Source organism: Scleropages formosus, chromosome 7, assembly GCF_900964775.1.
Source record: "Scleropages formosus chromosome 7, fSclFor1.1, whole genome shotgun sequence".
Taxonomy (NCBI): Eukaryota; Metazoa; Chordata; class Actinopteri; order Osteoglossiformes; family Osteoglossidae; genus Scleropages; species Scleropages formosus.
This window is the reverse complement of record NC_041812.1, coordinates 3,719,856-3,863,002: the sequence shown is the minus strand read 5'-3', so window position 1 is coordinate 3,863,002 and position 143,147 is coordinate 3,719,856. Positions and strand designations below refer to the sequence as shown.

At 47.1% G+C, this 143,147-nt stretch overlaps 4 protein-coding genes across 8 annotated transcripts; 2 read left to right on the top strand and 2 right to left on the bottom strand.

The window, feature by feature from the left end:
• Window positions 1–25,761: 25,761 nt before the first annotated feature.
• Window positions 25,762–31,534, bottom strand: nrn1b (neuritin 1b). Its single transcript, XM_018741691.1, has 3 exons — window positions 31,204–31,534; window positions 27,593–27,737; window positions 25,762–26,053 (listed from the first exon to the last, which is right to left on the bottom strand). The coding sequence occupies exons 1-3, from the start codon at window positions 31,256–31,258 to the stop codon at window positions 25,825–25,827; spliced, it is 429 nt and encodes a 142-aa protein (XP_018597207.1). The 5' UTR covers window positions 31,259–31,534; the 3' UTR covers window positions 25,762–25,824.
• A 38,351-nt stretch (window positions 31,535–69,885) lies between these two features.
• rreb1b (ras responsive element binding protein 1b) lies at window positions 69,886–126,798 on the top strand. Of its 4 annotated transcripts, none has more exons than XM_029253735.1 (12): window positions 69,886–70,278; window positions 100,752–100,886; window positions 101,748–101,938; window positions 104,805–104,894; window positions 105,713–105,876; window positions 114,546–114,690; window positions 114,802–114,941; window positions 117,487–117,676; window positions 117,816–120,399; window positions 121,760–121,921; window positions 122,742–123,485; window positions 123,822–126,798. In XM_029253735.1, exons 1-12 carry the CDS (start codon window positions 70,239–70,241, stop codon window positions 124,301–124,303), a joined length of 5,067 nt encoding a protein of 1,688 aa, XP_029109568.1. In that variant the 5' UTR covers window positions 69,886–70,238; the 3' UTR covers window positions 124,304–126,798. The 4 variants fall into 4 exon arrangements, with proteins under 4 accessions (XP_029109568.1, XP_029109569.1, XP_029109570.1 ...); XM_029253736.1 differs by lacking the exon at window positions 69,886–70,278 and adding an exon at window positions 71,603–71,650; XM_029253737.1 differs by lacking the exon at window positions 69,886–70,278 and adding an exon at window positions 80,327–80,382.
• A 416-nt stretch (window positions 126,799–127,214) lies between these two features.
• Window positions 127,215–133,880, bottom strand: ssr1 (signal sequence receptor, alpha). 2 transcript variants are annotated; one of them, XM_018741740.2, is made up of 9 exons: window positions 133,734–133,880; window positions 131,472–131,584; window positions 131,243–131,330; window positions 130,693–130,955; window positions 130,471–130,547; window positions 130,031–130,109; window positions 129,445–129,538; window positions 128,891–128,905; window positions 127,215–128,199 (listed from the first exon to the last, which is right to left on the bottom strand). In XM_018741740.2, exons 1-9 carry the CDS (start codon window positions 133,801–133,803, stop codon window positions 128,144–128,146), a joined length of 855 nt encoding a protein of 284 aa, XP_018597256.1. In that variant the 5' UTR covers window positions 133,804–133,880; the 3' UTR covers window positions 127,215–128,143. The 2 variants fall into 2 exon arrangements, with proteins under 2 accessions (XP_018597256.1, XP_018597257.1); XM_018741741.2 differs by lacking the exon at window positions 128,891–128,905 and having other exon boundaries at window positions 133,734–133,879.
• Window positions 133,881–134,541: 661 nt separating this feature from the next.
• riok1 (RIO kinase 1 (yeast)) lies at window positions 134,542–142,238 on the top strand. Its single transcript, XM_018741719.2, has 17 exons — window positions 134,542–134,702; window positions 135,830–136,025; window positions 136,306–136,396; window positions 136,500–136,569; window positions 136,769–136,811; window positions 137,271–137,363; window positions 137,619–137,731; window positions 137,883–137,963; window positions 138,277–138,363; window positions 138,793–138,930; window positions 139,017–139,120; window positions 139,218–139,324; window positions 139,519–139,584; window positions 140,286–140,405; window positions 140,527–140,580; window positions 140,950–141,081; window positions 141,933–142,238. The coding sequence occupies exons 1-17, from the start codon at window positions 134,647–134,649 to the stop codon at window positions 142,041–142,043; spliced, it is 1,662 nt and encodes a 553-aa protein (XP_018597235.2). The 5' UTR covers window positions 134,542–134,646; the 3' UTR covers window positions 142,044–142,238.
• Window positions 142,239–143,147: the final 909 nt, after the last annotated feature.

Here is a 143,147-nt window from a genome sequence, read left to right as displayed (position 1 = left end):
GGGCATACCTGAGGTTACCATGGCGATTATGAGGGCCCACAACGGGACAGTATGAATAGGCATCTTTTCCTGCTGCACCGAAATCATACAAATCATACAATCTGCCCTGAAGTGCTGAATCTGCTAAATACCTCTTTTTCTAAATATCTATATTAATATCGAATCTATCTGCTCAATAAATAAACGTAAATGGAAATGTGCTGCACAAAATGGACTATATGCTAAATTGTACTTTTTATTTCGCCTTTACGTGCTGTTGTAGATATTTATATAGCTGCTTGTTCTCTGGCTCTTCGTAAACAAATGGTTTATTGTGGAACCTAAATAGTATTTCATTCCCAAACTGTTCCAAAAGTGGGTTTGTCAGCTAAAATGGCAGGAAGATGGATTGTTCAGGGGTAAGTAGGGCACTTGATAGCTCGCAAAAAGTGTTGGTTGTACATCTTTTCCTTATTTTATAGAACTGGTCTGGATACTTTATGTTTTTACAAGTAACATTGATTAATATTTGGTGGGGAACCTGATCTTCACAAGGACACCAAAGACCACACCTATAGGGGCAGCAGGTCGCATATGGGTTGGAGCTACTGCCTTTGGACCCCCATCTTGCAGGTTTGAGCCTCACCTTGAGCAAGGTATTTACCTTTAAGTTGTTCCAGTAAAAAATTACCTAGCTGTATAAATGGGTAAATAATTGTAAGTCATTTTAGAGAAATATATAATAAATATCAGAAATTCTGCATTCCCTCTGGAGGTCCTCATGGCAATTATCATATCTTGAGGTCATTCTACAGTGCTTTTAACAGGGATGCTTGTCAACACTGCAGTGAAGAGTTGGTGATTCGTGTAAAAGTCAAGCAATGGAAAAAACACTAGTTTTCTTTAACATACAGACGTGTCACTTGATGACGGGGTTAGGTTCTGAGAAACGCTTTGTTCAGTGATTTCATAGTTGTGCAAACATCTTAGAGTGTGCTTATACACACCTAGATGGTATAGCCTCGATCATAGAGTGTACTTATACACACCTAGATGGTATAGCCTCGATCATAGCGTGTACTTATACACACCTAGATGGTATAGCCTTAATGCAGTCAAGACATGCGGTAAACATGAGATTTATGACGCTGCTGCCAGCGTAACAAAGCATATTGTTTCACAGTAAACTTTTTTATAAGTAGAAAGAGTACACTGTAAAATAACAATAAAAAGTACAGTATAGTAAATACAGTACATCAACCAGTAACAAAAGTGTTTATTATCAAGTATTATGTACTGTACATAATTGTATGTGCTATACTTTTATACGACCGGCAGCATAGTAGGTTTGTTTGCAGCAGCACCACTACAAACACGTGAGTAACACATTGCGCTACGACGTCACTAGTCGATAAGAATTTTTCAGCTCCATTATAATCTTATGGAACCATGTCATATATGCGGTCAGTTGTTAAGCGAAACATCGTGAAGCAGCGCATGAGTGTACTTCAAGGTAGCATGATGCAGCAGAAAAGTATTGAATTGAAAAAGAGCTGATGCTGAAGGGTTAAAGGGACTGTTATTGCGGCCTTTGGCAGTACCACACTCAGCACTTTGCTCCACGTTCTGGTGACACAGCCAGACAGAATGGTACCAAGAACTCTGAGCCCCAGGGCGGAACATGCCAGCTCATGCAGTGGTCACTGTGACTTTGGAGTCACCCGAGACTGGGGGCTATGCCGATGCCTTTGGCATAAAGACGTCTGCAAATTTTCCCAGTTTCTAGAAAATGGAAATAGATTTTTTTTTCTTTCCGTAAATGTGGTGTGCGGCTGGTCAGAATTTGCTCAAGTGCTCTAGAACCATCACAGAGCAGATTAAATAAAAGAAGTTCCTGCGGCAGCAGCCTTGTCTCTGGCATTGCATTTTAAGAGTGGTCTCGATAAAGTCATAATTAACCCAAGACGATCAACGAAAAAAAGATGTGTCTTAGCGCATGTGCAGGACAACCTGTGGTCTGTTTCTCCTGCTTTGAGCTGTTGCTTGTCCTGTCACTTCATCAGTTCTCTCACTTTCAGATCCCTTAGATGGATGCAAATGACTTGGGCCAGAGCCTGATGCGTCACGCTGCAGACATGTATACAAAAGTTAAATCACCGCATCAAAGTATCAAAGATACAGGCTGAATAGAGGATAATGCATTCGCTCCCCAAAAGAAGAGGAGTTCCATTTCTCCCACAACAGTTTAACACAGGATGATAGATTGGATCCATTTGCAATTTTCCTTGGCCCACTTTTCTCAAAGTTGGACGATTTTATATGCAAATGATCTGGACCAACATCCACTCACCCAAGGCCTTGGGATATGTGCCGTTGCGCTTTTCCCTGATTGACAGAAAATTCAATTTTCCACTAAGGAGTTCATACTTTAACAGTTAATATCCTCAGTGAGCCACCCCCTGCCATGTCATTTGCCACATAAGCGATCCCGTGCTCCATTAACGTACCCGTGTATCGCTGCATCCAAAGGTACAACACGATTTATTCTCTCAATAAATTCTGTTCTGTTCTTTGTCTGTTCCGTGCAATTATTCCCATTCTGCACGTGTTCCTTGAAACAAAACGGCCTCAACAAATCTGATCATTTTGCTTGTATGTGGGATTTAATGCGGAGTTGCGTATCTTTGGCCACCGCCCATCACAAGAGAAAAACCTCCTTTTTTGTTACAGCAAGTGGCATCATTGAGTTGCATTCCCTACATGTGAAGGAACCTCCAGCAATAGTCTGGGACATATAAAGTGTGCCAACAATAGAGTAAAAGCAAATAGAGTAATACCAAATAAATGCTTGCTCAGGCTTCCTTTCAGCCGCGTATCACGCCTGCATCCCAGATCACATTTTGGAGACGGAAATGTTCTAAATATGTTTTGCCTTTCAGTGTGGTGACAGCTGAAGTGTCGTATAAAGCTTTTTGCAGCTAGATCCCTTCCGCCTCCCCGCTTCATGTCCTCGCTGCACCGTTCCTGTGTTTGATCGCACGTCTGCGGCCGTCCGCTCCCGTAGCATGGCAATAAACATTCTCTTCCCGTCGTCCAACGGAGCGTCATCCAGCGCATATTCCTGGAAACTATTGTTTGTGTACTTATTTGTTTGTTTGTTTGTATTTCGGACCACGGGGAGCTTGCCTGCACGGAGCACATGAGCACGGGGTGAGGCTTCCTCAAAGTCGCCCTGAGGGGCGGAATTGGAACGCTGGAGTGCCGGCTCTGAAATGTGGAGGAAAGGCACGGTTGCCATGGAAATTGGGCTCATATTACAGGCACATTTTACTCGGGCAGCACCATAGTGAGAATTGTTGACAGGTGTTGCACTTAGTCTTTTGGTCTTAAAGCATCAGACAGGTTTTAAGCATGAAGCACGCGAGACTCTTGTCAACTTGCTGGCACATTTGCTGGTGTTTACCACCCACTTGGGCTGCATAATCATCGCTGGCTGCTGAAGGACTTGGTGTAGCGGCAGTTATGTTCTCTTCTTCATACAGGTCCGTGTCTCTCTTCGTCAGTCTAACACACCGGTCCAGTCTGAAATTAAGTTGTTCTTTGGATGGACATTGGACCACTATAGACAAAACTATCATTATATAAATGTCTGCCAGTCACCATTTAAATTTACATTTACATTTATTCATTTAGCAGATGTCCAAAGCGACGTAGATCTCAGCAAAAGTACAATTTGCGCATTACATTAAGAGAAAGAGACATGGCTGCAGACATGTGACTCAAGTAAACTTAGTTTGTTACCCACCACTTGCTGCACCGAGGTTCATCGTTCAAGTAGGTGTATAAAACTGAAAAAAAAATATATTTAAAAAAAATTCATTTCTTTTAGCATCTCTAAGCTTCGGATTTAGGAGATTAGTTGGGAGAGGTTTCAGATATTTTGGGAGAAACCTACCTATGTTGTTCTAAGTATTGTAATGGGCCGCGTCACCGTGAGTTTGAGTGGGAAAATGAGCTTATTGAAAATAGTTGAATTATGGGTAAAAATTGAATGGTGTTTAACCGTTGTGGGGACGTACAGGGAATATAAGGGGGTGACTGGGGATGAAGAAAGCTTAAGGAGCGCCGAGCAGGCTAGAAAATCTAGTTCGAGGTGTTTGTCTTTGAGGAAAACGGGTCTTTGGACTGAGAGCATTATTTCCTTGCGTACCAGCCAGCGTTCCAATAAACGGCTCTAATGAACGGTGCGTATCCTTCATTGCACCATCCGAACTTAGAGCACAGGGTGCCATGGTATGTTTCAGCCGGCATGTGCTTCTCTTTAGAAGAGCAAAGCACCAGCCTGCAGTTGGGTGAGTTTCATTTGGACCATTATATTCATTCATTTTTCTGTCACGTCCACGCCCGCACCTCAACCAGCAGCACCTGGCTCCGATTAAGCACCCGTCATTAATCGGAGCGCTCGGCTATAAAAACATCTCTCGGCCTCTTCTCAGTCACAGAATCTCATTGACAGAACTATCCTCTCTGTGCCAAACATACTCGCTGCATTTCATGTCCTGTTCCCCTTCGTCCTTGTGTCCTGTCCTTCGTCCCTTGACTCCTGACCATTTGCCTCGCCTCCCGACTTCGAATATAGATCTTCGCCCTCACCCTGACCGCCCGTCGACCGACTCTTCGCCCGTCCCCCACAAGGAGAACACGTTTTATGCCTCGGTTCTAAATAAACGATCCTGCACTTGGATCCAGCCTCCCCCACATCCTCTGTTCGTCATGACAACACCTTTCTCCAAAGTGACTTACAGTGTTAAGCTACCACCATTTACTTACCCGTTTGTGCAGCTGGGTGATTTCACTGGAACAATTTAGAGTAAGTATGGTGCTCAACAGTACTGCAGCTGGAGGTGGGACTCAAACCTATGGGCTGGGCATAAAACTGACATAACCGGGCCTCCTGCTCAAAAATTTTTTGCCGTTTCTGTGACGCAGTCTAGTCTAGGATCTGACACCACGGATTTGGACCAGCAAGCAACGTTTTGGTAACAAGATGCAGTTGCAATGCATCAGTCTAGGGAAATACAGTAATACTGTAACAGGGGGTAGCTGGTTGCACGGTGGTTTAAGCTCCTACCTTTGGACACTGAGGTTGAAGGTTTGACTCCCACCTCCAGCTGTAGCACACTTGAAAGTACTTCTAAGTTGCTACAGTGAAATTATCAAGTTGTATAAATGGTTAAATAATTGCAGGTAGCTCAACATCATGAGGTGATTTGGGGTAAAGTATCAGGTAAATGAACTTTGCTCTTTTTTTTTTTTTGGCAATAATTCCAACAGGGCACCCTGGCCCTCGGCAACACTTCGGAAAACTTTCCACCCTCTTTTTGTGTCTCTTCTGTGTTTTATTCATAGGTGTTTGGTGGAAGTTGTGAACCGGGAACACCTGGAGAAAAATAAAGAGAAAAAAAAAGCTTAGCTAGAAATAAGGTCTTGAGGTCTGTTCCCTATTTAATCGCCGTGACGCGTTTGGACTTGGAGTCTTCGTCAGAATGCGTTCAAAGTTAATTCCTCCCTTGATCCACTCTGATTTTAAGCACTCTCATTATAGACTATTTTTATTGTGGATTCCGGTGCGCGATACTCGTAAAAAGGGGATATTTCGACGTCATCCTGGATGTACACGTTCGGGCTTAATCCAGGCCCTCTGGGTGCCAACTCTCCGTCACCGCTTTCCAGTAAAGAGGGGGTCTACGAGTTGGCTTCAACTGGACTTGGCTGTCGACCACACAGTTCTTTCCTGCAAACTGCGGGGCAGAACAACTATGCAAATGAGTCACGACCAAGACGGAGCTCCTCGACGGGTGCCACCCACGAAGGAGGCGCAGCTGGAGTCCTGGCCCTCCCCACGGCTCCGCGTTGGTTTCCTTAATTCAGGGCAGGTATTTTTAGACGCTGGTGAATCACGCTCCGAAAACGTGCGCGTTCGCCTCATGCCCATCCGAAGGAGCCTGGTTCGCGGCGACGTCGACAAATTCCCACTTTCGACAGGAGCTGGTGAAGATGTCCTCATAACCGGCACGCAGCTCAGCCTTCTTAATCAGAGGCACCCCACGCTCACATGTCTCGCAGCACCTTGTTACCCCCGATTAATCCCGGAGAGGGGCATTGTGTTAAAAGATAAATGAAGCGAGGCTTCAAATAGAAGAAGAGCGCTTTGAAAAAGATGTGGAGGGTGTGTGTTTCCCGCCCACAAGCTGCCTGATGATGCTGCGTGAGGGCATGTTGAACTTCTGGTGTGGTCTGTAGGCACTTTGCCTCACCCATGTGCTGAGCGGGACACATGTTGGGGGGGGGGGAGGTGTATCAGTGTCCTCACCTGGTGGTGTCCAGGTGGGCATGAAGGCTCAGGGTGCAAGGAGCTTGCTCATTTCATCGGGACCCGGAGGTACCCAGCTGGTGTGTGGGAGGGTCCACATGGACTCGTGCAGGGCAAGGAGGGGCCACCATGCAGCCTCTCGCAGCGAAGGATCGCCTTTCAGAGATGCTGCGATGCACCAGGTACACGCGCTCGCTGCTAACACACACGGATTCGGACTCGACGAACAACATCTGACTGCAAAAGCACAAAAACTCCCGGGAACCCCTGTAGTACACAGGTGTGTGAGGCCAGGTGTTGACCCCCAGCTCCTGGTCGAATCCTTCCAGCTTCGCACTTGCCGCAACCGCAGCGTAAATATGATTTATATGTTGCGACACATGTGCTCTGCCTCCACAGCCCAGACAGGAAAATCCATTCTAATATGTTTGTGTAGCAATGGGTGGCACCGGACCCCAGGGTAAAGTCCCTCAATTAATGCTCTTTCCTTCCTCTCCCAGTGCCCACATCTCTCTCGCTTTTGCTTCATAATAGATGCAGACCTTGCTCATTGATTTCTCCGTACCTGCCTGAGGGCATTATGAAAGTGGTATTTTTCTGAAGCCAGAATTGACTGCGGCATCAAGTAAGGAATAGCCAGAACCTCACTGGAACGGGGCCATGATGGGATTCTCCATCACTCAAGGGCAACACGTGATTTTCCACGAGACGCTCCGCTGTCCCCAAACATGCAAACCGTCCAACGTCCGGTCCGCGCCGAGTCTCTCGCTTCCGTTGCTCGCAGTTCCTTTTACACGCACTTCTTTTCACTTAAAGATGTTCTGCTTTAACATCGAGATACAAGCACGCGTTAGGCGCATTTCCTCTTCCCCCCCTCTCTGTCTCTCTCACACACACGCAACCGAAGCACTTCGAACTCCAAGGTCAATCGACTGTAGCGTAAAAAGCTTCTGGTAGCGAACGAGTTTCCCATTTCATCCGAGGTCAAGAAGATGGCACGCGGTGAACGTTCAATGTCCTCAAACCTGACAGCAAGAAGAGAAACAAGGCGTGTTTTACAATCCCAGCTACAACCTGTCTGCAGCAGCAAGCGTTCCTCCGGCACACGGGATACACGTCTCCGTGCGACATCGCGCTAACGGGTTAATGGGCCACATTCGGCTTTGGGTAACTGGGCATCCATCTAGGGAGAGAGGCCACGGGTTGTTGTCATCCGAAGGCCTCGGCGTTTCGTCCCTGGAGCCCCTAACCACTTGTGACGCTCGGGCGTTATGCGAAGACCGCGCAAACTCGGCTTCGACGGTGACTCTGCGAACCGCTGCGCTCCGCTTCTGCTGCGCAAGGAGAGGGACCCATTCTCGATGAACCAAGGAGAGCACTTGTGTCCCTCTCGAGTGCATCACGGAATGAACGTCACGGCACATTCTGGAATCTGTTGTATTTGCGGCGCTGAAAGGAATTTTGCTTTCATTATTCATCAAACAAAGACAGCAATTATGATTTCAGCCTTTTTTAAAACCGCGTCTGCTGAAAATCGCCCGGGCCTTATGGCTGACTCCAGAGCCTTCCTACCAGGCCCGCTCTCTCTTTCTCCCGTTGACTGCGACGAGGGGTGGCCAGATGGGAAAGAAAAAGCAAAAAAAAAAAAAAGGAAAAACGGAGGGAGAAAATCCAATTTGGCCGCCTGCCTGTTGGCTGCTCACGGCTGCTGGTGAGAGTTTAGAAATCTGCCGAGGGTTCAATGTCAGCTTGCTCCATTTCGTAGCGCACCCGGCCTTGCAGACCAAATACCCTTGGCGCACGGCGGACCCCTGCCTCCCCCTCTCCATCATCCGACTGCGTAAACACAAGTGTGATTACTCAACCTACGTAAGGAAGACGCTCGTCACCGGGCCCGATGCGGCTCGGGCTTCCAGTAGACTGGCATGCGTCTCCATCTCGAATCGGGTTCGAGATGCGCAAATAGTGCAGCTTTGGGGGATTAAACAGCGCTTCAGTGCACACTGGTCCTTTCTGCCTCCCTCTCTCTCTTTTCTCTCTTTCTTCTTTCTCTTCTGCCAGCTCTTGTCATCTCTCTTCTCACTCTCCCTCTTCCTCGCCCCGTCTCTCCTTCTCACTCCTTCCCTTGTAATGCTTTCTTTACTCATTCTAAGCGGCGGCTTTCATTTGTCCTCTTTTTCGTTTGATCGGCCCGACACGTCGAACATCCTTAATTCTGCTTTAACTAAATAAATAGCACTGCAGCAGTTTGCTCCTACTTTGGGCTACAATGGGACAGGTTTTATAAATAGTGCTGATTGGTCGTGGCTTTTTATAACAGCGAGAAGTATTGCAGGATTGCCTCTCCCAAAATCGATACATTTATTTAGCAGATGCTTTTCTCCAGAGCAACTCCCAATGAACTCTATGTAGTGTTATCAGCCCACACACCTTATTTACCGTGGTAACTTACACTGCTAGATACACTACTTACACTGGGTCACTCATCAATACATCAGTGGAACACACACACACACTCTCTCTCTCTGTCTGTCACTCACATACTATGGGTGAACCTGAACAGCATGTCTTTGGACTGTGGGAGGAAACCAGAGCACCCAGAAGAAACCCACACAGACACGGGAGAACATGCAGACTCCAGACAGACTGAGCAGGGATCAAAACCCTGTCCCATCCTCTTGCATCACCCAGGTGCTGTGAGACAGCAATGCTACTCGCTGTGCCACCCAGTGCAATGCCCCTAGGGGAAACACTTTGGGGGAGGCAGCGAACCCAAGATAGTTCATTAATGGGAGGAGATGATGAACAGAGATTTCACCGTGATGGAGAAGATCCCCCACATTTCTAGTTGTGTGTTTCTTCAGGAGAGGGACATACCAGAGGATTAAAATGTGTCATTGGAAAGAGTCCCATGGTGAAGCAAAGGGGCTTGCCATGATTCTCTCTGAGGAATCACCCTGGCACCTCTGAGAAACCCTACATTTACACAGTGGCACTGCGTTTGCTGGGTCATGAGGTTGAAACTCGCTGTATTCAGCAATTATTGACATATTTCTTTTTTGATACAAGAGGGGCACCTGGTAGCATAGTGGTCAGAGCTACTGCCTTTGTACCCGAAAGGTCATAGGTTGGAATCCCACTTCAAGCTGTAGTATCCATGAGTGAGGCACTGACCCTGAAATTGCTCCAGTAAAAAAAATCGAATAAAGCAAAGAAGTGAATGTGGGCAACCAGGTACATAGTGGTTAGAGTTGCTGGCTTTCAAGCTGAAGGTTGTGGTTTCAAATCTCACCTGCTGTTTTGGCACCCTGAAATGCTCCAGTATAATCACTCAGCTGCATGAACGGGTAAATTGTTGTAGGTACCTTTACAAGGTTGCAGCAAGCTGGAGCCTAACCCAACAACACAGGGCACAAGGTCAGAGAGGAAGGGGTACACCCCGGACAGGGCGCCAGTCTGTTGCAACGCACCCCAAGCAGGACTCGAACCCCAGACCCACCACTCTCAGATTAATTAAATTAAATATATACCAGGAGCACCCAACTGTACTCCACAGGCAAGTCTTCCTCTTCATAATAATTTTCCTGCAGGATAAAAGAGCAGTCAATATTGACATTTATTGCAATTGGCCGTATACTGTTGAATGACTCTGAAATGTTCTACTTTTTCTCAGGAAACTGGAGCACAATCTGATTGTCGAACTGTTTTACAGTCTCATTTTTGAGATTTACAGTATGCATAAGATACACACTCCTGAGAACCACCCTGCTCTGCGGCGTCAGTGAGAGGGTCTGACGGAACACCGTGCAGCTACTGCTGGGACTCATCTACAGAAAAGGATTTTTTTTCACAAACACACACACACACAAACCACTTGTCCCAAGGTGGGGGGGGGAAGGGGGTTGCTGCTACAAACCAGAGCCTAACCTGGCAACACAGGGTGCAAGGCTGGAGGGGGAAGGGTCACACCCTGGACGGGGCATCAGTCCATCACAAGGCACCCCAAGCAGGACTTGAACCTCAGACCCACCAGAGAGCAGGCACAGGCCAAACCCACTGCATCACTGCACCACCATGCTCCCCAAATATAAACAGACCTTTTAAAAGATTTGTACCAACGTAATTCACAGACATCAGATATACTGTACAAGTTTTGTTTAGAAATACATTGGAAAGAAATATATACACGACCAGGGCTTCCCCTGTGTGTTTGTCTATTTTTAAAAGCAATCAGAGAGCAGTTTGTATCATACGGAGCTCATGTTTTCTTTCGTCTATAGTTTAGAAGCTCTATTAATTTTTAAAGAGATATTGATTGATACAGAGGTATGTGCTGCACTGTTTCTTTTAAATTGTGTTATTTCATCATTGTTTGTTAGCATTATATTCTACTGTGCACTGATACAGCTTGGTTTTGTACTGAAGTGGTTTAAGGCGAAGGAGACATGGTGGTGCAGCGGGTTTAGCTGGGTCCTGTTCTCAGGTGGGTCTGGGGATCGAGTCCTGCTTAGGGTGCCTTGTGATGGGCTGGCATCCCATCCTGGGTCTGTCCCCTCTCCCTCCAGCCTTGCATCCTGTGTTGCTGGGTTAGGCTCCAGTTCACCACAACCTGGCTTGGGACAAGTGGTTTGTGTGTGTGTGTGTGTGGGGGGGGGGTTTAAGGTGACACACTTGGGCAAAATTACCAAGCTGAACTCCTTGTGAGGCACAAACTAGCAACCAGTAGCGATACTGTGTCCTGAACCATCTTCTAGTTGTTTTTTACAGGAGGCAGATTAATTTAATTTGTGTCTTCAGTATGTGAGAATCGTGAAATAATTGATTTTACCGGTTTTCGGTTGGGCGCAGGTGGCGGTACTGAGAGGAACATGACATCGATGACACAAATGAGCACCTGTGGAAAATGTCCTATTTTAGTTGATTCCTTGTATTTCGTCTTGTTCCCTCGTTACCAGAAAAGTGCAAAGATTTGATTTAATCGCTTCCACTTTCAATGTTAAGAGAAGCGTCAAGCACACGTTACACAGTCAATGTCCGCGTGTCTTTTAACACTTTTTCTGAAACCACGTCGAAACTCCCGGTGCAAAATAGTACAAAAAACGTCTCAGTGTTTTTGCTTCAGTTATCGACTTCAGATGCAAGTTTATTCGAACGGAATCGTATCGGAACAGCGGCACAGCTGAGGAGCAGACAGATGAAACAAAAAAAACTCATTTATTTCTTCATAATCATTTTCAAAAAGCAAAATGACTGATGTAGAGCTGTTTTGATATTTATTGCACCTCATTCTAAAAATTAAGTTTATGCAAGTCCATGATCAAATTCTTAGTAAAGCAATTTATCTTGTCTTTATGATTATTTCTTGAGCTGTCTGCTGCATTTTCCAACCTAATTGCACACTGTGCCTCAAGTGATTCAAGGAACATTTGTTTGCATGTCTTCATTATCTTTACCACTTAATTTTGTTGGTAATGTCTACCAGTCTGGCACTGTCTCTGCAGCAGAAATCTGATTCAATGGGTTCTGCTAATACATTTTATGACTTTATCACTGATGCCATAGATGCAAAACAGTCATTACAGGACTGTCCACCCAAATGGCTGGAAATATAAATCCATCAACAAATTAGTCTTGAAAGGCACACTAGTAGACATCTGACTACTAACTGAAATGGTGAAAGTTATCAGTTTGACAGTGTACTAATGTATATTTTAAGATCTCGATTCTGGCTCTGTTGCGGTGGAACGACCTCCCTCTCTCACTCAGAACTGCTGAATCCCTGTCCACATTTAAAAAGGGTCTGAAAACTCACCTCTTCCGTGCTCACTTCACCCATCATCTCTTAAGTTCATGTAAGGTGTAAATGTTCATGCACCATAACTTTAAGATCATGGCCGGATAAATGTTTACACAGTTATTCCTGTAACGTAATGTAAATGTTTATATGTATTTCAAAAAAAAAAATGATGAAAGAATGGTGATGAGGAATCGTCGATATTCTGATAAAGTTTTATGCAGCTTCTCGTGTGATGAACATTGGTTCATGTGGTGAAAAGAAACAAACTGCACTTAAGAATCACACGTCTGCATCTAAGCGTCTCTTCCTGCTCATGTAATGAATCATATTGTATTTTCTATGAGATGTACGTCGCTTTGGAGAAAAGCTGCTGCTAAATGAATACATGTAAATATACCATGTAAATGTAAACATTCAAAGAACTGGGTAAAAGGTGGATGTGGTAGCATAGTGGTTAGCGCTATTACTTTTGAACCCAAGGGTTGTAGGTTCAAGTCTCACCTCCAGCTGTAGTACCCTTGAAGAAGGTCTTTATACTAAATTGCTCTAGTAAAATTGTCCAGCTGTACAAAGGGATAAATAATTGGAAGTTGATTTGGAGGAAAGTGTCTGCTGAAGGATAAATGTCTTTAGACAGGGAGGAACCTGGAATACCATGGGTAGAACATGCAAGCTGTGTATAGACGGAAAGAAACTCGAACCCATGTTGGAAGCCAAACCCCAACAGTTACAAGTGACAGCATTACACATAGTGAAGGTAGCTGTTGGAAGCCTTGCAGTTAGTGAACCTGGGTCCAAATCCCCCCTGTCACACTATACCTTCAAGAATAGTAATTGCCTTGTTAAAAATATCCCCGCCATGTAAATAATCATTGGTAGCTTAGCCTACAAACATCACATTATAAGCTGCTTTAAGGAAAAGCATCAGCTAAATAAAACATACATATAATCCTAACTTTCAATGGTCCAGATTTTCGTCTACAGAGTCTGCCCTCTCTTTTTCGAAATATATACTTTTTTCATTTGTACCTCCAATAAATAAAAACCTAGGGCCACGCAAAGGGTTTTTGAAGGAAAAAATGGAGTAAAGCATGTGTGGAGACAAGTTTGACCACGTTGACTGTGCGACTGCCAGATCAATGTACTAAGTGGTGAGGAAAGAGCGGCAACAATGAATGCTTCGCACACGATGGATAGTGGGTGGAGCGCCATTAGGATACCGTCGCAGCGAAAGAGCTTTCAGCGGACGCAGAGGAATTACCCCGTTTTGGGCCTTTGAGCATCTTTACGACGTTGGGTGGTAGAGGAAAATAAATCAAAGTGAACTCTCTCCCAAGTCTCCGAGATGCCATCAGGGGTGCTTCTTGAATACCACAATTTAAACAGCCAATCTGTTTGTTTAGCAACAATTTGTTTGCTGTCATTATATAGAGATGACTAGATGGAGACGCACCAATATGTGCTGATGTATTAAAGTACTAAAGTGTGCATCTAAAATTGGAACGATCCCTTTCATCTCCCATCTCTGTTTGAGACTTTCCAGCATTGTGATTCACTAAGATCAACGCGTGTGTTATTTTAAGTGGTTAGAACCAGCATAGCCGAGTGAAGGACTTCGCGCTGTCAGTTACATCTTATTAGCCGTTGAAGGACAAATATTTTTTTAAGCCTTGAAAGGATGGAGGAGAGCTAAGAAGTAAGGTAAATATGTAAATTTTTCTCTCTTTTTTAAGTTTAATGTGGCTGAAGGAGAGTCGGGGTTTATTGGTAATTTTGTGATTGACTCTTACTCCTGGTTCATTCCCTAAACTGAATAAGGTAAATGCTGGAGGGCAGGAAGCGGGTGCAGCAGGGTGGAGAAAAGCCCCAGAAAGGACAGCGGTGAAGGTGGCGCAGCTGTGACTGATGGATTGATTCCTGCCATGTCGTTCTACACGTTGTTTTGGAGAGTGATTGTGTTTTAGTCCAATCATACATTTCAGTATTGTATCAAGGTGTATTATTTAGGTAAAACTCAATTTAACTTAATTACTTACATCACATGTCTTAAAATGGGCAGTACAGTGGTGAAGTAGGAAATGCTGCTGCCTCACAGTGCCTGGACTGTTCAAGTATAGGTTTGAACCCATCTCCATCAGTGTGAAGTTTGCATGTTCTCCCCACGTCTGTATGGATTTACCCTCAGTGCTCTGGTTTCCTCCCACAGTGCAAAGACATGCAGTTCAGGTGAATTGGTGATGCTCAATTGCCCTTAGTGCCTGAGTGTGTGTGTGTGTGTGTGTGTGTGTGTGTGTGTGTGTGTATGGCCACCCTGTGATGGACCAGTGTTCTAGGGTGTCCCCCCCAGTTTTGCACCCGGTGATTCCGGGATAGGGTACAGACAACTGTGACCCTCACCAGGACAAGCAGTTAATAAAGGTAAGTGAGTGTGAGTTACTATATGTTAATTCAAGACTCTGTTCCCCAATACCTACAAGACCTGATCACTCCCTACACTCCAACCAGACATCTACGTTCCTCCGCCTTGCTGCACAAGAGGTTCAAAAGCAGAGTTTTTCAGTTCTGGCTCTGATGTGGGGAAATATCTCACACTCTCACTCAGAACTGCTGAATCCTTCTCTATATTTGAGAAAGGTCTTAGAAATCAGCTCTTTCTGATTCACTTTTGCCCTGATCTGTTAAGTGCATGATAAACGTGTGTTTTTGTTTAATCATCTTACGTAACAATCTGTTTAATGATAGAAAAGTCTTTATGCAAATTGACTGTACTCTAAAATTACGCGTCTGTATTTAAATCTCTCCCTTTGTTAATGTGGTACATTTTTTCTATTGTTGTATTTTTGTATTGTTCTTAGATGTGCTTTACGGTGGAGAAAGTACCTGCTAAACGGGTGCCTGGGTGATGTGAGAGGACATGGGTTTGATCCCTGCTCAGTCTGTGTGGAGCTGGCATGTTCAGCCTGTGTCTGTGCGGGTTTCCTCTGGGTGCTCTGGTTTCCTCCCACAGTCCAAAGGCATGCTGTGCAGGTTCACCCATAGTATGTGTGTGAGTGACAAAGTGAGTGTGTGTTCCACTGATGTATGGATGAGTGACCCAGTGTAAGTAGTGTATCTAGCAGTGTAAGTCACCACGGTGAATAAGGTGTGTGAGCTGATAACACTACATAGAATTCATTGGAAATCACTTTGGGGAAAAGTGTCTGCTAAGTAAAAAAAAGTGTATTCTGCATACCACAGACATCATCATGGAGACATTCCAAGTTTCACCTGAACATATGAGCTGAGAAAAGTTCTACAAAAAGAACAAGGTAGGCTGACACCTTAAATGACTGAATTTGTGTGATTCCTTCACTTCCAAAGACCCTTCAGAGCCCCCAGAAATGTCTCATACGTTATTTCACAGAGCTGAAGTTTTGTGGGTTGGGAAAACATGATCTGCCGCTGCACTTGTCCAGCAACGGGACAAATGGGTTTGGAAAAACCTCGCTGGGATTCTGGAAACAAATAGTCCAAAAATATATTTTAGAGTTTTCTTAGTTTCACTTTAATTTTCTTTGAGCACATTAGTCATTAAAAGTGATTCTCCCTTCATAGCTCAGAGGTAAACAAGCCTCTGACCAGACTTCCATGACCCTCCTGAAGATCAGAGAAGAGTTTCATCATGTATCAGATATCTGAGCTCCTGCAACATCCCTTCAGGTGTTTCCAGTTGACTCATGAACACCACGGTCTGCCGCTCCTCGTTCCATTGTGTCTCTAACCATCGAGGAAGAATTCCGTCTAACTGTCAGACTGCTTGGATTGAACGTGGAGAATCTTTCAACCTTTGGAAAAGAGTAAGAAGCCCAAAGAAAATAATCAAAAGTATAGAAAGCTCTTTTTATGAAGTCAGATTTGGGTGTTATGTAATCATGTTTTTTCTGCTGTTAGATGTCAGTCAGTCTTCAGTGCCCTAATTTGAAATCACTGCCAGCGGTGCAGTAGTTAGAGCTACTGCCTTTGGAGCCAAAGGTTGCAGGTTCATCTCCCCTTCTGGATGTAGTAACCTTGAGCAAGGTACTTACCCCCCCCAAAGTGCTTTAGTAACATTACCCACGTGTGTAAATGGGTAAATAATTGTAGGTAAACTAACATTATTAGTTGTGTCAGCTAATTATAAAATGTTTCTATGATGGTCCGCTGGTTTTTGCACAACTTCAGTTTTATTCCACAACAAAAACTTTTTCCTGAACTGACATGTTTGTTCACTAAGATGTTATAGCTGTTGATTGCTCTGCCATGCTATACTATACTATACTATGCTTTATTATGCTTTGCTGTGCTTGAAAGTATGTGAACCCTACAGGGATGACCATTTCACTGTAAAAAAAATTACACAAAAAAATCCAAATGTTAAATATTAAAATAAACTAATAAAAAGAATAAATGACTATGATTTGCACACCTGACTACTTACCTACCTAGATTAACCAATGTGACGTGGATTTGCTTATTCTTACACCTGCACTACTTGTGTGTTTCTACCATTTACATTTACATTTATTCATTTAGCAGACGCTTTCGTCCAAAGCGACGTACATCTCAGCAAAAGTACAATTTATGCATTACATTAAGAGAAAGAGACACAGCTGTGGACATGTGACTCAAGTAAACCCAGTTTGATACCTACCACTTGCTGCACCGAGGTTCATCGTTCGAGTAGGTGCATAAAAACACAGGATACACAAAACCTGATACCCTCCTACCAATATTTTTTTTTTTTTAAATATTATAAGATACGCAAATGAGCAAGGACAATGCCAGAGTAATGGCTGAATAAGGTTGTGTGGGGATGCTTATGGAGTTACGATGTGTGAACAGTTATACCGTAAATGAGCTGGAGAGATCTCTGGCGACGTGGATCTGGAAAAGGTGAGTTTTCAGACCCTTCTTGAATATAGAGAGTTTCTGCAGTTCTGAGTGACAGGGGAAGGTCATTCCACCACAACGGAGCCAGAACCGAGAACATCCAAGCTTTACCTTTCGTGCGCGGGACCACCAAGCGAGCTGAAGTAGACGAACGAAGGGGCCTGGCTGGGGTGTAGCGGTTGACTAAGTCTTGTAGATATCTGGGAGCAGCTCTATTGACGCATTTGTAGACCATAACCAGGGTCTTAAATTTGATCTGGACAGCTATAGGAAGCCGGTGCAGAGAGACGAGTAGAGGAGATACGGGGGAACGCTTCGGCAAATCAAACACAACTCGTGCAGCAGCATCCTGTAGAAGCTGCAGAGGTTTGATGGCATTAGCAGGAAGGCCACACAGGAGAGAGTTGCAGTAGTCCAGACGGGAAGTCACCATGGCCTGGACAAGTAGTTGATTTCCTCGAAACAACATATGGAATTGTTCATTACGCACCTATTGTCTCACATGAGAAACACTGATTCTCATTAAATAACCATTTTGTGGTAAAACAAAGGGACACAAGGGCTTCACATACTGTCAAACAGCACTATATTATACTATACCGTACTATAGTATACTATGCTCTACTGTGCTATACTATACTGTGCTATACCATGCCACGTTACACTATACTATGTTGTGCTGTGCTATACTATATTGTGCTATATCATACTGTTCTATACTGTGCTGTGCTATTCTATACAATATTATGCTATACTACATGTTATTGCTTTAAGATGAGTAGGGTTACAGTGTCTATCTTATCACTGAATTTAGAAGCTGAACAACTGATCTGCGGTGAGGCACACATACGACGCTGTCCATGCAGAACGGCGGAGCCGTTACACACATTTGCAAATGTGCAGGTCATGGAGCCCGATGGGTTCTCCAGCAAAGGAAGCGCTGCAGACAACTTTCTCAGTGGAACACTTTGGAGGCTTTTAGTGAGAGAATTGATGGCACTTAATGGAGATAACAAGTTAAAAGCTGAGGAAATGAGAGTTCACCATAAAGGACATTTACTGGCCGGATCAGCTGAACCTATATAAACTGATGGAAGGTCCATTTCGCCACCTCTGCCGGGAAACGCACCATAGGAGGACAAATTATTATTCGTGTGAAGGCGTACATCGGGATGAGAGAGAACGGCAGTACAAAGAGTAACACCATTTGTTGGATATGTGAGCAGCTGCCTCATTGTTTATTATTACTTCCATTGATAGATGCAGTTTATTATAGTATAATTGCATAAACTCACAACACACTCTTTTTCTAGTAAATGAAAGCAGTGTAATATTTCAGACCTGTGATGTTAATAGAGTTGAAATGAAGAGTTTCAGAATTTGTCACGGTGGTTGATCGTCATAATCCGAGCTCTTTTCAGCCTCTTCGTAGATTTCTCCCTCTGCCTTTTACACAGATCTTTCCACAGGGTTTACCAGTGTGCACCGGGAAACAATCAGGACGGACAACTCGTCAGTTGCGGGATTTGCCGTCTCGAACCAGTACAGACCTGCCGAACCGCTTTAAGGCCTCACTCTCCTTCCCGATTTTCTGGGTTCCATCCATTGAGCCATAATGTCTCCATTCTGCCATCGCCAACTGTATGATAATTTTCCAAATGTTACTGGAGCTTCTGTGTTGGAACTGTCACAATTTGGTAGCGTGGTGGTTGGAGCTCCTCCCTTTCAATCCACAGGTTACATTTTGGCTGTTGTACCCTTGAGCAAGGTGCTCACCCTCACTTGCATCACTAAATGTACCCATCTGTGTAAATAATTATAAGCTTGTAATAACTGTAACCATAACATTGGAAGTTGCTTTGGAGAAAAGTGTCAGTTAAAGGAATAAATGTAGCTGTGTTACTGTAAAGACACTGTGCCAGTTGTTCATATATATCGCAAAAAAAAAAAAAATATTAGGAAGGTGATCAGGAATGGTGGATATTCTGATAAAGTTTTATGCAGCTCCTCGTCTGATGAATATTGGTTCATACGGTGAAAAAAACTGATTGTATTTAACAATTACACGATTGCATCTAAGTGTCTCTTCCTGCTAATTTATTGAACATATTGTATTTTCCATGAGATGTACGTCGTTTTTGGAGAAAAGCATCTGATAAATAAAATAAATAAATGTAAATGTAAAAGCCATTTTACACCGTTTTACGCCATAAATGTGTTTCTAAATTATTTCGTTAAAAGTGCTTTGTAAGCAAATAAGTAATGTACTGTAATATACTGTAAACCAGTACTATTTCATGCCCTGTGCATTAGACTGCATTGTGCAAAGAACTTGTAAATAAATAATTTACACTAAATTAATGACTAGATGTGTATGGAAACCTACTGGTTTCAAAGGTCTAATATAAGTCTGTCATATTCATTTTATTTTTTCCCTTAAAACAGTTTTTTACTCTGATTTACTTGTATTAATCTACTTTTGCCATATTTTCATATCTGGAAATCCAACACTAAAAATAGTTATGAATTTGTTTTTCTGCGCTGTTTATAAAATGCCTTTTACTATTCATTGTGGCAGAATGTTACTGTAAAACTGTCTGCAAATGAACCAGTTTTATTCAAATATTTCAAATGGACACTAAATACAAGTTTAATTCTTCTAATTTTATTGGTTACATTATAGATGCTTTCTTCATATGCTCCAAATAATTGACCAAAATGCAGCATTGGTGTTGCTTCTGCAGCCACAGCCAATTGGAGGAAATATATTCTCCTCCACCAGCTGGTTCTGTGTCATAATAAGCAGCAAATGTGTTCCTTGAACTGTGCTGTATGAATGTGAGTCAAGGACATGAATAATACATTTCAGACTTTATTTACTGTGTTCCCTTTTCCATATGAGCCTCCTTTATTGTGAACATTAACTATTAAGAACGACTCCCCTTCACTTCACTCTTCAATACAATGCCTCTTGCATTCATAAGAACTTCCCAATAAGGTTTTTTTTTTTTTTTTTTTTTCCTGTTGTGCATTTACCATGAGCCTGTTCCGTTGGGCTGAAATAGAGACATTTTTCCAGACGGCAGATGCAATATGGTGGAGTCCCAGTTCATTGCTTCAGTCCATTTCCTGCTGCATGTATCATTTGGAGTGAAAATTCACGTTGTATCTAAGCTCTGAATTTTTTTTTTTTTTTTTTAAAGACTGGACTACACCAAGGAGGCGTTGCTCAAGTCACATGGACGGGCGTCCAAAATGATTACGGTGTGAACTTCCTCCACTTGCTCATTGTTTGGTTGATTTGGCTGCAGCAAAACGCTTGGCTAGAAGAGGAAGTGTAAATGAGCAGAGTGTAAGCGAAGCGAGCGCTATAAATACATTCATTCAGTAGAGCACTTAATAATAACATATCTGTGTCTGACATTGAAGGGTGTTACCTTCATACCCATAAGGGTGATGGAGAAGGCCATCGAGAGATCGTCCTCGGAAGGACTGGTGACCTGTAAACGTACTGGGACGTGTCCAGGCCTGGAATGTTGTTCAAAAATTCTTGAAATATGTCATGATTTTTATTATATTATGTATAATGTGGGTAGGGGGTGCGGTGGCGCAGTGGGTTGGACCACAGTCCTGCTCTCCGGTGGGTCTGGGGTTCGAGTCCCGCTTGGGGTGCCTTGCGACGGACTGGCGTCCCGTCCTGGGTGTGTCCCCTCCCCTTCCAGCCTTACGCCCTGAGTTGCCGGGTTAGGCTCCGGTTCCCCGTGACCCCGTATGGGACAAGCGGTTCAGAAAATGTGTGTGTGTGTGTGTGTGTGTATAATGTGTATATATACATACATATATATACTGTATATATACATACACACATATGTATGTATGTATGTATGTATGTATATATACATATATGTATACGTATATAATTTTTTATTTTTTATATTATTTGTTTAAATTTTACATTATATATAATTTTTTAATAATTTTTTTATTATAACAAAATGATAATGACTGTAGCTCCCAGCCTTGGTCTTTGCGTCCTCTTCTCGATTTATAATGCTTGGATGAGTTGTGGATTTAACGCGTAGAACGATTCAAATAAGAGGTCAGCCGAGGACTGACCATAATTTCTACGTCAGTTAAATCGAATTTTCGTGTTATGTGAGAAATGCACATCATAGCAAAAAGATCAGAAAGATGTCTCTAAATTTTCCCCCTCACAATGAATAATAAAAGGGATCATTATTTGCATTATACAGTTGCTTCAGTGATTATCTAGTCATTTTTTAGCCTTTCAACAATTGCCTTATTAATATGTTAATCCAAATACGGTTCAATGCGCCACTATTTTAACATCTTTTTCTTTGGTGTCAGGACTTGAGCCAATAAATGAAACATATTTTACTTAGACAAAAACAAATCTAAAGCTTTTTTTTGGCGGCTGCCACAAATTTGGAAATACACGGAGTCCTGTGCTATCCCGCTGGGTTCGACATGTTTCGAGTCGTACGATTTGTTCGATGAACGTCTAAGAGCAAATTAATTTGGAGCTCAGCTGGAAGGAAAGGTAACATGCAGAGGAGTTCACTCAGCCCTGGGTGGAAGACCCTCAGATTCAATAAAGAACACAGAAAAGGGCAGCTGGCCAAAAATATCAGGTGGCATATAAAGGCAAAGAAATATATCTTTAAAAATGCTCCGAAATGTGTAAATAAATACTTTACCATTTATTCGGGGTGCCTTGTCCTTACATGCACTTATATAGACACCCATACGTACAGTATGTAGGAATTGTGTGGTGATGACCAGCCTTTATTCTACACGGTGGAAATGTCAGTAATGGTCTGGTTAATGTCTTTATAAACGAAGGAAATGGCCACACTGCTAAATATTTCAGTGAGTAATCATCCCTGGGTTTATTAAAAAAAAAAAAAAAATGAAATGGCGGGGAAGAAATCAATAAGGTCAAGTCTGTGATTTTGTAGAATAGTATTACCACTAACCAAGGATGGTCATGCTGTCGGTGCCGTGTTATTTGTATGTTGCTATCAAGTGTTGATGATCCTATTTTTGGGTTACGGAGGTTCTCTAAGCCGTAGCAGCCTGACATTGCTGATATATTACATATTTTCGATGCGTGTGAGTGTGTGGCTGAAGGCTTTGGGGCCTCGTGTTTCCCTGGACTCCAAGGAACCGGCGTCTGCGATACACCAGGACAGCTGGGAACGATGCCCAAGCGTTCGGACTCGGAATCCACCGCCGCTGGACTCAACAGGCCACCGTCCTCGTGGCGTTCGTCCAATGATGCCGGGGGCCTTCGCTGCTCTGGGTGTGGACGTTCTTGAGTCATTTCAGATATCACCAGAGAAGACCCACGGAAGACGTCAGGGCTGTCGGAATCTCGTCCAGGCAGAACGTGCGTGTGCCGTGTTTGTTCTCCGACCTCTTTAGCGAGTCTCCATAACTGATCTAAGGAAAAGACGTAGTATGTTTGAGAAATGCAGCTGTTTAACAATCACGAAGCTGCTCGTGCTAAACGCTCTTCTGGGGAAACGCCTTGGTATAAATAGGTAAGATAATTATTAAGTAATTGGACCAGTTATACAGAGGAGATGAAAAGCGGCCAAGAGGAATTTAGTTCAACACCTCTGGTGTGGACCATGTCCTCTGGAGCAGAACGGGGCCATACACCATTTTCAAACACTTTCTTACTGCGAACGCTGAAATAGAGAAGTTCATTCACCGACTGGTTAATACATTCTTTTGTTGATGGTTTGATTGAACGTTTGACCTCCATTATTAATTTTTTTGACCCTAAAGTGACTCTGCACGTCACAGTGTGTTTAAGAGAAATGTCTTCATGGCTCCATCACAAGGACAGTCTATGACAGTTTTTCTTGTTTATTATACATACTTTCCCAAGGCCATTTCTTTTCATAAAGGCTGTATCAAATTAAATTTTGCATGCCGAGATAAGAAAACGGATATATTTCCAATTTATGTGGCTCAAAATATGATTTTTTTTCTGACTTAGGTGGTTCATAATAAGACATTTTTTAAAAAGGAAAATGAAGGATATCATACTCAAAAATTCTGCCAGTAAAATGGTTGAAAATAACAAAATTATTTGGAAAATATTTTATAGGCTATTTAATACAGTGATCTCTGCCTTGTCAGGCTGTGACCTTTCTAGAAGGTCACTAATATCATATGTCCTGAAGAGAAGTTTAAGGCTGTTTTATAGCTCTGATGGTTCCCTCACAAAATCTGCAGGTCCATAATTATCATAGTCTGCTTATAAGACTGCAAGTGATTATTATCTTCTTATGTACATTTAACAGTATTTATGTCCTGTATAGAATACATGAATGTTATAATATTATTGATATATAACTGATTTTAGCTGATTTATGCACTTTCTTAAAGGATATAAAAACATTTTTAGGAATTTGGTGAATTTTTCGGAAACAGTTTTTTTAATTTTAAAAAATGCTGAATCGAGAATATTTGCATTTAAACTTTGTAACTGCATTTCAAAATATTCTCCATTTTACATCTTGTGCTTATACAATTCTCCTGACCTTAGTAACATTACAGTTCATTTTTTCCCAAATGTATTGGACATGTTTAGTCTTTCAAATGGCTTTACCACATATGAATATGCTTCTACATAACGTTTGTACGACATATAAATTGTGGCATATGGCGTCATTACTCACGTGCTTATTAAATATTAACCCTTAAGTTTCCATGTCAAGGATCCGGGGAGAAATGATATTTAGAAGGCTGCAAGTCGCATCTGTGCAAAGCTTTTCAACAAAATTCATTCCGCGTTATCTGAAATCATTATATTCCAGATTTGAAATATTTCGTTTCATTTAGTTTTCCTCGTGTAAAATATATATAATTTTGCATTGTTTTACACTAAAGCGGCGTGTACGAGTATTTGTATGTTTACATGGTTATTAAGCAGTAATTTTAATGTTTGAAAAGTGAAGATGGTTTGCAAGACTCTGTGCGCTCGAGGCTCTACTCGCTCGTCAAAGTCTTATTAATAATGAACCAAGTTTCTCTTCCCTTTATAGACATCTGTGGTCCAGCGGCTCTGCGCTTCCCTCTGATTTCGAGAACATTCCACTTGACAGTGACATCACTTTGTCAAAAATTAAAAATAACCCAGTCGTCCAAAAACGGACGAATCCAGACGAAAATACTGATATTATATATTATAAATGTATCACTGTAACGTAAATTGCAACCTTGACTCAAACACCTTCGCATTCAAATTACAGTAAAACAGTATAATTACAGTATAAACAGCCTTCTGATGACACGTATCGTCTCACTGGATGATGTATCAAGAAAATATTTTCTATTGTTTTATTTTTATTCAAATCCAGACTGATTCGCTTTCTATTTGCTTTCCCCCCGAAGAAAACCACACACCGCTGTTTGAAACAATAACTGATTTATTTTATATATACCTTTTTATACTTTGTAGCAATCTGATTTTTAGTATGCCTATATATATACTCTGATTTAAAATCTTTTTTGGGTTTTAGATAGCTCGCTCTTTCTCAAAATGATTTCATATACATAAGATCCCTCTAGTGTCTTATACTTTTTTTCGGGGATATTCCAGGGATAAATATGCGACATTTCTGAAACAAACGAACGAAACAAAATTACATGTATTTCGAGGCAGTGACACGTGACCTATGCCTTGGCAACACCAAATAAAGCTAGCAAGTTTCACTCCATTCCACGAATTAATTTTTGCAGCCCGCATGTGGTCGAGGAACATTATCTTTCAGAAATTCTTTTTCTTCATGTATGGAATGTCAGAATCAGAAATAACTGTGGATCGGAGCAGCAACAGTCATGTCCTTACATACATACATATCTTATATACGTATCATGTACTTGTATCATATATATATATATATATATATATGGTCTCTTTATGTTCCATCATGTGCCCTTTTTCTCTGTTTCCTTAGTCCTCTGTCCTCTTACCCACGTGTGTTTCTTTGTATTTCCTCATTTTGCAGTTCATTTCTTGGTGGCTCTTTGATGGAAACAGCAGTGAAATCCTGGACGTCTGACTCCTGGCTCCATTTTTTTTATATACTTGGCTTGACATGATGCATTTGGCAAATGAAAACAGATACATACATTGATCACTGAACTGTGTTGTGTAGAAGCAGACCTGGGGCTGATTGCACTTCTGAATTTATTATTATTATCATTATTATTTTTCTTATTATTTCTTTGTTTGTCACTGACAGTGGATTTATATCCCCCTGTGCGTTAAGTGTAACCATATGATAAAACAGGGTCATCAGATTGTGCTTTTGACTGATGGCATGTTCTACACAATATATGTCAGAGATTCTTCTACAATTCATATTGCTGAGTTATTTGTCCTGTAAATTCAACTTGGTGCCGTGACCATGGGCTGTATTCGAGTGAGACGCCCTTGCTGGGGTAATTCCAATTTGAACGTTGCTGCAGATGATGTGTGCTGTACCTGACCCCCTCCCCCAGGCCAAAGGTCCTGGAGATCTCCCCGATACCAGTATCTCACTCGAGATCAAGGTGTCTTCTCGTCTGAATGAAGCCGGTTTTCTTTAATATATAAATCCAGTTAGGTGTACAGCTGGGTGAATTGGATCTCTAGATATTTTCTTCTTATTTTTTTTGTTGTTGTTGGTATAGTCTTTTCTTCCTCTTTCTTGTTCTCCTTTTCCCCACCTCTTCTTTTTTCCTTTTCCTAAAAAGCCAGCCATGTCACCAGCGTGAGGAGTGCCGTTAGAAGTAGGGTGTCACCGGGATGCCCCCCCGGCCTGGAGGCCCCATTTCCTCCTCCGCACAGTTCGAACAGACTGCCACGAAACTCCAGGTTCCTCGACTCTTTTTTCAGTTTTTCCCACAGCTCCGTCGCCCCTTCCTGGCAGTCCGCGAGGGCGGTGGTGGCACAGGAGTGGAAGTCATCCCAGTACCTGTAAGGCAAACAGTAAGTGTGTTGTCCTGGGATTATAATAAGAATTATATTTTTTATACATACATAATTTTCGTATGGAGGAGTGACCCATTGTAAGTAGTGTATATAGCAGTGTAAATCGCCTTGGTGAATAAGGTGTGTGGGCTGATAACACTACATAGTATCCATTTTAAGTCGCTTTGGAGAAAAGCGTCTGCTAGTGAATAAATGAAAATGTAAAAAAAGTAAATTTTTTTTAAATATATTATAACAACAACAGCAATAATAATAGATATATTAAAAATAATGATGATGATATATTATTATTTTGGTTTTTATAAATCAAGGTCATTTTTTCACTTTAAGTCATCTTTATTTATATTATTCGGTCGCATTCTGTTGTGCCCTATCGCTATTGCATTAATATGTATAACACCTTACATTTCAAATTCCAAATCCATGTTCAAAAATTTGCTCCGTTTCGATTCAAAGAGACTCCGTTCCTCGTGCCGTTCTGAAGTTTCCGTTAGTGTTTAACGGGGTAAAAAGGCAGGTGCGGAAGAAGCCCGATTCTTTTTTACTGGTGTTCGCGTGCGTCCGAAAAAAAGCAGGTATGACGAGCGCTTTTACATGAAAATGATGTCATAAATAACAAGAATGTGTTTGCAGCTCAAAGGCACGACAAAGCTTTCCCTCAGAGCCGTCCTCTGCCGGGGGTGGGGGGTGTTTATATATTCCTCATAAATAATGAAGGCTCGAGACGCCGGGGGTAGGGGGGGCACCGGGTTCGCCCTCAATGCGGTATTCCTGCTCCAATCTTTCATCCCCGGGGGAAATCAATCCCCCCCACCTCCCTCGCGCACCCGCCCCCTCCACCCAGCCATTCATCTCTGCGCAGCGGTACAGAAACGAGACGCACCTGACCACCCCGGCGGTCTCGGTAGGCGCATGCGCACAACGACCTGCATAATCGCGCCCGTATCATTTTCGTCATTTTAAGGGAAAATACAGATATTTATAATAGTGGCTCCGGCTCATCACATCATGCCACCCGAATGCACGCTGCAGTTTACTTGCGGCGATTACCAAACGTAGGGGGTTTAAAAGTCTGTATTTAATTTTCAAAGTTTATTCTTCATGAAAAGAAAATCGTGCGTCTCATGGGAGGAAGCGCGTGGCTGTTGAAAATACTGAATATGTACTTCGCGGGTAGCAGTGACTCCGATCACGAGAGTGTGTCCGTGTAATCCAATAAACTTTATTGACGGTGCCCCCCCCCCCCCTCCCCCACCCTCGCTTGTAAAACTGCTCTATCCCGTCGCAATTAATGGGCGGGATGTGAACGCGAGTCTTGCATTAACACCCGCCGCACCCGCTGGTGGTTCCCGTGCCATCTGTCATTCCGCGCCCCCCACCCCTCCTCACTCAGTCTGCGTTAACTGGGTCGCGCGGGGTGCGAGAGCCGCGCGGGCCCACACCCGCTCCCCCCCCCCCCACCCCAACCCCGACCCTTTCTCCTCGTAGGGAGCGAATAGTGCGGGGTAAAATCTCCACTTACGAACAGATGGTCTGTAGGTTTTCTCGCTCGTCCAGCTCCTGGGGGTAATTCACCATGTTTTCGCCCAGTCTGAGCAGGCAGTCCGAGAAGCCTTTGAACACAGTGTCACATTTCCCTGCAGCGCCCACCTCTCGAAGCAGATACACTGCAATTGAAAAGAGAAAGGCTCATAAATGTATTATTTTATTGCCACCCTTGTTTCAGATGACTTGCGTAACCATTTTTAAATCAAGTCTGTTCACATATTATCACAACTGTGCATTTTGTAGGAGCTACTACACTTATTTCCTACAGCTCTACACTGTTAATATAATATACATATATTGTATTATATTACATACATATAATATAATATAATATACATTTTAAATGTTATTTAAATCTTACTTTTTAAATATTTTAATAGTTATGTTCAATCTTTAAAAGCGAGGTGAGGGGCATTTTGGATTACTAATAGAGATATTAATACGTTAACTGTTCTCTATGTGTTTTATTTTCCTGGCAGCAGTAATGATGTGTTGCGGCCAGCAGGAGCCCTGGGCTCGAGGTGAATATGGAGAGATGAGGTAATTCGTCTGGAGTGTGGATGGGAGGTGTGTTTCTTTGTGTTACTGTGCATCGAGATGGGTGGGACTTCATTTACAGTAGAAAATAGAGTGTGCGCGCGCGCTTGTGTGTGTCGTGCTAGTGTTCTAGAAATAGACGCGGCTGTTCTCGATTTTTTTTCAGTGGGGGGGGGGGGGGGGGGGCGATGCTCATAGACTAATAAAGGTCCGGGACAATTAACGGGACTAAAGAGCTGTGTCTTAAATCAGCCTTTTTGCGCAAGACACAACCACGGGGGGGGGGTTGGGGGGGGCACGTGCTTTCCCTCGTAGGGGGCGCGCGGTTCGTTGAGCGCGAGATTCCGTCGATTGATCGGATTGTAACAATCGGACAAGTCCTTCGCACGAGCGACTGCGCTCGAAAAGCGGAACGGTGTGTGTGCGTGTGTGCGTGTGTGTGTGTGTGTGTGTGTGTGTGTGTTTATCCTCATCAGTCCTGTTTAGTGGACATGAGAGACAAAAAACAAGACTTCCGATTTCCTTCTGATTAGAAGGAAAAATACTTCTAAATCTTGCATATAGTATTAGCATATTTTAATACATGCAGTAATAATAAAGGAAAAGGATACAGTACATTGTTCAACAAGCCAGAAATAGAAAAAGAAGAAGAAAGAAAGAAATAGAAAAAGAACAAGAAAAAAATATAACAATCGTCAGTTTAGGATTTGTTTCATTTTGAGTTTGCCGAGTATTATTATTGTTATTATTATTATTATAATAAATTGCAATTATTTTAATGTACATAAGATTAGAAATATAGGCTGCCGTGTAAAAGTGATGTCATGATGCTACGAAACCTGTTCCATCTATTCACGTGTATCCTGTACAAGTGAATCTGAACTGGATCCATAATCTTCAGTGCTAAAAATATATTATTTTTTCAACCCCTCGAATTACATAATTCAACGTGGCCGCGTTTGAGTAAAATGGCTCGCTGAAGATTGCGCATGATTACTCATATGACAAAAAAAGTATGATTTATGTCTTATAACAACTCATCGGAATCGTACGCAGGAAAAATAAATAGTTGTATTAATCGAAGCGAGGAATTAATAACGAAAAAGCTCAAATTATTAAAAACACCTCAAATTACTGCAAAAAAATCGTTGTAAAAATGTACTGTGAATGTACTGGACCGCACTGAACAATATTTTCAATATCATCCGAGAGTATATTTGAGCAGAAATAAACTGTAGTTAAAGACCATTAAAACGAGGAGTGCTGGCGCGCGGAATATTCATCCAGATGAGGTATCTCTGCATTAATCCGCTTTCCCTCCGTGGTAAACCGAGGTAAAATAGGAGGGTGCAGCTTGGAGCTCGACGTGGGACAAAACAGCGCAGTAAATGAAAGTGAAACACCGGCTTCACCCTTCAGGTCCCTCTGAATCACGGAGTGACACAGAGAGCTGCGCTCATTACATCTCCATCATCTCGCATGCAAAACATATCTCATGATCATAGAGCATAAATCAAGACATTAATAACACAAGTGGTTGCCGATGTGACAGATAATATTTTGTGACGTGTTGTGGAGACATAATTCCAATAAACACGCTGCTGTGTGATAATCGACTGCTTTTGGTGTCATTAATATCCTCGAAACTGATTTTATTCAGCGGTGCGATATTCCGAAAGCTGCCGTCGTATAATGGGGGAAAAAAAATTGAAGAGATCATGCGCTCGCGCCGCGGGAACAATGTGAGGAAGAATGAAAAAAAACTGAGAAATAAGGAGAAATTATAAAGACTCCGGTGTGTGGAGAATAAACACACGAACGGCTTCCCGCGTCCGCTGATGCCCCATGGCATTTGAACGGAATTCGTGCCTATGATGAAATTATTAAGAGAAAATTATTAATGCGTGTAGCCGGGGAGATACATTTTAGCGAATTCGACTGAAATGTAAATATAAAGAAGAATAAATGCGGCAGCAAAACCGGAAACGCAGTTGCCCCAGATATGAACACACACACACACACACACACTTCACATAGATAGACCATGATTCCATAGTACGGATATATGCACGATGCATTTATATATATGTAGTTATAAGATGCACTTCGGAAGTTATTATTATTATTCTACTGCATATCAGAGTGCGGAGTGTGTGCGCTGCTGCGTTTTGCCCCCGAGCTCTTCAGCAGAGGACAGGTGACCTACCAGCTCTGTGCCTTTTTTTTTTTTTTTTACGGACCGTGTCACCGCAGGTTGACGCAGATTTCGCGAGAAAATACAAGATTCCGCCGCAGCTCGCGCCGACTTCGCGCCCGCGCATTGTTAATGTGATCCGCGCGCGCCGGTGTCGGCCGTGGCGGGGGCGCGAGCGCGGGGCGCGCGTGCGGCGGCGCGCGAGCACCATCTCCTCTCCCTGCCCTGCCTCCCATCCCCGCCAGCTGTAATGTTATGCAATGTGGTTAAGGGACGGCCGTGTTGTGGGGGTACGGAGGCACGGAGGTGTACTCTGCGTTGTCCCGCCGCGCTTGTTGGATAAAAAAAAATTAAAAATTAAAAACAAAACAAAACAAAAACAACAAAAAACGCCCGTTTTTAAAACTCGAAGGGGGAAACTGAAAACGGCGATGCTATATAAGACAAAAATGGAAAACGTCCTTCCACGCATCGGGCACAATTTCATTTGACCAACAAGAAGACGCTCCACTTTGACGCATTAAGTGTTACTGCGAAAGACGCAGACGACACAGTGCAGAATTAATTCCCGAATCTGCAGCAAAATACAGCTTTTTTTCTTTTAACAGCCGGCAATTCTCCTGAAATAATTCGATTGAGCAACAACGCATGATTTCAGCGTTTCATTTTGGCTGTTAGTGTTTCGCGTTGCCATCCCTCGTTTTAACGCACCCGCAATTGTCAGCGAACGGGGACAAAAAAAAAAAATTATTTTTTAATTATTGAAAAAAAAGAAAAAAAAAAAAAAAAACTTGAGCGCGCAAGTGCTGCTTCGAGAAAGCGGAGTGAAAGACGAGCGCGAAGCCCGGACTCACCCAAGTGCACAGCAAGAAACAGCGCGGTAGATGTGCCGGTCAGAGTTAATCCCATCCTACGTTCAGTAAAACCATCGGAGTTTGCGCATCTTAAATGAGTGGAGAGGAAAAGTGCAGCAAATGTTGCGCATCGCGCATCGCCGCGGCGTCCGGCGACAGCGACAGCGACAGCGGCCGTGTCCTCGCGTCTTCCGCGTCTCCCGCGTCTCCCGGAGCCCGTCGGCGCGCACGGGGAGCCTGAGGATGAGCGCAGGAGCGGCGCAGCCCATTAAGTGAGGACGCTCTGGCTTTTTTGTGCCTCACGCCCACATTGCTCGGGTGACGTAGAAGTGACTGTGACAGACCCCCTTTTTCTTCATTTTTCTCATTTGCTGGATAAGACAAGCCCTTCTGCGTTTTTTCTTTTTTTTTTCCTCCCCATTTTATTTTATTTATTTTATTTTTTTTTTTTTATAATACAACCATTTAAGGGGACTGCGGTGATATGCACATCTGGGTCATGAACGTGCCGGTGAGCTGCGACGAACCATCCGAAAAAGGTGGACGTGTTCAGCCCTGTTCGGAAGGACAGAATATATGTGCAGCATATTATTTTTGTGTCCTCATATGGACACGCTGGCCGCTTGCAAAAGTGTGTGGACAGTAAATGTGTCTTTTCCCGCAGAACATGAATGACACAATAATTTGCCCAAGTCTACGAAACGTGAATGTTAGTTAGCCTTCCTATAAATTATAATAATGTTATAATGATTTGAATCAGTCCTTTTTACTCTAATTATATCTATATTACCACAAAACAAAACGAAACACAAAAATACTGAGTAAAATCAATGTGTCCGAATTCCACTGACGTCATCGCTGGAAACAAACTTTGATAATACAGCATATGTGTGTGTGTGTGTGTTTTAAACTGAGGGGATTTGGTGTAATATATGTGTGTGTTTTAAGATTATATCTGAAAGGGATTTGGTATAATATGTGTGTGTGTGTGTGTTTGTGTGTACTTTTTGCTTGTATAGGTCATTTATCTCTATTCCATAATGTTTGGGGAACAAAGGTGTATTAATTTAATATCGCTATTTCTCTTACGTTAAAAGTTTTTTTTTTTTCCCCCCAGGCGATGACGTCACTACAATTCAGACAGCAGCTCTAATTACACCATACTGAGAATTTTCACACACATTTACACACACGTGTGAAAAAGAGGGTTGACATCAGTGAATTTTACCCGGCTTTACAGTACAAGGACTTTTGTCCTTAGGACACCTGCGATCGGCTCTGTCCAACGGAGGATACAGAAAATATGTTTGAACAGATTTGCAACACACACACACACACACATTTTCTGAACCGCTTGTCCCATACGGGGTCGCGGGGGATTTGCAACACATCAAATGCAAATCAAAATCGGAGATATTTAATATACACGGCAGAGCGTATGCGACAGCAACAGTTTACCGTCAATTCAAAGGACTGGAGCACTATTCAGGAATGCACTCTAGCACCATCATTCATTCATTCATTCATTCATTCACAAGATGCCATAGCATGTTCATTATCTGCGTTAATTGATTTCTGAATTCTGGTTATTGCATCCAGCTAAACATGGCACGTGCTGCGGACTCATATTTCTGTTGCAGTAACAAAATCCCTGTTTCCCATCAGTTTATGGACAGATTTCCGATTCCAGATCAGGTCGCGGAGAAGCTTGTGCGCGAGACGTTTTACACAGCAAAAAAGTCAATTTATAAAAACCATACATAAGTTAAAAAAGGAGCAACGCGTCTGTTTCACTGGATATAAATTGTATCTGATATATTGACGAAGTTGCCTATGCAATGATCTGTCCAAGGGCCGCGGTCACGTGACTTCCCCAAAACGTAATGGTCACTTTGACTCGGAGTGAAAGAACTCATTCATTTCCACCGGCCCCCTTGTGGCGGACGCCCGTAAGTGTCTTTTTTTTTTTTTTTTTTTTTTTTTTTTTTGCACGTGGGGGCGTGTTTCTCGGGCAAGTGCGTAGTCACGATGGAGCGCGCGGCCAGCCATCGCGCGCGCTCTCCGCAGGACTCGAAACTTCAGCGGATCACGACGCACCTGTGGGGGGGTCTTTGCGTGGAAACGGCTTATATCGTGATCGTCAGTAGCGAGACGTGACTCCGGAGACTTTTTACTCTTTAACTACTGATGATGAGGCTACTGTGACACCTGCTTTGGACTCATTATACATTTATTAATTTAGATTGCGCTTTTCTCCAAAGAAATTGAGTGTTGAATTCCTTACAATTATTTACCCATGTGTATAGCAGAGTAATTTTACCGCAGTAATTTAGGGCAAGTATCTTGCTCAGGTATACCACATCTGGATGTAGGACTTGAACCTGCGACCGCCAGGCCCAAAGGGCACTAGCGCTAACAGCTTTGCTACCAGCTGCCCCTAAAAACTGGCATCTCTTTAACTTCTCATGTGTCTAGTCTAGTGGGTGGCACAGCAAGTAGCACTGCTGTGTCTCACCTTGACTGGGGGGTGTGAGAGGATGTGGGTTCGATCCCTGTTCAGTCAGTGTGGAGTTTGCATGTTCTCCCCATGTCTGCATGGGTTTCCTCTGTGTGCTCTGGTTTCCTCCCACACTCCAAAGACATGCTGTCAGGTTCACCCATAGTGTGTGAGTGACAGAGAGAGAGAGTGTGTGTTCCACTGATGTATGGATGAGTGACCCACTGTAAGTAGTGTATCTAGCAGTGTAAGTCACCCCAGTGAATAAGGTGTGTGGGCTCATAACACTACATAGAGTTAATTGGAAGTTGCTTTGGACAAAAGCATCTGATAAATGTAGTTGTGTCTTTTATTCATGTTCATATCACTCCTGACGGTTAGGTGGCATGAAGTGTAATGACACTTTGTCACAATATTTAAATGTACACTTTATAAATTCATGGAGGAAATCAGCGAGACTCACCCACAGCTCGTTCAGTGTTCATGATGAAAGATTTAGTGACATCTACTTCCACCCTGGCAAAGGCTGGAGGAGGAGGGGACACCAGTCCATCACAAGGCAACCCAAGCGGGACTCTAAACCCAGACCCACCAGAGAGCAGGACCCAGCCAAACCCGCTGCACCACCACACCCCCTCTTAGGTTAAATAGATTAATATTCAGGAGGTAATTGCAATAATTTGTGAAACTATTTAATGTGCCCTTACTGAGAGTCCCTGTTAGGCAGATTCAAATCAATCTCCAGGATACTGTATAATTACACTCATTCATGTAGCTCATGCTTTTTTCCCCCCATAGCAACTTACAGCATTAAGCTACCGACAATTATTTACCCCTTTATAGAGCTGGGTAATTTCTCTTTACTGGACCAATTTTAGGGTGAGTACCTTGCTCAAGAAAATTGGAACAGCAGGAGAGATTGAAACCTGCAACCCTTGAACTTGAAGGCAATAGCTCTAATCATTACACTACCAGCATGTGTGATCTCTTACACACACATACAGACAAAGGCTATTCTTGAGAAAAAAAAAAAAAAAGGCTTTTTTTGCATTTTACTTCAGTAATTCTATTATGTCCTAACCACTTTTATACCATACTGTACTGTAAAGTCCAAGGTGCGACAGCTGCAAAAAGAGACAGACGGGGAAAGACGGAATATGCTCAGAATTATCAGGGTGAATTCTTCCGATCTTCGACATGTTCTTTCGGAAAGTCGTTTCATGTGGAAGTTGTACCGAAGACACACGACTATCGTTCAGTTCTGCAATCAGCGCAAGCGGCCACGATCACACAGAGTCGTGGATTCTGGGGAGCTCAAGTGCAGAGTTTGTTTACAAGTACAGAGTGCAACAGAGCGGTGCAATAGGAGGCCCGGGGGGGGCAGGAATACATAGGAACACATGGGAAACGGCAACTCAGAACAAGAAGTGGCCACATAGTCAAGTGGCTTTATTGTCATTTCGACCAATAACAGCTGGTACAGTATACGGTGAAACGAAACAACGTCCCTCCAGGACCATGGTGCTACATAAAACGACACAGGACTACATAAAGTGCACTTCTGCAAGATGTGTGCAAACAGCACAAAACAGTACAGTATAACAACATAAACACAGTGAAAGTAGAAAATATTACAATATAATAATAAACACTACCGCTATAAATATAGGACCAAAAACCCCATCAACTGTAACAGACCAGTCCCGCAGCTTGTGACGGATGACAGATTTCATCACGTGGCAGGTGACTGACTCAGTCTTTTAAAAACTTGTCTAATGACACAATTGACTGATTGGATGATGGACAGATTGGGGTTAGGTGTGCTGGGTTCTACTGGGTTGCCCAGAGTGAGGACCTCTGGTGGTCACCCAAGGTATTGCTCCCAGGGGATGTGACCCATCAACCATCTATTTTTTACATTTCTTCATTAAGCTGACACTTTTCTCCAAAAAACAATACCATATAAAGACACTTACAATTATTTACCCATTTATACAGCAGGGTAATTTTACTAGCGCAGTTCAGGGTAAGTACCTTGATTAAGGGTGATACAGCTAGAGGGGAAGCTCAAACCTACAACCTTTGGGTGCAGCGGGAGCATTGCTAACCACTACACTACCAGGTGGCCTGTTAGTAGTTGGGCTTTGGTTTTCCCGATTTGCATTATTTATCACACATCTGTGTACCTCCCCTTTCATCCCTTAAGTCCACGGGGTCAAACAAGGTCAAAGTGTATAACTATCAATTAAGCATGAGCACGTGTGGGTTTGGCCCAGAGCGATTCTACGATTCCTGCAACCATTGGATTAATATCCTGCGAAGTGCCAGTTCTTGAAGCAGAGCTGACTTCTTTACCTCACACCTCCCACCCAATCCAGTCTTCATTCTGCATTCTGCTACCTAGCCTATGCATTTTTTATAAGTTTTTGGAAGTTGAGAGTGTCAGGGCACTGCACACGGTGGCTCGCTGTTTTCTCTCCTTCCCTGTGATTGAGGAAGCAGGGGGTCAGAGCTGGTGGGGGAGGTGGGGGTGGGCATCGGCGCGCACACATACAGAGATGCGAGACCTTCTCACGTCGGAGCACAGACACGAGCGAATCCCCCCCCCCCCGTCTTTGGTCATGGGACGAGGCTGCTCCACAGAGACACATCCTTGCCTTCCTCCTTCTCTCATCAATCTGAAGCTGCCTGAGAAACGCCTTTTGATTAAGCTTACACCCGGCCAAAAGCGGGGAGGGTGCGATACAGGGGCCTGCAGAATGACGCATAGGACAGAGTCGTCAAGCCGACGTATTACAGCTCTGCAGAGAAACAGCGATCGCTGCAGCTTCATTGACCTAGAAACATTCGAGGCTCAGGCCGGAGTGAACAATGCGTGAGGAGGGAGACGATGTCAGCGGCATCACTTTGTATTTCCCTTATAGAGATGCCAAGCTGTGCACATGTGTGTGTGTGTGTGTGTGTGTGTGTGTGTGAAAGCGCACTCACTTGCATATTTGTGCTGTACAAAAAAAAAAATGTTACTGGGTACTTAGGCATCTCGGCGAATGACTGATGTTTTATAGTGTTCTGCAGGCTGGGCACGTGTCTGTGTGTGAGTGCGCGCGGATGTGTGTGTGGCAGCCTCTGTGCAGCAGCATTATGGGGTTCTGAAGATCTTGAGGATGACGTCAGGTTTAAGGCAGGAAAGAAGCCTGATACGGAGAAACTGCACAGCTCTGCATCAACAGCGTGCTGCTCTGCTATAAATGAGTCCTTCTTTCACATCCAAGGTGATGGAATTGTCTCTGTTGGATTCTAGACCCTGAGAAAAACCTTTCTGTAGGTGGGTGGCACAGCGAGTAGCGTTGCTGTCTGCTGTCTCACAGTAGTTGAGTGGTGCGAGAGGACATGGGTTCGACCTCGGCTCAGCTCATGGGTTTCCTCCGGGTGCTCTGGTTTCCTCCCACAGTCCAAAGAAATGCTGTTCAGGTTCACCCATAGTGAGTGAGAGAGAGGGTGTGTGTTCCACTGATGTATGGATGAGTGACCCAGTGTAAGTAGTGTATCTAGCAGTGTAAGTTACCTTGGTGAATAAGGTGTGTGGGCTGATAACACTGCATAGAGTTCATTGGAAGTCCCTTTGGAGAAAAGTGTCTGGTAAATAAATAAACGTGTGCTCTGTTTGTGTAAGAGCAGGAATTGTTTGAGTCAACATGCTTGCATTGTAGGGTGTGCGGTGGTGGGGTGGTGGTGTGGCAGGTTTGGCCAGTGCCTGCTGTGTGGTGGGTCTGGGGCTCGAGTCCTGCTTGGGGTGCCTTGCAATGGACTGGCGTCCCATCCAGGGTGTTTCTCCTCCTCCTCCTTCAGCCTTGCACCCTGTTTTTCTGGGAGAGGTTCCAGCTTGCTGTGACCCCGCTCAGGACAAGTGGTTGTTGGCTTTGGTCAGTCAGTGTCTTGCTTGCATTGCAAACTTCACTGTCAGGTGAGGGACAAATTCAGAGTGACTGGTGCCTGTCCCTCCTTCAGTATAAGAAGTATTGCAGTGAAGACCCTGGATGTGGTCACTTTGTCTCTGTCTCATGGGGGGCCTCTACAAAACACACACGGTCAGCGTCCTTTCTCCATAGGAGGACACGTTACGCAGACTTGCAATTGACGAGCAAAATACAGACCGTTGCCGATCAACTGAGGTTCGTCCTGCGCGGCATTAAACACAATGACCTGTCAATCAAATGCAATCAATGTGACGTGTATTTAAGCGTCTGAGTCATTATAAATATAATGTGGCAACGAACATGCGTGCATTTCATCATGCACAAATGACAAAGACGTGACTCGAAGTATTGCCGTGCGTTAATCTGGCTGGACGGACCGGCGGAGCTCTGCTCGTGGACACGGGCGGCTGACATGAGAAGGAGGATCCGTGCGGAGTTACAGAAGCGCACAGTTCCATTACAAGCGGCGTCTCGCGCCGATATGCAATAGCCTTGGCCCACTTTCTCTTTAGGAAATGCTAATTGGCTGATGGAATACCTACACTCCTCCAGCAGATGCACGGAGGACCGGCAGATTTCGGCCTAACCCGCAGAGACGCCTCGACTCCAGACGGAATTGGAAACAAATAAACAAGCGGACTACACTCTCAGCCCACTGGCGACTGAGCGATCCCCCTCCCCACAAAAAAAAAAAAAAAAAATCAAAGCCAACAAATGAACCGGAGCTTGATTCAATCCCCCCCCCCCCGTGTTTTTGCCTTGTCTTCCGAGCTCCGTGCTTTAATTCCGCTCAGCTTGGCCTCCTTTAATCAGGTTGCTGAAATTGCGGCGTGCGGCACAGTCTCGGCGACATCGGTGGCCCGGGTGCGATTTCACCACTTATTGCCTCATTGTCCCTCGCGGGGGCTCCCGGGGAGGGGCGGCTGCCAGGTGTCATGCGGCTGCCAATCATCTTGAAGGAAAAGGCGCCCGGACGTTATTAGCAGGTTCTACCTGCTCTGGGAAAAAAAAAAAAAAAAAAATGTAAAAAAAGAGAAAAGGAGCGATGCTGCTTTGGCAGGAGACACATTTCACGGTTTTAGGAAGGAAAGTGTGAGAAGCCTTATGGGTCCGTCACCGCATTTCAGTTCAAAGGCAGCGAAACACATTACCGCTTTATGCCGCGCTCCGAATATTTGGGCAAGGATTCGCATCGATATGCAGCGTAGGGTGGAGGAATACAACCGCACTCAGAATGTATCCCTATAAATAGCAGGAAAGGCATTAAAAATGCATGACCTGATTTGACTGAATCCCTGGGTGCGTGAGGGAAATTTGGTTATCTCCTGCGCTTCATCCAAATGCCAGTGTCACAGCCGGAGCCCCTGGACTCCTAACCCCTTTAAGCATTTCACATTAATTACCCTGTTTGTGCTGCCCCACCTCCAGCTTCCTCGCAAACCAGAGCAGCTTCGCCGGTTTCAGCCGAGACTGCTGCGTGTTGCAGCTGGAGCTGCCCAGGTGTGTGAAGACGTCTCGCCCAGCCTCGGGGTCCCGGGTCTTGTGTGTGACCAGTTGGCCGAATGCCAGCTTTTCATTCTCCAGGAAAGAGCCCCAAGAACATGTTTACACCACTCAAGCACAGTATCAGGTGCAGAAAAGCGTGGAAACGTAAGGCAGATCTGGACTCCATTGCCTTCGTTGCGCTGCGATCCTGAAGCTCTGACCCGGTTTCGGCTCAGCGTACGGGTTGCTGCCGCTGCGGTCGAATTTCTGAACGCTTTCCGAACACTTTCTCCAAGACACAGGGCAGGTGACACAGTTAAGTCCTTCGCTGGCCGGTCGCTCTTCAACGGCACCGTTATTGTTACACTGCAGCGTATCAGCCAGGAGTGATTATGGGTTTCATTTTACTCAGCAATGGCATTTAAATTTATTTATTTAGCAGACACTTTTCTCCAAAGCAGCTTCCAATGAACTCTGTGTAGTGTTATCAGCCCACACACCTTATTCACCGCAGTGATTTACACTGCTAGATACACTGCTTACACTGGGTCACTCATCCATATATCAGTGGAACACACACGCTCTCTGTGTCACTCACACATTGTGGGTGAACCTGAACAACATGTCTTTGGACTGTGAGAGGAAACCAGAGCACCCAGAGGAAACCCATTCAGACACAAGGAGAACACGCAAACTCCACACAGACTGAGCAGGGGTCAAACCCATGTCCTCCCGCACCACCCAGCTACTGTGATAGAGCAGCGCTACTCTCTGTGACACCCGAACAATCTTATACTAGTGCTGCGGAGGTTGTTATGAAATGCAAATAATGAAGTTAATTTGAAAAAACGGCAATAAGCTGCGTTATTGTGTCGCTCGCTATAAATATTGTTATCCCTATTGTTTTGAGAAGAGGAGAAAACAAACAGTGTGATTCCTGCCTTGCTCTGGGAAGGAGAGATCTTGTTCCTGATGGAGATGGGGCGTCAGCATGGCCTCCCTCCAGGTCCCGTTGCAGTCGCCGTGCGACTCTGCGATACGGAAGGCCATGTAGGCCGCTGATTTTTTCGTGCCATTTTGGTCCTTAACAGCCGGATTGAGTTACTCATCATCCTGATTAAAAGGATGACATAATTCCCCCGGTTTCGGGAGCGCTGCTGTTTCAGAGCGCGCCAGGAAACCTGCTTGATTATAATCCTGCGGACCCCTGCTCGAGACAAACAGCAAGGCGTCCTGCGAGGATTAGGCCATCCCAAGTGTGGCCAGATGGGCCAGATCCCACTATTGTTCTCAGACAACAAGAAAGACTTATCCGCCAGAAAGAAAAAAAAAAAACAAGTCCGAGTCAAAATCCATTTATCAACATGCCGCTGTAACCACTGCAAATTGTTTCGCAAATGTTCTGCAAACATTACCCCTGGCACAGGTGAGACAGCTTCCGCCAACGTGTCCCTGGCCATTGGTGTAATTGGGAGGAAAGGAAGCCACAGCCCATTAGAGCCTCGATTTGCGTCCAGATCGACATTAATCAACGTTTATGGCAAACTCCGTGCCTGTAATTAATGCTGCGCGCCTGATTGATTGGCCTGTTATAGGGAGAGAATTTGCGATGGACTGAGTTTGAACACAGAGACGGACATCTGCGAGAATCGTCTTTGTAGCACCTTGAATCCGTCATGTGTCGGAGTTGCAAGGAAAGTCTGAATCACGGTGTTTTCTCATTACACGTTGTCCACAGGACGCCGCAGTATGGTGCAGGCCACGTGGAAACGTGTCAACTCTTGGAGGGAAAACTCTAGCCGAAATGGAGATCTTCTCTTCGCCATATGGTTTGAAACACTGATTCCTTTGTTCTTCAGCTGCCAAACCCATGGAGCCACAAATACTGCAGTAGCGGTTCACTCGGACCACGGATTTTGAAGTCGTTCTGGGAAGTCGCGCTACCCAATGTGTAAAGCCATTTGTCAATGTGTTGGCCTGAATCGGTAGCCCTGCTGTCGTGATTCTGAGTCGTGATCAGTCACGTAGAGGCAGCGAAAAGAAAGCTTTATATAAAGGTATGAATAAATGTTACAGACAGAAATAATGTGAACGATACCCTCAGATAATTTCTTCCACGGGAAATAGTTTATGCATGTCTTTACGAATGTCCTTCAGGTTATACCCATTTTCGGTGACATTACTGCTGTGAGTTTCTACGAATCCATTAACCTTCATTTTAATGAGAGTTACACTTTGCGTAGTTCTTGTTACTCTTGCTCCGATTGTTCATCAGGGCTGTTTTAGACCTTTGCAGAAGCTCTGAGCTCTCGCATGGTTCTCAACTGTCTCAGTTGGGTGGAGGGTACAGGGTTGGGGATTTCGGGTTTTGGTACCCTTGAGTAGCTTCTCGCTGCTCGTCCTTTTCAGCACCTCTACGGCAGCCCGCTCTCTCCTCCCCGCATCCCTCTGTATGCAAATTGTCTCCTCATAAATGTAAATTTGCGCTGACGTGAGAAATTGTAAGATATTTTCTTAATGCGCATTTTGGGATTGTTGGACGTGCCAAATGTCCAACCACTGCGGCCCTAAAAGTCCCCCAATCGAGTAAAACACCATTTGTATGACTTTCCTTTCGGCTTCACAAAGCAGACCCAGGAGATCAAGCCAGATCAGCATATTTTTGCAACGACCATCACTAACCTGGGAACAATCAGTCGATGGAGAGAAGTCACAGAGTAATTTATACATTGGGGGAGCAGCTGCTGGATGTTTTCCGTAAGGGCAGCACAACAGGAATCAACAGTTTTATTACATGGTGAGCCTCCCAGAAGAAGAAAACAAATCTGAGTAGGGTCTGCAGTAAGAGGACATAGTTCTACGCTCAGCTATGCACTGGGTTCAGACTTGAAGCACTAGTGAAATCTCCATGTTGTCAGTGAGGTCTACCAGTGTTGCCACCAAGCCCTTTGAGTTCTTCACTTCTAGCTTGAGTCTCTCCCCAGTGACCCATGTCCTACCACTCCTTTTCCCGGCGTAATCCTGCATTTCCATTGAATTGCTGAGGTATGAACTTCCTCTCATCCTATGCAGTCTTTAGCCCATGATTGGGTTCACCCAGGCATTCCTTGGAGTGTCAATCACTCCAACACCAGGAGTAGTTTGCTGCTGTTGGCAGAACAGTGAACACCTGCAGGGCGCGCTTGGAGACCCCCAGTGAAGTGAAAGCATCTGTTTCGGTGGAGCTGTATCCTCTCAGCACAAGAGCCAGGCAGAAGGCCAAGTGACAGACTAAGGTGGCCTCACATTCCACTCAAGGTTCCTCCTGGGAGCTTAGAACAGTCAGGCTTTGCTCTGCCCTAAGAAGGTAGGTTGTCGTCTTTTCAGTTAAAAATTCATGTCATCAAACGGCTCTGTCAGTGTAAGAGGCTAGATACTTAAAGTGCTGTTGCACAAGGTGTGTATCTTCTGCTATTGTCACTCGGTGATGCACCGTGGGGTGATCCCACACACAAAGTTCATGTGGCTGGAGAGCCTCGTACCGTGAGATCCCACTTATCCAACACCTTGGCAGGGAGCTCAGCATGAGCTTTGTGACATGGGTCGGTGGAAGTGCCGTCAGCTCACGGTGACCACTTACATGGTGTTCTAGGTAAGGGAGGGAATAGAGCTGACTTACATCACTTTCTTCCTTGCATGTCTGCAGGCTGCAGATACTGGGAGAACATATAAAGTCTGCATCCTGTGAGCTTGATTTGAACCTACTCCCACCGAGCACCTCGGAGGATGCGAGGGACCGGCTCTACCTGCTCTTCCACAACACCTCTTGTCCCATGACACGGGGATCATCAGAAACAGCGTCTGACCTTTCCGCTTTCATTCTTGAGTGTGAATCTATATTCACATTCATCCCGCAGAGATTCCAACCAACATTTTCAGACCATTTTCATCTTCAACACCCATATAAAGATTCATGCCATGGTATTAATGCACAGGCATGAAACATATGTCTATGTAATCAGCTTGTTAAGGTCAGGTTCCTTATTCATCATAACAAAGAATCACACTCTGAATATTTGCAACATCCCGAGTGTTCTTCGATCTACACCCGACCTTAGCAAGGTAAACAAAAGCATATGTGTGCTCTTACGCATTGATGTAATATTACATATTGTGTTTTTCCCATATTTTTTTGCCTTCCTGCTGCAATGAATGTACCCGTTGAGCTGAAGTGATTGGATGCTGCTTAATTGAAGGCTCTCTCCATCATATGTCCTTATGAAGTTGCTCTTGCAGTACGTCTTTGTGTTTTTTGTCCGTTACGAATACCCTTCGGCTTCGCCGGCGCCCCGCACTCACCCACTGTAGCGAAATGACTGTATAACTCATATCCCGCCAAGGACATCCGCATGAAGCACTTGGACCGAGCCAGGGCCTCACAGCACAAATCTTTCCCAGGTACAACAGCGATGGAGTGACGTGGGAACGGAAAGTACACGGTCAGCAAATGGACACTACGGAACCTGAGAGGTCAGCAGACCTGCAATCACGGCCGGTCTACTGGGAGGCACCTGTGTATTCAGACAATCCTTTTTTTATTTCATCATCAAAGCATAATTTTCTCAATAATAAACAACATTGTAAAGAGACACGCATTCGACTTTAATTGCATTTTTTTTCTTTTTTTGTAAGGGTCTATAACCATATTTCACACACACACAGCTCAACAGTGCAGCTTGCTTTATTATTCTTATTTTGTTCTATTCTTATCGTAACATACTGATCCAATTCAGCTTTCAGCTGGGTGACATGTTTAACCTTTGACCGTTTTTGTTTGTGAATGCGAAATTTAACAAAGATTATACGCATATTTGCGCAGTGGGTTGGACCGCAGTCCTGCTCTCTGGTGGGTCTGGGGTTCGAATCCCGCTCGGGGTGCCTTGCGACGGACTGGTGTCCCGTCCTGGGTGTGTCCCCTCTCTCTCCAGCCTTATGCCCTGAGTTGCCGGGTAGGCTCCGGTTCCCTGTGACCCCGTATGGGACAAGCGGTTCTGAAAATGTGTGTGTGTGTGTGTGTGTGTGTATACGCATATTTGTTTAAGAAGCACATTTGTATGCAGGTCTTTATGCTGAAACACAAGAAAAATGTCTTTATCGGTGAAATCCACGTTCGCTTTCAGATATCTTGATGGTAAATTTTCCATTTCACTACAAAACATTTTACTGTAAACACAGTCAAAGAATAGATGTGCCGTGGTCTAGAATACAAAATTTACAGAAATCATCTATATCTATTTGAAATCTATACTTCCTTTGTAGGAGACATCAAATAGTGCAGCTTTTAATTTATTTTTTTAGCGAGACAGTATTTCATGGATAAGTGTCCGTACTTACAAGGGGATGCGGTGGTGCAGTGGGTTGGACCGCAGTCCTGCTGTCCAGTGGGTCTGGGGTTCGAGTCCCGCTTGGGGTGCCTTGCGGCGGACTGGCGTCCCGTCCTGGGTGTGTCCCCTCCCCCTCTGGCCTTATGCCCTGTGTTGCCGGGTAGGCTCCGGTCCCCCCTGACCCCCTATGGGACAAGCGGTTCTGAAAATGTGTGTGTGTGTGTGTGTGTCCGTACTTCTTTCCAATGCATCGCTGTATTTTGAATACCGGTGCGGAATGGTGTTTTCCTTACACGTTATTGAATGTCTTTTCTGATATATACTGTATGACCTGAAGCAAAATGTCAGTATGTAAAAACTCTGGCATCACCACAGCCTAAGTGAATTCCAGCGCTGTATTAATAAGAAAATATGTTTCAAATATGCTAGGTTTGTTTTGGCAGTTATTATTACGTGAAGGTAAAATGTATGAATCTGTCAAACCAATTACTCCCTACGAACACATTACCGTCAATATATATATTTATTCTCAGCGAGAACCTGTAAATAAACCTGAGCAAACAATGAAATTCACATCATGAAGTCGTACCATTTCCACTAATTACGGAGGTGAGTCGGCAAGCAAAACATGAAAATATGCTTCTGATCTTGTTGTTCGACTAAACATTGTCAAACTCTAGTAGGAGAGGAACAATCTGAGGTCAGGGACCCATTGAGTTGGGAACATCCAGGAACATGCAATTCCCAGTACAACAAAAAAGAAAAAACACTTAATGATGAAAAATACAGAGGACATTTCTAATTACAAGCTCTCAGTAATATTCCCAGTCCTGCTCGAGTTCAGTTCATTATCTAAACCATACAGCGATAAAGGTCTCTGGCCCACAAGTGGGGAGCAAGGTTATTCTAATTACCAGCCCTCAAATCTCCCCTGAGGTTGTGACATTTCTATTCAAGTCACCTGCTCCCAGTCATGACATAGAATGAGGTCATTTACAGCTGTGAATACAAATTGCTGGAAAGACACAGCAAAGTGACAGTTTCTCCTGCGAGTCCAGGGTTCCGGAGGCTCTTGCCGCAGCTCGGCGCAAAAAAAAAAAAAAAAAAAAACCGAGCGAATCCTCCGCTTTTACCGCATCCGTACATCGCGACCGCATCTCGGACCCTTTTGCGTCCGAAACAAAGGATGCTCCGTGTATGTGACACGGAGGAAGTACCGATAGCTTTTTGTATTTAATTGGGAATATGTGTCTTTAACGAGGGCACTTTCACACCACCAGTTTGCTATAGGCTGCGAAGGACCCGTCAATCTCCGATCCTGTTGTCTTAGGACAAGAGGAGAACCATCTGTCTCAGCAATATGTTCAAGGGAAATAATTAGGAGAGCGTTTCTCGGCAGTTCCCGCGGACACCTTTCAAGTGTATATATTTTTTGGCGCTTTGAATGGGCGTGGGGCGGGCCTGGCGGTACAGGACTCGGCAGCGACTCTTGTCATTAAGTGGCACCATCCGGGAGGCTCTGCGGCAGACCGAGGCGTAACAATCTCATTATATTTCCCCGCCGCACACTAACATGCACCGCGGTGCTACAACGCAGGGACTCCGACAACGGCATCACGAGTGAAAATCCACTCGAGGCTCAGAGGACACAAAAGTTACGTCTCTCCAGCAGCGATCTCGCGCTTACGCGTAATTCGTATCATCTGAGCGCTCTTGGCTGCCGGCCTCCGTTTTTTTTTTTTTTTACGGCGACGGCGTCGCAGCTTCAGCGGTCATCTGGTCCACGACGCAGGCCTTAGCGGCGAAGTACCAGCTGTCACCGTGTTTAGAGGTTTAATAACCACACTTCTTTATTGTGCACACAAGGATAATCATTTTAATTGGATTTGTTAGTCGTTCATTGCATTAGATTTACTTCGGTTTCGTAATGATTGTGACTTGAGCATTTTATCAGCTGAACTGTACATAATCAAACTTATCATTATGCGCCCCGGTATATATTCCATCATTTTGTGTATTCGTTTTGTTTTGTTTTCTGCAGATAATGAATTATTAATGACTCAATATGGATCGTTTCAAAATCAATTCAATCCCTGCTAGTATGAAATTTTCCTCCTGGCAATGAACGGAAAAGACCAAATATATTCGGCACCAAACAAATTCTTCTTTCCAGTGACTCTGAAACCTCATAATTACTGTTCCCAGTAATTTTGATTATCTCGTTTGAGCAGCTACCGACAGCAACGCTCAACCAACAGTTCAACTGTTTTACCCGGGTTGTCATCTGTAGTGTGGTGTTCTTTTGAAACTCCAAAGCACTGGAACTAGAAAATGCTGTGAATGTAATAGATTTATTTATTTAGCAGATGTCTTTCTCCAAAGTAACTTCTAATGAACTCTATGTAGTGTTCTCAGCCCACACAACTTATTGACCGCAGTGATTTACACTCCTAGATACACTACTTACACTGGGTCACTCATCCATACATCAGTGTAACACACACACTCTCTCTCTCTGTCACTCACACACCATGGGCGAACATGAAGAGCATGTCTTTGAACTGTAGGAGGAAACCAGAGCACCCAGAGGAAAACCAAGCAGACAAGGGGAGAACATGCAATCGAACCCATGTCCTCTCACACCACCCAGGCACTGTGAGACAACAGCGTTACTCACTGTGCCGCCATGCCACACATACAATAGCATACATTGATGTAATCATACAATAATACATATTGTAATACACATTGTTGGGGGGCAAGGTGGGGTAAGGTGAAGGTATTAATTTGAGGATACACAACCCCATCGTACATGATTTGCGCATCAAAAATTCAGGTGGTCCTTGGTGTCCAAGCTGTTTACATATAAACCAAAGATGGAAGAGGAATTGAGAAATGGTGAAGATTGTTTCACGTCACCCAACACTGTTAATATCATTCAGACTGTTAAGATCATTGAGCAGTTTCCTAATATCCCTTCTTTATTCAAACATTTCGTCGTTTTCAACACTCTTATGGTTTGGAGAGATGTTAAGAGAAATCTCGGGATCATTATCGCCTTCTGTCGTTCTCGACCCAGATTTCCTCCCAACTGTTCATCATACTGGACTCCACAAATATTGTCTAAAGGTAAACTGGAAATATTTTTATTTGCAGATTAACCAATGGTGAGTTATTTTATTTTTTAATGAACTATGACACTTTGTTGCAGCACTAGAGAATGGATCAGGGGCAAAATTAACTAAAGCTGGGAGACAGTTCATTACATAAAACAACTCTGGGACATGATCACTGCAGTATACACTGTTTTACCCAGCACTGGTACTGGTTCTTATAACGCACTGAGAGAGACTTGGGAACAGGACCTTCACTTTTCCTTTCTTGATTACTAATGGTCATGTATATGTGCTAAAGTCTTCTCTGCCTGCACCTCCCTCAACATCCAGGAACAAAACTTCAAGCTCTTTCACTTCCATACATCTGTTGTGGGAATGTGATCAGACACAAGGTCACTGGGCCGGGGCACACGCAACCATCCGAAAAACATGAAAAAAAATTAGACTTCTCCCCAACTACTGTCATACTGTCACAAACTTTTTTGATGATGTTATTGTGCATAGATTAATTACTGTAACATTTTTACAATAAATGTATTTAATGTCGTGGTCGACACCAGAAGTTCCCTCAGGAAATATGTGGATGACTGAAGCGGGTAAATTTCTCCCACTTAAAACACATTGATTTTCATGACAATTCTGATGAATTCAGGAATATCTGGACACCCTTCCGGAAGTTGTTACAAAGTGTCACATGATTGTAACCCTTTGACCTTGAGCCCTCGCTCTATGTATGTGGACATATTTGTGACTTCTCAGTGTACTGTCTCTATCTGTATGTTGCTCTGTTGTGTGTTCATAAGACTAATACAGACATGTGTCGCTTAACGATGGGCATACGTTCTGAGAAATTTGTCGTTTGGCAATTCTGTCGCTGTGCAAACATCATAGAGTGTACTTATACACACCTAGATGGTATAGCCTCGATCATAGAGTGTACTTACACAAACCTAGATGGTATAGCCTCAATCATAGAGTGTACTTGTACAAACCTAGATGGTATAGCCTCGATCATAGAGTGTACTTTTACAAACTTAGGTGGTATAGCCTCGATCATAGAGTGTACTTACACAAACCTAGATGTTATAGCCTCAATCATAGAGTGTACTTATACGTGGATTTCACAAACCTAGATGGTAGAGTCTCGATGTATTCAAAAGACACAGTAAACACAAGATTTATGACACTGCTCCCAGCATTACACAGCATACTGTTTTACAGTAAACTTTTTTATAAGTACAGAGTACACTGTAAAATAGTGATAAAAAGTACAGTATGGTAAATGCATAAACCAGTACCATAGGTGTCTATTGTCATTATCAAGTATTATGTACAGTACATAATTGTATGTGCTATACTTTTATACAACTGGCAGTGCAGTAGGTCTGTTTACAGCAGCACCACCACGAACACGTAAGCAACAAGTTGCGCCACGACGTTGCTAGTCAATACGAATTTTTCAGCTCCATCATAATCTTATGGGTCCACCATTGTATATGCGGTCAGTCGTTAAGCAAAATGTCGTTAAGCAGTGCATGACTGTAATTAAAAAAAAGAAAAATACTGTAAATTGACCATTATGAAAGGCCCTAACAGCAAATTCATATTCATCAATTATTTTTTTGATGTCAGTTGGCCTTGAAAGACTTTCACTCTTCATATCTGCATTTCCTTGTTTCATGGCCACTGCTTCCACTGCCTGGGTTCGGGGGCAAACACAATGCAACGTCAGGTTGAGAATCATCACATTCTGAAGGTATAGTGTTCACACCAAGGACTTCTGTGTGGCCATTGGAAGAAACGTATTTTCACAGGAAAGCTCTCCACCAAACCATTGATCCCTCACAAACATCCATTTCTCATTTATAAAGTCATTCTTCATTGACTCGGACTGATTCATCGACACGGTGAAAGTACTGGACTTTTGACCAGTGAACCGGATGCTAGATGAATACCCGGCGTGGAAGAATGAACTCTGACTTGCCTCCAGATTGTTGACTCACTCCTCTACCCAGAGCCAGGAAGGTCCGTTTTGAGCCTGACTGCTTCAGTCCCCAAAGAACCTGCCTGAGCCGTTGAGCTCTGGCAGGGTACGAGCAGCCGAGCACCTAGTCAGTCCCATTCGGATGCCAGCCGCCCGCTTCCACCTCAGCAGCGGGAATGCCGAATTAAACGTTGCAACAAAGGGAACGCGCCTTCAATTATTCATGGCGCTCGGTTCTGCAGCATTTCCCCACCATTCATCTGCAGCCTCATTACGTGATTATTGCAGCTTTGGCAGGGATTGCTATTGTGCGGCGTGTGCGCCGAGCTCTCTGTCTCCACACCGAGAACAGAGGCATATCAACACGGGGAATCTTTTTCAACGTGGATGGAAAAAAAATTGAACAAAACAACGACCCCAAGCGACTACGCCGTGTCGTTTGCTCTCAAAACGGTGTCGGGAGTGAGCAGAAAAAAAAAAAAACTATTCGATTTAAATTTGATGCTTTTGTTAAGCGAGCATCGTGATGCATGCTTTTTTTATATTTATTTATTTATTTGTTTTGACTTTATTGCTTTCCCAGAATGCCTCACCAGCATAAGCTACATCGGAGGTCTAAACACTGCCCTGCGGTGCAGTGAAGCTGAAGAAAAAGGCATCAGTGGAGGTTAGGACAGCTGGTAGTGTAGTGCAGTGGTTAGAGCTACTGCGTTTGGTCCCAAGGTTGCTGGTTTGATGTACCCATCCAGCTGTAGTACCCTTGAGCAAGGTACTTACCCTGAAATTACTCCAGTAACCTTACCCAGCTCTATAAATGAGTAAATAATTGTAGGTAGACTAACATTGTAAGATGCTTTGTGCTAGGAAAAAAAGAGACATAGTTGCACATGTGTGATTCTTAAGTGCAGTTAATTTGTTTCTTCCCACCATATGAACCAGTGATCATCACACGAGTAGCTGCATAAAACTTTATCAGAATATCGACGATTCCTGATCCCCTTCCAAGTATTTTTTTTTTTTGAGATACATATAAACATTTACGTTACATTACAGGAGTAGCTGTGTAAAGGTTTATTCAGCCATGATCTTGAAATTATAGTGTATGAACATTTACACCTTACATGAACTTGAGATGATGGGAGAAGTGAGTCTGTAAGAGGTAAGTTTTAAGACCCTTTTTAAATGTGGACAGAGATTCAGCAGTTCTGAGTGACAGGGGGAGGTCGTTCAGAACCGAGAACCTCTTTGCTTTACCTTTCGTGCATGGGACCACCAAGCGGGCAGACGTGGAGGTAGCAGTAGCAGTCTGGTTGGGGTGTACCGGATGATCGAGCCTTGTAGATATCTGGGGGAAGATCTACTGATAAATTTATAGGCCATAAGCAGGGTCTTAAATTTGATCCGGAAGTGTGTTCCATGTAGTTGTTCTGTCTGATGAGTGTTTCAGTGTGGGAGCTTGGTGTGTACTTGTTTACAGGTGCCCTAACTGAAATTTCCAGAAACAAAAACAAGCCCTGCACCCAAACCCCCTAAACCCCCTAAACCCAGCACAGCCCCAGAAGAAGCTCCAGAGATGGGTTCCCAGCATCCTGCCTCGCGGCACTTCGAGCTGTGGGAACATCGCATAATTGCCTCGGTTAATGATCTAATGGCTTTTAATTATTCAGCAGATGAATCAGATACGAGTGCTTGATCATCTTAATTGCGAGAACTCATTGTCTGACACAGGAAGATGAGATGATAATTATAAAATTCATCCGGAATGTTCTTCTGTTAGTACCTGTCTGCGGTCTGAGACACAGAAGTAATCCCATACCTGCATAACAAGTGGGGCCTTTACAGATACGGTTTCAGTGTCTTCATCCGAAGCCCATTGTAAATATGCAAATCAACATCTACTACTGAAAGTGGCCTAAACCTGCCATTCTTTCTGCTGTATAGCATCTACGTGATGGAACATTCAGCGTTAGTCAGCCTCTCACAATGTATTTTATAATAACTTTTATGTTTCAGAGGAAATAAACAACCCTGCTACTGTGTCTCTGTTGTCTTTACTGGACTCATCAGCTTAGTTCCTCTAGGGTACAGCAGAAAGCTCTTTTTGCCTGAAACAATGGCTCACTGTAGAGGAGCGAATGGTCCAATCTAATATTTAAATCGGCTGTCCCCCAAGTGTCCACCGATCCATCCTCCGTAACCATTTTGTCCTGGGCAGGGTCGCGGTGGTCTGGAGCCTATCCCAGAGCTGTTGGTCACAAGGTTGGATGGGTCACCAGTCATAGGGAAGCCACATACATGGGTCTGGGGTTCGAGTCCCACTGGGGGTGCCTTGCGACTGACTGGCGTCCCGTCCTGGGTGTGTCCCCTCCCCATCAAGCCTTTTGCCCTGTGTTGCCGGGTTAGGCTCCGGCTCCCCGCGACCCCGTCTGGGAAAAGCGGTTTCAGATGATGTGTGTGCTTGACTTTGGACTGTAGGAGGAAACAAGAGCACACAGAGGAAACGCACACGTGCCTGGGTGGTGTGAGAGGACATGGGTTCAACCCCTGCTCAGTCTGTGTGGAGTTTGCATGTTCTCCCTCTGTCTGTGTGGGTTTCCTCTGGGTGCTCTGGTTTCCTCCCACACTCCAAAGACATGCTGTTCAGGTTCACCTATAGTATGTGAGTGATAGAGAGTGTGTGTGTTCCACTGATGTATGGATAAGTGACCCATTGTAAGCAGTGTATCTAGCAGTGTAAGTCACCGCAGTGAATAAGGTGTGCGGGCTGATAACACTATATAGACTTCATTGGAAACTGATTTGGAGAAAAGTGTCTGCTGAATAGTGTGTGTGTGTGTCTGCTGAATAAATATATTTATATTATCTAATCACCCTTCTGCATTCATATACCTGTACCGTGTTTAAAGTGTCCATATGGCTGGCAAAGAGTATCATAAATTGTATTATGGAGCTAGCTGGTTGAACTTGACTTAGAGCTGCTGATACATTCCTGGAGACAGATGTATGTGAAGCCCCCATGTCCCTCATTTTTACTACGAAATGGGTATTTCACGAGAATCAGTGTTTCTCATGTGACATAATACTGTAGGTGTGTAATGATAAATTCCATATGTTGCTTTAGAGGAAATCATGAGTGTAGCAGAAACACACAAGTAGTGCAGGTGTAAAAATAAGTGAAGCCCAACTTACATCGGTTTCACCGAGTAGGTCAGCAGAATCAGGGATGTCAAGCATAGTCATTTATTCATTTTATAGTTTATTTCCTGATTTAAGATTTAGATGTTGTAAGTTTATTTCAATATTTTATACAAGAATAATGACCATCCCTATAAGGTTCACATATTCTCCAGCAGCACTGTACACTGCACCATTTTTAAGTTTTAGTATTAAGTCATGCCTTGTTACTCTATCTCTGTCGCTGCAGTTCTAACTGTACATGTGGGATTTACTGAGAATCTCATGACAGACTTGCGTCCAGTGCGAACCGTGATATTATATTTCATTTTCATAGCACCGTCCCTGGTTTCACGTCCAAGTTTTCTCCCGTATCCCCAATAAAATATAACCCCCTGACTTCTTCCTAAACGTAAAACCATTAATAATGACACCGGTTCCATAGCGGCGGTATAATTGCTCCCACTTTATTTCTGTATTAGCAGACAGTCAAAGCGAATGTCTCCAAAGGTCAATCGGGTGGCTTGCAGAAGGCCAATAACAAAGTAATGGCTTCATTTTTTACTTAGCGAATTAACAGGAACTAATTTTGCCCTTCTCCTTTTTCACCTGTGGTTTCCGTTTTAAATGCCTGCTTCGTAAGCCTTTCCGTGCATTTTAAACATGTTTATCCGTTTCCCATACAATGGCATCGTTTATCTTTCCCCCTTTGGGTGCTGGAAAGTGTCCTCTAAGCAGGTACCTTTATTAAGTTACGGACAGGCACAACTTGTTATTTTTTTTTAACTGGAAGACCGGAATCTAATATTTAAAGGCTGTTTGAGGTATCTTGGGAGATTATTACGGCAACTTAATGACAAGGTCTTGACGGAGAGGGTGGAAGCCTGACGGGCAGCGAGGCAGGAGCTGGAAGAGACATGGATCACCGGGCTGTCAGATGAGGCCACGTGGTGCGCATGCAATCTCCAGTAAGTGGTGTAAAACCAGGGCCAGGAGGTGGTGAGGTGATTCGAGCTGCTGCCCTTGGACTCAGAGGTCAAAGGTTCAAATTGCACCTTCAGCTGTCGAATCCCTAAGCAAGATACTGTAGTTAAAAAAATACCATGCTGTATAAATGGGTAAATCATTACCAGTTACTTCGGCTAAATGATGGCGAAGCGGTTAAACCAAAAGAGCCGCCTTGCCTGCTCCAGGTGTTGACTTTGGTCTGTGGGTGGGATGTTTGTGCCACCCCCACGTTGTCTGTTGGGATTTGTGTTTTTGTGCGGAATGCAGGAGCAGAGTGATGGGTGGTCAGCACCTCATGTACAGTAGTGTAGGTGGGACTGCTGTTAGGAGAGGCGGCGAGGTCTGCGGAGGTCTGAGCTATGTTCCAACCTCGGCTCGGTCCATCTAGAAAAGTAACCACAGTTGAGCACCAGTGTGATGTGGTCCAGTTCAAATGTAAGTATTGGGGGTGAGGTGGTCTTTCTGAAACCTTCACTTGTCACACCCCAACTAGACTGCTACACTCCTCCACCTCTGCCCACTTTAGTGGTCCCACACACAAAAGGTCCAAAGTTTTTCGGTTCTGTCTCCGATAGGGTGGAATGACCTCCCCGTCACTCAGAACTGCTGAATCCCCCTCGACATCTAAGAAAGGTCTCAAAACTCACATCATTTGGACTTGCGCCCCCCCCCAGATCTCTTAAGTGCATCACACACACACATTTTCTGAACCGCTTGTCCCATACGGTGTCACAGAGCCTACCTGGCAACACAGGGCGTAAGGGACACACCCAGGACGGGACGCCAGTCCGCCGCAAGGCACCCCAAGCGGGACTCGAACCCCAGACCCACCGGAGAGCAGGATCCGGTCCAACCCACTGCGCCACCGCACCCCCTTAAGTGCATCATAAACATGTAAATGTTTGCATTTAATAACTTTGTGATCAGAACTTGATGAATAATGGATAAACCTTTATGCAGCTACTGGTTCATATGGTGGATTGTGACAAATTGACTGAAATCTAGAATCATGTGCCTGCATCCAAATCTCTCGTTCTGTTGATGTGATGTACTTTTTCTATTTTTCTCGGAGATGAGCATCTGCTAAATGAATAAAGGTAAATGTGAATCTCTGCTTATCTGTGGGTGCTCTGGTTGTCCCTTCCAGGTGGGACTCCGGTGATCTCCGTCGACCCTCCACGTTTCATTGTCACAGTCACGAAATGCCGTATGCCCCTATCCATCGCATTACGCCCTCCTTTCTTAAAGCAGCAGCCCTAACCCAGCTTTTGCTCTGAATTTGCATTTTGCACATTTCGGTGTTACTTAGCAGGCTGCGTTTTTACTCGAGGTCAAGTACCTTGCTTTAGGGAAGAGCAGTAACATTCCACGAGGGCTTCAAATCCATGACCCTCGGATACAGGGCATTTGCATCGCCCACGCAGACGCAAGCACACGGGGAGCGAGTTATTCAAACAACGGAAGGCTCGGTGCGGGAAGGAGCGTGTGGTAAACTTGGGGCCTCTTGAACCCGTGCAAACTGTGTTTCTGCGCTATTCTGCAGCGGTGCCAAATGCTCTTCGCTCTCCTCATCAGTGATTTTGGGACCGACCGAATGTTTCGCCAAGATGTTTCCAAAGACATTAAGGTACAGTAAGTGGTTTATGGGACAGCTGGAACTGGAGGACACCTGCTGCTGTTGCAGTTGGGCTGTGAACTATGACAATAGTTGTTGCTGGGGTGTAGAGGGGGTTTGGGTGGCACGGCGGCACAGCACCTGGGTGGCGTGAGAAGACGAGGGTTTGATCCCCGTTCAGTCTGTGTGGAGTTTGCATGTTCTCCCCATGTCTGCATGGGTTTCCTCTGGGTGCTCTGGTTTCCTCCCGCACTCCAAAGACAAGCTGTTCAGGTTCCCCCCATAGTGTGTGAGTGACAGAAAGAGTGTGTGTTCCATTGATGTACTGATGAGTGACCAAGTGTAAGTAGTGTATCTAGCAGTGTAAGTCACCTTGGTGAAGAAGGGGTGTGAGCTTATAACACTACGTAGAGTTCATTGGAAGTCGCTTTGGAGAAAAATGTCTGATAGATAAACAAATAAATGTAAGAACTGGGGGGCGTCCCGTCCTGGGTGTGTCCCCTCCTCCTCCGGCCTTACGCCCTGTGTTGCCGGGTAGGCTCCGGTTCCCCGCGACCCCGTATGGGACGAGCGGTTCCGAAAATGTGTGTGTGTGTGTGTGTGTAAGAACTGGGACCCCCATGCAGGCCAAGGAGGTGGTCCTACCAGTGAATCCAGTGAACCTGACCATGTCTGTCCTCACTCTCATCAGAAAGTATCCAGCAGGGTCCTCCTTGGTTCCCAGCATCCCATTTGGACAAAGGGTACGAGTTTGGGTGCCTGGCAGTGTTTGTGGAGGAAAGACCCCTCCGGCGGATCCTATTCCTGCAGCCTGTCCTGAGCTTCCCGGATTCACTCTGCTTCTCCACACCCCTCCACTGGGATTGGGCAGCACTGGGCAGAGTGAGTGATGAATATTCATAACCACATGTTAAAAATTGTCATGCAGTCGTCATGGCGCTTGCTAAGACACGAAAGATTAGCTTCACATTTGCGTGGCATTAGCTGGCTGCCGGAGAACACGAATCCAGTGTTGCAGAAGCTAAAAACATGTGGCATTCACTCACAAAACAAAAAACAATGTTGTTCATCGGTCAGATTTCTGATTCCACCCTTATTCCTTTACTATAATTAAGCCTTCTGAGCAGAAGGAGACTGTCTGAACTTCCACCTCCCGACATCCTGCCCTCTGTATCTCACAGAGTTCTCAACCTGCCTTGGCATTTGGTTCTGTCTATTATTTCATTTTGTTCGACAGCGAAAACAAATACAGCCTCATTTGGTTTCCCCCCGGAAACCTGCTGAATTTACCGGAATCAAATTGAGAGAATCGGCCGTGAATTTTCCGCGGTGACGCGCCTTTGGGGGGACATCTGAAAAACCTGTAACGGTCCCCAAAAACCTATTCTCGCATTATTTTTTTTTTTCTAAAAGGTAAGATGAAAACCGAAAAGTAGGTTTGTGTCCAGCACCTGGGAAGATTTCATCAACACGGGTGCCAAGCAGGGCAGCGGCGGTAAAAAAAGACTTGTCCTGCATTCCTTGAGCAAAAAACGCCAGCAACAGCCCTGGTTTTCCACACGTAGTTGAAATAATCTTTACTCATTTCAGGAAATAAATACAAGCTGCCTGCTGGGAAACGATGGAAAAAGCAAGCGATGCTGTTTTGTTGCTCACATTATCTAGTCCATGATGCGACCTGTACAAAACCAGAATTGCGTTGCAGTTTTCCTATAAATGAACTAAATGTTATTCATTTCTTCGCTGTACAAATCTACAGAGCAGTATTAAAATTTATGTAAATATATTAAAGACATGTTGTTCATGTTTGGAATCAATTCAGAGAGTGTATATCTTTGAGAAGTGGTTGCTGATAGACAGTGGCACAGTGGGCGGAGCTCGCCGTCAGATGCTGTGGGGGCGGAGCCATCTGACTAAAGCAGTAAGGGGTGGAGCTGGCTGTCAGAACCTGAGGGGGCGGTGCCATCTGACTAAAGCAATAAGGGGTGGAGCTCGCTGACAGATGCTGTGGGGTGGAGCTCTCTGACTAAAGCAGTAAGGGGTGGAGCTGACTGTCAGACGCTGTGGGGGGGTGGAGCCATCTGACTGCAGCAGTAAGGGGTGAAGCTGTCTGTCAGAACCTGAGGGAGTGGAGCTATCTGACTAAAGCAGTAAGGGGTGGAACTCGCTGACAAAGGCTCTGGAGGCAGAGCCATCTGACTAAAGCAGTAAAGGGCGGAGCTGGCTGTTAGATGCTGTGGGGGCGGAGCCAACTGACTAAAGCAGTAAGGGGCGGAGCACTCTCTGGAAGTGGTGAGGGCCGGATCACACAGTGAAAGGAGGCTATTGGAGATACACACGGCCACCAGCACAAGGCCTAGTTGGTTCGGAAGGCACCTGCCGTTGCCTTCTGTCTGTCCGTGCACATCTGTGTACAAGATCCTCACCTCCCGAAATTCCCTGGAAGAACGAATGGAATCAGTCACTGCCTGTGTCCTTTTGTTTAATTTCCCTTCATCGTTCAAAGGCTGCGATAAAGCCGTTTGTCCATCACAGCAACTTCCCGCAAACACTAACGTCCGACTGACGCTCACTAGTCACTAGTCCGCTTGTCCCGAGCGGGGTCATGGCAAACCAGAGCCTAACCCGGCAACACAGGGCGCAAGGCTGGAGGGGGAGGGGACACACCCCGGATGGGACACCAGTCCATCGCAAGGCACCCCAAGCAGGATTCGAACCCCAGAAACACCAGAGAGCAGGACCTGGCTAAACCTGCGCACCCCCTTATATGAATTATATGTGTGTTATTTTTTACATTTATTATGAAGCTCCATGTAAGCCGCATGGAGCCCAGCTGGTAGTGTAGTAGTTAGAATTACATCCTTTGGTCCAACAGGTCACGGGTTCAAATCTCACCTTCATGTGTGGCACCCTTGAGCAAGGCAGTCACCCTAAATAGCTCCAGTAGAAATTATCCAAGTGTAAAAATGGGTAAATAATTGTAATTAAATGGTCACTGAGCAGGAAAGTGTCAGATAAATGCAATATGAGTGTTGAGACAAGTAACAAATTAATTTATGCAGCTGAAGTTTTCCTCCAAAGCAGCTAAGTGTTAGGCTCCCTGCAATAATGCACCCATGGACACAGCCAGGTAACTTTTACTGCAACATAAGTACCTTCTCAAGCCCCTGAAGCAGCAAGTGGGATTTGAACCGACAACCTTCGCACCCGAAGATAACAGCGCGATCCTTTGGACAACCTGCTGCCCCGTTACACCTGTTCTACAACATTCCCAGCAAGCAGGTCCCACAGTAACTCAGTTTTTTAAACATGCTGCATAGGTGCATGTTGAAATTACTCAATATTATTCCTTATTGAGATAATCATGAGACAGATCTGAAAAATTTTACAGTACAGATGCAGGGAAGGCTGCACCACCGCCCCCCGTTTCCTCCTGTTCCGTCTGTGCCGATAAGGCTCAGGGGGCGGGGGGCGGTGGAGGCTCCCTGATCAACAGAAGGCATACTGGGTTCATCCACGACTGAGCAGGACTCCCAGCATCCTCCTCACCACGCTGCAGAAGGGATGATCTGGCCTCGAAGTGTCCTTTGCGACTGAAGAAACAGAAAGGGACACACATTCTTCGAGACTATGAACGTAACGTAACGGTAACGTAACGGTCGCCAAGGGCGACAGCGTCTCCGTTTCTATCACATGTGCGCTTCAGAACACAAAGCACAACATACAGGGTGTGACTTGCGTGCAGCGGCAGGCGGGAGAAATGATGACCCCAACGTGCCGCTCGTCGTCACAGCACTTCGGCCCACTCTCCCACCGCCCCCCCAGCACTGGGGATGACATCCCAGGATGCAATTTGGCAGCGTGGATGGATCGTGGTGTGGAGACCTTTAACGTCCCCTCTTGGCATCTGCCTGATGACCTGACATAAACTCCCAGCTCTGCGGGGGGTTCTGGCCTGAGGATGTCCCCTTGTGGGCTGCATGCTGCTCCAGTTTGTGCTCCAGCAGCGCCACCTGGTGGTGGTCCATCATCTGACACCAGGAATTTCTTGATGTGGAAGTTTACTGTAATAAATTTGTCTACTCCCCCCCCCCGGCCCCCCCTTTGGACAGGTGCCCTAGACTGACCTGCAGGGAAAAGTGGGTGAGAAAACAGGGAAGGTGTGTAAAACCACAGAGTTTGCTCTGCTGCAAAGAACAGTGGGTCCTAGAATGCAAGTTGTTGAATATTGCAGCATTTTCATCTAAAATTTGGCTCGGTGTCCATATAAAATTCATCTGTCCGTCCATCCTTTGTCGGTGATCGCTCGTCCGATACAGGGTCACGCCGGTCTGGGGCCTATAACAGAGGCAACGGCTATGAAGCAGGGTACACCCTGGGCATGGTGCCAGTCAATCACAGGGAAGTCACACACACTCGTTCACTCACCCGCACACACGCTGGGAGCAGTTCAGTGCTACCAAACCCTCTCCCGAAACATGTTTCCAGACTGTGCGAGGAAACCAGAGCACTCCCACACGGACAAGGGAAAACATGCAAAAACCCATGGAGGCCGAACGAGCTTTGGACCCAAAGCCAAACAAACAGCCAAAGGGCTGCGAAGCACCAGCACCGCAAACACAGCCACAAACACCACACCACTGCGCACACATAAAATTCAATGATTAATCAATTGTTTGGCGCTGGTTTTATATTTACCCACGATTGCAATGACGGAAGAAAAGATGTGAGAGCGCCATGTATATTTATTTATCAGACACTTTTGTCCAAAGCAACTTCCAATGAACTCTATGTAGTGTTATCAGCCCACACACCTTATTCACCGCGGTGACTTACACTGGTATGAGTGTATTTAGAGAGCGGCGTACGTGCTGAAGTTGGTAATAATAATTATGGGTGATCTTATCAGGGCTTCACAGGTGCAGGTGCCATCCTACAGCAGCAGAGCACCCACGCACCTTGGCAGCCCCTGCCCCCCCACCCCACCCCACCCCACCCCACCCCACCCTACCCTCCAACGCCAGAGTCTCATCTGCAGGTTCCTCTTTTGTGGTGGGAAGAGAGGAACTGAACAAAGTGGGGTGGGGGGGGGCGCTGAGCCGTCTTGCATGCAACACTCTGTTATACAGCAAACCCCCCTCCAGCGCCTTTGAATCTCAAAAGCCACCCGGTTATCTTAGCTCGTGCGCATCATTACACCAAAATGCTCTTGCAACTGGGTTCGGTGCTCCTCTCCTTTGTCCCTGGGTTGAACCCGAAGCCTTGGTGATGAGCAGCTGCGCACACCTTCTCTCTGTGCTCGGCCTCCCAGCACAATGGATTGATGGTTGAGACATTTACATTTGTTTAGTTATCAGACACTTTTGTCCAAAGCAACTTCTAATGAACTCTATGTAGTGTCTTTAGACTGCGGGAGGAAACCAGAGCACCTGGAGGAAACACATGCAGACACAGGGAGAACATGCAAACTCCACACAGACTGAGCAGGGATCAAACCCATGTCTTCTTGCACCACCCAGGCGCTGTCAGAGAGTAGCGCAATTCACTGCCCCAGTGTGCTGCCCATAAGATGCTGCTTTTGTGAATAAAAGGCTGTGCTCTCAAGTCCCAGGGCGGGTCACACTGTTTTACCATGATGCTGACCCGTCTTGGCTATTGTAAAACCCCGACACCTTTGAAATTTCACACCATCCAGCAAATCCTCGAAGGTGGACCATCGGTAGAGAAACATTGGCAAAATTCCCCTAGATGCAGCACCCATGCAGGTCGGGGGTTTGACTCCCAGGCTGTTGAGAATGTGCAACAGAGCTGAGTAACAGCGCTCTTGGTCCAACCTGTGAATTATTTACACACTGTTTCTTGCACCGGGATGCAAGCAGAAGTGGAGGAATGACTCGGGCCCAAGGCATTTGCTTCCATTTTTGATTTCTTATTTATTCCCCAGGATTTTCCATACGAGCCACAGGTCGTTTCGGATATAATGACCACCGCCAGTTGGAAAAAAGGGGAACAGCTATCTTCAAGGTGCAGGAATGGAGAGGGAGGATATAGGCTGCGATTGAAACCCTTCTTCTGCTCTTGCTTCCGCGAGCAACAGGAAGGAGAGCACATGGCACCGGGCACAGATCACACCTACGTTGATGGAAACTACAACATTCCTGCTGGTTTTTCTAATAATTCACATCTAATCAGTTATCTGACACTTTCCTCAAAAGCGACTTACAATGTGAAGCCATTTACAATTATTTCACTCATTTATACAGCTGGATAATTTTACTGGAGTAATTTAGGGTAAGTACCTTGCTCAAGGGTACTATAGCTGGAGGTGGGATTCGAACCTACGAGTTAAAACGCATTGTACAGTTGTCATTATTATTTCATCAGCTTCAGAATGACACCCTTCTCCGTGGCTGCATCTCCACACAGTCCACACGAGCGCAGTTTAAAGGCTAAGGGTTCGAACACGGGAGGATGTGGCAGGGAGATTGAAAGCGGCGCTGATGCTACCAGGGGAAGCATCTGCCGTTTCCCGTCCGTGGTTATTGCGTAACTGCCTGCCGCTCAAAAAAGGCTTTTAAATGTGATCAAAAAAAGAAACGTTTGTGCACAGAAGTAGCTCCAGTGAGCCTCTCTTGCACTTTTGAAGTTTCCATCCACTTTATTTCCTTTATAATTTTACAGGAGGGCTTCGTTCCCTCAGCCAACACCCTATAGCGCAGGGAGGATTGCCCCCAAACTTTTAAACGGTGCAGGGAGCACTCACCTCTTTGGCTCCGGAACGGCATCATGCAAGCATTTTGCTTCTCTGATCTGTTGGAAGTGAGTAGGTGGGGTCCATGCCCCATCACCCAGCTCACTTGGGTGGCATAGTGGCACAGTGAGTAGCACTGCCGTTTCACAGCGCCTGGATGGTGTGAGAGGACATAGGTTCAGTCCCCACTTGGTCTGTCTAGAGTTTGCATGTTCTCCCTGTGTCTGTGTGGGTTTCATCTGGGTACTCTGGTTTCCTCCCACAGTCCAAAGACATGCTCTTCAGGTTTCCCCATAGTGTGTGAGTGACAGAGAGAGTGTGTTCTACTAATGTATGGATGAGTGACCCATTGTAAGTGTAAATCACTGTGGTGAATAAGGTGTGTAGGTTCATAACACTACACAGAGTTCATTGGAAGTTTCTTTGGAGAAAAGCATCTGCTAAATAAATAAATGCAAATATGGACAGGGGATGGGAAGCAGTACCCATTCCAGAGGGGGGTTTTGCATAATTTGTGCCCCCTCCCTTTCGGAAAGGCCATAAATCATCCAAGTCACAGGTTGCTCCTTCTTGCTGCTTTTCACTTGTTTGGCATGTTGGAATGAACTCAAGCACCTATGGCTTCATTCCTTTGCCTGGAGGGTAAAAGGGAGGATAAAATGCAATGGGGGAAAAGGTGGCTGCAGCCAGAGGATGGTGTTCTGCACCCACCCCTGACTGCTCCCACAGTCAAAGCACGCTGGACTCGTGGAGAAAGTGACGAACTATGACCCTCTTACAGGTCGGATGAACATTGGACGCATATCGTTCATTTAATATCATTTAGCTGACACTTTGTCTCCAAAGCAGCTTTCTGATGTTAAGCTCCACACAGTTATTTACCCATTTACACAGCTGGGTAATCTTTATTGGACTAATTTAGGACAAGTACCGCGCTCAAGTGTAGCAGAGCAGGAAGTAGGATTTGAACCTGGCAGGGGATTTGAGCTGGGGTGTAGTTAGAGCTTCTGGGCCCCCTGAACGAATATTTCTTCCACACCCCCTCATTCTGAATGAAATAAATTTGCGCAAACATCCCAGCTTTGTAAAACATATTTTTAAGTGGTCCTGAAGAACATGAGGACTGGAAGGGGGGTCCCTTGGAAAAACAGAGCAACATAATGAAATAATTCACAGAAATTTCAAAGATTCAGTTTGCCCCCCCCTCCAAAAAAAAAAATAAAAAATTGCAGCGATATAATTCGATAAATTGCTTGTAGGGCCACTCCTTGTGGGGGGTCCCTAGAATCGTCAGCACCATCCACCCCTCGACCCCTACTGCCCCGCTTTAGAACAGCTTAGAATGACCCAAAGACAAACTGATGTGCAATTACAGAATTGCTGACATTTAGTTATTTATCAGATACTTTTTTCCAAAGCAACTTCCAATGAACTCTATGTAGTGTTACCAGCCCACACACCTTATTCACCGCAGTGAATTACACTGCTAGATAGACTACTTACACTGGGTATCTCATCTGTAGGTCAGTGGAACACACACACACAACTCTGTCACTCACACACTATGGGGGAACCTGAACAGCATGTCTTTGGACTGTGGGAGGAAACCAGAGCACTCAGGGAAAACCCATGCAGACACAGGGAGAACATGCAAACTCCACACAGACTGAGTGGGGATCAAACCCATGTCCTCTTGCACCACCCAGGCACCGTGAGACAGCAACGCTACTCGCTATGCCACCATGCAATGAATGCAATGCTTCTTTGCATTTGTTATGACAAGTGGTATTGTAGTGGTTAGACTTACTACCTTTGGATCCCCAGGTTGTAGGTTTGATCCCCACCTCCGGGTATAGTATCCTTGAGCAAGGTACTTACCTAAAATTGTACCAGTAAAATCATCCACCTGTATAAATAGGTAAGTAACTTTAACCGTGACATTATAAGTTGCTTTGGAGTAAAGTGTTAGTGCTCCCTTGGGCACCTTACTTAAAATATCTTCAAGCTCATAACTGTCCTGTCAGGGCAACGTGTAAAGATCGCCATGAAGTACATGTAGCCATGTCCTGGTGTATGTTTACTGTCATTACCACGCTGTGCGGTGGTGAAAAAGCACCGAAAGAGCAAACTGCGGTGCCCTTGGATGAAACTTTAAGCGGACTTTATATGTGAGTTATAAAACTTAAATAACCCTCAGGAGAGCAGATCTAAGACTACGTTAAGGGTGGCATTTCTCCTGTTCATAAATATATTCCAGGTACGTTCCAGAATGTTCTCTGAGGAACTGCAGAGCACAGGCCTGCAGGAACCCAGCGTACCTGGCCTGCAGGTGCCTTGCGGTCCACTAGATCTCGGTAAGATAAGGGAAGTTATATCGGCCATGGGAATGGTGCAGGTGAGAGTGGGTCAAAGGCACCGTGCGGTTTACTCTGTAACCCACTCTGTCAATAATCAAGAGCACTTTCTCCATTTAGTGCAGTGTTAGTGCATTGGGGAGATGGGCGCCCTCTTGTGGAAGCACATTACCACCGCCCCCCCCCCATGTGCGTGCGACAACTCCGGCCTCCGTCCTGCTCGAACCGACGGAGCGGCCTGAGCGCCAGGATAACCGCGCTCGTGACTCCCGACGGACTTTGTCACTTGGGAGGATGGAGCAACTTCAAACTAGGAACACCGAGCGCTCGCCGATGCCAAGTCATTACGCCAAACGGCTGTTCTTCGTTTCCTTTAGCTCTCGTGTTCCTCCAGAACAACATACAGCGTTGCTTGGAACTCTGGGTAATTTTTGCTGGAGCAATTCAGGGTAAATACCTTGATCGGGGTACTACAGCACCACCAGCCGTTCAAACCCAGGATCTTGAAGGTGTAAGGTGATGGCTCTAATCAATAGGCCACCTACTGGTCATTATTGTTTTTCTTTTTTTTTTTCGCTGCTTGACTCATTTTACTCACACACCGAGCCCCTCTTGTACAGACAATGTTCTTCTGTCCAGTGGAGAGTGTGTTACTGAACTATAACCAGCCCACTGAAGATGTCTGATGGTAAGATCGGTGCAATAAAACTGAGTACATGGGTGCAGTTTCTCACTGGCAGTGCATGTGTATGTGTGTGTGTGTGTGTGTGTGACCTTGACCAAAGTGTGTACGCTTTCGTATCAGCTGTGCAGTCACGGTAGGGCGCCACACACTTTCCATCTAACCCAGCGGACTACCTGAGACACGTTCGGACAAAAGGCACGGATCTCATCTTATCGCTGCAGTCTTAGGGCCAAAGGTCCGTTTCCTCTCAGAAAGCTTAGTCACAATGAGTGTAAGCCCCGCGTGGTGCACTGAGGGAATTCTCCTTCCACAGTGTTGGCTTGTGGAGGAACCACGTGCGCGCAGAAGCGTATTTCACACTCGATTTCGTGCCGTGAGGTACCGCGCCGTGTTTGCTGCTCTCCCGACGCCCTGTTTGACGTCTGAGTCAAAGCCCTGAGCCGAGCGGCTCTCCTTCTCCAGCACCCAGTCACTCATTAACCAGTGCGAGCTTTTACCTCGCCGTGCACTCTTTCAGCATCGCCCGAGGACACGGCACTGATCCGGACCTCCCCGTGAGGGTAGTGACAGGTCCACAGCATCTACCGCCTCTCCCAGTAAACATCGGTTCTGTGTTCCAGTGTCTGCAGCTGCAGTGACCATCTACCTAATACTGTATCTGCTTAGTTACACCAAAGCAGTGAAGAATCAGAAATATTGAAAAAAAAAATACAGCGAGACTGGAGCTTGTTTGTTGAGTCTCTGCTGAAGGAAGCAAATTAAGCAGTAACAGCACATCAGTTTCGGCCGCTTCCAGTTGCTCAGCTGAGTTCATTCGGAAAGGGGAGCGGAGCAAAAAGCGTCTTACCCATTACTGCCCCCAGATGTGCACCAGTGTCTGTGTTTCAAATGCTTCCAGAATTACAAAACATAAAGCACACGTTGCATCATCATATCGCATTGCTAGCGCCGCCTTCTACTTGCAAACTTTCACATCAACCATACAAACCATGAGGTTTACTGTACCGCTGTACTACAGTACAGTCTGTCAATAACTCAGTTTTGCCCCTAGCGGCGGCTCTCGGTACTTCACACGCGCCTCGCTACAATGTTTATTTTTGGCACCTCGTGTCGCTTTACTATTGACACAATAAGTTTCTCTTTAAACACTGCATTAAATGTCAAGATGTCTTAATTTGAGGTTCACAATCAGCCATGGTCCGAAGGGCTCTGATGCAAGAGAGTAAAAGTTCATAACTGTTATTTTCTGAAAACATCAGAAATATCAAATTTAACTACATCATCTGAGCATGATTTTATTCGCCATCCCCGATCAGTTCATCAACTCGATTGATTTAATGAAAAGTGTAATATAATGTAAAGTTTACAACTCAGAAATTGTGCCATTGAGAATACAGTACTGCAGTAACTGAACTGCTTTGTGGAAAATTAATGTTCTCTAGACACAAATTAAGAAATCGACTGTTTCCATGGAAACCCAACGTGGACGAGGCGAGATGAGCAGAAGAATGCCAAATAATGCACTTACTTATATTAAACATTGTATGAATATTGTACTTGTTTTGCACGACGAAAGGTAGCGACAGAAAATGCACCGTTTCTCTAATTTGCATATTTCTGACAATTTGTACAGAAAAGTTTTCTTAAATCGTTCATTTTGAACGATAGGAAAAGTTGCGCTTCAAACTGCGCATGCGCTTCACTGATAATTCAGGAACAGCGCTCAAAGAATCAATATTGAAAAACAACTGTAAATAGGAAATGAAAATGTAAATGGAAAATGAAAATCGCGACCTAGTGTCGCATTGTGAAGGTTTTGATGACTAAATCGAATAAAAATTACTCAGCCCCCATGGGCATAACAGTCGAGCCTTATTATTGTGTCAATAGTACCGAGTTTCAGAGAGTGTATATTTTGCAAGAGGAGATATTACACCGAACTATAATCACAACAAGAGGAATAAAGCTTCTTGCTGCCACCTGTTTTATCGGTTCTCAAATTTCACACAATTACCTCTAAAGGGCGGCGCAGCAGGTAGCGCTGGTGCCTCACAGGTCCTGGGATGCAGGTTGGAACGTCGAACCCAGCTCAGTCTGTGCAGAATTTCCATGTTCTACCAGTGTCCCCCTGAACTTGCGACTCTAAAATTGTACTTACATATTGTTTGTGTGATTGTCCTGCCATGGACTGCTGCCCCTGTCCTGTCTTGCGTCCTCTGTTGGCTCCGGACCATCGCGACCCTTGACAAGGAGGACTTGATAAGAGATGGATGCATGTAGGATGGATGGATGGATGGATGGATGGATGACTCTTCTAAAAATAAATGGATGCATAGGAGTAGCTTCCTACTTCCTTGTTGTCTGACCTGTGCGGGGTAAAGTTTCGTGTCATTTTACTACATACCTTATATCTAAATTACATGGTCCCCTTACTACAACTCTCACTAAACACAATATTTTGGAGGGGCTGTTCCCACGTGGGTCCTGCCTCATATGAAATAATTCTGCACGTGTACAATGGAACGATATATGCATGTGACGTCATTAGCTAATGAATTAATATTTATTTCGCGGGAAAAGTTTGACGCTCCGTGGGCTCTCGCTACTCTAGTGTAAACGACTTTTACTAATTTAACAGTCGCTTGCTGACAAAGATAGATATGAATTCCTCAGTTAATGTAAAATCACTATATTGCATAATGATTAATGCTTGTATCACTATTTTTTTAAAGTACACAACATTGTAAAGGTTACTGGACATTTTCTTGAGAAGACTTATTGAGGTTCTCTATAACTAGGAAATACTATAGTTTGTGCACTGCAATAAAATATATTGTATTATACATAATAGTGCTTCACTTTTTTGTTGTTTACTCTCAATGTTCACTATGAATGATCCCTTTTATGCTGTATGTAATAAATCATCATCACCATCCGTGTAAGTCGAGAGATAAAGCATACTAATTTATTTAATAGTAACTCAGTCATACACAATAATAATAATAAGAAGAAGAAGAAGAAGAAGGTATAAGTGCCTATGTGGACACAACGGTTTTAGAGCAACGACATAAATCCAATAACAAACTGTATTATAATTTAATCTACAGTCGTGAGGGTAGGGGTGATGTTTGCTTTCAAAAATAAAATCAAAGTATGATTTGTTCATGCCGTGGTATCCCATCATCCATCCTGTGTGGACATTGAAAGAACCATGTGGGGGTCCTGCTCAAACATGCCCTTCTCAGGGGCTCCCCATGGCTCGAGATGCAACAACTGGCTCACCTTTGCCAGACCTTTTCCGTGACACAGGCAAACATCTGGGGAAACTTAATTAACCGTTTTACTATTAAATTGCTTTTGACATATATTGTCAATGTAAACACTGAAGTGTGCAGGGGACGCCAAAACTACTGTAGTGGCAATAATGTTGCAGTAACGTTAATTCAGCTGTATACACACACACACACACATACACACACACATCCATGCATGCATAGCACGTGACACCCATCCAATTTGCGGCACTAATAATAACAACACTTGGAAACTCCGAAAATTCGTAGCTCTCAATTAATTATTCTTATTTGAACGTGGCAAAAAAAATCATAATGTATACATTCTCCATGAATGAGCTCAGCATCTTTCGGACGAGTATATCTTACGAAATATAATATATGCAAAACAGAAACCCACCCAGTGATAAAGCAAACTAATTCCCCACCCCCCACTTTGAATATAATTCCTCAAGTATATGGTTCTGTTATCGTGATGTATTGACACCGTTACGGACCGGTGTCAAGTAGTAGTAAAGTACCAGGGTAATGAGCACACAAATTCAGACTTCATCACACTACATCAGAGAAATGGTAACATTAACAGCGTCCGTTGGTCACGTTAATGCACCATGAACGGAACCCTGGATTCCTGGACTCCTGAAGCGCGCGCGACGAGGATGCAGGCTGTCCCAGTACTTTTTTTGGGGGGGGTGTCTAAGCAATGAATAGAGCTTCGCAGTTTTGTTACTTCTGAAAGCGAAAAAGAAACAGTTTAACACACGTTTTCCAGCGTGCCTGTGTTACGCTGATATGAGGGTTATACCCTGGTATTCGGGAGGACAGAAGCCCCAAAAAACAAGTGTTGTGTAGGACTGGGGTCCTCGATGGCGTTGGCCACGTGTAACGTTTGCGCATCTCGTCCGCAGTCACCCCCTCCTCCCCCCCAGGAGGCTCCGTCAGAGAGGATGTGGACTTTAAACTCTAAAGCAAAGCGCATTTAACACACGGAGTTCAAAACTCATATTTGATACAACGGCGACGCGACGCAGATGAAACGAATCCGCACACGACGCGCCGGTTTCATAGTAAGAACATGGAGGATGAAAGAAAAAAGCCAAAGAAATAGTAACCCCCGCTTCCCTTCCCTTCCCTTCGAATTGCGAAATGCTCGGTTTAAAGAGATGAGATGGGGATCGGGACTGACAGCGAACGGTGGAAAAGTTGCTCGATTGTTTGTTTCCCTTAGCAACACATCGGGCAGGGTGGGATGGTGTGTGCGGTCGTTGGGAAACTTTTCGCTCCCTCCCGTTCTCTGCTCGATGGAGACCCCTCCCGTAGAGATGCTGAGTGGCTGGAGCCTACAGTGTCCACAGTGGCAGCAGCTTCAGTAACACGTCCCCTTGGAGACGGGCGACACGTGATGTGTCTACTTATCAGGGTTTGAGAGAGAGAGAGAGAGAGAGAGAGGGAGAGCGAGCGAGCGAGCGAGAGAGAGAGAGAGACGGAGAGGAGATACAGAGAGGAGAGAGAGTCGAAATAAGTGAGACTTTTTTAGCCCGGAGTCTCTCAACTCTTTCCTCCCATCTTCCTCGTTCGAGAAGAAGACGGGAAACGAGGAAAGTAGGGAGTTGGCGAACTTTGCACATCCTCAGAAACGCCATTTTGATTCCTCTCCGGAACAAGTTTTGCAGTTTTTTTTTTTTTTTTCCCCTCTTCTCAGTCCATCATCACTACTCACCATCATCACCACCATGTCTCGGCGCAAGCAGCCCAACCCCAACAAAGTCAAGCGTAAGTACTTCATCCTCCTCGCGACGTCGCCCCGCTGCCCTCCTTTCCCCCCTTTCACTCGCTTTTAAACTTTTTATTCACTATAATTTCATCCTCGCGATTGTTTTTTTCCCCCTCTCTCTCCGTGTGTGTGTGTGACCGGGAAGTTTTGCTCAACTGAAGTTTTTCGTCAAGTTGTTATCGGCGCCGCGGCGGCGACGCTCGTGCGCTCGCCCGCGCGCTCCCGACCTGATGCTCATCCATGATTAAAAAGACCGACCTCTGGAATCCGCCTGCCTCTCGCCCTCGCGCGCATGCATTTTTAAAACTACCTGCGCGTGGCAGCTCCGCGCCGCGCGCTCCGACGGGGCAACACTCTGCGAACCGTCAGTCTCCCCCCCCCCCAATCCACCACGGCTCGTGTTTATTCGCGGGATGCGAACTTGTGTCGCGCGGTGTAAAAGTTTACGAGCGAGCGTAGCGCCGAGCATCCGCATCTTTAACGCACTTTGATCGCTGCGCGCGGACGCGAGGTGGTGAGGGAGGAGGGGAGAGGCGGAGGGTGGGGGGGTGCTGGTGGTTGAGGCCACGCGCCTATTAACGGGATGACCTTGTGGAGACGGACGGGTTCGTTTGTTTTCCTACATAATAATACCTCAGAACGACACTTTTCTTGCGATTTAGCCGAGTCGTGTGGATGTGCGCCGTCGTGTCGAGTGTCTTTCTCAGGGATATAATTCAGGAAACGAGTTACCGTCCGAAAGGAGGAAGTTAAAGGTCCATTTACATGCAGAAACGTTGAGAAATGAGGCACGACGGTGCGCGCGCGAGAGACAGAGATGTTCGGCTGAAGTTCGCTCCGCGGGGGCCACTGACTCGCGTGTCTTTTCTTGACCTCCCCGGGAGAAATGTTTGCGTCCTTTTCGTGAGGGCGGGGAGGGGTGATGAGTTTTCCTGGACCTCGCAGTAGTTTATTTTCAGTTTGCGTTCGTTTTGTGAAAAGTTACGTAGAAAGTAATCCAGGCGCGCGACTTCGCCACCTGAGGCTGAGCTACGCATCTCGAAACGCCTCAGTTTGCCTGCTTGGGGAGGGAGGGGGGAGTGATGAAGGCATCGGGTGGACGGATGAGCAGCTGAGCTGAGCCGAAGTCATCGTCACGGTGGTCCTGGCCACCCCCCATCCATCCATCCACCCACCCACCCACGCACGGATGCGCGTGAAACGCTGACGCTCGGCCGCTAAATTCCACACTGTCCGCGCGCGCGGCCCTCGTCTCGCGCAGCCTCCACCCAGCGAAGCCCGGAGTCTGAAAGAGATGGACGAGTTCCGAGGCTGAGAGCAGCTGCTGCGTGGAACACGCGTGGCGGAGCAGCGGAGTAGCAGCTCTGGCAGGTATTTGCGGGAGCAGGAAGACCAGTGGTGATGCTCCGTGGGGTTTATACACACAGCCGTGCTGAGCAGGACTTCTACTCGTTTGGACATTATGGGACGTGACTCCCCCCCCCCCTTCTTGTTACTCCTCCTGGTACTGAGGCATCAGCCACGGGGAAGTGGTGTCTTTTTTTTTTTTTTTTTTCTTTCCCTCTCTTGTTTCTCCTCCTCCTGCTCATGTGCAGTACCAGTAAGACCTGTTGAGATGTTCCTGAAGCTGTTGATGTCAGCAGGGCTCCATCATCCCATCAAGGGCCCTGTGTGTGTGGATTAGAAGAGCTCTCTGATGTAATCACTCAGTTTACTCACTGTTGCATTTCTTCCACCATCTCAGTTGTCTTGTTTGCTCTGTGCAGCGAGATGCGTGACATGATGTCGATTTTAGCGCTCATCCCTTTAATTCAACGTTATTCTTATTTAATATTTTTCTTTAATGCTAGCAGTGTGTTGATTTCTCGCTTTGTGTGCTGCTTCTCAGGGTTTCGGTGGTTAAAGAAGTTGACTGAATGATGAGTGAACGTGTACAAAGAGCATCTGCAAAACTGAAACGTGTTGTCACAGGTGGCCGGGCCTTCGTTGCTCGATAAACCCAGCAAGGGTGACTCAGTCGTGATGCGTTTTCTTTTTTCCCGGTAATTTTTGGGTCAGGGAAGGCTAAGATGTGGACAGGTCTCTTCCAGAGTGAATTCTATTTTAGAACTGTGGGGATATTTAAAGATTCCTGGTGGGTGTTTCTACACCGCAGCCGTAACGTATCCAGGACAAAGGAGGTTTGTGAGACAGTTGAGGTATGGTGCTTGCACAGCTTTTCAAATTTTCATAGTTTTGCAATTATAAATTTTAAAATGTTCGGAATTTTCGGGTGGTTATAGATTTTTTTCAGTGATGCTTATAAACATCAGGCATTCATGTCATGTAGCGGTATCCTCCCACTTCGCCGGCATGATTTAAAACAAATGCGGTTTTACACACTTCGGAGTTTGTCAAGCCATTGATGCGTTACATGTGTGACTTTCACTACATTTATTCATTTAGCAGACGCTTTTCTCCAAAGTGATGTACATCTCGTTATTAACTAAGTTTGTCAGCTTGTAATTGTAAGTCAAGTCCAAGGAATTGATTATAAGAATATAAGGAAAAGCCGCAACGTTTTAACACAATTCCCTTTTCTACAGCTATCTATGAAGTATTTTCTTTAACTTGACTTTTTCAGTTTGCCTTTTTAAAAAAAAGATTATTTCAAAAAGACGGAGTCCTGCAGACCAGAAGTCATAGGATTTTGAGATGTTTGTGCTTAATCAGCTGGAGGTTCTGTAAACGAACAACAGGAAGATACGACCTTCAGTCTCCCCCAGTTTCTCTGTCCGAATATCCACTGCGCACACAAAGCTCTTCCGCAGACCAGACGCTTGAAGGAACTCCGAGCCGAAGTGCGTGGGGAGGATTCGAGCTCACCGAGATTTTTCTCTTTTTCGCTATTTAATGATTTGTCACCATGTAGGAAAAAAAGTTCAAAGTTCCTGTTTTTGGAAGAGGTTAATTTGTGATGAGTGTTTCGCTGAACTTGAGCGTGTTCTGAGTCGCTCGTGATTTTTAGGAAGTTTAACGTCACTTTGGTGGGGGGTCATGATGGAGGCCTAGGTTTCTCATCGCACTTAGTGATGACTGCAGCTTTTTGTCTGTGTTCTTATTTATTGAGCCTGATCTACAACACAAAGATTGATCTGCTCTGATGAAAGACTTCGAGGGGCACAAGACTCCGTGAACAGGCTCCTATCTCGTGCCGCTGATAAGCCTGATGTTCTCCTCGGGGTCTGTGTATGCGTTTTCCCTCCTGGGTCTCCCCCCTTTGCTACAGCAGCTCGCACAAAAGAAGTAGGTGATGGGTGGAGACCTGTTTGCTCAGTGATTCAGACGTGTAAAGTTGGCCGAGCTGTTAAAAGTCAGACGAATCAGCTCAGTGGTCCCAAAAGAGTCTGATCTTTTCAGCATTCACTGGGATTGGGGTGGGGGGGGGGTTGGATTAGAAGCTATTGTGAAGTGGTAGTGCAGGTGTAACCTCACAGGCAGGTATGCATACCTTTCATTACCTCATTTACATGCATTTACGAATCTTAAACACCCAAATGAGCAATTTGATTTACCTTAGTCCCCCCCAGTAGCAGATCGTTTAGAACATAACTCTCCTGAGAACCTCTTAGCATCTTTTGTTGGGTTCATAGGTAATCCTAAGGCCTTACTTTATAAGAACCATTTCTGCATGACTTTGTAATCTTCTGATTCTCATCCTTTTAACAGAAGTTATATCTATGTTTTTGATTTTTTTTTCTTTTTAATCTCTCCTTTTTAAAATTTGATCATTTCCAAAAGGTAGATGAGTGAAATGTGTAACTAGAGTGAAAGCAAAGTGTTTCCTAATGAGTTAAAGCAGAGGTGACATCAGTAGAAGTGAAAAATAGTGATGTATTATCTACCACCGCGAGAAGTTAAAATTAAATCTGATATTTACGGGGTCCTCGAATTTATGTAGGTGGAGACGGCTGCCTAATGTTTTGTAGCACTGCTCTCCTTCAAAGACATCAATCTGTGTCTGTTTTTGAAGAGTATAAATATGTATTAGATGGGGGCTTCTCACCATCATGGACTTTGTCTCTGGGTGATGGGTTTTTGCACACACAAGGGTACAGATGGGCTTCCCGTTTGACTCCTGGGTTATTTTTAACCCGTCTATTTTAGATAAGATTATGTTCCATCCTGGACTGGGCCAGCTAGGAGGCATGGCATAGTGTGAGCACAGTAAGTTATAGGTAGGGTACCTGAGGTTTCACTTTGACAAATTCTTTCTTTTTAAAAAGAAGGTACAGTGTATTTTGAAAGTAAGCAGTATGACATCTTGTGTATGGATTTATTTAGTGTTTTCTGAAGCACAACGTGCAATGTGTATTTAAATGTCTTTATGTAAAATATGTTTTCAGTAAATAAAAAAATGTATATAATGTAAGTAGGTCAATAGGTCAAATTGGAAAAGGGCATCTTAATGTAAGACGTGAAGAGATGGGCCTATTTTATGGAATGTCACTGTGATGAGTGTACTCATGATGTGTCTCCAGGAATAATTACCTTTTCAAGAAGTGGATGCTTATAATAAGATGAGCTAAAAGGCTTTTTTTTGAAAACAGAGGTAGGCAATGTTCTGGCAGTTGCTTACCGGGCCTCCTGAAAAAGGATTAGAGGAGACAGTATCTTGTCAGGTGGCGTGAGACGCTTTTGGATAATTTCACTTGGGCAGTTCAGTTTTAACCTAGTTGCTTGAAAGGACTCCTTGCAAAAGTGCGGACCAGGCGGCAAAAAGGAATCTCGTGGGCATCGTTTTGTTGGTGAACGGTTAGCACCAGAAAAGCTTATGTTTATTTATTTTTTTTTTGGGTCCTTTTCATGATCATATGAAACACTGGAAAGTCCAACTGAAACAGACATAAGTGCACACATGTGGAGTATAAAATCATCTGGTTTGTTCATTATTTGGATAGTTTTATGTCACCTTCATTCCGACTTGCCGCTACTCCGCTGGAAGAAATAAATACAACATAATTCACAAATCTTTTAAATGGATAGAGGCTTTATATAGCATTATTAAAGTGGTTGTAACAGTTTTAAGATTAGTTACACCTTTTTTTTTTTAAACATGCAGGTTAGTTTACGTGTTATTCGATATGCCAGTTCCGAATCCGGCCTGATAGGTTGTATTAAAAGCACTTTTTCTACCGGTTTCTACCAAGCTAATTTTCATTTTCATAAGTTGTCCAGGATCCCAGACCTTGGGACCGAATTAAAAACAGTAAATGCTTGTAGTGAAGTATTTGTTTTCACATTGAGGTTTGTTTTTTGTTTTGAGTGATACAACTTTGTCAGGGTGTAAACAAGAGGAGAACCAACGTGCAGATACATGTCTGTCTGTCGTACGTTTGTGGCACGGTTTCTCGTGGACGGAGACTCTGTGTGTTTTCGCCGCATCGCGCACACAGAGTTAGCTGTGCTCCGCTTTGGCCTTGACGTGACGGTCTGTCACTGGCTGATATCGGGGAGGGGGGGGTTCCCCTCCCTTTCGTCTTTATTTTCATAATCTTAAGACTTTGCAATGTCTGCCTGTGCCCTGAGCTGTGAGAAAGAGGTTAAGACAGAAGAAGAAAAGTCCAGCAACAGGTCTGTGCTCATTCCCTGGATGTGAGTTCAACTACACCCTAAGCTTGGTAGTGTGGATGTTGGAGCTGTTGCCTTTGGACCCAAAGGTTGAAGGTTGGAATACCACCTCCAGCTGTAGTACTTTACAGAAAGGCACTTACTCTAAATTGCGCCCGTAAAAAATTCCCCAGCTGTATAAATTGCTAAATAATTGTAATTAGCTTAATGTTACACTCTGTTTGGGGGTGGAGAGCATCAGCTAAATGAATACATGTAAACCTAAGCTGGAACATAAGTTCTGAAGTGGATGGCAGGAGTCATACAAACTGCATGTTTTTTCTTTTTTGTGTTTTTTTTTCCCCCCTCCGTTCTTAAATACGGATGGGAGACGTCCGCATGATTCACAGAACGAGAAAATAGCAGAGCTGTGTTTTGACTCCCTTGGGCCCAATTCTTATCCCAGCCCTGACCCACTCAGGACAGCTTCGGCCTCGGCAGCCTTCGTATCTGATGTGGGGAATGGCCTCCGGGCTCACGCTGTTAGCCCGAGGCTTCCGCTCAGGTGGCAGAAGTATTGTTCATCGTCTTTAACAGGTTTCACCAAGCGTTCAGTTTGCGGGGGCTGAAATGAAGGGTTCTACCCTTCCATCAGCATGTCAGTGATGTTTTGAAAAAGGCGGATACCCCCGAGTGTGTCGGTCAGGGAGGAGAAATGAGGGCAGACTCTTGTCTTGCTGTTATTTTCAGCCACGTTTGACAGCGAGCATGTCCCGTCCCTGGGGTTTGGCCTTCATCCTTTTTCACAGAGACACATGAGCCAGATTAGCATATTAGCATTTAGCCAGGTCTCTTTTAAATGTAAAAAAAGCAAAAAATTTGGTACTTTTGAGCTGCAGAGGTTATTGGGGGTTCCTCGTGCCCCGCTCATGACCACCACTCCGCTCCAAAGGCATGGAAACGCGGAACAGGTTCTGTACCATACAGCGCTGGCACAACATCCTGTGTCACCCAAGCGGGCCCCCTCCTTACATTTGCGAGCAGCAAATAAAGCGGGTATTTGCTGCGGGTTCAAAGTCTACCACACGGCCGTGCTGCTGATGTGAAAGAATGCGAGCGGGGAGGGTGGGAACAGGGAGAGAGGAAAATGGAGGCAGAGGCACCAGCAGCGGCACCTGGGCCGAGGAGGAGAGGGGTGTGGATGGCAGGAAGCGAAACAGCCTGCGCTTTGGGTAGGGGGGTGGTGTGTGTGTGTGTGTGTGTGTGTGTGTGTGTGTGTGGAGGGGGGGGGGTGGAGGAAGTGTACAAACAATAGCATGAAGCAACAGCTCTCTGGCACACACACTTTGCCTTTTTATTTTTCCACCCCGTTTGATCTCGGCTCCTATCATCAACAGAGGAAAACGGCAGGGGAGCCGGGGGTCTCCGTGGTCGGAGGAAAACGGGCCGTTTTCGAGGACGGCAGGGGCAGCGCAGTGATGGGGACGAGATGGAGGATGGCGAAGCGGAGGAGGGAGAGCGCTGAAAAGTGTCGGCGACTCGAACGCTTCCCTCCCTCTCTCTCTCGCTCCCTCTCCTCTCTCTCGTAGTCCCGCCCTCCCACCCTGGCTTTCTTGCTGACTAAACACTTTTGTCAGCTGGCAGTTGCTCACAGGCTGAGGATTTGCGATAGCTGCTGGAGGTTAGCGAGGGAAGAGTATGGGGGAGGGGAGGTATTCGCAGACAGCACTTGTTGCTCAGCGGAGTTAATCGAGGGGGAGGGGGGGAGCGCTGGGCAGCCGTATCGTCCAACCTGTTTTACTCCATGCTGCACTTTTTCTTCTCCACTTCCTAGACCCACGCGCACCAAGCGCCTTTCTTTGCCCGCGTGGAAGCGTGCACGTGGGCTTTGGGTATTTATACTCCGCCGCGCGGCGCCATGCAGTATGGTCTCTTGCAGACGCTAGTCTTTTTTAATCAAATTTTTTTGGCCTCGAAGCTGCATCGAACAATCATTTTGTCACCGCACATCAGGGGCTGGGATGCGAACGCATCGACGCAGAACGTATAGTTGCCTGCAACAGTTCACAATTTAGACCCAAGCGAAAAGCCATCTAATGGACGGTGTGGGTTCGGTGAAATGACAGGGTGCTTCTGCACGCTGCCTCGCTGCTCCTTGCGTGAGGGGATTTTTCCATTCCTGCCGGGCCGCAGACGGGGGCTGCAGACAATGCTGACGTGGAGACAGGGGTCCCAGTAGACTCCTGCCTGCCGGCAGAGACAAAGGGACAACCCCCCCCCCCCATAGCAGCGTACCTGTGAAATGCAGATGCAGTTAGATGGGAGCGAGCTCAATACAGGTGTCTTGCCCCTTTCTGGTAGACCGAGCAAACCATTGTCCTTCGTGCGTGAGTAACTGCAGAAAGTCCCAAAATAGCGGTCCCAGTGTGCAAACAAAATGCATGGTTTAATTATTTTATGTTTTTTTTTTACCAACTGTATTTCAGTAGTTGCTTGCTGGTGATGTTTTTAATGCCTTTTTTAATGCTTTTACTTCCTTTCCAGAATTTATGAGGCAAGCTGTATGTTTTTTTTGACAGTGTTGCAGGAGTCTTTCTTTCTAGTCATCGTCAAGAACAAAAGATCTCCACATCTCCTCACTTTCATCCTCAACTAACGAGAGGAACCAGATTTTTTTTCCCTCCAGGTCTGAGGCAAGGTAGTCTGGAGTCTGCGAATGAGGTTCAAGTGACCGCAAACTCAGAAGGGACATGTTTCCCTGGTGGCCGTGCCGATGATAACTGGCAACCCGCGAATTTTCCGCTCGGAACCAGGATGGTGGGAGGGTCCTTCTCCAGTGTATTCTAAATGTAATCTGCAACGGGAACCAGATGTTTTATGAACTGCGCGCAATGCTCTGCACGGCGCTTCCCTGGGACGATCTGGGAGGATTAATGCTCACTCGAAGCATGTGTATGGCATGTAGAGGCCTGGATCCCGGAGAGAAGCACATACGTACTGTATAGGTCATCAGAAAGGGGCCTCTTGAATTCGAGGGGCTTTTAAGATGTACAAGGATAGTTTCGAAACATGACACTGGAAGTCTTACACGCTTTTGCTGAAAAGCTTCCAGGCGCCTCCCAGATGTTCCTGCGCGGGCCTCGTCTTTGCATGTGAATGCGATAAGGCGACGAGCCGCTCTGAATTTCTTGCCACCCTCACCGAGACAATTGGTTCAGGTGTGACTGCAGGCTCTTGCTGGCTGAACCGAGGGAGATTTCCGAGTTCCCTCACAGTTGGCTGTCTCTGTCCTGCATCACCTTTCGCTCTGAAGTTGCTCTCCGCCCCCCTCCCCCATCAACACCTGTAGAAATGTAAAGTGTACACCCACTTGCTTAACTTGTCCTGCCTTACTCTCCTCAAAAGGTACCTATTGTTTGCTCTGCAAACACAGGGCGTAGCTCATCTCCAAGGAAACCAGAGTCTGCAAGGCAGCGGGTGGTATAGTAGTTAGAGCTGCTTCCTTGAACCCAGGTTCAACAACCATCTCTAGCTGTGGTACTCTTGATCAAGGCACTTGCTCAGAACTCCAGCAGAAGAACACCCTGCAGTGTAAGCGGGTGAATTATGTTAAGTAGCGTATTGGTTAAAGCTGCTTCCTTTTGGACCCAAAGGTTGCAGGTTCAAACCTCACCTCCAGCTGTAGTATCCAGTAAAAATTACCGAGCTGTATGAATGGGTAGTTCTAAGTACCTTAACATTGTAAGTTGCTTTGGAGAAAAGTGTCAACTAAATAAATGAATGTAAATGTGAAATGTAAGTTGCTTTAGACAAATGCGTCAGTTTAATAAATGCTCTGCTCTGGCCTTGTTACTGCTCCTTGGACTTGAAAAGGTGTTGGTTGTGCATACATATGCATTCTCACACCTCACGCTTGAACATCATTAACAAGTGCTGGGAGGGAGGAGAGATTTGTTGGGAGTGGTCCACAGTTCAAGGAAGTGACATGGGGTAGACCAGCAGGGGATGTAAGTCTTGTGATTAGGTGGCGCTGGACATCGCTCATTCTGCCAGAATGTCAGATAAGAACTGCAAAACTCGCACTCTTCCTATAAGCACACATGGTTCAGCGCAGCGCAAGTCCCCATTTTATCCAAAGAGACGACTGCACTGAAAGTACAAACGTACATGAAAAAGGAAATGGGGTTACCACGGTGGAGGAGAACTGTGCTCTTTAGTTTTTTTCACTCATTGACTGTAGGTATTGTTAGTTTAGGTTTGTTTCAGTTGTAACTCGATGCTTTGATCTCTTGCGCTTGCTCCCCGTGTTCCTCCTCGCTCTCTTGGTGAAACACCTCAGGGTGTATGATCAAGTCAGACTCTGCATGTGCAGCGTTGTCATTACAGGGTTGTCACCAGATGACACTGCGGCTCAAACAGCAGAGGAGCCTCGTTGTAGCCCCTCCGAGGTTCTCCAGAGAAGTCTCCAAGGGCCTGGCAGTTTAAACTTCTCAGCGAAGGCCACCGGTATCAAGGTGAAGTGATGTTTGCAGCCTGAGACACAGTTTTGCTCAGATTAGACTTGGGTCAGACCTCTCTGTTTGGAGATTGCATATCGATAAGGTTGGCTCTGTTTCCAAAATAGGCCCAGAAGAGCCCAACTGGAGGTGAGGCAGACAGAGGTGAGGGGAGGGAAGGCGCATCCACGGGAAGACATTAATAGTAGGCAGACACCACCCCCGTGAGCGGAGTGGGTCGAAACAGCCCTTTGCAGTCAGTCCTGAAACGGCCCGAGGCGCAGCCAGACAATGGGCTGAGAACGCCCCTTTTCTCTGGCCTGAAACCTGGCCTCTCCCATCAGGAGATGCTGACACAATGGGCAGGCTGAAACCCAGCCCTGGGAGCCAGGCGGGGCTTCTCTCAAGGCTCTGCTGTCCTGCTGCTTTCCCATGATGCAATGCTGCCTGGCTGAAGCGAAGCTCCCCTCAAGACACCTTGCTTATTTTCACGACCTCGAAGGAACTTATTTGTGTTCCATAACGACACCTTGGAGGGGGTCTCTTAGAATAAGCACGCCTGCATAGAGAAGGGCCGAATGTTACAAAGAAGCGAAGAGCTCGACTGTTCTCCTCGCGACCGTTGCCCTTTAATTCCATCCACATGTAAATAAGAAGTGAAATGTAAGGTTACCCACACAGCATCGCCGACTGTGTGCCTTTTTAAGAAACATATTTTTACCCTGCATCGTCTTGCAGCGAAGAGCCGCACGTATTGTGGGCGACCAAACATCCCCACGGTGCCACAGTGAATCTGCCGGCGGTAAATCTGCGTGTGGACGTTCGCCGCGCACCCATCCAGCCGCCGTGGCACAACGTGACAGCGGTAGCCATAGCCGAGTTAATGAAATTAAGTCACATTGAGAGAGAGAGCCTCTGGGATTAGCACATCTCCGTGCTAGATTCGTGCTCACATATTGAGATGCCAGTAATTCCTGACGTCAGTTACTCTTATTAGTGTCCGCGTTGGCATTTTTGTGTATCGTGCTTCGTAGGTGAGCAGTCGCTACATTTTCATGCTGTTTGGTCTTCTGATAGTCTCAGTGTGCCGAGTCCAACGGTCATCTTTGTATGTTTGTGTATTGTTGGTTTTATGAGTGGGCGGGTTCTGGCTCCAACAGATACCCATTGAAATGTCCAGTCTATCGATCGTTTGCTTTCTTCTCAAGTTGCTTGTGTTCCACCACCATAGCTGGTCCCATCTTGCACATCTTTGCTCTTCACTGACTTTTTTTTTGAAGATGTCTGTTGATCCTATTCTAAAATAAATTTTTCTGCAAGCCAGAAATGACCAGCGGTAATTTTAGCCTAAGCTCCCATACCCCCAAACCGTAAGGTTTAGCGAAGCTTTGGAGCCGACTGCGGCACGCTGCTCACGGTTTTGTTCAGCAAATGGCTCACAGTCTTGGCGTCTGCGAATTTGTTTTGGAAAGTGGGCAGAAACGTCTTGTCGTGGATCCGGCTGTGGAGGGCTTTTGTGGGTGTGAGTTACACCAGGGCTTGAAAACAGAGGTTGAGTAAACACTGTAGAGATGTCGTCGGAGTTTGGGTTCACATCCAGGGGGCCTGGAGCGTGGGGCCCTTTTCTTGTCTCGGCAGAGCAGTCTTGTGGCTCTGTTTTGCTCCTGGGATGTTGCGTGAAAAGCATGGTGGACGCTCGCTCTGAGCAACGCGAGAGCCTGCGAAGCGTAGTTGTGGCTGCACTGGTAGTCAGGAAAGCAGATGGATACCACCCTGGAGGTTCACTCGTAGGATGCGAGGCAAATCTGCTCCTGAACTGTTCAACACGGGAACGGAGCCAGAACACCCAGTTGTCAGAATGGAGAAAAATGTCAGATGGAGGCATCTGCCAGGCAGAACGGTGCAGAGGACTGTTCGGTCACATTAGTGAATGGGAGATGGAGAGATGTAACCTTGGTGAAAGACGGCAGAAAATGTTGTGTTTCGACGGCGGTCTTTTGCACGTTCTGTTGAAATAGCTGGAGCTTCCACCTTTCTGCCCTTGCCTGCATGCGACCTTGCGGCTTCAGTCGAAACATTCAAGGGAGTTTTCCTGACAGATGAGCGACTGTTTCTCACTGCTGTGTTGAACTCTTCCCAGCAGCCTTGGCTCGATGGACGGTCGCAGCGCTCCTCCACGCCCCTGTTTTATAATTAGCCTCCCAGTTAGCCCTGGCCTGTTAGTCTCCTGGTGAACTTTGTCACCTGATCTGGGAGATGGAACGGAGCAGAGGCCCAAAGATCAAAACTTGAATGGCTCCGGCACTGAAGGGAGCCGCTTCATGAGAAGGCTGCCTGATTGCGTGGACCGCAGTTTGCTACAAGGCCTAAGTCAAGAGTCAGCACTGTCATTAGACTCCAAACTCTTGTTGGGAAAACAGCAAGACTTCCTTAAGGGGAGGGGCTCAGTTGGCAAAGGTCCAGCCTTGGTCTGTGTGGCTCAGCCTGGGTATCAGAATTGGTCCTCGAAGGTGACTGGATGGTGCAGATGTTCTGAATAAACAGTACAAATCCTCTGCTCGGTCCTGGTGACGTCACGAATCCGAGTTTCAGTGCTCAGTTTCGTAAAACACCTCAAGGCTCTGGGAAACATGCTTGGGCAATCAGGCTCTATAATTGTACTCATTAAAGCATCAGGAACTTCGCTTTAAGCTCAGATGACAATTGGAGGCCCTTTTGGAGCTGGTGGGAGGGGGTGGCTATTTCATGACCTCCTTTGGGAGAGCTCTTGCATTAATCATTTGAGTTAATTACACGGGTTCCCCATAAGGAGGGTGTCTCTGCAGTCCCAGCTAACGTCTCGGAATAATTCCGCAACGTTACCGGGACATTTGATTCGGTGGTTCAACGGTGATGACTTTGGAATGTCACCGCAATTTTGCAGTCCATTGTATGTTTTGGGTGCGATAGCCGGAGTTGATGAGCTCTAATTCTGAGAGATGAATGACAAAATCTGTCCCTCAAGGGTGGTCTCCACAATTTAATTTTTTTTTTTTCCTTAAACTGACATTGATGTATGCGCTGCTGATGTTGTCTTATCGAACCTAATTGTGATGCTTAACTTGGGACAGGAGGGCGAGGGACTGAAGAAAAATAAAATGTCTCGTGCCCGACCCCTGGCCCCCCTCAGCTCTTTCCTTCAGGAAACATCCCGCTAGGTCCCGTGTGCCTCGCTCCCAACAGGAAATGGGGAAAGCTTGCTGCCGCTCCAGGTTTTTCACAATTACGATAAATGCTTTGAAGCCCATGGAGGGAATTATCCCATCTAAGGAGAAGGATGGGGTTGGTCTGCGGCGAGCAGTGGCAGCAGATATCAGATGAAGGGAGAGGGACGCGGAGGAAGGGAAACTTTAAAAACGAGGCAAAGTTCATCTGCAGCTCCCGAAGCGCGGTTCACCCCGGGGTTACAGTAAATATTAACTACTTTATCAGACTCGCGCCGAAGTGTCCTCTGACTCCAGGGGAGCGGAACCCATGTATGCTGCTCTTCAAAGAGGCTCACTGGCAATTCTGTGCTCGACTAGGTGCAGCGGGGTCCGCGGTAAGGATGCGAGAGGAGGAAAGGTCATTCGAAGCTCTTTTTCGACTCGTTGAATGGGGCCTGTGACTTGCCATGTAATTGTCCCTCGCTAAGTGGCGAGTGCGCGGTTTAACCTCATACTCCTTGCTCTGTTGGGACTCGGTACAATGGGAAGGGGGGACTATCTGCTCCTATCTGACAGGGCTGTCTGGAGGGCCTCGTTGGTGCAACGCTGCACAGACAATGGCGATGCAAATGAGGCCTTTGTGTACAAAGCAAACGTGGGCTTGTGGCATTGACAGAGCTGAAAGGTAACAGCCCTAATGCCCCTGTAATGCCGGGTCCATGCTGCGACCTTCCACTGCCGCTGGGACAATGTGTCACCGCAGGGGTGTCACTCTGGAACCCCCCATCGCTGCCGGCGAGAGCCCTCTCTCCATCCTGCACGCTCGTCCTCGAGGACAAGACTTTTCCTGTTCGCAAGGATACGTTTTTGTCTACATTAAGAATTTCTTTTTATTTTTTTTGGGAATTGCAACATGTCGGGAGCTCAGTCTGTTTTGTTAACTAAGGCCACAAACATTTATTTTTACTCCAAACTGTGCCACAGTTATGTCAGACTGTGCTGGATTCTCTGTATATTTCTCATCGGATGCTTCGACATTCCAGCGTATTTTTTGCCGGGCGGGATTCTAATACTGCACGCAAGTGACAAAAGTCATCGCGCTCCCTCTCGGAACGCGCTGCGCTTCCAAAGATTCCCTTTTTGTTTTTTAAGTTTTTACTGTGCTCTTTTGCGGCTCGCTCTTCGTGTGAGAGGACTCGAGGCAACGAGAGTCGAAATAATTGCAGCTAAATCCGAGCAAACGCCGCGCGTCCCGGTCAGGGCTGCAGAAGCCGTGAGGACGCACAGTTGAAGAACACGAAGTCCTTTTGGGCGCCGCTCGGCCCTCGTGCTGCTCTCTGATTTAGGACCGATTCTGCCATTGGGCTGGTGGCTTTCTCTGTGGTCAAAGCCAGCGCCGTGTCCCCGGAGAAGTGTGGGCTCCTCCAGCCGTTCTCCAGATGAATCGCCCCCTTGTAGCGACATGTTCTCAGCCAGAGGCCCTGTTGGAGAGAACCTCGCCGCCACAGCGCTCGGGACACAATGTGACTCTTATTTTGGAGAGGATGGGGGTGTGGGAGGGCCGCGTGTGTGTGTGTGTGTGTGTGTGTGTGTGTGTGTGTGTGTTTGTGTGGGGTGGGAGCAGCGCAGGCGGGTGTAATATGCAATGTGATGCTGAGGAGTTCTTTCCGCGTAGCTGTGAGGACTAGCGCGTCCGCATGCCTGCTGATGGATCACCCCTCCTGCAAAGGCTGGCATTGCTGTGAGACACACACACACACACACACACACACTCTGCACGGCTGTGCTTCAGCAGCTGGCTGCTGCCTCCTGATCGGGTGAGGCTGAGCACGTGGTATGTGTCAGCAGGGAGGGGCTACCTCAGAGATAGTTGGCTGATGCTCTGCTCTTGTACTTTGGCCTGCATCCTTGCAAGGCCTTTTTGGTCATGTTGTGTCACGGTGGGCAGGGCCTAAAAAGGTGAGGGATTGCGGGTGGGGGCGCAAGACTCAGGGAAGCGAGACTCGGTCAGAGGACGGTTGCATCGCTCTCAGCCACGTCGAGGCACGAAACGGCCACTCAGGTGGACGTTTTTAGGGCTGTTTTTGATTTTTTTTTTTTTTTTTCGTAAATATTCAACACGATCCTCGTCGTTTCTCAAAGATGTGTCATCTTTATGCATTTATGTGGCATGCAGAAACCACATTCAAGTATTCAGCTTTGTGTGCTTTACAAAGAGCGCCATTGTAGCATGTTTTGGAAAACCAGTCCGTTTCCTTATGTCATCCCTTGGATCATTTCGTTCCCATCATTTAAATACTCTGGATGACAGCTTCATGTCACTGTTTCAGACTGGTAGCCAAGTCTGTAATGTGATTAGTGTTTCTGATAGACATGATCTTTACAGCCGAAATGTAAACGTAAATAGATGTATTTCAACGGCTTCACCCAAACAAGTGATTATCAGAAATGCTGTGCTACAGGGCAACATCTCTTTAGAATACCACGTTTAGGAAAATGCAAGGAAGTATTAGAAAAAATATTATTTTAACTTGCTAATATTTGTGCATTCATATATTTCAGAGAATTCATTTTGATGTCCATTTAATCATTCGCAGGAAGACAATGGTCCCTTTTATTGAACCCAAAGATGAATCTCCCACGTCGTAATACATGTTTAATGGTTTTAGCGGATCTTTCTTTTACTGGACAATGTGAGGTTGATTTTCATCGTTCTTCATAGTCTCTGCACTGATGGAGAGGAACTAGGAGCTGCTAGTGCTGCCAGCAGGTAGCGTGGCAGTCAACAGACATGGATGTGTAACTTCGAAGTTGCCGGTGAAAACTCCACTCCCTACTGCTGCTTTCGTACGTTTGAACAAGGTACATTACTCCAGTGAGAAAGCACAGCTGTTGAAGTGAGTCCAATGCTAAAAGTCACTGTATAAAAGTTAGCTAAGAGACAGATTAATAATAATCTGACATTGTCAGTTGCCTTGGACAACTAAAGAATAACAATTTGCACAGAACATTTTGCATTTTATCATTCAGCAGGCGCTTTTCTCCAAAGCGAAATTTCACCAAGAGATGGAGAGACCAAGATGCAGACACGATTCCAGATGCAGACACAAAACACACAGAGAATCCAGTACAGCCAGTTTCGCAGATGTCCCATCACCATTTAACCAGCATACGTTACATGGGAAGGTATGGTGGTGCAGCGGGTTTGGCCTGTGCCTGCTCTCTAGTGGGTTTGGGGTTCGTGTCCCGCTTGGAGTGCCTTGTGACGGACTGGCGTCCCGTCCAGGGTGTGTCCCCTCCCCCTCCAGCCGTGCGTTCTGTGTTGCCGGGTTAGGCTCCGGTTCGCCGTGACCCCAGCCGGGACAAGCGGTCTTGGACTGTGTGTGTGTGTGTGTGTGTGTGTGTGTGTGTGTGTACATTACGTGGGTAGCAGCATGTTGAATTACAGGGAAATACAAAGGATGTAATGTAAATTTATAAAGTGGGTTGGAGATTCGGAGAGAAGGGAGTCTAAGGGAGGTGTGTTTCGAGCTCCTCCTTGGCTGTTGAGAGGGATTCAGCAGTTCTGAGTGAGAGAGGGAGATCGTTCTTTGGAAAAAATCCTCTGCCTTGAAGCACTGACAATATCTGCCTGTAGTAAGAGTGACTGTAATTTTTCTGAGGGGACACCGGGATGTCTGGTAAATGTAGGTGAAGAGCTTTCACCTTCCATGGGTGTAGGCTGGGAGCTGCGAGTGAGTAGCGTATGGACTCTGCAGGCCTTGCATGTGTAAGCTTGTTGTAAGAAGAGGGGTTGGCCTGCAGCCAGGATCCCTTATTCTCTGCCTGACCGGTTCAGGCTTCACACACAAGTGGCGACAGCGGTACTTAGTTGAGTTTTTGTTTGTCTCCGCCAGACAAGTTTAAAGGGTATCGCTTGTTTAGAGTTTCTGTTTTATATTTGCGTACTCCGTCGCGGCAGCTCCTAATGCGGCCGTGCCCGCCCGCCTCGCCCTTCAGATGCAACAGGATGCACGAGACACCAAACGGGGGAAATGAGCTGTGCCCGAAGGCGGCGCGGCAAGCGCGGCGCAATGATGCAATGGCACGGTACGGCGCTGTAATACTGGCGCTCTGGGGTGGGGGCGTTCGTGGCGGCAGTGATGATGGCAACGACGATGATGATTATGATAGCGGTCCTGAAGATGGCCACGTACACATCTCAGGCCTACGTTTAGGCCTCGGGCTCATTCTGGCTCCCTCCCACACAGGAGGAAGTGTGCATGGAATGTACCAGAATCTCAACACTTCTGCATTCCCCTTCTCTTGAGGTATATAAACTGCAAAATGTACAAATGAAACAAAGCAAAATAAAATTTAAAAAAAAAGAGTCTGGCATGCTTTTCTATATTTTTACACTCTAAATTGGCCCAGAACTGTGTACTCTACTCGTATGGTTGTAGAAGTGTGTAATTTTTGCGCACGTCTGTTGTTCTTGTGACATTGCGTGGATTCTTTGGCCTTCGGAGCAGAGGCCAGTGTACGAGTCTGTGTGTATGTGTGTGTGTGTGTGTGTGTGCGCGCGTGCGTGCGTGCGCGCTCACGTGCATGCGCATTCGAGCATGCTCGCTCAAGCTGCCCCTCCCTCAGCAGCGTGTGCCCTAGAATGCAGCGAGCGGAGCCGTCGGCGGGAATCAATGATCCATTTGTGGAGCAGCGAGACGGCTCTCCGAGGAGGGCAGACTCAACCCACTGCGTTGGCATCGCCGCGAGAATCCGGGTTACTCTCTCGCTGCCGCGGAGAGTCCCCGTCGGGGGGGGGGGTTGGGGGGTGGCGGCTTTGCAGAAAGCGCAGGTCCGCGATAATGGACGGCGGATGGAGAGGCAGAGGGAAGGGGCAGGAGGCAGAGACGGGCCGAGAGCAGGGCATTCGGCGCGCAGACGGCTGCCAAGTGAACTTCAGTGAACTTCAGACCTACTTTGCACTTCTGCTTTGTCACTCCACCCCTTTGCAGACTGAGAGATGGGGGGACGTGGTCTTTGGGCTTCGCGGACAGTTTGCATCGAATGCAACACGTAAGCTCGAATGTATCGGCAGGGGGGCACGAAGCGACCGGACGCAGGTGTGCTGCACCTGTACGGCGCCTCTCTCACGGTGTTCCGGCGTCAGCCTACAGGCCGTACGTTTAATATCCGAGGAGCGATTTCCTTTCTGTTACCTTTTTTTTTTTTTTTTTTTAACGCTGCCTTTTCTCCATCCCGTACATGATGCTGCTGGCGGCTTTGCGAAAGGCAAAAGCACATCGTCATCGTCAGGGTCGCGGAGTCTGGTCGACGGGGGCCGTCGGAGAATTTGATGTGGCCCCACCTCCCTTTCGGATTCCATCGGGCGGTTCGTCGGTCCGTCCGTGCGCTGGTCCTTCGCGCTCAGATGTGATCCGCAGGAGCCCGGCCCGCGTGCGTGTTGTTTACCCGCTGGCCGGCACTATGGGGGCAAAGAGCTGAAAATTGCTGTCAGGGACACCTGTTCAGAACAACAGCTGAGTCGCAGGTTGCCAGGGGTCTCGTGCCCGCGCTCCCCTTCGGCGTTCGTGCTGGCGGGGGGGGCGGCGGCAAAGACTCTCCGTGTAGTCAGAGCTACAAAATGGCTGCTGTGGTTTTTGGATGCACTCGTCGACGACCCCCCCCCATGGTGAGGAGTTCAAAAAAACTCAATCTGATCATTTCACTGCAAATCAGTGTGTTTTAATATGTTATTAAAAGTGAGACTTTTACAAATTCTCTTCAATGTCTGAGAGGTTGACAACATATGCATAGATTTATCTCTTTGTAGCAGAAGGGCATCAGAAGGCCTTGTGGTATTTCTAACATGGAAGTATTTATAATGAAAGGAATTTGTGTATAAATTTAAATGGGGAGGTAGGAAAATGTATTGAGTCTAATGGAAATGGGGAGCTGTGCACATGCCCTCAAACACACCCCATCAGATGACTCTGATCATCTTCCAACAATTCGTCCATTGTTGACGTTTTCCGCCACACGAGGGGTCAGGAATCTGTTCCTGTGTCTGAGAGGCCAGTGGCTGGGAAGCGGGTCACACTCTCTCACAATGACCCTACTGCTCCCAGAATGCCGCTGGAAGATCCCACCCCGTTACGTGGAGCGGCGAGTGGCTCTCTGAGGAGGCGCGAACTCTGAACCGTGGGCTGGCTGCAGGGCGATGAGGTTGGAGGGGTGGCCCTCCTCGCCCTCGTGCACCGAGAGATGTTGGGTTCAGGGAGCAGGAGCGGTAGACAGGTAAATGACAACCCTGGGTTCTTTCTGCAAAGCAGAGGAGGAGACTGGTAGAACCGGTCCAGCCGGATTCTCGCTCAGCTTCTCTGGCCTCCGCAGAGGCTGCTCTTTTTTTTCTTTTTTACCCTTCTCTATTCGAATCCCTCTTTCAACATCACTCCTTCTGTCATCCCTGCTCCTGCTCTTTCAGGTCACCCTTTACCCTTCTGGTCCAGCACCATCCAGGGATAGAGAAAGGGCTGGAGAGGAGCGCTGGCCCCCAGGAGCGACACCTGGCCGGGTCCATTACCGGCACCTACACTTTCCCGTCACGCCGCCTGGCTCTTGTCCAGCGCTCGGTGTTTCTCACATGCACGCACTTGCACGCCGAGAAACGTGGTAGATGGCACACGCATCACCGAGAGACACGATAACACCCAGAGCGCTCACTCCGTCTTCATCCTCCTCCTCGCTCATGACTGCTGGGCAGAAAGAAACATCAGAAGTCCGAAGGGTTCCAGGTGGCTCCCCTAATCTCTACCTCCCCGATCCCGTTTGGCGTGCTTCTCATGCAAGTGCTTATTTCTCTAATTAAGGCAAAAAAATGTGTTTTGCGAGCATGATTAATTTATAATCCAAAGTACACATATGGGTTTTTAGGTGTTACGCACAAGTTGTTAGTAGCTTGTGTCCTCGCGAAGGTTCGGACCATACAGATGTGATCGTCGAGATGTTTTCGCGTGAATTACTGCTAACCACTTTGTTCTCCTGACAACTCAATTTTGACATCAAACAAGATGAGTTGAGGACGGTTGGGCGTGACGCCACCACCTCCCCAATCCAACTTGCCTTTGGCCGAGGAGGTCTTGCATGACCGGCGTCTATGCGATATGGTGGAGGACAATACGCAGCAGTGTCACTTAGCGCTCGACTTGCGGAGAGATGCTGACAGCTTGCGCTAAGGCGATTGTCTGCCGTGTTCGGTGGGGGTTTGGGGCGGCTGAACCTAAAAGACTCCTCCTCGCATCCTCTGCTTGACTCGTGAGAGCTGCCTCCCTGACCCTTAATCTCATAATCTCAGGCCCGTCTGCCCTTTTTTTCCGCTCCCGTGTGTTCTGCCTCCCTCTGCTTTCCTTTCGGTGTTCATCCATCCTCCTTCAGAGTTCTTCTACGCTGGCCAAGGAGCCCTGTAACGCTCATCTCTTCCATTTCCATCCACTTCCCGGTCTTTCCCTTCATATCCAACACAGACTGGTTCCTTTCAAAGGTCTTTGTTGAAGATGCTCGGCTATTTCTGCACCTGTGGCCCATCTCCCGGTCATCTCCCGGTAACCCCGTCTACGCCGGTCCAAGCGTGTTTGGGCACCCTGGCCCCCGTAGGAGGGCTTCTCGTTCCTCTGAACGTGAGACTCTTTAATATGTCGGAGCGGTCCAGCGTCCACCACTGTGTCTTTCATTAGCAGCAGTCAGGCCTCAATCCTATTTTACGATGTCATTTGTAAGTTTATCCTTCACCAGCCTCTCCTTTCTCAAAGACTGCAGCTGCCTTCCTGTTCTTCTTATGGATTCTATTTGGCAAAATAAGCTCCGGTTCAGTCTGCCTCCCAAGTGTTGTGTGTTTTTTTTTTTTTTTTTCTTCTTTTTTCTTTTTTCTTTTTTTCCAAACCCCTCAATATCAGAGGTGTGAAACCTTAACAGCTGAGAATCTTAGAACCTTGCTGTGCCGAGCTGACCGCGCAGACCTCACCAAACAGCAGTAAAACTGGATGCAAAAGCTTCTGGGCAACTTTAGATCCTGTAGAGCACTTTATGGGGTGGCTGGCGGCAGGGGGGTGGGGGGTGGTTGGTGTAGATGTCCCTGGTATACAGGCAGGAGCACAGTTATGTTGGAGGAGGAAAATAAAGATTTGATTTAATTAAATGGCTGCTTAGGTTTCCGTCTTCCAGGTGAGTAGGAAGTGAGTAAGGGCATCGGCGTAGCGTCAGATGACGGTGTCGTCGTTTTGAAGCGCCATGTGCGAGCGAACAGGAAATTCCCGTTTACGACTTGACGGGGGCCTTCTGTCCAACCTTTACCCTTTGACCCCTGCAAACTGCTCACACCCAGCAGCTGAAGAGCTGGAAAATCCACCGTTGGTCCTGTCTGCTTGCGTGAAGATGTACCGGTACGATGAAAGGTTGGCTGCTGGTTGGGAGTGGTCAGCTGGGGGTCAGCCTCAGTGCCGGTCAGAGTCGTGTCTTGTTTAACCTGACACCTCAGGGAGGAGAAAAAAAAATAACATGCTATTATTATGTGGTATTTATGTAAAAACACATTAAGGATGGCCGCAAACGCCGACTACGATTGTAGTTTATGCCATATCTACTGCAGAAGAGTGCCACTGTACCATAGTATTATGCTTCTTAAGTTAAAATCGTTGTGTTCACCACTTAGTACCAGTAAAACACTTTACATTTTTATGAGCATGTTTGTCACTTGAAAGCATTAAGTATCATTTGTTTTTGTTCTTTTTTTTTTTTTTGTTTAATATAATTTTGTGAAGGCCAAGATGTGAACCCACGCTTTTGGGGACTACATCAGATTTGATGGCGCTCTGATCAAAATATGAAACGCTGCATTGTTTTTGATTTAAGGTATCTGGTCCTTCTCGGCTAGGGGTCACGTGACCCGCAAGTAGCTCTCCTGTCGGTTGGGTTACTGCGGTCGTGACCCTTCGAGCTGCTTGCATTAATTATCATAGACCTAGAGCTGGTCAGTAATCCAGGTAATTCATATTCCACTGTAGTGGGGTCTCTCTGCAGAGTTTTTTCCATCCTCCATCCCACATTTAAAGGCTTTTGGGTCATCCATCAAATGTTGGCAAACAGGAATGAAGAACGCAGGTGTGGGCTATAGGGGCTTATTTTGAAGGGTTCAGTTATTTGTTTTTATTGCCCGTCTCCCAGTCCTCCCAGCCTCCCAGGCGCAATCCAGTTCTTGTTTCTTGTGCTTCACAGTTGAGTAGTGAATCTTTTTTAGTAGGATCAAGGGGGTGGATTTGAAGCTCAGTGAAAGAAAGTGCTGAAGGTGGGGGGGGCGTTGGTCCTTACCTGGTGAGGTCAGGAAGGTGAGGCGGGGGGGGGGGGGAGTGAGAGGAGGCCACTGCTGCTTCACGTTAACAAGGCATCCGCTGTAACCCTTGAAACCTTGTCGCCACTGGGGTATTCGTACACATTTGTCAACGGACTACAGCTCCAGGTGAGCACACCTGGGCAACCAGCACAACACCTGTATGGGACTAACTGGAAAGAAGACTACCGGGGATCTGGTAGCGTTGTGGTTAGAGGCGCTGCCTTTGGACCCAGAGGTCACTCGCTGCTCCTAAGTACACCTTAATATGTCCAACTCCGGTACGCTTGAGCAAGGTACTTACCCCAAATTACTCCAATATGAATGGGTAAATAATTGTAGGTAGCTTAACGTCTTAGGTTGCTTTGGAGAGAAGCATCGGCTAAATGAATAAAGGTCAGAGTGAGAGCAAAGCCACATACAGGTGTTCAACATCTCAGAGTTTCTGCAGAAGAGCTCTGATGACATGTTGGCTCATTTCTGGGTGAAACATGCGAGCTGGATGCCTCATGAACAAAAACCGGTTTGCGGCAGGTGGACTCGCAACGGTACTGTAGCCGTTTTAATAAGCGTGGATATGAAGGCGTCTATGTTTTTCTAGTCCGACAGTCACATCTTACTAGGTTTCTAGAACAAGTCTCATCAGGTGCCCCGTCGATGCGGCCGACTGCCTCCGCACTGGTCCTGGGAGAGAATGTCTCTGCTGAGTCGGTCAGATAGGAGAAGGTGAAAGGCATCCAGATGTGAATGAGTCAGGAGTGAGGCTTGTGGAAGAACCTGTTGGGAGTCCTGCAGGGTGCGGAGAGAGCGTGGCATAACAATTTCCCATCCCTCTGTCAATACAGCACAAGAAGGTGAAGGAGACGTGTGCTGGACCAGATGCTTGTGTGTGTGTGTGTGTGTGTGTGTGTGTGTGTGTGTGTGTGTGAGAAAGAAAAGTACATGAGCCTCATGAAGGCTCCTGTCTAGTGCGGTGTGTACTTTCTGTGCAAATATGAGGGAGACGGCCTTGGAGGTGGCCGGGCTGTGTTTCTGCATGCGTTTGTCTGATGTATTAAGTGATGGGAGTTTTTACGGGATCTGCAGATAAGATACGGTCATGTTCTTGATCTCGGTCTTCTGCTCTGTGATAATTTTATTCACCTTCTCGTTGTATAAGGAGGTAAAGAATGGAAGGAATGTCGAGTGTTGCCGCTGAGGAATTGATGGTATCTTCTCCCCTGCGTGAGCATCTAGTGTAAACCCGTTTCAATAGGGAGAGGTGCAGGCCAAGTGTGTGTGTGTGTCTGTAGGTGTGTGTACTTGCTGTGTGACTTGGCTGCTGTTTCTACGGGCCCACTGTTATAAGAACTGTCCAAGATTGACTACGCTCCTTTTCCTTTTATGGTACAAAGTGTCAACCTGTGGCTGTTTTGTCTTGGAGAAGTGTGTGTGTATGCTGGGGAGAGGGTTATGCTCACTGGCCTTGAATGACAGTTTCCATCATGGGCTTCACAACTAGGGCGTTACTCAAGCTGCTTTCCCTGTCCTGGAAGAAACAAGTCTCATCAGAGCTCCACGAAGCCCTCGGCCTGGAATCGGTTGCATAACACCATGCGGTCACATCAGCCGTCGGTCTTAGCACATCCAGCCCGTGGATCCAGGAGCTCTGTTTTGTAACACTGCGATGAGCTGGAAGACCAGGGAGAGCGTGAAAGGTGTGTCGCAAGTCATGGCCGCTAGCAGGATTCCCTTGAATCGGGAAGGAGTACTGAAGAAATGTCAAGACTTTGAGCTCTCTGGAAATCCATGTGAACAGCCCGAGTACCAGTAGTACGTGTACATTGAGGTGCTTTCAGCCCGAGTTATTTCTAAATATATTCATAACATCTGCACTTGCAAAAAGGGGTAATTGAAGGATGAAGCATTTACCAGATGGTTATCTCCAAAGCAGCGTAGAACTGAGTGGGAAAAAAAAAGTACATCCCACAACAGAGGGTTTATAAACAGGTGAAACATGATTGTTGAAGCACAGCTTGTTTGTCCGGCACCATGGTGTTCCAAGCACGTGTATGCTCAAGTGTTAAGTAGGTCTGAAAAAGATGAGTTTCAGGGCCCTTCTCGGATGCCGGATGGGATTCAGCAGCTGTGAAGGACAGAGGGAGCCCCCCCCCCCACCATGCTGGAGTGAACTCTGAGAACAAACGGTTTCCAATTTTGGATCCGGTCAGACGTGCAAGAGCACAGCAATGTTGCTGGGGTGTAAGGAGTGATCAGGTTCCGTATGCGTCACAGCGATACACCTTTGATTGTCATGTAGGTCACAATCAGAACAGAAGTGTATGAATAGTCATGCGCCGCTTAACGACGTTTCGGGCAACGGCGCACGTCTGTACACATTTTTGGTGGCGTGCCACAGTCGAGGATGTAATTGAAGTTGAAATTCTCATGTGTTCAGTCACATGACTTGGTATTTGGCTCTGCTCTTCGATGAATTTTAAGTCAAGAAAAGCAGCGTGCATCTGCCACTTTCAGTCAGCAGCAGCGTGTGCTGAAGTCGCGGGATGTAAATTTCACATGAATTTCACTCCTTGCGCCAGGGATCTGTAACATCACACCTGTCTTAGTCTTAGTGTTTTTCTTGTTTAGTCAGCTAACCGTGGTGTGTGACTGAGAGCGAGGAGCACTGGATGCTTCGTCCGAGTGTCTCGGTTACTGCCCCCTGCAGGGCGAAGTCCGAAAGCTCTGTTTCCTTTGCGTGCTACTCAGATGGAGTACAGACATGGTCGCTTAATGACGGGGATACGTTCTGAGAAATGCGTCGTTAGGCGATGTCGTCATTGTGCGAACATCATAGAGTGTACTTATACACACCTAGATGGTATGGCCACGATCATACAGTGTACTTATACAAACCTAGATGGTATGGCCACAATCATAGAGCATACTTATACAAACCTAGATGGTATAGCCTCGATCATAGAGCGTACTTATACAAACCTAAATGGTATAGCCTCGATGCAGTCAGGAGACGCGGTGAAACACAAGATTTATGATGCTGCTGCCAGAGTAACACAGCAGTAAACGTTTTTATAAGTAGGAGTACACTCAAATAAGGATAAAAGCACACTATAGTAAATGCATAAACCGGTAACAAAAGTGTTTAATATCAAGTATTATGTATTGTACATAATTCTATGTGCTATACTCTTATACAGCTGGTAGCGCAGTAGGTTTGTTGACAGCAGCACCACCACGAACACGTGACACGCTGCGCTACGACGTCACTAGTCGGTAAGAACTTTTCAGCTCCATTATAATCTTACGGGACCACCGTCGTATACGCGCTCAGTCGTTAAGCGAAATGTCATTAAGCGGCGCATGATTACGTTGTTACGCTGGACAACTTTTTTGGCAATAATGTGGTGGTACTGTTATAAGTATCTCTTGACCCCCTTCGTTGTTCCAGCAAAAGATCACACTGTTTAAATGGGTAGAACTGCAAGTCACCGTGGATGTGAGCATCAGCCGAGCGAATAAGGAAAGGGAAGTGAGAATACATATGAATGTGTAGACAGAGTATAAGTGATCACAATTTATGAAAATAGAAACATAAGTATAGTGACACCGAGTAACCACTGCAGACATTATTGTGTTATATTAGAGCCTTTCTGTGCTCAGCTTCTTGAATAAATTCTTCTTGGATTGTTATTGGATCCATAACAATTCAGTAGGATACGAAAGCTAACAGGCGCAATATTTGAAAAACATTAGGGATAGATATGCAGTACAGTAATTGTGGTAGTTTACCGTCAACATGTTTCACTGATGGTTAAAGTCTCTACGAGGAGAAAACAGCAATGAAACGGTTGGGGTTTTTTATTTTTTTTTATTTTTTTTTTTTTTATCTGCAGGCAGCATACTGCCAGAGCCTGAGGGTGGACCGAGATAAAGGTTATGGCTGACCTTCGGTTAACGTGTCAGAGGGCCGTGTCCTCGCTCTGTGTTTCCACTGGCTGACTGTTGAAAAGTCTCGCTGCACACGCAGGGAAAATGACAGCGGGGTGAGCTGCTGGTCGGCAGGAGTATGGGTGGTTGCTAGGTATCCTACAAAGTGGGTTCTCCAGCACCAGGGTCCTACAGGTGGAGGAAGACCCCCAGGTCCTCGGTGACACAGATCTTCTCCTTTTCTAGACACCCGCCGTGTTGTTTCTTACAGGTTCCCATGCAGGATGGTGTTCGTCAACAGCTGAGCTTCTCAATGCTGAGGTTTTGAGGTGTGACTTGGAAGAAGCTTACGGGATCTGGAATGTCTAGAATTAGAGATCCATTTTCAGGTTTTGTGAAAATGCTATTGGGGGTGCCTTAGGGACAGACTCACCCAACAGGGACAGCTTTCTGCAGAGGCCCTGCTGATCAGGAAGTCTTTGCAGAAGCATCTTTCTGGCTGAGGTTGGTGTCGCCGGGGAAATGGAGACACGAGGGACGATGTGAAAAACGGCCGCTCTGCCTATGAGGGCAAAGTCAGAGTGGCGTTCAGCAGCCCAGACTTCTGGGACTGGAGGTTTTTTTTTGCAGATCTTTTTTCGGGGAGACATTGTTGTGGCAGAACCACAGCACTTGACACGGAAGATGGAGAGCCGGGGAGGGGAGCGCAGATGGTGGCTTCAGAGGAGCGCGGAGGGAACCGAACGCCAACTTCTCTAACTCGCGTTGGCCTGTTTTTTCGAGGATGTGCCGAAGAAGCTGGGGGTGGGGGGCAGGGTTTTCACGGAAGGGTGGCCTGGTGGGTAGCTCCTGGGGTGGATGACGGCTGAGAGCAGATGCTGTAACCACAGCCGCAGCTGCCCCTTCGTTCAGGGGAGGGAGTTGGCGGGGGGGCAGGGGGTGTTCCATTAGCGCAGCCTTTTTCTTTAGCTGCCTGAGCAGAACCGTCACCAGGGAGGTCAAACGGTGCCAGACTGCACGACAGCACATGGAGACAGGAGTGTTGGGTGCACAGTGCCACTAGTGCAATAGACCCCCGTCCTTTCTCTCTGTCTCTCGCTCTCTCTACGGCAGTTTTTAACTTCCCCATCTGTTGTCAGATTAGTTTTAGCTGTTAGCTCTGTTTATCCTCCCATCATGGCAGCGGTGCCTGGCTAATGAAAGAGAATAAATCCTGCACTAATCTGAGGAAGCGCACTGCATCTCGGCGCTGCTGCTGGCCGCCCGGCGCACATTTGTCGAACTGGCGCGGAGAGCCGGCTCGCGACGAAATCCTGCCGGCCATTTAACGGTCGAACCCTTTGAGCCGAGCCCGTGACAACCGTCAGGCTTCTGCCGCAAGGCTCGCGCAGCTGTCGACGGTTTGTTCTCCAGGGAGTCTCTGGTTCTGGCTCCGAGGGCAGAAGGTGTTTAGGAGACAGGGGCTCGGTGAGGGTTAACCGCGCAGCGTGTCTGCGATGCGGCGCGGCGTTCTGCTCGGGATGGGTGCGCCGCGCAGCCGCGAGGAAATCCCTGCGCTCGCGGCCGAGGGAGCGATCCGGTACCAGTTCTGCTCTTCGCACCACAGGTGCTCCCGTGGGGAAAGCGAACGTGAGACCACGCAGCTGCTCATGCCTGTCCCGCTCTACGCTGGGACCCGCTTCCTTCTCGAACCCCCCGCCCCCACCCTCTGCGTCTCTGCCGGAGGAAAGATCTCAAACACGCTCTCACATCCCCACCCGTCTGTCTCCCTCCCTCCCTCCCTCTGCACATCCCTCTCCATGTGCCACACTCTTCTGTACCACTGTATCAGTACCGCACTCCCTTCTCCTCTCTCTGGTTCTGCTCTCTCGCACCCCTCCCTTCCTCTCCTCCCCTGCTGTTTGGGATAGGCCTCCTTGTAAAAGGCTGTATCTTAGTATCAGAGGAGACACACACAGCTGCAACAGATAGAGTAGAAAGCATCCCCCCCCCCCCCCCCCCAGGTCCACCAGTGCCCCCCACACGGCTCCAACCAGCCAGCGCCCAGGCACTTGTAGCCAGAAGGCCCGTCTCCATCCCCGTCTGGTTTTCGGTTTTGGCCCGGTGCAGCCAAGATGACATTTTTCTCCCTTCCTATTTAAACGTTAAAAAAAAGGACAGCGAGCGACTTGTTTCTGTCCGTTCAGCATTTTCGCAGCTTCCTGCCCCGGACGCTTCTTCAGTTCACTAAACTTGTTTCGCTCACTGCCTCATAGATGGTCTTCGACTGCAGTTACCTTGTTTTCGTTCTTATTTCCTCACCGTCCCTTTCTACCTCTACTTCGAGTTGCGATTAAGCGCTCGGCCTCCCTCCTTCACATGCCGGTGCTCGCTGGGGGCAATTTTTTTTTTTTCCTCGCTCCTCTTTTGCTCCTCAGTACGAAACGTCTTCCCGGTTGTGGCTGTGGCTTTCAGAGATGCCCCCCTCCCCCTCGGATCGACTCCGCCACAGCGTGGGGGGATGAGGAGTAGCGTTCGCATTCCACCGCCCTCACCACCACCCCCCCCCACCCCTCACCCTGCTTGCCTTCCCCACCATAAGGAGGAAGTGGACTGGACCGGAGAGGAGCTTCCTGTGGGCCAGTGCAAGGGAAGCGACGATTAGCCGGGGGAGAGGGAGCTCTGCCTCTCTCCCACTTGTGGCTGTTCCCATGTCTGCCTCCTCTCGCTGCCCCGGGAGGGAGGGGGGGGTCACTCAGCCTCCAGCGATGACGGATGACCGTGCGGCCCTTTAGTTAGCATCACCGTTCCAGGTGTAGAAGACCATGGATCAGGAGCAGGTCATAACTACGATAGCGGTGTCCACACTCTAAAAAGCAGTGAGATTCTTGAGGGCGTTTATGGGCAGACCCCAGGGGTCCCGCAGTAACCCCCCCACCCGCCTTACCACAGACGGTTAGGCTGGGTCAGCTCTACTCAGCAGATTAGCTTCCAGATCTGCCTAGCAACAGCAGAGTGGTGCCCTCAGCAGCGACCGCAAGCGAGCGGTGCAAGACACCATGCTGCCTTGGATGATCGCGTCTGCAGGGGGGCATTGTGGGTAGCGCGTTGTTTCGCCAGCCAGCATCCCGGCATCGCCATCTCTTAACAGAATCACCTCGGATGACGCAGTCCCTGCTCGTAGCTGCGGTTATGCCAATGTTTCAAGGAAGTCATTTTGAGTACAGGAAGTATGTCGCAAAACAGCACGGCTGCCTTTCCCGTTCCTGACTCGCCTGTAAGGCCCGGTGTCATTGTGAAGATTCCTGTGAATCCTCCCTGGATTTCAGGCTGCTTGCAAGGCGTGCATCGGACAGATTACCCCGTATCCTGCTCCGAGGCAGTCTGTATAATCCCTTCCCGCTCATCTGTCCACCCCGCCTCGCACCGGCAGAGACGGGCGAGACACTTGCTCCATCCCTGATGGCCGTTGCAGATCAAAGCAACGTCTGCATGGTGACCACGCACTTTTATGCCGTTATTTTTACTCAGAACGGCTGATGCTGTCTTGAAGAACAGCTGAACATCTGCTATGCGTGGCTTGGTCTGCGTCTGCAGGGGGTTTGACGAAACCAAGGTGTTGCACTCACCGTGTTTGGCTCCAAGCAGAGATGGGGTGTTCCTGCAGAACCCCCAAGTGTGTTGTCCTACACTTCAGTGGAGGACTCTTTGGCCGTTTTATTGCTATCCAGGACAGGCTGAGCTTTTCTCAGGACTTCCTATGCGTTGAGTCCGAGCTCAATGGCATCACACGACTTGTAGATATTTTTTGGTCAAACAATTAATCGCTTCTGCTAGGTTTCTCTCTGGTTAGTGTCAGTTCTGGAGGTGTTCGGTGTTCCGTCTCCTGGCCTGGGGGTCCGTCTCACCGCTGCGCTCCTCTTGTCCTCTCGCAGAGATGGAAGGCGCTTCCGAAGACAAGCGGCCAGGCGACACTGTCAGCGCGGCGCTGAGCACGGACACGGAGGAGCAGTCGGAGGAGAAGGAGGAGCAGCCCTCCAGTCAGACCCAAGAGGAGGAGGAGAACGGAGGTGAGGGTGTGAAGACTGGTCCAACTCAAACCGAGACCCACAGGGGTGGCAGCCGGAGGGTTCAACCCTGTCCAGCCGTCGTTGATTTACCCCGTTAATCACGTCTGAGCATTAATGAAGATCATCTTCACCGTCGCTAACTTATTTGGGAGTTTCATGACCGCTGTAGAAGTTTCCTTGTCTAGTTTCCTAGTGTTTAGAGGTGTCACAATGGAGATGAGATCATTACTCTCCTTGATTCCCTGCTCAAGTGCCACTCGAAAGGGAGTATTTAGCCCTCAAGTCAATGAGCAGGTTTCCATGAGGATGCCTCATGTGGACAGCATTCCCCCGCCTGCTCTGGACTGCTGTGTGGGACAGAGGTGCCATTGTAACCGCACAGGCTGTTCGCAGCTGTTCCTCGAGCCTCCCCCTCCCCCACCTCCTCTTCGGGCCGCTGCGTAGCCTGCAGCAGGGCGATCTGAGCAGCGGCATTCACGGCTGTGGAGAGAGGCCTGCCGAAATGGGGGTGGAAGATCCCAGCATGCCCCAGTGACAGGAGGTGCTTCTGCAGCTCGCCTCCTTATTTATAAAGGCAGCACCTCGCTGCACTGGGTATATGGAACATGTGTTTAAATAAACGTCTGTATGGGACCGGGCCTAATAAAGCACCGAGAGCGGGGAGTCTTATTTCTAAAATGTGCTCTACAAGAACAGTAAAAGTGTAAATAAAAGTCCCTTCTCTGAGTATTAAACAAGCCAGTTTCTGCATTGGGGAAATGGCACAACGTGAGCGACACAGTTTTTCCTGTGGGCTCAGTCTTTGTTTTGTTTGAACTATGCCGAGTTTTCGGTGATGGCGAAGTTCTTTGTCGGCGACAGGTAAGGACGGCGAGCCCACGAAGCATCCCGGGGAAGGGGAGGACCGGGTGGAGCTGTCCTCCATCAACTCCATGCTGTCTGCCGTGATGAACGCCAGCCAGCTCAATGGACAGCTCAGCTCCGCCTCCACCACACCCCCCAAGACACCTGTCAAGTCTCCCGGCCCGAGTCGCGTGGGGAGACGGAACCAGGTAGGGTGGCTTTTACCCACGTTATGACATTTACGTTCCTTAACCGCCTTTGAATCCCATCAAGTACCTCCTTAAATTTGTCCTGCTAACTCTTAACCACTAGAATCCCTTTCTGTTGCATTATTCGGAGGCATTTTCGAATCTCCGTAATTTAGACTTTGAGATCGCTCACCTGCTGATGTCGTGGTTATACTGTAACCCGGCTGGACGTCATGGGTGGGAGACCGTGAATGATCCTGTATGTGACAGTGCAGTCAAGTGCGGCGAGGCCAAGGGAGTGCACGGGGGGCCAGCGATATAACAAAGATTCATGGGAGACAGGCGCAGGTGACCACTGCCAGAGGTCAGCCTCAGTCATCAGTGCAAACAGGTGGTCCCCAGCTCCCTGAATCCCCCTTCTGTGAGCTCTGATTCGTGTCTCACGCCTCCAATTAAACTGTGAGATTTGTGCCGAACTCCTGGTATGGAGCAAACAGGTGTCTTCGCCCCCCCCCCCCCCCCCCACCACCCCACCCCAACTGCCAGCCAGCCAGCCTCTGCCTCTTTGGGGCATGTGACCCCTGTCCCATTTCATTCCCCACCCCTCTCTCAGTCGACACCACTAGGGCACATTTCCATACATAGAAAACGTCCTCTCTGCACCGGCACTAGATTGATGGTTCGCTGCTGGGAGGATCGCCGCTCCATCTCTGTGCATCTCGGTCACCTCCGTCAGCCTCTTTCAGTCTTGGAGAAACTTCTGATTTCAGACCAAGCAACTGGCCCCGCAGCTTGTGCTGTTATATTTTGGTCCATACACCCACCCCCCCCCCCAAATTTCCAGGCCAGCTTCTTGGGCACTAACCCTGGTCAGGCTCATTCAGCCACACGGGTTTAACACGCAAGAACTTTTGTCATCCGTGTAGTTTCTCTTACCGATGTGTGGCTTATGGCTTGAGGAGCTCAGGACTCCAGGATCCTGGCAGGTCTGAGCAGGGGAATCCACATCGTAAACCCCCCCCCCCTCCCCCTCCCTTCAAGCGAAGCGGGGCTGCAACTGAATTAAAGCAGCATGTACAGACTCGCCATTCGCGGTGTATTCACAGCAGATCTGTTAACTAGCCTTACCGCCCAAGTCACTCACTTGTCAGGCCGGTTAGAGGCCTGCGGGGAGCGCTGTGCTTTTAAAGGGCTCCAGCGGGGGAGGCGAGCGTCGAGTTCCCACTGGCTGACGCCTCCTGCGGGCTCCGCGCTCTGGTGGGGAGCTGCACAGTGAGTGTCGGAGGAGTTACACGCTGACTCCCTGCCAACGTGCGAAGGTTGAGCTCACGGGCTCCCTCTGCTCAACGGTGTCACATTTTGATCACTGCGCTGCAGTAGAACAGTGTACATGTCATACTCTGTGTTTTCTGTGAAATAGTTTGCTGCAATGCTCCAAACAGGGCAGAGAGTGCAGGAGAGAATAGAGTGTATGTCTTGGAGCGAGATGGGGCGGCGGCGGGGGGGGGCAGAGAGTGTGTGCAGAGGAGCACCATGTGGGTGTGTTAGAAAGGCAACCTATCCAAGTGATCTGGGACAGCTCTGAGGGGAGCCACTTTTGTGTGTGTGTGTGTGTGTGTGTGTGTGTGTGTGTGTGTGCACGCGCTCCTGCGCACGCAGGAAAGAGAATGTTTGTGCAGTGCAGGACTGTGTGGGTGTGTTACGGAGGGAGTCCATCACACTGCTGGGTTATGGCGCTAAGGAGAGTTAATGATCAGCCCCTGTGTCAACAGCAGCAGCAGGAGGAGTGTCCGCTGAGGGTCCGTGCAACAGGACCCTCTCTCACTTGCCCCCACCATCCATCCAAGGCAGAGGGAGGAGAGGAAAGGGGCTGAGGGTGGGGGTAGGGTGGGGGGCCATCAGTGATGGGACGCAACGGCAACATTAATTTCCTTAGTGGGCAGGTTCGTTCCGTATCTGTTTTTATGCGGATCTAGTGTAATACTTTGCCTTATTGACGATATTGACAAATTAAGATGTCCATAGGGAAAAGGACACAGATGTCGACGGGGGGAGGGGAGCATTTTAGAAGCATTGCACTGGGAAGTATGACATGGGGTGTGACGAGTAAAGTTCCCATTGGAGTACCAGTGGAAAGTGTGAGTATACCTGGGTAGCGCTCGTATGGGACAAGCTGGACAGGAGAGCCAAGGAAACACACAAGTGTTTCTCCCACATCTCTGGGAGTTGCTGCTGAAGAGCTGAGAGGACAAATCCAAACTTGTTAATATACTCCCACATTTAAAAAAAAAAAAAAAGTGGTTTCCAGTAACTGTACTCAAACTTTTGACTGGTACTTCTTGTTTTCTCTAGGGTGTTATAGGGTGCATTGGAACAAAGCAGGAAAATTATGGAGCCCAAAACAAGTGTCTAAATCAATGACAAATGAAGAGATGTTATTGAAACAGAAGTGGAAGCAGCGATTAATTCATAACTCATAATGAAAGGAAACGCGGTATTATTTCTGCATAGCGGACCTGCAATCTACAAAAATTGGATTAAAACATCTTCAGCATGCCGTGTTTGCTTGAAAGCGAGAAATGAAATTAAAAAAGAATTGGCCACATGTTGCTCTGTGCTGACGCAGAAAAAAAAAAGAAGCGTGTTGCATTCGTTCTCGAAGGTCAGTTCCTCAAAATTCGGAGCTTGGGTTTGCAATGAGAAGATGCGTTCTGGGCTGCGAGTTCTGCTTGGTCTTCTTACTTGCTATGTGTCTCTTTGACACTTTTGCCCTTGTCCTCATCTACACACGTTCACACGCGTTCGCACACATGCGGGGTGAACTCGAAGGCGTGTCGGACCCGAGGCGTCTTGCATTTTCACCTTGGTGTCCCCAACTGTCTTTCAGGATGGGAAGGAGGAGCGTTCATCCTTCATCTGTCCCCTGTGTGAGAAGAACTGCCTGACCCAGCACCAGCTCACCATGCACATCCGACAGGTATGCGCGCACGCACATGACGTCGATGACGATTTTCTTCTGCCACATCTGGGCCAGCAACGGAGTGAAGCTTGAGTTTGAACCCCACCTCCTACTTCAGTACCTTTGAGCAAGGTACTTTACCCTGAATTGCTGCAAAAACTACTCAGCTGTATAATTGAGTAGATCATTGTGAGCAGCTTAATACCTAAGTCACTTTCGGGAACCGCATCAACTCAATGAACCAACAACTAGATGACCTCAATGATCTACAGTGAATCAGCAACATAGAATATTCTGCAGTGTACAAATACACACCAACTAATGCACAGCACTGATTAAACATTGCATAACAGAGAGGCAGGCATGAGGGCCTCTCCAAGTTATGTCACTGGGCCATGGATTGGGCCCTTGATGGAGCTTAATTGGTCATTATCCATGCAGCTGAATACTTTGTTTCGGACTCATCGGGAATGTGAAACATGACTGCGGCGTCCGGGTTCATCCTTTTCTTGAGTTCGGAAGCAGGATTACAACCAGAACACCATGTGTTAGAAAATGTCAGACCTCAGAGACATTTAGTAAGATGGGAGATGCTGAGATTTTTCAGATTCAGACACGATCCCGTAGGTTGACGTAAATGAAAATGAGCTAAAACGCAGTACTTTGATCCTGGATGACTTGAACGATGAGAGACAATAAGAAGCCTTTTCGATCTTGAAACATCCGTTATGAATTCTTTAAAGTTTAGGAGTTGTTGTTAGTGCAGGGAGCGATTTCTCTGTTTGAGTGTGTCCGAGAAACCTGCTCTCACTTGCATTCCCCTCCCCTTCCCGTAGCACAACGCGGACAACGGGAGCACGGACCACTCCTGCAGCATCTGCGGGAAGGCCTTGAGCTCAGCCAGCTCGCTGGATCGCCACATGTTGGTGCACAGCGGAGAGCGGCCGTACAAGTGCTCCGTGTGCGGGCAGACCTTCACCACCAACGGCAACATGCACAGGTATACGGGGACACACACACACGGACACGCAGCACCTGCTCGCACCTTAGAATCCAGACGAGTCCGGGTGGAGTTTTCATGTTCTTCCCGTGTTGGTGTGTGGGTGTCTTCCCACAGTCCAAAGAGATGTGTTCCAGGTGAACTGGCAACTGAGTTCCCTCCATTGTGTATACATGAGAGGAAGAGTGTGTGATTGCCCCGTCATTGACTGCTACCCCATGGCCTGTGCTGCTGGAATCGGCTGTGGAACATCGCAGTCGTGCAAAGGACAGGCAGTTACTGAAAATGGATGGGTGGTAGGTAGGTAGGTAGGTAGGTGCCAGGTAGAAGCGCTCATAATAGGCCTGTAGCCTGTGACAGCTATGAGTCGCATAAGACAAATATGAGGCTCGAGGAAACAAATGGGCTTCCAGTGCTACAGTGTTACCCAGAATTCAGTCCCCTGCAAATGAGCCTCCTGCAGCCATTAAAAGGCACGGTGAAATTCCCAAACTCTCAGCTGGGACAGCGCGTGTTGATTCCAGCCGGGCTGAAGCTGCCGGCCATTTGGCCATAACACGAGTGCAGTTCTGCTGGAGGAAGAGAGGAACGGATGGAAAACGTCTCTCTATATCACCTCTCGGACTGGCGCCTGACAAGGGAAGGGAAGGGCTCCGCTTCATCCTGGTGAATTTTAGGTGGGAAAAAAAACATTGCAGTTGTTTGAACAAGAGCGTAGCTGTACAGGTTCAGGCGATTGCCCGCTCTATCCAGAAGCATCTCCACGTGGAGATGAGGTCACCACTTGAAGGACCGGATGGAGACCGTTGCCACCTCTTTGTACGGTGTTACGGGTTTCCTTTTATCTTTCTTAGTCAAAAAGATTTTATTTATTTATTTGAACAAGTTTGCTCCGTTGCAGTTTACACAGAGACAGCGTATATTATGACCACGTTTAATTATCTGAAACTGTCTGACTCGTTTCGAAGCACAGTTTCCTCTTACAGGGGGAAGTGATGCACGTCGGTACTGCACTAGGCCCTCGTTTCTCGATTGGACCAAAATGGAAAATAAGCCAAGACAGCCTGTGTTCTCGCAAATTTGCATCTTCGAAGTTTGTCACCTGGGGTTGGCTTTGAGAAAAAACTTCTCCATTCCCCCTCCCCCGCCACCTGCATCGAGCCTAAGACGAGAGTCAGTAACGCAACGCGGGTGATTCGGGCCTCGGCGCGTTTGGTGTTGCTCCCGATATTTTATTTGCGATCAGGCGAAGGTCTAATTTCGTCATCGATTTTGTGATCCTATGTGCAGGTTTGCTTTTACAGGTGGTCCCCGATTTACGATGGGGTTACGTTCCGTGAAGCCCGTCACATGTCGAAAATATCGTAAGTCGAAAATGCGTTTAATACACACCTCTGCATGACAGACTGGGAGATGCGGATCGCTGCCCCCGCCCAGCATCGCGAAAGAGTATCGCACCGCATGGCTTGCCCGGGAAAAACCAAAATTCAAAATTCGAAGTACGGTTCTATTCAAATACGGTGTTTATCGCCAGCTCACCATGGTAAAGTCGAAAAAATTGTAAGTCGAACCATCGTAAGTCGGAGACCTCCTGAATGTTGTTCACATTTTATTCTTATTACTTTGCTGCTTAGCAGAATGGTTTTCCGAAGCCGTGCGTATTCAATCAGGTATTGAGGCGAAGTAGCGCAGCAGATTATCGTAACACGACCAGTAGCGCGGTGCACAGCCTTCGCCTTGCAGTCGAAGGACCTGGGGTCAAATCTCGCTTCCCCGTGTTGGACCTTTGAGCAACATAACTTACCCTGTAGCACTCCAGTGAAAATGATCCACTCCGTACCTGGGTAAATAATTTAAAAGTGCTTGGAATACATCCCCAACTCTGCAAGTTGACTTAGACTGAGGCTATCGACGAAATGAGTAAACGTGTACTTTAAAAGGACAACAGCGGAACAGGCCTGGGACTCAAACTGGTATCATCGGGCTTTGTTGTTGTTTTGCTCTTCTGGAGCTGGAGATTTGTGAATTTGGAACAACACCACCTGCGTTATGTGGATCCCCTGGCGGTTCGTGCGTTTTAACCGGGCCCTAGGAAGCGGCGGTGGAAGCGCCGGGGCTACAGCACCTCAGTCAGCGCTGATGAATTACCGGACAGGAATGTACCTGTGGGAGGCTTTCGCAGGCATGATTGGACTGGTTTAGTACCGGCAAACACGGCGTGACGTTGTCACAACTTGGCAGCAGCGTTACGCGAAGGCTGACGGAGGATGGCGGTACCCTAAGTGCTCTACGTGCTCCCTTCTGTTTTTACCACGAGTCAACATTGTTTTGTCAGCCGCTCAAGTAATTAGATTCCGTCGATGACACCTGATATTAAGCCGTAGTTTTTTAGAAGACAGGTAATGGACACGGGTGGCGCTCTGCCGCAGCACCCAACAGGACTTGGGGAGAACAGCCAAAGAGTCCCACGTTTCTTCGTGTCCGCGGACGTTTTTAGCGCGTGGGCCAAAGATGTTATCGAGTTTCGCGTCGTCAGACTTCGAGAAACGGACGCGGCCGAGAACCCCACGGAACCCGTTTGAACTCCGAAGATTCGTTCTGCTTTGTTCTCAGTAACCAAACGGGTCCCCGCTGCACCGGTGGCTTGAAGCCAGAATCGCGCACAGGAGCCACGTTCCCACCGCCGTGTGTCACAGTATTGTGTGCCATTACAGCGTTTTTACGAGTTTAAGGAAGACGGTGACAAACTCGGAGCAGGATGTTGAGGAGCACGGAAAACTGAGAAGGCAGGAAGTGTTGGGAAGCGTTTGTTTATACTTTTACCCCGTGTTTTCTGCTGCGGACAGAGCTGCCGCTGTACAGTAGTCGAGGAGGGCGCATGGAAAACTGCTGTGAGAGGGAGCGCTGGGCGGGAGAGCAGAGGGCCATGAAGGGCTTGCCCCGATGCTGCTCCGAATTTGCATCCGTCCTTTAACGTTTGTCTGCCAGATCGCTGGAGGCGGCGGGTGGGGAACGCTCTCCAGAGATAAATGGAGGGTGGGGTGGATGTGTGTGTGAGAGAGAGAGAGAGAGAGAGAGAGAGAGAGAGATGGGGGAGGGGGTGGAGGCTGCAGTGGCTGGTAGAGAATATGGCTGTTGTCTGAGATGTGGGGGTTGGGGGGGGAGGCAAGGCAAGTAGAGAGACGGAGGCAGTGGAAGCTGATGAGGGAGCGGGAGAGGGGCGGTGGGGGGTGTTGATGGAGAGAGAGGAAGGGAGGGAGAGCCGTGGTATAAGTAGGAGTCACATGTCAGATGGTGGCGTTCAGAACGTCCCTCTCGGTACCATTATTTACTCCCAGCAGGACACAAGGATCGGAGTACTAGCCACACACTTCCTGTGCTCTGCTGGGCCTGCCTCGCTCACACGGTGGCTTGAAGGGTAGCGCTCGTCCGTGTGGAGGAAGAGGAACGGCCAGCTGCGAGGAAGGGAATGGAGTGCGGAGCCAGCGAGAGCTTTTGCTGTGAGATGAAGTCTCCTTTCTGTTGACTTATTCTCCCCCCCATGAGGCTCGTGGTGCCGGCGTTGGGGCTCAGCTGCCCGAGGATCAGAGCGTTCCCACACCAGCGATGAGCAGCAAGGATGCTCCGTGTGCCAGTCCCCCCTTTTTTTTTTCTTCCTCGACAGTTTCGCTTTTGAAAAACATCCCCACTCAGCCAGATGCTTGCCTGTGAGTGTGTGGATTTATGTGTGTGTCGCTGGACAGTGTATAGATGAGATGCCTCTGGTGCAGTTGAGACATGCTAGCATTCCTCATGGGAGGTTTTGGGTGGGGGGAGGTGATTGCAGACGTGATTTGTGTGGTTTTCTTTAAGCGTAGGCACATGTTCATCCCTGGACGAGTGCGAAGTGTGTGTGATGCTGAAGGACGTGGAAAAGCACACATTCCCCGTAACATCGGACACGTTCAACACTGAGTGCCGGCGAGGCATTGCTTCCTGACAAAGTACGTGATCCCACACACACGAACAGGGATGCAGTGAGATACCTGCAGGTACCTTCCGTGTGCCGCCGTTTCATTGGCGGACGGGTGTCGCTAGCTAAAGCGCTGCGCTAACTCCACTAGGCGCTTCGTACGCTGGTGGTTCCAAAGAATTTAGGTGGAATACTCTTGTCCTGCCGTGGCGACTCCAAACGATGGTACATTTCCTCGTTTACCATGATACTAATAAAATTCACCTGGAAAGTTATGAATGAATAAGAGTCAAATACACATTTTTCAGAACCGCTTGTCCTATACAGGGTCACAGGGAACCGGAGCCTACCCGGTAACACAGGGCGTAAGGCCGGAGGGGGAAGGGGACACACCCAGGACGGGACGCCAGTCCGTCGCAAGGCACCCCAAGTGGGACTCGAACCCCAGACCCACCGGAGAGCAGGACTGTGGTTCAACCCACTGCGCCACCGCACCCCCCTACTAAGAGTCAAATATTGTAATTTAAATATGTAACAAAAGCTGCATTCGATATTCATGCTCAAAATGCTAAAATTACTACTGCATTTAGATGATCATATTATTATTATTAGGGAGTGGCGCCGTGGTGGCACAGCGAGTAGCGCTGCTGTCTCATTGCACCTAGGTGGTGTGAAAACACAGGTTTGATCCCCACTCAATCTGTGTGGAGTTTGCATGTTCTCTGCATGGGTTTCCTCCTGGTGCTCTGGTTTCCTCCCACACTCCAAACACATGCTGTTCAGGTTCCCCCACAGTGTGTGAGTGACAGAGAGAGTGTGTGTGTTCCACTGATGTATGGATGAGTGACCCAGTGTAAGTAGTGTATCTAGCAGTGTAAGTCACCGCGGTGAATAAGGTGTGTGGGCTGGTAACACTACATAGAGTTCATTGGAAGTCGCTTTGGACAAAAGTGTCTGCTAAGTGAATAAATGTAAATGTGTAAAGTATTATTAAGCGTATAGGGATGGGATACGAACCACAACTATTCTACATTTATTTTGGTAATCCTTCCTATTATGCCAGTGATGTAATCGCCTTGTAATATTGAAAAAAGTAAAGATATCAATTTTTCAGAGACCGTCCAGTGACCCTCTGGAACACCCCCGTGACCCCCAAATGGGTCGCAACCCTGGTTTTGGCATCCGCTGGCTAAGATCACTGTACTTGTAAAACCACGTTCCAGTTCAGACAGGGTTCTGCTGCCACCCAGGAGAGTAGATGACCTACAAAAAGTCAGTCGACTCAGCCTCTGCGGGCCCCAGTCCGCTCACTGCTGCGTCCGAAAACACCGCTAACGGTGAACGAGAGCAGACGAGCAGCCGTATGAGGAAGCTGTATGAGCTGTACGAGGAAGTCACATTGCAGAGGAAACGGTAATAACCTGCTGAGCTTCCAGGTATCGGAGCCAACGCTTTTCCAGATGTCAGTATGTCTCCCATCTACGTGGTGAAAAACCAAGAATCTTTTGATTTTACCAGAAGTGATCTGGACTGAAAAAGTGCACCATTGACATCGGTGGTGTAGTTTGAGAGGAACATCCCTAAGGGAGCACAGCGCGAAGACCGGCACCGAGGCACCGTAGCGCCTCTCATACAGGCCGTGCGATGGAAAAGTCAGCGTTGCGTAAGCACCCGCCCGGTCTTATCGGCGGATAACCTAGCTGACCCACTTGTGATGTTTACTGTGAACTCCGAGGCCCTACAAGGTGACATTCTCCACATTTGCCTTCATCAGAACATTCGGTATCCTTGAGGACCCTTCGGTATTGTGTTTGCGCACCATCGGTCCACATGCTGGAAGCCGCGTGTCAAGATGGCCAGACGGTTGCGTTGACCTTTGGCTGGTCGGGGTCCAGCAAGTTGCTGGTGTCGAGTTCAGATGCATTTAAGTCAAGCAGAGTAAAGAGTATGCGTTTCCTGGGCAACGGGACGGGGGTGAGACCTGGGACTCGGGGACGATGAAGGGAAGGGGTGCCCAACCATTCTTGCCCAAGGGCATCAGTCCTTATTATGAACTGGCCCAAGGGCCACAGATCGTAGCAGGTGACATAACGCATCTTAAATGTCCGAATTGAAAGTATTATTTTATTGTGTTTTATTTAGGGATGGGGGGCGCAGTGGCGCAGTGGGTTGGACCAGGTCCTGCTCTTCGGTGGGTCTGGGGTTCGAGTCCCACTTGGGGTGCTTTGTGACGGACTGGCGTCCCGTCCTGGGTGTGTCCCCTCCAGCTTTATGCCCTGTGTTGCCCGGTTAGACTCTGGTTCCCCGTGACCCCGTATGGGACAAGCGGTTCTGAAAATGTGTGTGTGTGTGTGTGTGTGTGTGTGTTTTATTTAGGTGCAGTGTTTGTGTTCAAATGCATGCGCTCATTTAGCAGCACAGCCATGTGATTCAATAGAATTTATGATCATAGTTGGTGTGATTTATCTTACATTTATTCACTTAGCAGACACTTTTCTCCAAAGCAGCTTACAATGGTTAGTATGTAGTGTTATCAGCCCACACACCTTATTCACCGCAGTGACTTACACTGCTAGATACACTACTTACAATGGGTCACTCATCCATACAAGAGTGGAACACACACACACACACACACACACACACACACACACACTATGGGGGAACCTGAACAGCATGTCTTTGGATTGTGGGAGGAAACCAGAGCATCCGGAGGAAACCCATGCAAAGAACATGCAAACTCCACACAGACTGAGCAGGGATCGAACCCACATTCTCTCCCACCACCCTGGCACTGTGAGACAGGAGCGCGACTCACCGTGCCACCGTGCCGCCCATATTAATTTTACAGATGTTCTTGCGGGTCACGGTGTGTGAAGCGGTGGGCCTCACGCAGCCCTCGGACCTCGCTTTGGATACTCCCGATGAAGGGGAGCGGTCCGCGGCCGGTCAGGTCCCCACACGGGGCCCGGCGCTCCGCCTGCTATTTATAAGCCCCCTTTGCTGTACGCTGAGATACGGGACCTTGAGCTCTGGTGTGTGATGTCTTTTTGGTCCTTATAACACACAGTCACAGTAACGCTATGCTGCCGTGCTCTCTTTCTCTCACACACACACACAGACAGAGCCGACAGAGGCTCGTCCTGCATAACCAGAAAGGCCAGGTTGTTTCTCTGCAGGTGATGGAGGGGAGGGGGAGGGGGAGGGGTCTACATGCTCCAGCGTGTTGCTATCTGCATTTGTTCTCCTCCTTGTTTGTTTTAATCTACCATCTCTCTGCTTTTGACCTTTAGCCAAAGAGAAAGGGTGGGAGAAGGAGGGAAAGTACTGGAGGAGAGATTCTCTACCCTCCGCTGAAGGTGGGGAAACAGGGTACAGCCCAGTGCATGTTAGTGCATCAAGGTGCTATGGTATTACCTCACCGTGTGTTGTAAAGGGTGGCCGTTTAGGTATTTCTGGTATGTAGAGGGTATTTGCAACAACAGAAAACTATGAGAGAGAGTGTTAAAAATGTCTCCATATTTGCTACTCTTCGTAAGACACACATTTATTTACTGTCATTTGGGGGGGGGCTTTGTATTGACGTTCACTTTAACCTGTGGTTCCAAACTCTTGTCCAGTGAAATTCAGAAATGTGAAAAGTTTTTTCTCTCCAATATATTTGTATGGATATTTTCCATGTTTAGTTTTTAAAACCAACACTTAAAAAAATAAATAAAAGAATAAATAAATAAAACATGACCTCCAGGGGAAACCCCCACAAGGTCTGTTTTTCCACAGTTAACTGTCCCTAGAATGTCTCGAGGATGTTAGTAACACACAGAACCTTGCACTCTCTCTCTCTCACACACACACACACACACACACACACACACACACACACACACACACAAAAAAGCAGTCTTCCTTCCTTCACTACAGATGGTTAGACACCAGTCTGTCTATCGGTGCGACATCCGACATCCACCTCCTCTCTTTCTCCCTTGCGATCCTTTAAGGTATCTCTGTGCTGTGCTGTAGCCCCCCCCCTTGACGGACTCTGTTCCTCTGGGTGGATCGCAGCCCGGCCCGTGCCCCCCATCTCGCCCCGCTCGCTGTCCGTGTGACACATGCTAACAGCTGTACCGTGTCGCTCGCTGGCCAGAGCAAGCCCTCCATCTCTGTTTGTGCCACGTGTTTTTCCTGCCGCTCTTTGCACCGTTATGCGGGCGTCCAGTTAAATATAGACGCGGCAGCCAAGATCGCGTAACGGAGAAACCCAACTGCTGCGGGCAAAGTGTCAAAAGCAAAAGGAACACCAGGGATCGAAACAATCGCCGGTTTTCTCGCGTCCCCTTTCTCACACGCTGAACACAATGCAGCAGAGCCATGACAGCGTCGTCAACGTATATCAAAGCCGAGTCTTCGGGAAACTCGAGAACCTGCACCAAACATGATCCTGGGGGGGGTGCAAACGGTACCAAAAATTTCAACAAATCAGGCAAAGCGGCATCAGGTGTGTTGGTGTAATCCGCCATTGTCACTTGTGTCGTATGCGATGGCTGCAGAATATCATCAGAACTGTGACGCCGTTTGGTTCCGGAAGCGGGTGGGAGTTCTCGTACGCTTATATGAAATGTTTAAAATTTAAACTGTCGGTCATATCCCGATGAGGGCGGGACAAGAGAATGACTCTCTTAATGTGACAAGACTCACTGACTTGTCTGCGTTTCCGTAGGCACATGAAGATCCATGACAAAGACCCCAGCAGCGCCGTGAACTGCAGCCCCCCGTCTCCCACCAAGCGCCGAAGACCCTCGGCGAAGAGGAAACCCAGCCTGGAAGATGAGGCAGAGCGAGGGGACGAGCCGCCTAACAAGAAGGTGCCACCCTTCGGGTCCTGTCGTGTCCATTCGCCTCCCCGTTCGCTTCCCAGCTCCCTCGTGAGACACGGTGGGTGGGACCCGTGTCTAACGCTGACCTTTGTGCTCCAGAGTTCAGAGGACAACCTATCGGAGAAGGACGGCACCAAAGGTGAGGACGAGTTGGTCCACTGCCCCATCTGCTTCATGACATCCATCCCCAAGAACGAGCTGGAGTCGCACATGGAGACGCACCCGGACGCCTCGCTCAGGTGGGCCAGGTCACGTAGGTGCAACACACCGAGTCGTGCACGCAACCCTAACCGTGCATTAATACTCGCTGTTCCGCGTACTTTTGCGTACGCGTACGCACGCAAACGCTCCTTTAATCGAGGATGAACTGGATCGGATGTATTAAGACATCTCGCACACACCCCCGCCCATTCGAACTAGATGACTCCATGGCAGTGTTCCCTCTTTTCTAATGGCACCCCTGTGGTGTCATTTAAAACCCAACTCCCAGTCCCCTGTCACAGTTGCTGCAGCACGCAAGCACACGCATACAGAAATGCTGCGGGTTCCTCCTCCGTGCCGACATCCTGGTCTTTTTTATCCTCCTCATCTCCGCCGCGCCGCGCGGTGCAGAGGAGGCCGAATTCAGCGACGTCGCGGCGTCCCGGCCCCGAATGCTATTGGCAGGCCTCCGGACACCTTCCTTCCAGGCATCTGCAGGGGTTGGTTAGCGTTGGAGGTCCAGTCCCAGTCTGCCCTTTTGCAGTGTGAGCCAAGCCACTGCCAAGTGCGCCGTGTCAGCTGACCCAGCTGCTCCAAAAAAAATCCCATCAGCTATGCCAGGCTGCATTTGTCCCGCCGGACTACTGGAAGTCCTGTACGGTTCTGCAGCAAGTCTGCCTAATCCTGTACGACTTTGGCCTTTAGTTGAGGACATTTTTTTTTTAACGAGGGCAGTGGAACAGAACGTCTGCTGCGTTACCTATTAAAAGGAAATGTGGAGGAATCGCCATATTTGCAGTTCGCGAAGGTCGCCAGAGAGGCTTTGCATTCGCTTGTGTTCATTCATTACGGTCATGAACATAGTGGAGATGTTGCCATTCTCCTGTATGTTTACACTGGGGGACTCTGGTACTTTGCAGCATGCTCCGCTATGTGGCATACGGGCCGTGTTGCCAAGAGAGGGCAGACTTTGGGGCTTTTAGGTCCAGTTGCCTGGAGACCCTGCAGGCATCCCACACAAACATGCTTTAATCAGTGGGAACTACAATTTAATATATCCAAGCATGGCAGTCTCCTGAGGCATACCATCCCTTGGCTAGGGGGGTTAGAGGGAGGGGGCCGGTGGCGATGCGGTCCAGGGTCTCCGGTCTACCTTTTCCCACCCAGAGCGCAAGTGGAGGAGAAGCAGGGAATTAGGTGGAGCGCGGATGTCTCTGCCTGACCGTCCAGCCCATCCTCCCTCCTCCAGCAGGAGAACTCCTCCACAGCTCCCCGTCCCTGCCTCCTGCTGGCCCGAGGTTCCTGGGGCAGGGCCAGATTGCACTGGTCAAGCGTGGCCGGTGCAGGGAGGAGGTTGGACAAGGGGGAGCGGAGAGAGAGCGAGAGAGAGAAAGTAGGGAGGGGTAGGTAGAACAATGAGAAGGAGGGCAAATCATCCGAACAGCAGGAGGTTCCCTCTTGCTATTGGAGGTCTGAACACAGCGGAGGGAGGCAGTAAATCGCAGTCCATTAAACAATCTGTGAGCCCCTTTGTCTATCCCACACTTAAACACGGACAGACTACGTAAGAACGTCCCGCAACGTGGGTCCAAATCCTTAGCAGAGTGCACTTTTTTGAGCTACAGACGCACTATTTTCGGAGAGGTGCTTAATTGCCCGTTATCCTGTTTCGTAATGGCCAGCGCTAGGTCGATTAAGAGGATGCCCCACGCTTTCCCCGTGGCCGCAGCCTCAGTCGGTCCAGCTCCTGCGAAGAACGGAAAATCCACCGCGCAGCATCAGGACCTGGGGTGCCAGGGGATGAGTGTAATCTGGGGGTGAGCTGCTGCAGGTAATTAGAGATGACAGGGCTGGTTGAGAAGCATTAATCCCTGGACGGGGCAACAGACCTGTGCGAGCCTGTGTGCGCACGCTCGCATGCACGCATACACACACGCACACCCACACGCTCTGGACCACATGCGTATGCAGTCCTCCTGTGTTGACAAGGCGTGAGTCAGATCGGTTAGACGTAATAGCGGTGCGTGTGTCACCGCTTCTGGGAGAATACGTGAAACAATTGCTGAGCGCACTGAAGAGCGGGGCCGCTGAGCCAGGGAGCGAGACGGGGGGTGGGGGTCCAGTGATTAGGCGCCTTGCCGCCGCTAGCCCAGTTGTAGCCGAGTGTCAACCGAGATAAAGCAGATTAGGGCGCCGCAGACGCCTCCCAGTAGCCGGCTGCCCTCCCAGGCAGCAGGGGTCGATAAGAACCTCTCTACAGGTACCAGCAATGCCCACCCCTCCACTAGTGCCAACACAGAAGGGTGGAAGTGAAGCTGAGAAGTCCCTTATGGTGCGTACCATGTAGAGCATCAGCCGGGACGGGACGGCACTGGTGCGCGCGCGCATCTTTCCAGTTTCGCTGTGTGGCTGAGGGAATGTGTTACGGGACGACCGCACACGCACGTCTCCGTTAAACAAAATTCCTTTAAGGTGTTAATTATCAGCGTCTGTGCTGTGACCACAGCGATGACGGCGTTCATCACACCGTGTGTTACGTAGCCGACGATGGTGTGAAATGACCTCGGTTCCCATGTCGTCCAGGTGCGACATGTGCTGCGTCACCTTCCGCACCCACCGCGGCCTCCTGCGCCACAACGCCGCCATCCACAAGCAGCTCCCCACTGACCCCGCTGGGCGCCCCTTCATCCAGAACAACCCATCCATCCCCCTGGGCTTCAACGACCTGGCCTTCATCGACTTCTCCTGCCGCAAGTTTCCCCAGATTGCCCAGGTGAGCACTTCCAAAAGGAAGGTGCGGTGGTCACTTGCCGTTGCACGTGGACCATTAGCACCGACGAAATAGCGACTGGAATCTGCAGTTCAGTCCAGGTGTAACCCTCACACTCAATGTCTACTCAACCAATTGACAGGTCTGGTGCGAGACGAATCTGCGACGGTGTTCCAGCAAGTTCCATCGCTTTGTCTGCGACACCTGCAACAAGGCCTTCCCTCTGCAGTCCGCCTTGGACCTGCACGCAGCCACTCACGGCGCCGAGGGCGCGGCACAAGAGGAAGCCACGCCCGTGTCGCAGAAGGACGTGCCGCCCACCGAGGAGAAGGCCAGCTTCATGGAGTCGCTGGGCTTGAAACGTGTCTCGGAGGTGAAGCCACCCCCCACAGAGGACGAAACTTTACAGGCCACACTGGACAGCATCCGCTTCATCCGCGTGGAGCCATCCATGTCCAGCCTACCTCAGGAGGCCAATGGAATCAGTCTTCCCCTGTTGGACCCAGCCTCGCTCCAAAGCCTGTCCCAGGTGGGAACCCTGAGCTTTCTGTCATTGCAACCCTTCCAGCAGGGTTTCATCGTGCAGCCCGACAACAGTGTGGTGGTCAAGCCCATCAGCGGCGAGAGCACCGTGGAGCTCGCCGACATACAGCAGATATTGAAAATGGCATCCTCTGCCCCCAACCAGTTCACCCTGCCGCCCCTCTCTAAGGCCCCATGCAACCCCACGCAGACCAGCTGCAAGCAGATGCCTCCACTTAAACCAAAGCCTCTGGTGGCGCCACGTACCAGCATGACTGCCTCCACACCGCCACCTCTCATGAACACCCAGCAGGCCTCATCCTGCTGCCTCAGCCCCAGCCTGCCTCCTCCAGCCAACCAGCTACTCAGGACCCCCGAGGAATCCTCTTCCTCCTCCTCCTCCTCCTCCTCCTCCTGTAGTCAAGACATGGAGAAGGCTCAGCTGGAGGGAGATCCCACAATGCCTGTGGAGGCAGAAGATCGGAAAATGGCGCAGGAGGTGAAGGAGGCGGCCGCAGCGGGAGGGAAGAAGGGGAGCTGCAAAGGCACTTACCCGTGCCGTTTTTGCGACCAATCCTTCCCTTCCTCCGCAGTCCTTCAGACTCACATGCGCTTCCACCTGGGCGCCTCGTCCTACCAGTGCACTATCTGTGAATATGCCGCCCCCGATAAGGCCACGCTGATCAGGCACCTGCGCACCCACAGCGGCGAGAGGCCGTACGTTTGCCGCGTTTGCCACTACCCGTTCACCGTCAAGGCCAACTGTGAGCGTCACCTGCGCAAGAAGCACATGAAGACCATCCGCAAGGACATCGAGAAAAATATAGAGTACGTGTCCACTGGCCCCGGCAGCCTCGACACCACCCTGGACTCGCTGGACTCCTCGGGTGGCCAGACGGTGTGCAGCTTCTGCGGCGAGGACCTGAAGAGCTACAGGGCCTTGCAGATCCACCTGCGTACCCACAACGGTTGCCAGCGCAAGCCCTTCGAGTGTGGCCGATGTGGGGCGGCGTTCTTGGCCAAGCGGAACTGCATCCACCACTTGTTGAAGCAGCACCCAGAGGTGCAGGAGCGAGAGATTGAGAACTACATCTCCAGCTCGCTGCCCAGTGCCGCCGCCTCTGTGTCCCAGCCGTGCGAAACTCCCCAGAACGGATTGCTCAGCCAGCCTGTCAAGGTGGAGGACTTGAGCTTCTATGCGAGTGACCCAGACCAGCCGCTGGACTTCTCCAGTAAGGGTCAAGGGAAGAGTGGAGCCGTTGGGGACTCCTGTGGCATCAAGCAGGAGAGACTCCATTCTCCGCAGGTCTCTCCTTACGACTGGTCCATGGAACCCATTGACCTCTCCATCCCCAAGAACCCTGAGAAGAAGCTGACGAAAAACATCGCTGCAGCCTCCCTCCCTGTGCCAGCAGTGGAGATCAAGAAGGAGCAGCTGTCCCCCAACACCGACCACATTTGTCCCCACGACAAGTTTTTGGAAGAGAAGCCCCGACCCCTTGCCCCCTACCACATTCCTATTCTGCCTTCTCCCAGCAATGGCCCCCTGAATGCCAGCAGAGCTGCAAGGCTGAAGCCTCTGCTTCCCAAACCAAGCTCAACAGCCTCCACCTCCAGCAAGGAGCTTCCGCCTCTGGCCTCCATTGCACAGATCATCTCGTCTGTGTCGGCCGCCCCTGTGCTGCTCAAGAGGGAGAGCACTCCCAGCAATCCCTGCGGCGTCAAAGGGCTCCAGGTGGACGCGGAACCGGTCGGCAAACACCAGTCCGCAGGCGCGGGTAGCCCTGGCACCACCTCCACAGATGAGTCCCAGGACAGCTGCAAAAAGAGGGGCAAAAAGAGGCCCCATCCCACCAGGGACCAACCCGAGAACAGCCTGGCGGAGTCGGGTGCGGCCGGCGGCGTTGACCTGGAGTCCAGCGGAGAGTTCGCAAGCGTAGAGAAGATGCTGGCCACCACCGATGCCAACAAGTTCAGCCCCTACCTGCAGCCCAGCAGGGTGGCACCCGCGAAGGAGGAGCACGAGAGGCCCTCGACCAGCGAGGACGAGAAGGACGGCCAGGACGACAAGCAGAGGCTGCGGCCGCAGACCAAGGGGAAGAAGAACGCGTACTCCAACTCGCTGCAGAAGATGACGTGTCCCTACTGTCCGCGCGTCTTCCCCTGGGCCAGCTCCTTGCAGAGACACATGCTCACGCACACAGGTGAGTTGACGTGTTGTGGCACACGCGGGAGGTGCGTTCTGCTGCAGCCGCACGGCCGAGATCATGGAGGAGTAGAACACGTTGCAGCTCTGAGGTGGCGAGCACTTCGCCTCCCGGTGTTTCGCCATCGTTGCCTCGCTGCTTCAGAGTGTCACAAAGGGGCCGTCTTGTCACATGGCCGCACGAAACAGGAAGTGTGGTCAGGCGATGGCTCCTCGGGCCGAATGGAAGATTCCTCGGTGTCCTGAGGAGAGACGACTTGTGTCAACGTGGCACCAATAATAAAGACTGAAGGCGTTCCCCAGGGCTTCCTGTTGTCACATTGGGATTATTGTGTACGAGTTGAGAGAGTGGTGCGTCTGCTTCGTAAACAAGGGCATCAAGCAGTTGAAGCACCGCTCTCCACATTTCTAGTTATTAAATAACTTTGTTGTTTTGACCTGATGAGCTTTTGAAAGAGAAATATGCAGCGGTATTGCGTCCGGGGTCTCGGAGATGTCCGGAAATGGCCGTATTGTTTCAGATGCAGCAAATCGCTCCTGTCCTCGGGAGGCAGGTCTGGTCATTCTTGCCAAACTGCGTGCGGCGTAGCAATAAAAATGTGATTTGTGTATTTCGGAGTATTCTTTCTGCACTGAACGTGATGGAATTTAAGAGGGGGGGAAAAAAAAATAACTCAGGTCTGCTGTAGGTTTGGCCGGAGCACGGCAGCGAGTCGCGGCCTCCGTTTTCCCCAGCATCCGAGAGCTGGCAGCAGTCGGCGCGATTGTTTAGCTAAAGGCGTGTACAGGAAACAACATGGAAAGAATGGACTTCAGCCCCTCGCCGTCCTCCGTCAGGTACTGGCCGACGGCGGAGGGGGGAGGGCCCCCGGTTCATCGCGGGGACGGTAGCGGGAGCCGTTGCCGCGCCGCCACTTCCTGCAAACGGGCCCCGCGGCGGCACTTTTCGCCCGGTCCGATTCCGAGGAGCTTCCTCCTTGGATTCGAATCGCGTTCCTCTCAACGGCGATGGAACATCTCGCCTGTTTACAAGTGTTTACAAGCACTGTTGTTTAGGATCCCTCCACCCCCCCCCCCCCCCTCCTCCCCAAACAAACAGCTGTTCTTGCTTTTGAGTTGTTTTCTAAGAGAACGTTGAGAATATTCATCCGTAGCTGTTTTCTGGGTCTGATTTCCGTGCTTTTGTCTGGATGCCACGTTACACGGGCCGCTCGCCGACTAATGCTCTCCATCTTTTGGGCTGCTTCGCGCAAACTTGGTAGATCTTTGGAAGGGGAAGTATTCCGGTCAGACAAGAACTTTTGGTGCCGAGGTCTGCGACGCGACGTTGACTCCCCCCGCCTGTATGTTGGCTGCAGGTCAAAAGCCGTACCCCTGCCCCCAGTGCGACGCCTTCTTCTCCACCAAGTCCAACTGCGAGCGCCACCTGCTGCGCAAGCATGGCATCGCCAACCGCACGCTGCGCCACAACGGAGCTGCCGCCAAGCCCAAGGCGGACGAGGCCTCACCTGAGAGCGCAGGTACGACATGGCGGACCTAATTCCCAGGGCTCGGATTGGAAATGGTTCCAATGTGCTGCCTGGCACTGACCATTTAATCGGTGTCGCAAGTTAGTCCTGCAGACGCCTCCTCTGCTGCCCTCTAGTGGACATTTAGTGCTACTCATTTATTCATCTGGGCTCTTGGCCCAGGGAAGTAGCTGTGTGCTACAATATGTACTACGGTAAAGACCAAGGTTTAGTTGCATAACTGCTAAAGCGTCACCTCCAGAATGCCTGAAGACACCAGTCTCTGTTCACATTTAAAAAGGCTCTTAAAACTCGCCTCTTCCGGACTCACTTCGCTCACGATCTGTTAAGTTCGTGTAACATATAAATGTTTATGCTCTGCAACTTTGAGATCATAACTATGAAAAAACAGATAAACCTCCACGCAGCTACTCCTGTAACATAAATGTTTATATGTAAAAGAAAAATATTCGTTGTTAGGGATGCGATTCAGAATTGTCGACATTCGGATAAAGTTTTATTCAGCAAGTCGTGTGATGAACATTGGTTCGTACGGTGGAAAGAAACCACTTCAGAATCACACGTCTGAATCTAAGCGTCTCTTTCTGCCGATGAACACGTTGCGTTTTCTATGAGATGTACGTCGCTTTGGAGAGAGAAGTCTGCTAAATGAATCAATGTAATTTATTTGTGATTTTTGCTCGTAGTTTCCCTCAAATATTAGTGTGTTAGCCTTAATTGGGTAGATTTGTTATTCCGTACGCTCGTTCCTTCGTGCTAAAGTCCGGGTTCAACGTTTAAAATCGGCGTCTGATCACAGTCTGTGTTTCAGAGAGCACGTCAGACACCGAGCCTGCTGCGGGAGAAGCTCTGGACCTGAGTGCCAACGACCCGAAGCAAGCGAACGCCGATTCGAAGCAGCCCGTCTCGGAGGGGGAGACGCCTGCCCCGGAGCAGCCCGGACACCAGGGGGAGCCGGAGAGAAACGGAGAATGCGGCGGATCAGAGGGCGGCGAGAGCCACCCTGAGGAACGCGACGACGACTCCCAGAGCAACAAAAGCCTGGACCTGAACTTTGGCAGAAAGCTGATGGACTTCAAATTCTCAGAGGGAGGAGAGCAGCAGCAGGCGGCCGCAGGGTGCGCCTTGGCCCCGGAGACCAGCACGCAGGAGGAGTCCCAGCTCAGCTGCGGGAGCTGCGGGAAGCACTTCCGGTTCGCCGCCACTCTGCTCCGGCACCAAAAGGCACACCTCCCCGAGAACCAGGAGGAGGAGAGCAGGAAGGCCGGCGAGCAGGTCTCCGGCACCCAGCCGGAGGAGGCGGCCGAGAGGGAGGAAAAAGAGAAGAAGGGAACGGCGGAGAGCGAGGAACACGGCAGCGGGGCGGACAGCGTGTCGGAGGAAGAGGAGCATGACAAGGAGGAGAGGAGCGACGAGGAGGGCGGAGCCACAGAACCAAAGAGCGGCGATGGGGAGCCTGGGAGCAAAGCGGACAAGAGGAAGAAGGTGTGCAGCGTGTGCAATAAGCGCTTCTGGTCTCTGCAGGACCTCACCAGACACATGCGCTCTCACACAGGTAAATGGGCTCCTCTCCGTCCTCCACCTGCCTTCTCGCAGTAGTCAAAGCGTGAGCCACGCATCTTCGATGCAGCTCGATCCAGTTTGTCCTCCACGTCCTGGGTCTTCGCTCCTGGCTTTTTGCGGAGTGCGTGTCATAGTTAGTTTTGTTCCTTGGAAGGTCTTCATTGTTCAGCCTTCCATAGGGGGGTTGATCAAATGGTCACACGAATGAAGTCACACCGGTGAGGATGGGGAGTCGAGATCTCTCGCATCAAAGGTTTTACCGCAAGCACGTGGTACAAAGTGTAAGCGTAGTGCCAGGCGAGCGGTAACGTTTCTTTCTGACCCCCAGGGGAGAGGCCGTACAGGTGCCAGACCTGCGATCGCACCTTCACCCTGAAGCACAGCCTGGTGCGGCACCAGCGCATCCACCAGAAGCCCAGAGGGGAGGACGAAAGAGGAGAAGGCGGAGCCTCTGGGGCCAACGGCACGACGGGCGAGGAGGAGGGGGCCAGCAGCCGCTCGAGCAGCGAGAGCGAGTCCGTGCCGCGTAGCGCCAGCCCCGCCTCCGAGAACGAGGGCGAGGCAGCGAGGGTGGAGCCGGCTGGAGAGGGGGCGGAGCCAACCGGCCCGGCAGGGGAGGAGCTCCTCCAGGCAAGGGATCCCACCCAGTCCCCGGAGGAACCCCTAACAGAGCCCTCTGCCCAAGAGGCCGCGGGCGCTCCCACGGAGCCGTCGGGAGACTACATCGAGGGCTTGCTGAAGATCCACAGCAGCGCACCCCTGGAGCACATCCTTCCCGCAGGCGAAGCCCAGATGGTGGGCGTCGAGTGATGAAGAGGAGCACTGTGACAGACTGGCCCAAGAGGAGCCAGAACCAGCACCAGAACCAGTGCCATACAACAAGTACCTTCTAATGCAACAAACTGTACAAAAGAAGAAACCAAGAACACCATGTTTCTTAGTGCCTTACTACTATATTTTGCTATATATGTGGATCAAGACGTATTTCTTGGGCAACATTGTTATTACGTAGCATTTTTATTGTAATTATTTTTTCTTGACAATTTAAAATGTTGATGAAATCAAGCATTTAGTGATTTTGACTTGTATTTGCATTTGTGGAGGCTGACGGAAAAATGCTAACAAATGACACATCTGGAGCTGGGCGGGAATTAAGGCTTGAAAATGATCATGTAACTGGAAAACTGCACAGAAATCAGTCACAGGGTCTCCAAAGGACATCCCACCCTCCCCCTCACCCTCCCCTTACCTCAGCTGGACTGTCGATTGAGGGACGTTGAGGACGTTTCCTGTCTCACGGAAGTGAATGAATAAGCTGGGCTGTGTTGTGCAAGAGAATGTTCTAGAGTGAGATGTAGCTGGGTCCTCCTTTTAAGTAGTTTTTTTTTGTTTCAACAAGATGTTCTGTATTCAGTCTGGTGATTTCCCCCCCACCCCCCCCCAAGAGACAAATAATTTGTTTTATGGTATTTTTCTTTCCCTCCCCAACGAAGCTCTCGCCCTCAGTCTTCCAGCTGCGCTCACCCAACGGGGATCTCCAGTGCTTTGGAGCCATTTCATTCTCGAGCAGCTGATGGATTCCATACGCTGCTGCGCGATACGGAGGAGACGCGTGTCTGCCGAGGGGGGTATGGGCGGGACAGCCCGCCGACTCCCTGTCCTCTGACGTCTTCCCAACCCTTCCAAACCACGAGGCCTTAACGTGGGAATCCTGGGTGATCTGGACAGGCCTGGACTCTGAGATGTTTCTGTGTCTACTTGAACGTTGTCACCCTGCTGTCCATTACCCGGGTGCGGTACCACCCGTCCTGTTGCCTTCCGGAACCTCTGCCAGGAGGGATCTGATCTGAATCACAATCCCAGCTGATGGGCTGGATTTTGCTTTTTATTACTGCTTTTTTGATACTTTTTTAAAGGAACCTCATAGACAGACAAAAAAAACCTCAGTGTGCATATAAATAATGTAGAAAAGATGTTCCGAGGCTGAACGTCAACAGTTATGAAATGGAAATGAGTCGCATGTCCAGCCTAACGCTGGCAGTGTCTGGCACTAACCAAAACGGCCACAACCGCAAAGAGAGGCACCGTGAGACTGCAAAGGATTAGAAACAAGTCGAGCTGCGAGCAAAAACAAGGCAGGATGAACAACGCGTGGTTCCGGAACGCGCGATGGGAAAGCTGGCGTTTGTGATGGGACGTGAGCGACCGCAGCCCCGGTTGGCGACGCTGCCGTGATTGCAACGGACCTCACAGATGAGCAGCGGGAATGCCGCTGGAGTTGTGGGCTCGAGTCTCGGGCACGTTCCCCATCGAGCTCGGCACAAACGCTTAACTCTCCATGGTCACTGATTGAGGACATAAATGCAGTATTGAGGTAAAAGACCCAGCTTTCCCATCAGCCGTTCGACCTCACGTATGAACGTGTGCGTGTGGGCGCGCACACATATAGATTCCAATTAGGATTACATACTGACTGATTTAAATATATTTATTGAGGACCCAGAGTCTGGTGAGAAGTGACCTGAGAAGCCATTTATCACTTTTATGCTGCAGAGAGAAATCGGTAGATCTCCAATTGACAACCTGAGATGCCTATTAGCAATAATCACTATTGATTATAAAGCTTTATGTAGACGTTAATCTATGTTTGTATGAAGTGTGGTTTCTTGTTAATATTAGTCTGACACAAATATATAAATAAATTTAAATATATATTAAAAACTGTGAAAAGTATGTTTTCAGCAATGGGTGACACTTAGGGTAGGTTTGCATGGTAATTAATTTTTTTCTGTTTTTCCTTTAATCCTTTTTCTTTCTCAGGGCTTTTACAGATTATGCATATTCGATATTTTTATCTTAACTAGCAAAAATTCTTCCAGTTTGATTTGTTTTAATTCAATCACTACATTCAGCACTTGACTGTGAATCCAGACATGAGGGGAACATACTGCGTTTTGAACTTATTCATACAGAATGTCCCCACTGACAATCTCATTAATATTCAGCTGTAATTGTGCCCGTTGAGCACACCTACTTTTTGCCACTTTCCGTTCCCCGTCTTCGATGTGAGTGTGAATCTGGGATATGTTAACCAATGAGTCGACCCGTTGAATTACTGTTGAAGTACTGACTAACTGTTCAAAGGGAATATGCTGCATTGCTGCTCGAACCCACACCGCAACAGGTTAAGGACCTGCCAGGTCGTCTGGTACTCTACTGCTCATCCACATGACGTTGTAAAGTGCTTCAAAAATGCAAGCTGTTGTGTACTGAAATCATTTAAACAATAAAGGTATATTAAAGAAGGGTGTTAACTTGCGCCTACAATGGTCAATTTCTCCAGCTCTGTCAAGCACCAGGGCCCTTATAGGAATTGAGGATTTTTCTGCTGGGACACTAGATGGGTCCATCTCAAACCAGCTAGTCGATGTACCGGTCAGATACTACCTTTGCTTTACTGGACAATACTGAAAGAAATCTCTTAGGCTTCATATACCACAAAACCATTTATTTTCCATCAAAAAGTCACTGGAATTTAGCATTTCGTTCAGTGGTCACTGCCTGAAAATGGAGGGGGGGCAAGAAAAGGGACAAAATACTTTAGCATCCTCACTATTGAAAACGGCCCGATAGGATGATGAATCCTGTTGTACATTAGCCACCAATGCGACGAGTCCTGCTAAATAACCGAAGACAAAGCAAGTAGATGGACTTGTGCTGTAATAAATTTGCAGCCGGCATGTAAAAGCCACGGTGGGCGACCTTTGAAGGGGTAAGGGGTGCAGAGCTTGAAATTCATCTGGAAGTGCAGCTCATACCAAGCCACAAACTTTAAATTAAAGGACATGCAAAATAAAATAATAAACAGGTCAATGCATGACTGAAAAATGAAGAGCTTACTTTCAGCCACTTCTGTTAAGTGGAACCATGCGTTCTGGAATATGCAAAACGGAAATAAAACAAGCATAAAATGCTCAATTTACACTTGTCCTTGTTGCCCTCTTAAGGAATACATTAAGTCACATTGTTCTAACAGAATAATAAAAAGCAGGCACACTGAACACTATAGACAGGACACCTGGTTGGACTCAGTCTGTCACAGTTTGTAACCTACTCACATACCAAAATATTCAAACATTTCACCAGAGAAGCCCATAAAAACAATTACCTGCATCCATGCACACAAAGCTTTCAATTCACGAGTAGGGAAGAAATTAACTCCTGGGCATGTCAGTGGTAGTTTGTCAAATCTCACTTGCCTTATTTATTAAGGAGGGGGGGGAAGAGAGGGGGGGAGAGAAAAAAAAAAAAAAAGTCTGGACCACATCTCCACCCGGCTTTTTCCAGTTTTGTTGGGCAGCACAACAGACAACGACCCTTTGTGTCCCTCAGCAGGACCAACCAGCACTTTGCTCGCTATGAGGACAAATTGAAATGATGGCTATAGGATCCGTTCACGAAAGTGAGACGGTCGTGTTCCTACGGAAGCGGAAACCTTTACAAGCCCATTTAACCATTTCTTAAAGTCAAAACAATGAGGGGCTGTGAATTTCAGAGATGTGGCTGGTTGGCTCCTCCCCGTCTGGCTCGCTGTGCCTTGTGACAAGATCGGGCGGCGGTTGCGTCTGATGCGTCGGTCGGGGCGGAGCGTCACTCATCGGAGCCGGCGGACCTCTTCTGCGTCCTCTTTCGGGGCGAGGCTTTATCTGTGGGCGAGTAACCGCAAACCCAGGGCAAATTTGAGCGTGTGCGTACATTATTGAATATCGAGAATCATACTAAGGCCCCACGTTTCGTTTCTTTTTTATTCATTTGTTTTTAAAGGGAATCTTCAAGACGGCAAGAGCTACCAAGGCCGGAAGCCTCGAGGCCCCATCCGCAATAGCTGTTTACACACTAGGTACTCCAGTCTCCCAAAGAGTTTTGAACACATTCAAGATACGTTGCAGTCATTTGTACTCCAAGCGGCCAAGACAAAGCGAGATAAAGAGCCTTTCATCGCAAGTTAGGAAGCAACTGATTGGGGGAGGGGGGGGGGGGGTCCTCAACACTGACAGAGAAAAAAGGAGAGACCAAACAAAGAAGAAATGCTACACTAATAGTCTGTGTACTGCTTGTTCCCCCCCACCCCAAGCAGACACCTCCCACACACACACTACAGTGGCAAAAAAAAGGGGTCTTGCTGCTCACTTTTTTAAATAAATAAAACCATCAATCTCAGCCTTGCGTACTAAGGATGGTCTGACTTTGTGCCTGCGTGCACGCCAGTTTAAGTCGACAGCATGCATGTCTGGATTTCATTCATGCCAGAACCTCCCCATCCCTGGTCCACCCCCCTGCCCTCCACAAACATCTCGTTGGTTACCCACCACCACAAAGGAAGTGCAGGAACCTCACCTCGTCTGCTCTGCACTGAAGACGCACAGAGGAAGAGAGGAAGAGACAGCAGAGGAGGGGGTTAGAACAGCAGCAAACTGGGGAAAAAGCAGGGCCTCCAGAGGCTGATGCCCCACAAAGCACCACTACTTGACTATTAATTGGAATGCCTGTAATGACATGCTGCAGGAAGAAAAGCATCGAGTGAACAGGAAAGAGAGCAGCAGAGCAAAACCGTGAGTGAAACCCAAATTCTTTACAAAATTTCCATTAAATATACTATTAGAGTGTACTGGAAACACTAAGGGCAACATCAGCCTACAGTCTTTTTGTTATGAACACAATGAACTGTTTCAGGGTGACCCAGTGTGTTCCTAGCCAGTCTAGGCCAAGATCCACCAATGTTATAAGGGGGAAATGCAGCTTTAGCAAACACACACACACACACACACACACACACACACACACACACACACACACTTTGGTAACAATAATACATTACAAACTGAGCAACCAACGGATTTAAGTCTAACATGTAACAGCAAAACAAGCAAACACCAAACCGTGGGACTTACTGATCTGGTTGAGGGTCTCTTGAGGAATCCAGCTCATGTCCACGTCATTATGGTTTGATGTGCCCATTTCCACTTTGGGTGCCGGTCTTCGTCTCTGTAAGCAGAAACGGAGCCATAAAGAGGTTCAAAGTCATTTTATCCACAGTGGTTTATACTAAAACAAAACATTACTACCTTTACAAGCTACTACAGACAGAAAAATGTTAGACTCAGGGTCTTTAGCAACAACAGTTTATTTCTTACAATTCTGTCATCTGCAGTTAGACAATAATGAAGATAAACCAAATCTAAATCTATATGAAATTACATACAAAGTAAAATATTTACTTTCACTTCCTAATCTCATAAGGTGAATCCTGCAGGAGAACAACACCTCATGGCTAGTAAGGACAGGTCAGTTCTGGAAAACATCCGTGAATAACTGCAAGCTACACTACAAGATGAGTCAAAGCGTTTTCAACATTTCAGGCTGCCGCTGATTCAGTCTTCCTTGCAATGAAAACCTGCACTTTTTATGCGCTCTATCGTCCAGCACTGTAGGAAGGATGTGCTCCCTTCGTGCGCATATTGGTCTTCCTTAACTCACCTTCCTGGATTCCAGAAGCTGATGGAGCCCAACCACCAGCAGCAGACCCAAGCCAGACAGGAAAACGTACATGAAGATGCTGAGGAGAGTAGGGGGGAGAGAAAAAACATTTGTACCCAGTGTTCAAGATATTCACAGCACACTTACCACAAAACCAATCAGCTGATCAGACCTCCTAAAAAGCCTTTCACCAATCACCTTAATCTACTCTTCAGCATTCTGTTCTGATCAGTTGGTTACTCTTCTGTGTCAGAATGGCAATGCACTGAGATGTAATCAATATAACGTGGCTGTTCACACTGATAGGGCTAAACTCTGCGATACTGCATTTTCAAGACTACTTAATGCAGTCATTTCACAAAGCAGATACTAAAGCTACATGAACTGAACAGAGTACACCTGATTTCATTCTTTACAAGTGGCAGGGAGGCATCTCTTACGTTTCTCCATCCAGACCATCTTCTTTTTCAGTGACGGTCACAGTTTGGTTGAACACAGCATCTTGGAACACATTTCCCTATTAGAACAGTGTATAAAATTGTACCAATGTAATTCAATCAATCCATCACTTTATGGTTAATACAGTAAAGTGCCAAGGAGTTTCAGCTGTATATATGCAGCAACATCCAGAATGACACCAAGAGCTTTAATGAAACACTCACGGTGCTGTCTTTGTAGTTGAGGTTAATGACCAGGCCGAAGGGACGCCCACCCATGGGCTCTGCAGGGATGAAGGAGTACTCAAAGGTGGCCTGCCGCTGTGGTGACACCAAAGTGCCCAGCTGCAAGGCTGTGAAGTTCTGGATGTAGAATTGGAAGTCCTGTGGGTACCGAAAAGAGGCATCCAGGGACTCCACCACAAAGTCTTCGCTGCCCTTGTTGGTGAAGCCAACCAAGAACTTCACAATGTTGTTGGCAGGGAAATCTGAGCCAAAAAACAGATGTCGCAACAATTAGTGGAATAAAAGTCTGAGGAGAATGATCATAAAATGCACCCACAAGGTCCTTTCAGCACAAGTAATGTTTAGTTACAATTTACATTCTTTCTAAAGCTAAAATGTCTCTTTACCCACTACTGCTACAGACCAGTACACTGCTCTTTGCACAAAATCTTGCTTTTACAATGTGTGTGTCACTATGGATAAAGGTGATACCCAGGTGGATAAAGAGGAGGCAAAAAACATATGACAAACAAGGATAAGTGGTTTTCACCTTCTCCTTTCACAAACAGGATAGTGGTGTCAGCATTAGGAGATGCCTTTGCCTCTCCTGAAGGAAGGTCTTCCTCTTTTTCTTCAGTCTGACAGTCAAATCATGGTTTGCATCCAAGAGTCAAAGGATCCCAATGCAAAGAAAATGCACATTAAAAAAAAAAGCAACTGCTAAAATCCATACACCGCACACAACATTAGGATACAATAAAGTTGATAAATTGTGTTACCAGTTCTGTATTATCATCATCCTCAACTTCTGCTTCATCATCTTCATCTTCAGCAATCACATCCTCTGCAGCCTCCTCGTCTTCCGTTGCATCCTGCGCTGCAACTACAGGCCCTAAAACGAGGAATTTAGAGTTCAAGGGGAGAGGCAGGAGTGTCGACATCCTGAAGGTTAAACATAAGGTGACCGATGACAAGATATCCCAACATGTTATCTGCTCACTTCTGATTTACGCATTGATGACAGAATAAGGAAGCTTTGTGTCAAGAAGACAAACTGATTGCCTGTGCAGAGCATCTTCCAAAATCATAACACAACATCACACCATTTTACCACATGCATTCACTCCACATGAGATAAAAGTTGTGGCCTGAAGGGTATTTATTAAAGGGAAGTATGTGAATGACAATTAAAATCAAAATATCTAATTACTGAACTAAACAACTGATCCAAATTCAAAATCCATCTCCCTTTTTCAGCTACTTGCTCTATAAACACAATTTCCTGAAGTGCAGTTGCTCAAGTAGCCAAGCGGGGAAAGAATTCATTTGAGCAAATCAGAGAACTCAAACACCCGCCCATGTTCGGACCAAACTCGCTTTGTCACCAGCTGAAATGATACAAACCGGTGATACGCAAACACTGCCCAGACAGCAACGAGATCTTCCTTTCGTTGCGTCTCTGGATACAGGGCCAGGACTGCAATAGGTCTGATCAATGAAAATTTAAAGGATCCTTATTTTAAATACGGTTTGCACAAATATGAGCAAGCAGTCCAAAAATGATGACAACACATGGACTTTAACAGGTGCAGTTTAACAGTATAAAAGGCATTTACTTTGCCCACCCTCACGTGCAAGACTCTGGTGCACTCAGGTTTACATCCTAGCTCTTCCCGTGAAGTTAAAATCATGCAGAGAGAGCCGATACTGGAGCGTCGGAAGCTGTCGTAACCTGAAAGTCGTGGGTTCGAATCCCGATGCCGCTGTACTTCCTTCAACGAAGACATTTACCGTGAACTGACACTGCACAAATACACTGCTGTTTAAAAGCCAGAAATCACGGTGACGTTGGACATCTAAATGGTAAGACGTGGACAGAACATGGAGACGTTTGAGTCAGTGAGGAATAGGAGGTCACTGAACAAACTGCTCTCCATCATGGACACTCCTTCCCACCCACTGCACAGCACGCTGCAGAGACAGCGAAGCTCATTTTCTAAAAGACTCATTCAGCTCCGCTGCCGTAAAGAACGGTTCAGGAAATCATTTCTATTGTTCGCAATAACTTTGTACAACAGCTCACCTCTGTGTGACAGATGAACTATTCAGCACTATTGTTAGTTCATCTTGTTACTGATTATATTACCGTGTTGTACAACTTGCACTTTACTGTTGCACTACATACTGTTTTAATTTATTTAATATACTTTTTATTCTTTTATTTTTCCAACAGTATACATAATTGCACATGTATCTTTATCTTGTATTTTTCCACTTGTTTTATATGTTTTTTAAATATATATTGCAAGTATTTATCTGACTTGTGTTCTGCTGCTGTAACAATTTCCCTTGTGGGATCAATAAACGTGTATCTATCTATAATCTATCTAAGATAGCTAGGAAAGACAGCTAAAATGTCAAGAGCACTAAACAGAGGATAGACACAAACTCAATGTATGTGTGTGAGAGAGAGAGAGAGAGAGAGAGAGAGAGAGAGAGAGAGAGAGAGAGAGAGAGAGAGAGAGAGAGAGAGAAAACTCAAGGGCTCCCTCCTTCGGGTCCTGACTTGGCTGTAAGGACACGTCAGCCCAACACATACACACAGCTCACTGGCCCTCTCATAAAAGTCACAGTTGCTTAGGAGCTGTATCTTTAACACACAATTCGTGTGTGTGTGTTTTTTTATTATTACTATGATTAAATTCTTACAAGGCAGCAACAGCAGGGATTCCACAGGCATGATGATGAACTTAAAACTTGTCTTGTGAACTGAACACGACGTCAGCTACTGCTCTGCTGTCGGCTTAGGCCTTAGCAACGACAGGTAACAGGTATTGACAGAACATTTTGGCGTAAGGATTGGGGCTCTTGGGGAATTCTGGAGGTGAATATTTATATGTTACAGACAGAGTAAGTCGCCTGAAAAACAGGTTCTGTGCTGCCAGTCAGTCACCGGCGGCGCTGCGCGGTTCAAGTCATTCTGACAAACTAAGCCCAGCAGTAGCATATGTGAGAACACAATTACACAATTACTCGCTTACCCTTCAGCAGAAGGCTCGCTGGGAGCGCCAACAGCGCCAGCAAGAGGAATTTCGGCAGCAGCTTCAGCATCGTTCATCCGACGAAAATGCAATGAACAGTCCACTTCGTACGTTCAATAATGGCGACCGCCGTTCATCCGGGGCACTGCGCACGTACAGTGACGTGGACGCACAGGAACGTCTCCCCGCAGTGACGTAACACAATGGTACGTAGACGCCTGATAAATACCGAGTTTCTCTCCAGATAGGTTTCGCAGTGCCTGTTTGCAGGTTTCCCTTGACTCAGTTAGAAAACGTATTTTACCCTCGTTTCTCAATTGTTTGAGTCAATAGTTTCCATGTTACAAACACAAAATAAGCAAATCGAAATGTAATAAAAGTAATTCGCATAACTTAATACAACCATACATATATTTTATTTAACATGATGCGTGTGTTCACCAAAATATTTTTTTAAATCTCTTTAAAAATTAAACAGCGTTACTGTCCTACTGACAGTGTTTGATTCATTAGTTCACTCTACTCGGTATGAGCTAGCCTAAAATGAGAAAATACACCGCAGCAATACAATCAAATATTCTTTGTAATATTTTGTATCAGAACATCACGTTTAAATCTTTAAGATATGTAACAGAATTATGTGTAAAATACTTATATTTTTAAAAAATCAACACGTACACAATGTGTGATTGCAATACTTTGTCGTATTACAGTACAAAGCTAGCTCTCCATTCCGAAACGCGTTTCACCCCCACTCGTCAGCGTTAGATTTGGTTCTTCTCGGTCGCCGTCCCCTCGGTGACTGATCTCTGCCGGCGTGAGCGAAGCGCCTCGTGCGTCTCCTGGCCTTCAGTCGCATTCGAGTCGTTTTCAGTGTCGCCAGTTTTACCAGTTTGTTCATAAATTCATCGTCATGTCTGGAAACGAGATTGTCCCCGGACAGTTCGACGATGCAGAGGAAGAGGACAGGTTTGTACTCCGGCCGAGGCAGCGACGAGCGATAAACATAAAAACAACTGACTGTGTGTCACTATCGAAATATTATTAAGTTAACATCATGATTTTCTTTTGGTTGAACTGCTTGTTTTGTCTCTCAAAATTAAAACTATCTATACCTAGTTAGAACTGCGACTGAGTTAAGGTAATTTTATATTTGTGCTGTTAATTGTGTTTTATGAGGTAAATGAATTTGAACATACTCACTCTGACACACACACAGTCACTCTGTGTCGTATTAGCTGTATCATGATAAGTGCAGTTACTTTGTTTCTTTCCACTGATGCACTGTTTATCGCTTGAGTAGGTGCATAAAACGCAGGATAGATGAATCCTGATAACCTTCCTACAATTAGTTTTTTTTTATTAAGCCTTAAGGTACACAAACATTTACATACAATACAGGAGTAGCGGTTGTGTAAAGGTTTATCTAGGCATGATGTTCATAAAGTAACGGCGCATGAGCATTTACACCATACGTGAGCTGGAGAGATCTTGGGCAAAGGGGGTCCAGAAAAGGTGAGTTTTCAGACCCTTCTTGAATGTAGACAGAGATTCAGCAGTTCCGAGTGAGAGGGGAAGGTCATTCCATCACAACAGAACTGAGAACCTCCACGCTTTACTTTTCATGTGCGGGACCACTAAGCAAGCAGAAGTAGAAGAGTGAAGCAGTCTGGTTGGGGTGTAGCGGTTGATCAAGACCTGTAAATAGCTGGGAGCAGTTCTGTTGATGCATTTGTACACAATAACCAGGGTCTTCTCTGAACTAGAGCTGCTGCCTTTGGACCCAAAGGTCGCAGGTTCGAATCTCTCCTCTAGCTGTAGTACTCTAGAGCAAGTTACAGTACTTACCCCTAATTGCTCCAGTAAAATTAGCCAGCAGTATAAATGGGTAAACAATTAAGTATCTTAACATTGTAAGTCATTTTGGAGAGAAGTAAATGCAATAAATGTAGATATGTGCAATATGAGTAGGTCTGTACTGTACATCATCATTGAACCAAAGTGAAGCCTCAGGTGTGCAGTTTAGGAAGGAAGGAAACGATTGCTGTTCGCAGGTCTGGGCTTTGATGATACACTAATTTAAAAACACTGTTCAGAGACGAGACTGGATTGGTACTGGCGGCGTTGGAGTCACTAATTGGCAAAGTGGACTTGACCGTGCCGGATGGAAGATGTAGGTACTCCAGTGAAGACGACGAAGATGTGGATGAAGATGATGAGTGGGATTGGAATGAGTCCGGAGGAGATTTTACCAAACGCTACACAGCCGTCCGGTCCGGAACCAGTCAGCAGGTAAGACTGGGTCCGGGGAACGGAATTATTTTGCACTTTACATGATCATTTAATCTATAAAACTGTTGGTAACCATAAAATGCAAGTGTGATTTGTTATGGTTTGCTTACCAATACGATTGTTTGATTAGTATCTTTTAAGTTGTTGTGGCTTGTAATCCTTCATCAATACCAGTTTATACCACCAGTGAAAAATGTCATGTATTTATCACATGTAACAGCAGACCTGTTAACACCGACTGAATGGTTTTTATTTTATTTATTTTTTATTTTTTTTAAAGTCAAATAGACAGAATCCTAGCGGCAAAAGTCTGAAGATGTCAACCCCCACTGACAAGGCACTAAGAAAGTTTGAACACAAAATTAATCTAGGTGAGAACAGGGTGACACTCAAATACTAGATATCTAGAGTGGTGTTTGTGTCCTGTCCTGAACATCCTGATGTTCTCAAGTCTTGTTCTCTGTCTTTTTCCAGACAAACTCAATTACGCCGATTCTGTTATCAACAAAGTGACCGAGATGCAGAGACAAAGAGATGCAGACACGTACGTAAACCGCCATCCTGCCTTTCTCAAAGTCTCTGTCACAGTGTATTAATTTGGGTGCAGTGCCCCACCTACAGATAAATAGTTTCTATGTCAACACCTCAGTTTTTAAAGAAAAATGTGGATATTTTAGTGTGTCTGCTGTTTCTCTATAACTTTATTAACATTTGATATTTTTTATGTCCTTTTCTAATCCCAGGCATCGAGTTAAAGACAAATCGGACAGAGCTACAGTCGAACAGGTCTGTTTCATTTTTGCTTTAGTCGAATTCATTTTTAAAACTGGCGCTTGGAAAAGATTATCTGAATGTGCTTTTGACCTTGTAATAAGTTAAGTACAAAAAGACAGAAGAATCAGCATCAGTAATAATTATTGGTTTTAGTAACAAACACAAAATCAGGTCAAGTAGTCAGTTAAAAACAACTGTTGGGGGGGGGAAGCCTGAAGGCAGCAGAGGAAAGGAACTGAAACTCCTGTGGCTGATGAAGGAGAAATAAAAATCCAGCCCAAAACCTCCCGGGTGCCCTGCCCTTCATGGCCTGCTGATTTTACACTGGTATTAGTATTGGGTGAGCAGTTTTTGGGCATTCTTACACTAATCTCATCTTTTATGATACATGGTGCCTGTGGTTTTTCGAAAGGTTTAGAAACCAAAGACAGAACCAGTTGAATTCAAGTGTTCTGTCTTTGGTTTGTCCAGGTCTTGGACCCAAGAACTCGAATGATTCTCTTCAAGATGCTGAGCAGAGGAGTTATATCTGAGATCAATGGCTGTATCAGCACAGGCAAAGAGGTGAAATTTCTCTCATCTGTAATCTACTATCTTATTGTACAGTTGATTGTATATGATTGATGCTGTTTTGTGGCATTTGTACGCTGTTCATGAGGCCAGTTGTCTGACAAAGTCTCTTGCTCATGAGTCTCAGAGAGCAGGGTATTTATTAGGGTAATCCTCAGTTTGTGGGAGAGTTTTGTCCGTGTTCTAAACGATCACTGCCTGGGAATCCTCACCTGAAGCGTCACTGACATCGGTTTCCCATGTAAACAGGCAAATGTTTACCATGCAACCACCCCCTACGGAGAGAGCAGAGCCATTAAGATCTACAAAACCTCCATCCTGCTGTTTAAAGACCGAGACAAATATGTCAGTGGGGAGTTCAGGTAAAATCTGTACATTGTGTATGATGTTTGTTTTTTTTTAAAAATTTAATTTTCAACAGTTGCCTGTAAATGCAGTTCTTTACTGGCTACTTTTATCAACAGTAAAGTGTTTTTTTTTTTTTTTTTTTTTTTTTCCTTTTTCTTTTTAAAGATTCCGCCATGGGTACTGCAAAGGAAATCCCAGGAAGATGGTGCGCACCTGGGCAGAGAAGGAGATGCGAAACTTGATCAGGTCAGCTTTGCTCACTCGTAGGTTCGGAAACGGGTTGTTTAAAAGCCCATGTCATTTAATGTTAATGGCGTTTAAGAGCTTCACAATACCAGATGAGAAGAAAATGAGCTGTAGTTTTGAGTTTCTTGTGACAGTGGGACAGTTTCATGAGAAATATACCATTTATTGCATGTTGAATGGTATTTATTTATATGATTGGTCAACAAATTCACGTTAGCTGTTCTCACTTATAATTGGTAAGAAAACCTGATGACAAAGGTTTAGATAAACACTGTCAGTAACAGTTTGGTTGTGTTGCCCTTGTGCTGCTCAGGCTGCAAACTGCGCAGATCCCCAGCCCAGAGCCCATCATGCTGCGCAGCCACGTCCTCGTCATGGGCTTCATCGGCAAGAATGAAACGTGAGCTCCCACCACCTTCTTTCCAGTGCATTCTGGGCAACAGCAGCCAGCCTCTTTGTCACATGCGTCAGTTTGGAAGAGACTGAGCTAAAAAGAAGTAAAAATGATGATCTCAGATCCTTTGTGCAGTGCTGTGTGACAAGAAATTGATTTGAATTCATATAATTGTGGAAATTGAAGTTGGATTTGACCTAAATCCTTTAACCATGCAAGCCTTGTTCTGTGGTCTTAATTGTAAGTTTAGGTTTAATAAATGTAATATGTATTTCGAAAATCCCTAGACTTTCTGAAATGTATTAGAAGGCTTTAATGTGGCTGTTTATTGGTTCTTTATTCTCTCAAACCTCAGTAATCAAGCAAAGAGATTGCAACTGATGGTCTAGGTGTGTCAGATTGGCTAGTGGTTTAATTTGTGCTCTTTGGGTTTAGACCAGCTCCTCTCTTGAAGAACACACCTCTCTCAGAGTCCAAGGCCCGGGAACTATACCTGCAGGTCATCCAGAACATGAGGAGGATGTATCAGGAGGCACGGCTGGTGCATGCAGACCTCAGCGAGTTCAATATGCTGTGAGTGTTCCTCTGCAAACCAAGCACAGCGCACTGGAGTGTTTTCTTTACTTCTTATTGCCTTTTTTTTTTTTTTAAATGCAAAGTTATCACAACGGTGACGCCTACATCATCGATGTGTCGCAGTCTGTGGAGCACGACCACCCTCACGCTCTCGAGTTCCTACGAAAGGACTGCAGTAACATTAACGGTAGGTCAGGCTCTGCTGGGACTTCGGCCAGCACGTACAAAGCGTCGTCGCCGCTGCCGCCTTGTCATTCGCTGCATTGTGTCCTCTGCATCCTCAGATTTCTTCCTGAAGCATAAGGTGGCAGTGATGACTGTTCGGGAGCTGTTTGAGTTTGTCACCGACCCCTCCATCACCAGTGACAACATTGACAGCTACATGGAAAAGGTTTGATTGGAGGAGGGGAGAGGGGTCCAGTTGGCATCTGGGTCATGGACAGTGGGGCTACACACTTAGCTACTTGTGTGGGGTGTCCAGTGTCGAGGATGTTTCGTGTTTGAGATGCGCACACGGTAATGTTACAGCGGTTCAGCTAGAAAACGGCAGTACTAGTGTGTGAAGTGATTTCCTTCCTCTTAAAGGCAATGCAGATCGCAGCTGACAGAACAGTGGAGGAGAGATCCAATCAGGACAAGGTGGATGAGGAGGTAAACGCCCCACGATGCCGTTGACTGTAGTGATATGCGGACAAACGTGTTACAATAAAGCTGCTCTTGCTGTAGGTCTATGCATTTGTTTGAAACACCCTCAAAGTTCTTGTTTATAGCTTTAGTAAATAGTTTTACATTTCAAAGTTCCTGGGTTGTAAAACCAGGCTTAGGTTTGACACTCGTTCATTCAGTGTGGCGTTTGCGTGTTCTCCCATTTATGTGGGTTTCTTCTGGGTGCTCTGGTTTCCTCCCATAGTCCAAAGAGACATGCTTCAGGTGAACTGATGACTCTAAATTGCCCATTGCTGTATCTGTGTGGCTACACAATGGGGCAGCTGATAGTGTAGTGATTAAAGCCTCCACTTTCGCATCCAAAGGCTGTAGGTTCGAATCTCACTGCTGTTAGTTAGCTTAACATTCTACATCGCTTTGTCAGATAAATGAGCAAATGTACTCTGCAGTGGACTGGAGTGTTGTCCAGTGTTTATCCTGCATAGCCCAGTGCATTATGCTTGTGGAACAGGATCCAGACCACCATGACCCTGCTGTAATGTAAGTGATTGTCAAGAGCAAGCAAGTGTAAATGTGAGTTTAACATTTTCAGCAGCAGCATTACTGAACTAAGGTATCAATACACATTTTATGAATTTTACCTGCAATGTAACATTTCCCTCCTTGCGTGTCCTCAAAATTCACAGGTTTTCAAAAAAGCCTACATTCCCCGCACACTGACAGAGGTGAGCAACTATGAGCGGGATGTGGAAGATATGATGAAGATGAGGGAGGAGGAGTCTTCGCTCAACGTCCAGAATGACAACGTGAGTCGTGGCAGCATGTCCACTGAAACAGAGCCCAACCTGCCGCAGTTTGGGCTAAAACAGTTGTGTGTGGAAGGTGTGTCATCGCTCTGCTCTCACCTGACCTGTGCTTTCCTTACAGATCCTGTACCAGACGGTGACGGGGCTGCGGAAGGACCTATCTGGAGTGCAGACGGTAAGACCAGCCTCCTGCCTGCCTGTAACTGTGCAGTGTGTGTGTAGTATGTGCACAGTGTATGCGTTTGCCTTGTTCTGAACACCAGTATTGCCATAGTAGTGTGTTCAAGTGCCACACTGGATACAAGCTCTTTAGAGGAATATTAAAAGTAGCAATACACCAGTTCTTCAGTCATTCAGTAAACACCCACATGTCAGGATAGTCAGAATTGCTTAGTTTCCTCTTTTTAATTTGAGTTTTATTTTTCAGCATAAAGTCATTTCAGCATAAAGTGCAGTCATCTTTTTTGTGCTGTGTTACTGTGTTGAATAGTCATGTCATGAGGCAGTGGTGTGTGTGTTAACATCTCTCCGTTCTCCTTTCAAGGTGCCTTCTCTCCTGGAGGACTCCAGCAAGGATGGGAGCTCCAGTTCGGAGGAAGATGACAGTGAAGGATCTGGGACGGAGGAGTCGACCCCCAGGAGGGAGAAGAACGAGGAGCCACAGATGGACAGGAAGGTGAGAAGCAGGCGGGCAGAGCTGGAGCAGGAGGTGTATCTGGTGGGGTTCGGGGTGGAGAAACTCGTCCTGTGGGCATCATATGCTCCCAGCTGCCTGAGATTTGACCGGTCTCTTTCATAATGGCTAAACCAAAATAACGAAGTAAAGAGATTACAACTGATTGCAACCATCAGTCACTGGAGGTTGTGCCTTTCATTTGAAGGACCCACGTTTGAGTTCCACCTCCTGCAGTAATAGCCCTGAGATATTAAACAAATTTCATTTAAATATATTAACATTAATAGTTTTGAAGAAATGTCATCCAAATGAAAAAATTTAAAAATATATTTACATTTATCTGAAGCGACGTACATCTCATCTCAGTTATTACAAGCTTACAATTATTTACCCATTCGAACAGCTTGGTAATTTTACTGGAGCAATTTAGGGTAAGTACCTTGCTCAAGAGTACTACAGCTGGAGTTGGGGATCAAACCTGCGACCTTAAGATCCAAAGGCAACAGCTCTAACCACTATGCTACAAGCTGTCCCCTAAATATATGCGTAATACATGAAACAATGAGTATAGTTTCATTCTAGAGAGATGTTAATTTGTAACTCCAGTGAGGGTCAGCATCTGCTACTTTATATAGACATATACTTCACTGGAGCAGTTCAGGCCCCTTCTTTTTTTTTTTTTTAAACCACAACTGCGTTCTTCTCAGATTTAAAAAGATGAACATGAAGTTTAAATGTTCATGTCCTTTGTGACCATGCTAACCAGTGTGCCATCATGTTGTCTGAGTTGATCCTGCAGTGGAATCACATGGCATGATGTGTTATTTCCTGTGCTATTTCCTGTGTTTCAGGAAAGAAAGAAACTCACAAAGGAGGCCCAGAGAGAGAAGAGGAGAAACAAGACGCCGAAGCATGTAAAGAAGCGCAAAGAGAAGGTGGCCAAAATGAAGAAGGGCCGATAGTGGCACATCAAGCCAAAGTGTGCCTGGGATCACAGTGTTAAGACTGCGTCAAGACCACCTATGTAGACTGTGTGGGTCACCTTTTCTCACTTCATGGACTGGTATAAGTAACAGTAAATACATGTAATAAAAGTATTTGTAAATGCCTATAAAACAAACCCAAAAATTTAACCTGGAGTTACATTCCTTTCTCATTTATGGCCTCTTTGCTTCTTGTTGCCATTTTATCTTTTTTCACACTGAGTAAAAACCAGAGGGCTTCTCTTTATGAAGTTCTTTCAGTATATGGAAAATAGACAAGAGGATGATTCACAGATGAGTGCAGCTGAGCCCCAGTTGATCTGGAAAGGAAATCCAAGCAGACAAACCTGAATTAAAGTTCAGCTGACAAATTGTAGTAGCTGTGTCAGACTGGCAGGTTTTAAGGTGTACCATATATGTGAGAGATGAATACAGGATGTGTAGTAGTTAGACACGGCAAAGACCTTGAGACCTACAGCACGTTGAGTATAATCAGTATCTTCCAACAGCCGCCCGCATGTGAAGAGCCCTTCAATCAGCCCTGTGGGAGGTGAACGATACTCCACAGTTCATAGCTCATTTATGTTTGACCGCTTTCTGTTGCTCACAGCATCAACGTTCATTGGAGGAACATTTTCTGGCAGCTGAAGTAAATTTTTATGCTGTCATCAATCTAAAACTATGTATGGATGCTCAATTTGGAACCGACGAACTACTTCACATTGTTTTACTTCAAAGGCTGGTTTTAATAGCCCACGATACCAGGGAAATGCTTCCTTTCCCCCTAAGGTTTTTGGAAAGTGAAGACAAAGACCTCCTTGCCTCTTGATCAGTTTAGCGAATTCATAGAGGTCTGTAGCATGATAAGGGGTATGTAGACATAGAGGACTTGTGTAGGAAATCTCATGGATCTGTAGAACATAAACCCAAATGTCACTGTAATGTGCTGTTGGGTGGAGGACATCGTTGGAGAGATGGTGCTGCTCCCTTTCTGTCCATCACTTCAATGCCACGTGACCTTAATGAGCTCCTATCTCTCATCTGCTCTCCTTCGGTCGTCTCGGCGCCGTGCCTCTGAACCGT

Excerpts from the sequence above, each read along its gene's own strand:
- nrn1b (XM_018741691.1), bottom strand. The coding sequence starts at position 31,258 with ATGGGATTAACTCTGACCGGCACATCTACCGCGCTGTTTCTTGCTGTG. Across the intron at positions 27,738-31,203 it reads GTTTCTTGCTGTGCACTTGG|TGTATCTGCTTCGAGAGGTG; the intron begins GTGAGTCCGGGC and ends TTTCAATTGCAG. Across the intron at positions 26,054-27,592 it reads AACCTACAGACCATCTGTTC|GTACTGGGATGACTTCCACT; the intron begins GTAAGTGGAGAT and ends TTTGCCTTACAG.
- rreb1b (XM_029253735.1), top strand. The coding sequence starts at position 70,239 with ATGTCTCGGCGCAAGCAGCCCAACCCCAACAAAGTCAAGC. Across the intron at positions 100,887-101,747 it reads AGAGGAGGAGGAGAACGGAG|GTAAGGACGGCGAGCCCACG; the intron begins GTGAGGGTGTGA and ends TGTCGGCGACAG. Across the intron at positions 117,677-117,815 it reads AGTTTCCCCAGATTGCCCAG|GTCTGGTGCGAGACGAATCT; the intron begins GTGAGCACTTCC and ends ACCAATTGACAG.
- ssr1 (XM_018741740.2), bottom strand. The coding sequence starts at position 133,803 with ATGCTGAAGCTGCTGCCGAAATTCCTCTTGCTGGCGCTGTTGGCGCTC. Across the intron at positions 131,585-133,733 it reads AGCGAGCCTTCTGCTGAAGG|GGCCTGTAGTTGCAGCGCAG; the intron begins GTAAGCGAGTAA and ends TCCTCGTTTTAG. Across the intron at positions 129,539-130,030 it reads AGCTTCTGGAATCCAGGAAG|AGACGAAGACCGGCACCCAA; the intron begins GTGAGTTAAGGA and ends TTCTGCTTACAG.
- riok1 (XM_018741719.2), top strand. The coding sequence starts at position 134,647 with ATGTCTGGAAACGAGATTGTCCCCGGACAGTTCGACGATGCAGAGGAA. Across the intron at positions 138,364-138,792 it reads TTCATCGGCAAGAATGAAAC|ACCAGCTCCTCTCTTGAAGA; the intron begins GTGAGCTCCCAC and ends CTTTGGGTTTAG. Across the intron at positions 139,585-140,285 it reads AGGACAAGGTGGATGAGGAG|GTTTTCAAAAAAGCCTACAT; the intron begins GTAAACGCCCCA and ends CAAAATTCACAG.